Below are 139,264 nucleotides of genomic sequence, written 5' to 3' on the forward strand. Positions count from 1 at the left end.
GGAAGAGGAGGAGAAGGAGGAGGAAGAGGAGGAGGAAGAGGAAGAAGAGGAAGAGGAGGAGAAGGAGGAAGAGGAGGAGGAGGAAGAGGAGACCGTGGTGGCAATGACGGGGCCTGGAGGAGGGCCCCGAGCGGGGCACACGGGTGAACCCAGGAGAGCCAGCTTTATCTTGCGTACCCCTCCTCCACCACAGGCAGCCCCTCTGTCCTCGTCCTCTCTGCACACCAGGCCCCGATCGCCCTCTGCCCTCACAGCCAGGCCTGCAGCACTCCTCAGGCTTAGCTGGCCACTCCCGCCCTCCTTACCCCTCCAACGCTGCCTCCTCAGCCGGCAGGCCATGTCTCTGGGCCTGGCCCGTCACAGGCCCCACACGGTTCACCTCCTTCAGCCTGCCTCAGGACACTGTCCCCGGGGCCCGCTCCCTCCAGAGCAGCCTATAGCCCCCACAGTGGACTTCCTCTGCTTTGTTCAATCAGCTGTCTGAGGAGACCCATCCTGGCCAGGATTCCCCAAGATAGGCCCATGAGGGACAGAAAGGTGGGTGGCACAGGGTCCAGGAGGAGGCTGCAAGTGTCCCCAGAGCATCAGTCACAGCCCTGTGATGAGAAACCTAGTCACCGCCACAGAGGCTGCCACCCCGGCGCAGCCGGCCCCACAGCGCTGAGCAGCTGTCCGGGGACAGGCCCGCAGCTATCTTGCTCCAGGAACGTAAGCCATGTGACCCCAGAAAGGAAAGGCCCATGGGTCTGCTTCGTGGGACACACGTGCCGGTGCCGGCCTCGCTGGGTCAGGCTGCTCCTGGGCACTCAGCACCATGGCAGTGTCCCCACGGCCAACTGTCCCCAGCTGGAACTGTCCTCGGTTGGGGACTGTCCCTGAGGTGGCTTCAAGGGAGAGGCTGCAGCCAGGAGGATGCTGGGTTAGGACCTGGGTTCGGCCTCAGATGGGTTCAAACCCACCCTACTGGGGGAGGAAGAGGCAGCCTCGCGTGACCGGAACCTCCACACAGGTGTCCTCAGCGGATCCCTCGTGACCGCAAGGACAGGCGAGCCAGCGGCCTGCGGGCACCCGTAGGATGACAGAGAAGGGCAGGGCTGCCAGGAAGCCCGGGCTGCGTGGCCCCACGCCTGGGACCTCCTTGCTCAACGCCTTTGGATAGGTAGACATTGCCATGAGGGGAACTTGGGGAAGTCAAGGGAAAAGGACACTCCCAGCCAGAAAGAGACCCAGAGCTTCCAGAAGCCCAACACGGAAATGAACGGCACCAGCGCCACCCGTCCCACAGGATAGCAGGGCTGGCAGCATCAGAAGCCTCCGGAAGCCTTGCTGGAAGGGAATGTGGTGGCTGAGCCCAGATCCGGCAGGTCTGGGTGGCCTGGAATCTGCCTGGCTGCTGCTGGTCCAGGGACCACACTGAGAGGGAGGCCCCAGGGCACCTGGCCTGGGCCCGGTCCCAGCAGTTGCTTCCTGTGTGCGGGCCGGAGGCTCAGCCTGGACTCCACTGCCCGGCCCAGCCACCAGGTGCCAGCTCATGCCCTGTACCTCTAGGCCTCCCCAACACTCACCCCTCCTCCCACACCCTTGCCATCCCAAGTACACCGAGCGCTCCATGTCCTGGGGTCCTCTTCCTAATACCCCAGACCCTGGCAAAATGCCACCCAGCCAGAATCCCCGCCACAGCTCCAGCCACGCCTCCCTTGGGAAGCCCTGCACCCCTCCACTCGCTGGGCAGTTAACCCAGAACTCTGAAAGCCCTCGCGTCTCCTGTCTGCCTGCAGAGCTCCTCCGCCCCCGCCATCCCTTAGCATGAGGTCGGCTCTGCACATCTGGATCTCTACCAGCCTCCCGCTCTCGCTCCGGTCATCTGCCATCACGTGCCACCCCAGGACCCCCACCCTGCTCCACCATGGCACACACCCCCACTCTACCACAGCCCCCCCCCGCTCCACCATGTCCCCCCACCCCAGCCACAGTGCAGAGCACCGAGGTGAGGACCAACCTTCCCCACTTTCTGGCCCAGGCCGGTGAAGACAATGTCGCCGAAGGCATCCGTGGGCATCTCCTGCACGTGCTTCTTGGGGTCCCACTCCTTGCCCTGGAAGGCCTGGGGCTTAGTGGCCTCCTCCAGGTGCTGCTCGCGTGTGTAGCCACACCTGCACACCACCTTCCTGCAAAGACACGGCGTGGTCACCAGCAGAAAGGAGGTGCCTCTCCAGCCCCCTGGGAGTGTGGGGGCCGCCTATATCCCATCCAGCAGTAGAGAGCCTTCCTGCCTCTGTGAGAGGAGGCTGTGCCCTGCCCAGAGTGAGTCCAAATTATAAAGAAGCAGTCTGCCATGAGTTACTCCAGCTTGAGTCCAAGCACCAAGGCAGAAGGACTCTACACCTTGTCGGTACAAGTCCACAGCCCCCATGTGCCCAGCCCGGCCGTAAGGTAGAAACTGATAAACAACGCATTGAGGCCAACCTATCATGCCACATCAGGAGCCCCTGTCCTGTGGGCATCCTGAGTCAGATCAGGAACCACAGACACAGGAGCTCTTCAACTTCACCTGACGCAGCCCCTCACCTGAGGCCCATAGGGCAGGGCCCCAAGACCAGATGCAGCCCACCGTGAGCCCACCACTGGGCCCCTCGACCAAGCTCTGCCTCCCTGTCCCCAGGCTCCGGCTCAGCGTGGTTTCCCTGCCTGTGACGGGGCCCAAGCTGATCTAGGCCGACACTCTGACTGTTCTCATCTGGTCCCTCCACCTTCACAACTCTAGAGATGGCTGGCGACAAGCCTCGTTGACCACCTGCAGTGCCTCTGCAGATATCTGCACTCTGCCCATGCTATGGGCACAACCTCCTGGCCACCACGGTCACCGTAACACTGTCTTAGCCTCTCTGTAACCTACAGACCGTTGCGTGAAGTGTGGTGCAGACACTGAGACTGGAATCAAAGAACCTCAGCCTGCCTGGCCTACGATTACCAGCAGAACCGCAAGTACTTGGTGCATAGCAGCCGGTGAAGGCGGTGTGGATTGTGAGTCTGTGGTTAAATACATTCTAACACTATGAAAGAACACGAATGCGTGTGGTCTGTGCTAATGGCATGGCTGGATCCCAGACCGGAGCATCGGGGGCCTCGTGGGAACTGCAACTCCACCCCTCCTTCCACTAACAAGAAATCCCCCACCTAGTGATCTCTGGGCTGGGACCTCGAACTCCCCCCCCCATGGCAGTAATGAAGTATTTACTGTCCCTGCCCACCCCCATGGAGGTCACAGAGCCCCGGCCCAAGATCCAGAGCGTCATAGCACAAACCCGCACTAGGGAGGGTCAACCAAGGATCACTAGTTACAGGAAACTTTGACTAGAAGGAAGAAAGACAGCGCCAGCCATGCGCACCAAGATGGCATGGATGTGGGGGATTAGCTGACAAGGACTTTAAATTGGCCACCTTAATGCTTCCAAGAGCAACTTTAGACATGATGGATGGGGCAAAGGGCAGTTTGGGCAAAGAAAAAAAGGAGAGACCAAGTGGAAATTTTAGAGCTGAAAAACACAGTAACTAAAATTAAAAACTCAATGCGTGGGCTCAACTGTAGGATGGGGAGGATGAAGGAGAAACCCGTGAACTAGAAGAGAAACACAGGAACTACGCAGTGAGAACCACGAAGCGAACACACGGCAAGAGGCAAGAAAATCCGGAGCCTCTGGGACCTGCAGGACTGTGGCAGGAGGTCAGTCGCCAGAGCCCCAGCAGGAAAGGAAGCCAGGGCAGGCCTGGGAAATACACAAAGAAATAATGCTCTAAATTTCCTGTATTTGATTAAAAAAAAAAAAAGCATAAACCTACAGATCTAAGAGTCCACACGAATATCAAACAGGACAAACCCAAAGAAATGCCAAGATACATCACAGTCAAACTCCCCGAATCTGAAGACTGAAAAAATATCTCAAAAGTAGTTGGACAGAAATGATACCTTACTTCTGGGGAAAACAATTCAAAAGACCACATATTTCTTATAAGAAGCCACAGAAGCAAGAAAAGATTATTACAACATTTTCCAAATGCTGAAAAGCAAGAGCTACTGGTCTAGAATTCTATATTCAGCAAGAGACCATTTCGAAATGACGGGAAGTTAAGACATTCTCAGTTGAAGTAAAACTAAGTAGACTTCTTGTCAACATAACCAACCTGAAAGAATGACCAAGGAAGTTCCCTAAACAGAAATAAAAGGGTCAAAAAAAAAAAAAAAAGAAATTTGAGCATATAGGAAGGAGAAAGAATAATTTGGAAAGGGTAAAATACGGATAAATGCAATCCATTTCACTTATTTTGTTTGACGATTGAAACAAAAATTATAACACTATCTGGCATGGTTCTCGATGTATGTAGACAAAACATTTTAAATAACTATAAAGTAGGAATGGCAAAAGGTTATAAAAGGGAATAAGGTCAGGCATGGTGGCACACACTTGTAGTCCCAGCATTTGGGAGGCTGAGACCAGAGGATCGCAGTTCTCAGCCAGCCTCAGCTACTTAGACTCTTTGCAACTCAGTGAGACCCTGTTTCAAAATGAAGACTAAAAATTAGGGCTGGGGTGTAGCTCAGAGATAGAATGCCCCTGGGTTCCATCCCCAGTACTGCAAAAACATAAAAGAAATGTCTACAACAGTAGATTATGTTATATAATGGAATACCTAGAATAACCACTTTGTGTGTGTGGTTCTGAGGATGGAACCCAGAGACTTTCTACCTTCAGGCTACACTCCCAGACCTATTTCTATTTTATTTGGAAACGGCGTCTCACTAAGGTGCTGAGAGCCTGACAAAGTAGCTGAGGCTGGCTTCAAACCTGTGCGATCCTCCTATCTCAGTGCCACCATGCCTGGGTTTAGAACAACCACTTTTAAAAGCTATGTAAAAATGCCGGGCGTGGTGGCACAGGCTTGTAATCCCTGAGCTTGGGAAGCGGAGACAGGAGGATCACGCTGGTTCAAAGCCAGCCCTGCTGGCTTAAGAGACCCTGTTTCCAAAAATAAAAACATATAAAATAGGTCTGGGAGTGTAGCCTGGAGGTAGAAGGGGTTCCAGGAACCCCAGTACCACAAAAAAAAAAAAAGCTATGTAAAAGAGCCCAGCGTGGTGGCACACGCTTGTAATCTCAGTACTTGGGAGGCTGAGATGAGCATTGCAGGTTCGCCTCAGCCTCAGGCACTTAATAAGGCCCTCTATAATTTAGTAGAGCCTGCTTCAAAATAAAGAATAGCCGGGCGTGGTGGGCACGCTTGTAATCCCCGCGCTCGGGAGGCGGAGACAGGAGGATCGCGCAGGTTCGAAGCCAGCCGCGCGCGCTGGCTTAGGAGACCCTGTTTCCAAATAAAAATGTAAAAATAGGTCTGGGAGTGTAGCCCGGAGGTAGAAGGGCTTCCAGGAACCCCAGTACCACCAAAAACTAAATAAATAAATAAAATAAAGAATAAAAATAGGGCTGGGAGTATAGCTCAGAGATAGAATGGCCCTGCATTCAATCCCCAGTAATACCAAAAAAAAAAAAAAAGAAAAAAAAAGCCATATAAGGAGATATAGTATAGCTGGACCAAAATGAAATTCTAGAAGATTTACAAATACCCACAGAAAGTCAGGGAAAAAAGGAACAAACAGGAAACAAAAAATAAAACGGGAGCTCTAAGCCCTAATACATCATTAACTACACTAAATATAAGTGTCCTAAATATGCCAGTTAAAGACGAGATTAAAGCTGGGCCTGGTGGCATATGCCTGTAATCCCAGTACTTGGGAGACAGATATCAGCAACTTAGTTAGGCCCTTAGCAATTTAGTGTGACTCTGTCTCCAAATAAAATAATAAAAGGGCTGGGGGTGTAGCTCAGAGGTAGAATGTTCCTGGGCTCGATTTCCCAGGACCAAAATAAAGGAGAGACTGACAGCGTGGGTTAGGAAAATAAGACCAATTACTTATTATCACAGGTCTACAGGCAAGTGGACAGGGAAGGACGGCTCAGCAGTGGCCTCGGGTGGGCCTCACGGCAAGAGCGCAGTGTGCGTCTCCACGTACACAGCACCCTCAAAACACGGGCCCAGGGGTGGGGGCAACCAGGGGCGGGCCGGTGTGCCTGCAGGGGACCAGCCAGCGAGGTCGGTGGCGGAGAAGCAGCTGTGCGTCCCGATTGTGGTGGTGGCTACACACACCTACATGTGTAACCAGGCGTGGTGGCACACGCTTGTGATCCCAGCATTCGGGAGACTGAGACAGGAGGATCGCAGTTCGCGGACAGCCTCAGCTACTTAGTGAGGCCCTCCGCAACTCAGTGAGACCCTGTTTCAAAATAAAAATTTAAAAAAATAGGCCTGGAGGTGTAGCTCGAAGGTAGAATGCTTCTGGGTTCCATCCTCATGATCACAAAAATAAATAAATAAATAAATAATAACTCCACATGTGATGTAAGGACACAGGCGAGGCCGCACATGGCGTCAGTGCCAACCTCCTGGTGCTGACACAGGCTACAGCCACGCAGAACGCAACTACCAGTGGAGGTTGGGACCTAGTTCAGTATCTTTGAAACTAACTTCCTTCCTTCCTTCCTTCCTTCCTTCCTTCCTTCCTTCCTTTCTTTCTTTATTTACTTATTTTACGGTAGTGGGGTAGAACCCAGGGGCATTCTACCTCCAAGCTACACCCATAGCCCTATTTTTTATTTCTTATTTTTGAAACAAGGTCTCTCTAAGTTGCGGAGGGCCTCACTAGGTAGCTGAGGCTGTCCGTGAACCATGATCCTCCAGTCTCAGCCTCCCGAATGCTGGGATGACAAGCGTGCGCCACCACGCCCAGCGTGAGACTTTAAATCTATAGATTATTTCAAAACAGAATGTTCACAAATCCACATACAACAGAGGTTCAGAACAGAGGAGACACGCCAGCAGAATACACAGGCCCCGGGACGCCCAGGCCAGCAGCATGCCCGGCTCACACCACGGGAGACGCCGCCCCGGGGCGTCCCACTCTCCTCTCCTGCCGGAGGGAGAGCAGCAGCGGCTCTTGTCAAGGGCCTTCCACTTGTTTTCTTTTCTTTGTAGGTTAAGAACTTTTTATACCTTTATTGGTATTCATTGATGTTTCAGGAAAGAGAATAGAACAGCTCATGTGATCTTTATATTTTGTTAAATTAGAAACCCAGCAGGGTGTGGTGGCGCACGCTTGTAATCTCAGCATTTGGGAGGCTGAGACAGGAGGATTCGGGTTCATGGACAGCCTCGGCTACTTAGTGAGGCCATTTGCAGCTCGGTGAGACCCTGTTTCAAAATAAAAAATAAAATAATAGGGCTGGGGGTGTAGCTCAGAGGTAGAATGCCCCCACGTTCAATCTCTATTACTGCAAAACGAAACAAAAACCAGAGAGAAGAGAAGGAGGAGCTTGCTACTGGCCACTTGCTACACCTCCAGACCTATGTTCTTCTGAAACAGGGTCTCACTGAGTTATGGAGGCTCTCACTAAGTAGCCGAGGCTGGCCGTGAACCTCGATCCTCCTGTCTCAGCCTCCCAAGTCCTGGGATTACAAGCGTGCGCTTCCATACCTACCAGCTCCCCTCTTGTTAGACGGTTGATTCTGATGCTGTCAGACTTTCTCTCTGCATTCTGGGCTGACCCAGAAGGGAGCTGTGCTGGGACCATTGGCCCAGAATTCAATAATCAGAGCGCTGGCTCAACTCTTGGCCTAGATGGGTAGGCATAAAGGAGACCGTCACCGCTGAGGGCGGGGTCGGAGGGCTCTGGGGAGACCGCTGCCCCCAGCCTGGCTCCCTTCTCCCACTGCAGGTAACAGCATGCACAGAGACCTTCGGAGCACCCACCAGCCTCCCTGCTCTGCAGATGAGCCCGTGCTGTGCAGGGAGGAGTGGCGACAGGCCCAGGTTGGAGGTAAATGGTGACCAAGTAGAGGGGGGGTGGGGAGCGGGTCTGGTGAAGTGGGCATAAGACGCATCGCTGCTGAGCCGCGCAGGCTCGCCGGGACTTGGGGGACACTGATGAAAACATTTCAGGGACATCGATAAATCTGCTTCAAAAACTGTGTCTTGGGGAAGGATGTCTGCCGCTCACTCTGCTCCTGACTTTCTTTAAAAAGGAGGGCACTCACTGGCTCCCAGGGCAGGACACGCCGGCCCCTCCCTCACACTCATGTCCTGTCTGCTCTGTGAGGTGAGGAGGGTTCCGCGCAGGATGGAGTCCACGCAGCTGAGTCTTTGGGGCCAGCAGCCAGGACCCGGGCTCCCCACTCCACTGATAGGGTTTCAGGGAAGTTAGCCTGCTCCACAAATGATGTGATTTGTGCCGGTGTTAAAACATTGCTTCTAGCCGGGCGTGGTGGGCACGCTTGTAATCCCAGCATTCAGGAGGCTGAGACAGGAGGATCGCCATTCATGGACAGCCTCAGCTACTTAGCGAGGCCCTCTGCAACTCAGCAAGACCGTTTCAAAATAAAGAATAAAAAAATAGGGCTGGGGTTATAGCTCGGAGGTCAAATGCCCCTGGGTTCCATCCCCACACCCGCCCAAAAAAAAAAAAAAATTGCTCCTGTATTAATTTCCCAAATGTAAAAGGCAGTCAGAGCCTGGGTGCTGTGTAGGCACCCAGGCAGGGAGGGACAGCAGATGTTATACCTCAGATATCCTCCCCTCTCTCTGCCCCTTGTCCTAATGACTAACCTATAGTAAGGATGTAAAGGAAATTAAGGCATTTAGCCTTAAAGCCCTAGAGACAATGGAAGCCTTTGGCCCTAAAAATACTAGAGGCCATCAGAGCCTCGGTTTCCTCCTCTGCTCTGTGACCCGGCCTGGGCGTAGGAAGGCAAACTCCGTGTGCTGCTTTGAAGCACCCACAGTTGATGAGCAGCCAATGCTGCCCAATACAATGGCGGGGAAAACAAGGTGGATTATTGACCCGCACTTAGTAAGTGCGCTGTCCACGGCAAAGAGGCACCACCTGCCTAAGGAATAAGTTACCGGCCCATCGCCTTGGTGACGCTGATCAGAACATAGCAATACAAAATCTGTGTAAAGGACGGGGATGCAGAGGGGGCAGAGCTCCACTCTCGGGCTCCCCAGTGTGCCCCGGGCACGCTGCTTTCCTTCTCTTCCCTTTCTATTTCCTACCAATTTTATATAATTTTTTTTCAGTGCTGGGAATGGAACTCAGGGGCATTCTACCTCTGAGCTACACCATTTAGCCCTTTTTTTTTTCTTTAATTTGAAACAGGGTCTCGCTGAGTTGCAAAGGGCCTCTCCTTAGTGATCCTCCTGTCTCAGCCTCCCAAATACTGGGATTACAAGCATCATCATGAACGGCTCTTACCAATTTTATACTAAGGAATTTTAAAGCTGCGCCAAGCTGTCTGTTAGTTTAATTTCCCTATTCAACAAATCCTAGCTGAGTAGAGGAGAAGAGCCCACAGCGCCGTCACAACCACAACAAGGCTCATGCTGAAGGCTCTCGCCATCTGGAGTCTGCGACTGGGTGGTTGCTGGTGGGCACCAGCCCCAAAGCCAACTACTCCTGAGTCCCTGGTGGCTTCCAGGGTGGAGCTCTACCGGCCTCAGCCCTCAGCACAGCCACAGTGCCCTGTGAGGCTCAGCAGGTCACTGAACATGTGAGCTCCCCCTGGGAACCTGGAAACGTGTGTGCACCGACTACACTGGCCCAATGTGCTCCCCTTCCTCTCAGGCTCCTGCCCTGGGGAGCGCCACTCTTGCTCCACTGCTAAGACCTGGAGCCCAGCAAAAGCACTGACAAGCCAGGCATGGCGGCACACATTTGTGATCCCAGCCTTTGGGAGGCTGAGACAGGAGGATCTCAGGCTCACAGCAGGCCTCAGCTACTTAGTGAGGCCCTCTTAAACTTAGTGAGATCGTTTCAAAATAAAGAATAAAAATAGTGCTGGGGATGTAGCTCAGAGGTAGAATGACCCTAGGTTCCATTCCTAGTACTGCAGGAAGGAGGAGGAGGAGGAGGAGGAGGAAGAGGGATGGGGGGAGGGGAGGGGAGGGGGAGGAGGAGAAGAACCACCACCAATGCCCTTTGCTGGGCTGGTCAGGAATTGAGGGGGACCTCCTCTCTGTGTAGGGTCCCTAGTCCTCTTCTGCACACTCCTCTCTCTCGGTATACATGGGAGATAGGTTCCAGGACCCCCACAGAGAACAAAATCTCAAATGCTCAAGTCTGTAACAAAATGGGTAATATTTGTCTAAAACTTATTCTCCTCCTCCCATGTACTTCAAGTCATCTCTAGATTATTTACAATACTGGATACAATGTAAATGCTTATGGCGTTGTCATAATGCAGTGTGCCTGCATGCTTGCGCGCGTGTGTGTGTGTGTGTGTGTGTGTGTGTGTGTGTGTGTGGTGTGCTGGGGATCCAACACTGGATACTGAGCGTGGTAAGCAAGCACTCACCCCCTGAGCCACACCCCAGCTCCTATTTTTCTTTACTGTTTAGGGGAAAAGACAAGGAAATCCCTTCCTGATGTCCAGGACAGATGTAACTTTTCCCAGTGTTTTCTGTCTGAGGCTGGCTGGCTCTGAGGGTGAGAGGTGGGAACCTGGGGGACTTTTGCTTGCACGGGACGCTGACATGTCTCTGCTGTGGTCCCAGCCCCAAAAGACCCCACAGCAAGCAGGAGCCAAGCCCCAGGCATGGCACAATGGCCAGCGGGGACAGAGAAGGACGCTGCCCTGGGGGCTTCCCAGCAGAGGCGCCGTCTGCGATGGGCCTTGGCAGATAAGCAGGGGTTCGTTCTGAGGGGGAAGAAGTCATAAAAGAAAGCAGGTGGGCCACCCTCGTGAAGGGCACCAGTGTGAACCAAGACTCCGGGGCACCTGGCTTGGGGTAGCGCTGCCAAGAGACGCTGCCATCCCCGGAACAGGACTGGAGCAGCCTGTCCCTCAGTGGACCACAGTGTCCCTCAGGCTCACCCAACTCTGGGCAGCCCAGCTGAGGAGCACTGGCCCAGTGTCCAGCTACTTCCATGGCCACTGCCACCTTGGACAGGGTCTTGGTAGCCACACACGGGAGAGGGGAGATGGCACAGGGGGCCCTTTACCTTCGAGGGGTCCTGGGCCGTGGACTTCCCCAAAGGTTCCTTCCCATTCCTGGACTCGAGGCGCTCCAAAGACATGAGCTGGAGCCCTAAGCACCCGGCCCAGGTCCTAGCATCGCCTGCAGGCCGGTCCCATCCCACCCTGGAGAAGTCACAGAAGCAGCCCTTGGCACCTGGGTCTCCCCAGCTGCAGAGTAGGGCACTCGGCACGTCCCCAGGGAGGCTCGCGGGGGTGGAGATGCCTTAGGGACACTTGGCTGGCATGGACACAGGGGTGCTCCTTACTGCCCTCTGCACAGGCCCTGGTGGTCTGGGTCTGATCCTTTACTCTTGTGGGACCAGGAAAAGGGGTCGGTGGCCTTAATCCCAACAACACGGCACTCACCCGGCGTCGGACAGTTTGGAACTTTCCACAAAATACATGCACTCCTTCTTCTTGATGTTTTCAGGAATCCAGGAACTAAGATTTTCTTGCTGGGGATAAAGAGGGCACTTTGAAATCCTTAGGCTATAGAATCACATCCCCAAAAGCATCCGCGAGGGCCCCTCGCAGACAGGGCTCCACGCCCAAGCTTCCGAGAGAGAAGCCAGCACCACGGGGAGGCTAAAGGCTCCCTTGCCAGAGGATGAGGGCTCGGGAGGAGGGATGAACCTATGCAGTCTTTCCCTCCCAGGCACTATTTGAATGTGAGCACACTTCACAGCTCACACGCCCACATCGCCTGTCCTGACAGCCACGTGTGGCAGGAGACGCACAGTGAGAACGGGGTCCCTGACTCTGGCCTCACTGTCAGGGAAACGGGAGACCCCAGTCTGCTGGCCACAAGGCGACGCCAGCATTCAAATGTGCTTTGAGCCGGGTGTGGTGGCGCACGCTTGTAATCCCCGCACTTGGGAGGCTGAGACAGGAGGATCACAGAGGTTCGAAGCCAGCCTCAGCTACTTAGGCTCTCAGCAACTTAGTGAGATCCTGTTTCCAAATAAAGTATAAAATAGATCTGAGAGTGTAGCCCAGAGGTAGAAAAGCCCCTGGGTTCCACCCCAAATACCACACACACACACAAAAAAAGTACTTTGAACACAGTTTATCCACCAAGGGGCCAGGCACGGTGGTACACGCTGGGAATCCCAGCATTTGGGAGGCTGAGACAGGAGGATCGCGGCTTGAGGCCAGCCTCAGCTACTTAGTGAGGACCTTTGCAACTCAGTGAGACCCTGTTTCAAAATAAAGAAAAACAGGGTTGAGGGTGTAGCTCGGAGGTAGAATACCCTTTGGTTCCATCCCCAGTACTCCCTCCAAATATATATATATATATATGAAGAGTAGATAAACACCAGCCCAGGGCCCGAGGCTGTATCCTGGCCTCCACAACCAGATAGAGGTTGTGAAATCGTCGTGCAACAGGGCAAGTGGACGTGAGGGCCTCTGTGAGCCTTGCTTCACCCAGGGGGTTCCCCGATGACTGAGAATGGAAATGATTGCACACCCCCATGAGAAGCGCTAGCTGCTCACCGTTCTAACGGGCCTCCGCTCCCAGAGCGTTCTACCCTCCGTATGGGTGAAAGCATGCCCACCCCCGTGGTCACGGGCTGCAGGCCGAGTGGGCACAGCTTACCTTCTCTGTACTGCTGAAGGGGCGCAGCAGCCTCCTGCCCCTGCAAAGGCTGCTGTGGCTCCGCCGGAGGTTGGGGACCAGCCCCAGGTCAGCGACCCTCCTGGACTGCACCCCGAAGCCCTCCTCCTGCTCGGAGCCGGCTTTCCTTGGGGACAAGGGCTCCATTCCGACCCACCGCTCTGGCTCAACCAGCTCGCCCACCACGCCCTCGGGATGCTCTTATCTCTGGCTTGTGGGGCTGTGGTTTCTGGAACACACCATGGGAGGTTGCTGAAATAGACCAGAAAGAGGAAGATGAGACAGATGTCCTGAGAGCCCCAGCCACACGTTCCTCACATGGAGGCCTCATCTTTTTCATTAGTGGCACATTTCCCAGCTTGCCGGGGTTCGGTCACATGCCAGGACCCCCGCCCACTCCTAAGGGTCACAACCTCAGGTCACTGTGCAACTCCACCCCCCCCACACACACACACCCAGGGATGCTCAGACCAGCAACCAATCCGTGCCGGCCTCGCGTGCCCTGGGGTGCACCCGTGGTCCTGCATCTCGTGCTCCCAGACATCGTCCACCTCTTTCATTTTGCAAAAAGTCCCCGCTGCCCACAGAGTTGCTTTCGGGAACTTCCACGCACTCCGCTCCAAGAAGCAAGTCCGCCAACGAGAGTAACCCTGTTCCCTCAGGCCCTCCCCAGAGCCAAGGCCACGGCAAGGTGCCGGGTGGTCTTCCTCTGTCCCAAGTGAGGAAAGCTTCTAGGCCTGCGGTGCCCGAGGCTGTCCTCTGGAAGCCATCTGTGGGGACCCCACATCCTGCTGTCCCAGCAGGTGAGCCAGGGAGAGTGTCCGGGGGCAGGGCTGACCACAAGTCCCTGCCCCAGAGTCCCCTTGGGGCTCACTGGGCAGGGCAGGCGGGGCTCTCAGGGTTGAGCTGCTGCTGCTGCTGGCCGTGGGCAGATGCTCCTGGGCCCTGGCTGTGCTGTCTCCTGTCCGCTTGCTCCTGGGCCACTCTCCAGCCCAGACCCAGACCCAGACCTGTGCAGGCAGCGGACCAGCCAGGCCTGCTGCCCACTATGAGAGCAAGGGTCCAGCTTGCCCCTGACCGCCTTTTGGGGGCTCCCTGCCATTCTCCTCAAGGGCCCCCGCCTCCATCCCACTCCTGAGGCAGGCTCCAGGTGACAGACAGGGAGAGGAGCCAGCGGGACCTGGAGTGGAGGTGGCTCCCCTAGGACGGGAACCCTTCAAGCCCCGGAAGCATGTCCAGCCCTACTCCACCTCCTGTGCACCCCGGCCTGCAAGACAGGCCAGGAACCCCCGTGACCCACCAGCACGGGGGACGCCGGCTCAGCCTCCCTCTTCTCCCCCTGCCCAGCAGGCTCCAATGCCTCTGCTGGGGCCCCGGGAGCTCTGAAACCCAGGGCAGGCAGCGACCACACCTGGCCTGCCCTGGAGTCCTTCTACCCCCACTCCAAGGTGTGAGTGCTGAGAACACTCCAGAGATAAACGGATGGAGAGACGGCAGATGCGCCAGGTAGAGGACAGGCAAAACCACACACAGCCGTGTGTGGCCCGACACCTGAGCGCGGGGTGCGGGCGGAGCCCCTGGGAAGAGCCTCACACAAGGGGGCAATGCCATACCCACCCTGGTAGCCACAGAGCAGCGGCCCCCAGCCCAAGCCGGCTGAGACCAGCCCCATCAGCAATGGATGCCACAGCCAATAGCTTAAGACTCTTGGGCAAACACTTTCAAGCCGTGGGTGCCCCCAGGACCATGGGACCTCCAGAGGCCCAGGCATACCTCTATACCCCACCCACCAGGACCCGAAAGATTCACCCCGAAGTAGAAAGGATGGTACATGTGAGCCCTCCTGCCCTGTCCCTGGGGTTGCTGGGATCCTGGCCATCTGGAATGCAAAAGCTCTTCGGAAACAATAAATACCTAGGCATGGGGCGGGGTGTGACAGGACTAAGCATCAGGGTAAGTTCCTAGGAACCTCTCTTGGCCCCTGCTTGGGTTGAGCTCTGGGGGCCAAGGACTGCACAAAGATCGCCACAGACCACAACAGCCCCGGGTCTCTGTGCGCGCGTGCGCGCACACACACACACACACACACACACACACACACACACACACACACCCCGCCCTGGGTCCCAGTGGTGCTCCCGGAGCCCCCACCCCACCCCCACACTCTGCACCCCAGCCCTCCCGCACACCCTCCCCCACCCGGGCCGAGCCCCTGCTGGTCCGCGCTCCTGCACCCCGACACTCCTTCCCCCTCTCCCCACCCCAGAGCCCTGCCTGCACCCCGGCAGGCCGGCTCATACCTGCTCGGAGGCCCCGCACTCCGGCCACTCGGCACCTGGACCGCAGGTCCGCCCCCACTCCACCCGGGCGGAGCGTGCGCCTTGTGCGCGCAGCCTGAGCCTGCAGCGCGCTCTGCGTCACCCGCTGGGGAGCCAAGGACGCAGGGACAACACCCTGGGACCCGGCACTCACAAGGCGGCCCCTCTTCGGAGGGTCAGGGACAAACGTCTCCGGACGTTTAAAGGCGCGACTGTCCTCAAGACCTGGACTGCAGGGAGGAGAGAGACCCCCAATGGCCTCAGGAACTCCTGCTCAAAGCCCTCCTCTGCGCAGCGCGACCCAAACCCAGACACCTTCCCAGAGATGAGGAGGCGCCCCAGACGACTGCGGAGGGACCTGCTCTCCGTCATCCGCCTCAGGGCCAGGGCAGGAGCCAGGTGAATAAACCCGCACCCCCACTGCAGTCCTCTGCCCTGCGGGGAGTGACAGGGACTTCAGTCTAACTCTTGAAAAGACCTTCCCAAACCAACACACCCTAGTCACCACTGCGCCACCCACAAACCCACTCTGCTTTCTCCCTGGACAATGCTGCCTGCGGGGGGGGGGCACCCCCACACTGCTGGCCCCCGTGGCCCTGAGCCAGGGAGTGGGCGCTGCCCTCCACACCTGCCTGACCCCAGCCCTCTCCTCCCTGACCCCAACAGCAAGCTCCCCGGACTGTGCTGTTCACCCGCACCTCTTCTGCCCCCTGCAGGAGAGGCGGCTGGCAGTGCCAGGGCTGGGGATCCACTATCCTGCCATCCTGGTTTCTATGAAGCTGTGGGACAGATGTCACCCCTGGCTCAGCGCACTACTTTATCACGTTTCCAGGACACTGATAAGCACACACTGGCCTCTCCTCCAAAGCTGGCGCTGTGGATCTCAGAGGGGGAGGTGCGTGTGGCTGCCCCGCCCCCCTCCCCCGCTGCACCGCAGGGCAGCACAAACCTCCACACCAGCAGCTAGGAAGCGCCCTAGGGTGCCAGCCGACAGTAGGCTGTAGGAGGACCTGTCACACCCCAGGGAGGCGACTTAGGTCCTGACTGACAGGAAAAGAAGTACACCTGTCAAGTCAGCTCTGTCCGTGCGCCTTCCCTCGGAGCTGGCCCGAGAGCCGCTTCGCTAACTAAAAATGCTGTGGGCAGTTAATATTTCATAAGACAGCCATAGCCGTAGACCTGCTGACGGGCAGACGGGCTGGGCTTGTTTCCAAGTATCCCAGGGCCTCTTCGGGAGTGTCATTTAAGGTGAAGCAGTTATGAGCTAAGCGTCTCTGTGCCCACGTCTGTGCCCACGTCGCCCCAGAGTGTCTCCTCCCCTGCTAGAGAAGAACCACATGATGTACAAGAAGGCCGCATTCCATCTGCCAGGACCCACTGCGATGGCCATTATGAAATGCCCTCCCCATAAAAATACAAGAAGGCTGCATTCCGTCTGCCAGGACCCCACTGCAATGGCCATTATGAAATGTCCTCCCCATAAAAATAAAGGTTTAGTGACTATAAAACGCAAACGCAGCACATACTGACCGCAGTGGAGCGTCGCCTGGAGTCCATGTTTTTTTGGTGTTTTTCATGGCACAGACACAATGCCCACGATAAAAGCCCCCTGCTCTGGTGGCGAGAAAAAACCCACAGCTAGTGGGAAATGGTTATCTGACACACCCTGGCATGAGTGCCACGCAGGAGCAAGGGCGCAGGCGGAGGGTCCTGAGGCCGGGAGGGCGGGAGGGCAGGGCAGGGCAGAGGAGCACCTGCAGGTGTCTTTCCATATGGGGCCATGTCAGGTTTGCATATAGAGCATCCTCTGAAGAGCTCGTGTGTTAATGCTCAGAGCTGATGTAGTTAAGTCAGGTTATAATCTGACCAGTGGGTAAGTCCACTGTGAGGGTCCACTGTGTGGATACCTGGGGGGGGGCGGAGGTCAGTCTCTGGGGTGGGGCTTTAGGGACTGTGCTTGTGCTGTGAACCCTCTGCTTCCTCTCCTTTCTGTCCTCCACGTGATATCGCGAGACACACCTAGTTTCTATATTTTTATTTGGAAACAGGGTCTTTTAAGCCAGCACAGCTGGCTTTAAACCTGTGCGATCCGCCTGTGTCCGCCTCCCAAGCAATGGGATTACAAGTATGTGCCACCACGCCCGGCCATGCTCATATATTTAAACACTCATTCCTCAGGGAAAGGTGCTGGGAACTGGGGCCTCTGGGAGGTCAGGGACCTCATGGATTAATGTCCTGATAAGAAACACCACCTCTTATCTCTTATGTTTAGTTGTGCTTTGGAAGCTCTTATCTCTTATCTCTTAGATATGCTTAGAGATAAGCAGGCTGCTAGCCTTTCTCTCCCTCCCAGGAGGTCTCCATATCTACGCTCCTTGACCTTGGACTCCAACCTCCAGGATGGTGAGGAGTCTATGTCCACTCTGCGGCCAGTCTATGTGCAACAGACTAAGACATCCCACATTCTCAGATCAGGGAGCCGGGACCCAGAGAGACGGGAAAGTATACCAGGGCCCAGCTGGAGCCATCAGGGCAGGGCCTGGTGGTGGCCATGGCCCTCCTGCCAGGTCAGAGAACCTGCGTTCCCAGGGCCCTCGCGGTCACTGGCTGCAGAGGGCGGGGCAGAGCTGAAGGATGGAGGGGTCGATGTCTGTGACAGGTGCGACCCCAGCGGTCATGGGGCCTTACGGCTGTGCCACTTGGGGGCCTGAGGCCTGGCTGGCGACTCTCTATCACTCAAGGGTTGGTGGGAGGACGTGAGCTGGGCCAGCAGCTCCTTGGGCAGAGGGCAGGCTCAGGGAGCATGTCAGCTTGAGCTGGCAGGGGGCTGAGGATGTCTAGGTGGCACCCTGGGACCCGGCCTCCCACCCTCCTCCCCATGGCTGCAGAGACCACAGCAGCACAAGCCACACCCTGGTGCTGGGTTCTACCGGCTCCCCTGGCTGCAAATGCACCTTCGGGGTGCCCCAAGGGAGGGGACGTACACCCCAGGAATAATGCCCACGCGTCATTTGCAGCCACCAGACAGGGATCAGCTGGAAGAAGGTCTGTGCCATGGAGACCTGCAGGAGCATGGGGAAGGGTTTGAGCTGTCCAGGCCGGGCAGGGGCTGGCCTGTGGTTCCCATGGCAGCCACACACCATGCAGCATCTCTGTCCCCTCGGGGTCATTCTCTACCCCCCAGCTCCAGAGCTGGGCAGGTGACACGGGCCCCCAGCAGTCAGGACAGTGGACGGCCAGTTCAGGGTGGCACGTGCCTCAGATGGTACCCCAAACTTGGGCTGGGAGAGTGGGGAAAAGCATTCTTTCTGCTGCACCTAAGGGAGATAGGATGCACACCTGGTGCCTACCTGGGGTGCGGGGCACCGTAAGGGAGGGGAAGGGGAGGGACCAGGCCCTGAGAAGGATGTTCAGGGCCCTGGACAGAGCCATGCTTGTGCGGTGTTGCCAGTGAGCCAGACAAAGGTAGAATATGCAGGCCCACCCCAAAGCCTTACCTGGCGTGGCTTGCCCTCCATGTGGACCGTCCTTTGACACTACCCACACCTGCCTAGGTAGAAGGGGAAGGGGTGCATCAAGGCCAGCCCAGGATGAGCATGGTGGGCAACTCTGAAGCCCCCTCCCATCTGCTCTCACCCGAGGGCATGTGTTACAATACGCAATGCCCCATCACAGCCACATCCTTACCCTTGCCAAATGGAAGTGGGTACTTCTGCACCATCCCTTGGCTGTAAGGAGCAGCTGCCAACTCCAGCCGGCTCTTGGCCATCTCTGCCCTGCTGGCACGGCCGCTTGCTGGAATGACCAGAGGCCTCTACAAGCTCATGCAGCCTGAGCCTGCAGGGAGCCTCCCGCCACCCTTGCGGGGCAAGCTCTGCTCCGTCTCTTAGCTCAGCCCTCGTGTTCTCTGCCCGCCTGGTGGTGAAGAACACAGAACACACCGCTCGGAGGCTCAGCAGCCCCGATCCCACACTGACCCACAGCCCATGCCACCCTGAACACAGCTCCTCCCTCATCCCCAGCCTTGAGCCATCGACCCCTGAACACTTCTTCCACACAACCCACAGCGCACCTGCAGCCCACCACCACGCCCTTGACTTGCACTGGCCATAGGATTCCAAGATGAGAGCCATCTTTTCCTGCCCTAAGACCTGGGGCCCCACCCTGAGAGGCAGCCACTAAAGCCAGTGTCCACTTGAGAGTCCTGACCAGCCTATCCCACTGCCTGCGAGCCAGCCTTCCTTCTCCAAACACAACTTGAAAGAGGTCCGCATGCCACTTCTTTGGGGCCCGCTCACTCAGACATCACTGGGCGACGCAGGGCTAGAATCTGATGGATAAATCCCTCACACCACCCCAAAATCCAATCAGACACAGCAACGGGGACGAAACTCAGAAAACAGCAGTTGTTAAGTTACCAGGGAATGTTTTCTCCTTTCAGAATCGCGCGTCGTCTTTGTAAGTGTGGGGCTGGGTACAAGCAGGAGGGCCCGCATCAAGGCCGCTGTGAGGAAAGCCAAGCCTCAGACTGGCACACCTGCCACCAGTGGCAGGGGCGCGGCTCTAGTGGAGATGCTGGGGACAGTGCCGTGACATCCCGAGACAGCAATCTTTAACTTCAGTTAAAGAAGAAAAGAATTATCTGACACTTGTTACGGCCGTGGGGATAACACTTGCCACCCAGGACTCCTGCAATAAGGAAAGATCGGGCTCAACTCCAAATACAAGGACAAGTGAGGGCTCATGGCGAAAGGGCGGAGTGGGGTCAGTGGATGGAAACTGCCACAGGGATAGGATGGATCCCCATCAGGGTAAGGAGGATCTTGGCTAAGTGACTCACCACGTGGCGTTCTCGGCGAAGGCACGCCAGGATAGTTAGATACAATATGACTTAACAGGAGCCCTTGCTAAGGCAGACTAAGCCGCCTGTGGAAAGAGGGGCTGCAACCAGGACCAGTCAAGGAGTCTGTCACCTCTAATGGGTCTGAAATCCCAAAGGCCTGACTTCCATAGGATACTAGTCATCAGCCCAAAAGAACGGAGGCCCCCCCAACAAATGAGTTTACCTGGGAACAGTGGAGATCGCACCCGGTGCTATGGCACATCCTAGACATATCCCAGGGAGTTGGAGCAAAAGGGACACTGGTGATTTTTTTTTTTTTTTTTTGGTAGTACTGGGGCTTGAACCCAGGGGCTTTTCTACCTCTAGGCTACACTCCCAGACCTATTTTATACTTTATTTGGAAACAGGGTCTCATTAAGTTAGAGAGCCTCACTAAGCAGCTGAGACTGGCTTCGAACCTGTACGATCCTCCTGTCTCAGCCTCCCTGGTGCTGGGATTAAAAGCGTGCGCCACCACGCCCCGCAAGACTGCTGATTTTTATGGTGCTAGAAATTAAACTCAGTCAGGGGCTTTCTACTTCTGGGCTACAGCCCTAGTCCTTTTTAACTTTTGCTAAGGGTCTCATTAATTTGCTGAAGCTGATCTCAAGCCTGCGATCCTCCTGTTTCAGCTCCCCAAGTACTGAAATCACAGCAGCACGCCCGGCTAAAAGACTTTTAAAGACAAACTCCCTGGTTAGGAAACTTGAGTGGCGTAGATGCAAACGCCCGGAGCCGACGCCCTTGGGGCAGGCGTCCTGCGCAGGCGTAGTACGCGGCCAGGGCGGACACCTGGTGTCCGCGGCGCGTCGGTTCCCGCACACGCGCGGAGGAGGCCCGGCCTGCGCACAGCCCTGGACTTATTTCGCGAGTTTAGCAAAAGCTCAGAGAAGCGAGGGGACAACGCCTCCACGTCCACCAAGCGCCGCTGCGCACCACGCTGACCTCAGAGTGCGGCCGAGCCCGGCACCCTGCGCATGCGCAGCCCAAGGGGCGGAGCGAGGGGGAGGGGCGGGACCTCACGCTCTGCGAACGTCTGGGCCCCAATGCGCCCGCGCGGTCCCGCCTTCCCACAGGGCTGCCAATGGGCTCTCAGGCCCCGCCCCTGACGACCCAGGCCCCGCCCCCTGGAGACCTGCCGCCTTCGAGCGTAGCCTGGGAAGCCTGGGTGTGCGCAAAGAGGCCGCCATGAAGTTGACTCGGAAGATGGTCCTGTCCCGGGCCAAGGCCTCGGATCTGCAAAACGTGCGGAAGCTCAACTGCTGGTGAGGCTGGGGCCGCCGTGCCCCAGGGCGGGGAGGGCCGGCGACCCGCGGAGGGGACCGATGGCCCCCTCTGTGGATGTGTCTGAAATTTAAAGTCTCCATTAGACACCAGGTCTGCACATAAGGTGGAGAGCCGAGATGATTAACGCCCTCTCCAGAGGGACAGAGGACCAGAGGTGTGGTTCAGTGAACCCTCATCACTAGGTGCTGGCACTGCTCTGCCCAGGCGCCCCTGTCCAAGGTGACTGCAAGGAAGGGACACAGGCGCAGCGCGGCTGATGTAGACTCAAAGACAGGTGGCCGGGTCTTGCAGGGCCAGGGAAGGCCGGAGCATGCTTTGAGGCTGAAAGAGCCACTGGTGTCCCTGTAGCCCGGGGAGCCTAGGCCAGCACGGCCACCAGGGTCTCAGCAAGAGCGGCCCGCTCCCTGTGGCTGCGCGAGCCATCTGGAGGGACTGGGCCTGCTGTGTTTGTGCAAAGCCTTGCTCTCCACCCTGTGCCCTCTGCTGCTCTGGGCACAGCCGCCTCCCCCTGGCTTCCAGCAATGCCTTTGTTTGTGTGGCCGGGGCGGTCAGTGCTTTCTCTGTGCAGGGAGAACAACGGCCCCTACGGCCGTAAAGTCTGCTTCTTAAGTTCCACGTTTAGAACATGGCCTCTCTTGAAGCCTCCCTCGTTACGTCAGTGAGGGAATGGATCATCTGCTCCTCACACTGAATGAGGAAATCTCCGCCTTACAAGGGCGCACTCTGTTGCTCCGTAGCCTGAAAACCCGCATTAAATGTACGGCTTTGTTGAAGTCAGCTAACCATTCTGAACACCTTCTCCAGTTATCTGAGTAACCTTTCTTTTTTATTGTATCATTAAATAGTAGACTCTTAAGGCGAGCGGTCATTAGCTTTTGGGATTTGGGGGGATTGTATTCTTCATTTAAAGAAGATTAAGGTACATATGTTTTTTCTTTCCCCAGGGGCAGCCATCTCACGGATGTGAGTATTGCCTTGGTCCTCTCCACATGGTCCCAATCCCAAAAGCTGTCGCCTCTTCACGGGAGGACTGCTAAGGTGGCAAAGCCGTGGCCATGGGGCCCGTCCCATGTCACCTGCTGGTCCTGCTCAGTCTCCTCTGAGCGGAGTCCTGGGAGAGGATGCTTCCCTCTAAGGAGACACGCCGTCATGGGAGCTCTGTGTGCCTCCCTTGGCCATTGGGCCCCCCCCCACGCCCACAGCAGGCACTGACCACCAGCCGTAGGGAGCTGGAGCTGCGGGTCTCACACAAGCCCAGCACTGCCGCCCTGCCCCTGGAAGTGATGCGTGCCCGTGTGGCCCGAGACCCGCTCCAAGCCCGTCTCCCTTGGCCTGGCTCTGCTGGCAGGAAGGGCTTCCATCCTGGCCTCGTACATCAAGGAGAGCAGGAAGCAAAGTCCTCTGTCCCGACAGAAGGCACCCTGGTGCCCCTGACCTGATGTCCTTGGTGGCCCAACGTGATGGCCCTGGCTCTGCACCGGCAGGCGGCGTTTGATGGCAGTGACACTGTCCTAGAGTTCCATAGAGGGTGCGCGCACACAAGTGAGCCACGCTTCCCCTCCAGTGAGGGGCGTGCCACGCAGCCCAGCATGCCCCTGGGTTCTTTTGAGGTCACGCCCGGGTCCCCTGCAGTGGAATTGACAGGGCTCCTACAGATTCCACCCTGACCTGCGGGAGGCGGCCTCAGGACACCAGTGAAGACCCACACGTGTTCCCCTCCCTAGATTTCCATTTGCCGGGAGCTGCCCAGCCTGGAGGTGGTCACGCTCAGGTACCCGACTGCCGTGTGGCTCCAGCCCCTGGGGGTGGCTGCACGTCCCTCCTGTGGGACCCAGTGATGACAGACAGCCAGGCAACCAGCACAGTCTGGGAGGGCTTCTGGTGGGCGCTCACAGGGCAGGAAGCCTGGCTGCTGCCGCTCCTCCTGCACGCTCTCATCTCAGGGTCTTACCTGCACTCCCGACAGCTCCCGTTCCCTGGAGCTCATCCCCTGAGTGTGTCTGCCCCCCAGCCCCAGCACTGATCCCCTCTGCACTTGCTGGCCACCTGAGGACGGGCCTGGCCCGCCCTTGCTGTGGCCACATCTGCCCTGGGGACCCTCGTGGTCCGTGTCTTCTGTCTTCTTGGTGTAGTTACCTCCAAGATCCCACTGAGAGCTGGGAGGGGGCTGATGTGTATGGCTCCCCACTGCCTGCCAGACGCAGGGGTGCACTGTGGTGTTGGCACCGGCACCCTCCCATAGGGCAGCCCTGCAGGAAGGAGCACCGTGGGTAGGGCAGCATGTCAGGCCAGGCCCCTGGCTCCCCAAGACTGGAGGCCGCTGGGCCACCATGGGCTGAGCACCCGTGTGCGAAGGCCCCATCTGCTGCCGTGGGGATGGGCCCTGGTGTGGCGGGGACCTTGGGTGTCTGCTCTCAGCCTCCTGAACTCTTCTGTTTTTGTGATGATGATTTTCACGGAATGAAGATGACGCCTGAGCCTTTGTTTCTTTTGAATGTGGGGCTTTGGAAGTCCAGTGCTGGGTTCTGAGGGGCACAGAGCTCCTGTATATTTTTTGGCAGTTCTGGCCGCTGCCTGCCTCGGGGCTGTGCCGTGTCCCTTGGGGGCTGGTGTCCTCAGCTAGGCGGGGGGGAGCACGGCCCACTGACGCGCTGGCCGCGTCCTGCCCCTGGTGAAGGAACCCCGTCCTAACACTTCCTTCCTGGCCCGGGGCTTGACTGGCCTCGGCTGACTGGTTACAAGACCAGAGGAGGTGGCTGGGCCTCCAGGAGGGCCTCCTTCTGGTGCGCACCATTGAGGGCCACCCTGCCGGCCAGCACTAACGGGCTGGTCCCACAGCGTCAACAGCGTCTCGACCCTGGAGCCCATGAGCTGCTGCCGGCGTCTGAGCGAGCTGTACCTGAGGAGGAACCGCATCCCCAGCCTAGACGAGCTCTTCTACCTGAAGGGCCTGCCGCGCCTCCGCGTGCTGTGGCTGGCCGAGAACCCGTGCTGCGGCGCCAGCCCCCACCTCTACCGCATGACGGTGCTGCGGAACCTGCCCAACCTGCAGAAGCTGGACAACAAAGGTGGGGTCCGCGCGGCCCCCCGCCTGCTCCCCGCACAGTCTCACCTCTGCTGGGCCGCTCAGGGCGTCGTCACCCAGCCTGGGCAGGCGCCCGGTCACAGCCAGGTCCCCGTCTCTGAACCCTGCCGTTTGTACACTAGAGTCCAGTCTTTCTCCTTCTGTTCCTGTGAGGAGCAACGCTGAGCGCTGACCACGCACTGGCAGGGACGTTTGCAGGGCCGGGGGATGGGGTGCCTGGCCTCGGGGCTGCTGAGAGCGAGGCCTCTGAGCCGCCCGCATGGCCTGCCGCGGCCTCTGTGTGCACTCCAGCTCGCTGGCCAGGCCCCCCTCCTCACTGAGCCCTGGCCTTCTTACTGTGCTGGTTGGTCGTCGTCGTCGTCTTCTTCTCCTCCTCCTCCTCCTCCTCCTCCTCCTCCTCCTCCTCCTCCTCCTCCTCCTCCTCCTCCTCCTTCTTCTTCGGTACTGGGGATGGAACCCAGGCACATTCTACCTCTGAGCGACACCCCAGCCCTATTTTTTATTCTTTATTTTGAAACAGGGTTTCACTGAGTTGCAGAGGGCCTAAGTAGCTGAGGCTGTCCGCAAACCAAAATCCTCCTGTCTCAGCCTCCCAAATGCTGGGTTTACAAGCATGCGCCACCACGCCCGGCTCTAGGTTTCTAATTCTTTTCAGTGGAATTGTTTCCTCCCAAATAATTTTAATATGAATAAACTTCAGGGGCGTTAAGTCAAATGTGAATGAATTGGGATAAATATGGTGCAGGCTATTAGTTCTTTTTTTTTGGCACTAGTACTGAAGATCAGACTTGGGCTACTTTATACCCTTTACCCCTGAGCTACACCCCCAGCCCTTTTTTATTTATTTTGAGATGGTCTTACTAAGTGCCGAGACTGGCTCAAACTTGTAGTCCTCCTACCTCAGCATCCCGAGTAGCTGGATTACTGGTGTGGCTACCACGCCCCACCAATCTGTCTCTTCTCGGGATCTGCCTTAGGGGCTGGGGTGCCTGCTCAGGTGCGCACAACCCTGGGTCCCCCCAGCACCAAGGAAGAAGTTGCCTTGACTGGGCCTTTGCTCCTCGCGGATGCAGTGGTTGAGATTCACAGCGGTCCTTGACTGTCGCGGAAGTCCCACGCACCAGGTTGGGTGTGGAGGCGCAGCCTGACTGCACACCAGAAGCAGGCTGTGCTGGAGCGCGGAGGCCAGCGCTGCAGTCCACGCGCTGTGTGGGGTGAGGCCTCTGATACTTTGACTTTCTCTGTCCTTCACCCCAAAGCTGTGACGGAGGAGGAGCTGACCCGCGCGCTAATGGAGGGAGACGAGATCACCTCTGCCCCCAGCAGAGAGGGCACCGGCACCGGCTGCCCCAAGCCGCCCTGCACACTCAGCTCCAGCACCGAGACTGGCCAGGACCCGCTGAGCTTCCTGGAGGAGGCGGCCGCCAAGTGAGGCTGGAGGGCGGGCCTCCGTCCCAGGGCTCCTCCGATTCTCTTGAGAGGTCCCCAGTGTCGTCAATAGCATTCGCACGGCTTGCTGGGTGCGCCAGGGAGCAGGAGGGCCTCTGGCCGGGGTGAAGCCCTGCCCTCTGGGGCAGTGTGCTGCTTGCCAGGGTCCCTTCCGAGTAGAAATGGCACTGGGAGGTTGGAGGTCATCGTGGGGCTCCGGGCTGGGTCCACGTGGCAGGTCAGCCCCGTCTCCCACTTTGTGGCCGTGCATTTGGACATGAGCTCCCTGGAGGGTGGCTACAGGCAGCTCTGGTGCTGTGACCCCCGTGGGGGGGGAATTTGCGTTCCTAGCCTCCTGCCCTGAGGCCCTGGGTAGAGGCACAGTTGGGAGACCAGTGCAGGGGGCTGCTGAGGGGGCGGAGCAGCAAGGGGCCGCCACCCCAGGTTCCCCGGCCGCCCTTCTCAAGACTCGAGTCTCCTCTGGCTGTAAATTCAACCCGCAGATCATTTGCAAAGGGACCAATGCCTCAGCCCTCACCCACCTTCCGACCCCTCTCACCCACAGCGACCAGGGCCAGCGCGGCCCGAAGCCCTCTGCCGGGGACCAGCGGCCCCCCCTCTCCCAGAGGGAAACTCTGAGCAGTCACAAGAACAGGGTGAGTGTCACCAGCCGCCCGATAGGGGCCACAACCAGGAGTCGTAAAGGCAGGGCTGGGGTCCTGGTGGGACTGGGACAGCCAAGCCCCCAAGTATGGAGGTGGCCTCTGCCAGATCCCTGCCAAGGGAGGAGCACATGAGACAGGAGCCAGGGGTGGGCAGAACTCCCGTGTTGTCCTGCGTATCAGAAGCTTCCAGAACATCTTAGAGAGGTTGCCATGACTAGCTTAAAGTTGGCAGAGGTGCTGGCGGAGAGACCTTCTGCCTGTGGAGAGATGTAGGAGTGCCCTGTCCCCACCAGATTACAGCCCAGGGCTCCAGGCTGGCGACAAAAGGAAGAAGGCCCCATGGGCGGGTCAGTGGCAGCCCCAAGACCGTGCTTGACCTGGCTCCCCCAGCCACCTGCACCATGGCATCCAGCTGCCCCTGGCTCCTTCCCTGCCCCCGGCCGGACCTGAGCAGAGCTGCCTGTGGGCTCACTGGTGCCCTGTCCAAGGGGAGCCACGGTGGGAGGGTGGGGCACCCTTGCCTTCGTTCACTCATTCATTGGGGACCACCCAGTGTGCAGTTTGTGGGAGCTGCAGAGACAGCCGACAACCCCTCCCACTGACCATCTGGAGAGTGCCCCAAAGGTGGACAGATGTGGCCACATGCAGGGCCTGCGGTCTGCTGTGCTGGGGAGAGAAAAGACAAGCAGCTCAGATCTGCTGCCCCCTCGGGCAGCTGGCGCCCAGGCCGCTGCCCCAAGGTCCCCTCCGCCTCCCACTGCACACGAGTCGGCGCGTTCTCCCGTGTCATGAGGAGCCCGGCCATCCAGTTACGGCGCAGGCCTCCCTCCCACACCCGGGCCTCTGCAGTGCCCAGGGGAGCGGGCCAAAGACCGAGGCACGTCCACAGGGCACAGCAGGGTCCTTGGCCCACAGGGTCTGATGGTGGGCCTCTGCAGTGGCCTCGGGTGTGCTGGAGGTCAGGGGTCGAAGCAGGTCCTCCTGCCAAGCCAGGGGAGCCACTCTGGTCCTCCCTCAGCTGGCCCAGCAGCCCCTAGACAAACACTCCTCACCTTCTGCAGAAGTGGCCTCACCCCTCCGGGGTGCAGGCAGGCGCCTTCTGCCTCTGGCCTTGGCCTCCCCATCCAAACGCAGGCACAGGCTGAGGGCGGGTGGGCCACCAGTGTCCACGCCGTGAGTTCCCTCGGGTTAGATTCTCCCTGCGTGCTCCGTGGTTGGCTCCTGCAGGGCCCCGCCAAGGCTGTTCCCCGTGTGCCAGGATGCCCCGGGCCTGGCCGCAGGTCAGCGACTCTCTCTGCCCCCAGAACGTCCTGACGGCCATCCTGCTGCTGCTGCGAGAGCTGGACACCGAGGGGCTGGAGACCATCCAGCAGGCAGTGGGCAGCCGTCTGCAGGTGCAGCACAGGCCGGAGCTGCAGGAGGACGCAGAGTGACCGCCAGCGGGGCCCTCACCTGGACCCCAGCCCCACCTGGAAAGCCCGTCTCTCTGCCACACCAGGCGGGAAGAGGGACAGGACACCAGGCAGACCTGGCTCCTGTGCCCAGGGCTGGAGACACCCAATCCCACCGGGACGGTGCCCTGGAGGTGGCTCTGCACCACCCGGCCCTTCTTAAGGGGAGCGCTGTGGCTGCCCTCACTAATAAAGCCTTTCCGCCTGAGCTGGAGAGGCAGACCCTCCCGAGTGACGGTGCGGCCGCGGTCTTTCCCAAGGTAAGGGTCCTCGCTCGGGCTAGGGAGCATGCAGGACTGTGTCTGCCTGTCTGCAGCCATGGGGTAGATGTCTCTTGCCAAGGGAGACCTCCAGAGTGACACGCCCTGGAGCTGCCAGGGCTTCAGCAGCACCACGCTGCTAGCGAAGGCCGGGCCAGGCAGGATGCTCCTTGTTGCGTCTTTTTCTGTCTGTCTAAGGACCCTGCGGCTGTGGGGGAAGGGCACACTGAGCCTGAGTGAGGGGCTGTGGCTGTGTTCACCCCACTAGTTGGGGCCCAGGTGTGGCCAGCGGGAAGGGCAAGTTGCAGGTCTTCGTGATGCCAGAGCCGGTGGTACTGCTGCAGCCCTGGGCCCACCCCATGTCCTCTCAAACCAAGGATGTGGCCACGTTACAGAGACAGAGTGACTTCCGAGCCCTTAGGGGGAAGCGCCAACTCCTGCTGGTGGGGAGAGCGGGACGGGTCCTCAGCTGCGACCCTGAGGAGCCGCACCCTGCACCAGAGAGCACGCGGGCTGTGTGGCCACTGCACGGGCAGTGAGCCAGCGATGGGAACGGAGTAGGAAGGCCTCCCCACCCATGGCCAGGGGCAGGCAGGCTGTCCGCCATGACTCGATGAGGCCACGCTCTGTGCAGGGCATTTCAGACTGGTGAGGCCATCGAGCTGGCCTGGAGGCCCCGCGTGGAGGCGGGTCTGCCTGTGGGTTGCCCCGGCTCTTCGTGGTGCAACGCAAGGAGCGGTGTAGGGGACACCTGAGATGCATGGTCACAGCCCTGTCTCTGCCCCTCGTCGTTCAAGATGCTAAGTGCTCTTAATAAAGCTGTATGAGAACAAATGGGGAGTCGCGTAACTATAGGATTTCCTCCCTGCTCCACCACGGCAGGGCTGCAAAGGTGCCTTGAACAGGTGTGGCTAGCTGGCTTCCCTCCTGTCCCGTGGCCTGGCACACCTCGGGTGGGACAGCCTCCGACCTGACCCCTTCACTACTGCCCCTACCTCCTCTGCCCAAAGCACCCTCGTCCAGCTCACCCCATCCTCTCAGCCCCTCTGCCCTTTTGAGCCCCCAGCAGGTCTGCCCTGCCTGGACCCGTACCGTGGTGGGCTTCCAGTCTCCACTGAACTTCTGTCCAGGTCACCCTACAGGCCGGCTCTCGGGCATGACGGAACTCAGCCTCACAGTGCGCCCTGCTAGCCTGGGGGAGGGGGGTGCGACCTGGATAGAGAATGTGCCCTGGGAAAGCCCAGGTATCACTGATTCAGAACTGTTTAAAGGCAAAATAATTGAGTGGTGAGGGTCCCGAGCTCTCGGTGGACTAACTGGGGCAAGATGGGCAGGCAGGGAGGGGCTGGAGGGTCGCTGGCGTGTGGCCTGGGAGCTGTGCCGGTCCCTCGGCCCCCCTCCTCTGCGCCCTCCGCTTCCCGCTGCCGAGCCAGGCCCTGCAGGCGTGACGGGGCCTCGCAGTCTGGAACGTCCAGAACTGTGAGCAAAGAATTCCTTCTTCCTCTCATCTGTGGTCATCAAGAATGTTGGGTCCCAGCAGGGAGGATGACCAGGACAGTGCTTTGCAGCCAGGAGTGGGCCAGACACTCGCCTCAGAGCCCCTCCCTGGGAAGGAGAGGCCACAGCAGGCCATCAGACTCCGAGGCCTGACCTGCATGTGTGACGGGCACACTCACGGAACCTGACCACGGCACACTAACCTGACACACCTGGCCTGACCAGAACCGAGGCAGCCTGCCCCTGGCTGGAGCCCTCCTGAACAGCTTCAGTGTCTGGAGGTGCCCTCCGCTGCCGCCCCCCTGCCACCCCTGGCAGAGGCTCCTACCACACACAGCAGACACACCCAAGTGGGGAGACGTGGCTGGTGGGGTTCCGAGTGCCCATGGGGACATTTTCAAGAGGTGAGATGTAAGTGGGAAGATGTGTCTAGGTGGTGGGCTATGCCCTGCTTTTGTCCCCAAGCCCCAGGCTGCCCTCACCTGAGCGAGGATCCCCATTCTCTCTGTGACATTCTCAGCAGACATACTCGTGCTGGCTCTGCAGAATTCACAGGCGTCCCCCGGGTGGCTCCAGCCCAGCTGGGCGGCCAGAGGAACAGCAGGGGCATTGCTGCCCTGTGCTCACAGGACATGGGCCTTCAGGTGCCATGAGACACCCGTGGCTCCAGGACCCCACTCCAGAGCAGCCAGGTGGGGTGTCAAGTCCTCGCCCCAGCCTGGGAGAAGGGTGGCACGATAGCTTCGTGGCGTGGCTCTGGACTGGCTGCCATGACCTTAGCTGCTTGCTGAGCTGCACCTGCATCTGACAATGGCCTGGGTGCGCAGTGTGACTGTGCCACCACCACCCTGAAACTTCATAATTGCTGGATGGGGCGCTGCCCCCAAGTCCTGCAGCTAGGCCCAATTTCCGAGGTTTCCTGGAAAGTCAGACAGACGTCATTCTGTACCCACGGGCCAAAACCACATGAGCAGTTTTTACATTAAAAATGCTGGTCCTCAAGCCGGGCATGGGGGCGCGCTTGTAGTCCCAGCATTCAGGAGGCTGAGACAGAGGATCATGGTTCGCAAACAGCCTCAGCTACTTAGGCCCTTTTTAACTCAGTGAGACCCTGTTTCAAAATAAAGAATGAAAATAGGGCTGAGAGTGTCACTCAGAGGTAGGATGCCCTGGATTCCATCCCAAATCTCGCACGCACGCACGCACATGCACGCACGCACGCACGCACGCACGCTGATCCTCCGTAAAGGACAGTTGTATGCCGAGCAGTGCTGAAGAGGCTGGGTGGTTGCAGGGCTCAACCGCAAAGCCCCAGCAACTGCTCTCTGGCCCAAGGACTCGACAAAGGATGAGGCTGGAGGAAAATGGACCTGTAAGTCTTAGCCAAATCAGTGGTGTAGCATCTACCTTCAGCCTTTTGTTCAAAACTTCAGTAAGACCAGGCATGGTGGCACACGCCTGTAATCTCAGTACTTAAGAGGCTGAAATAGGAGGACCACAGGTTTGAAGTCGGCCTTAGAAACAAGCCTGGGGGCTCATCCAGCAGACCACGTGGCTGCCCACCCCGCCTAGATATTCTGTATTTCGTGCTTTCCAGAAGCTGATCAGATTCCACCATCTGGTGACTTTATTTCTAGAAACGGTGACAGTGCTGCTCAGCCGTGGTGGCAGAGTAGGCAGGAGCAGGTCAGGGGGCTCATGGAGCAGAGACCAGGTGCCGCAGCCAGCGGGCCCGGGAGGGTGCAGGCTGGGTAGGCACAGGCGCCTGGGTGGGAAGTGGTGATCAGGGTTCTCTCCTAGAGGTAGCTGCCCTGGAGGTCTGGCGGGCGGCCGGGGATGAATTGGGGCTGAGAGCCCTAAAGGGGCCACACCAGACTCCACTGGTCCTCAGGCTCCAGGCATGACTCAGGCCCAGGGTCAGGCCTGGTGTGAGCCCGGCTTTGGTGCCCTGGCCACAGCTGGCTGGACAGAAGTGGAGGGACAGCGGGGCGGTGTGCAGGACCGTGGCTCAGAAGCCTTTGTCGATGCTCAGCGTGCGGCGGGTGACGTGCTCCAGCTCCCCTGCCACGTAGGTGGCCATGCTGATGCGGTAGTGGGCCAGCATCTTAAGCATGAGCCGCAGGCTCAGCCACCACTGCTCCCGGGGCATGCGGTGCCTGGGGCCAGAGGACTCAGGTCAGGACCCTGGGTGCTGCCTGGGGCTCCCTATCCCTCAGAGGCCAGCACAGAGGAGGGTCAGGCACAGCAGCCTCGGCCTGACGGGTCCCGGCCCAGGGGCCCCACTGACCTCCCACACTCGGCCAGTGTCAGCCTCAGGAGACCTGACGCGACCCTGCTCTGCAGGGTCTGCTGAGATCTAGCACGGGACCAGGCCCTGACGGGGTCGGGGTCGCAGGGCCCCAGGTCCACCCCTCTGCACAGGCTTTGGTGGGACTCACTCGAAGTCGGTCTCCTCCTTGAGCTGCTCGACAGGGCTGAAGGCCACGGCCTTCTTCCGCAAGCCGATCACGCAGGCCGAGTCGGGGGCGTTGGCGAACACCCGCCCTGCAGATATGGTCACGTGGTGGTTGGGGCCAGGCCCACCCTGGGGCCCTCAGCAAGGCCAGGCCAGGGCGCCCACCTACCGTTGCGATACACGGCCCGCAGCTTCTCCGACATCCAGAGCATGGCCTTCACCCCCAGCTTGGTCCCGTAGTTGCGGTCGAAGGGGGTGGGAGCACCTCCCTGCAAACAGGCAAGGCCCTGTCCCGGTGCTGGCCGGACACACATGGCTCCGCACCAGCCCAAGGGCCACAGCTCGTCCACGCTGCGACCTCGTGAGTCAGAAGCCCCCTGGTGACTTCTACAGGCCCTGCCTGTTCCCGCCGCCAGAGGGCCTGCAAAGTCCAGCCTGGAAGCCTCCCGCCGAGGCCACCGTGGGCTGACCAGGAGCAGAGGGGGGCAGTCCCGAGCCTCAGCATCCCCGGGAAGCAGCCTCACCACGGGCCTGCCGAGGCCACCATGAGGTGGAGGGACACTGGGACCTAGGTGGGGGACTCGGCAGCGTGGAGGTGGACACAGGAGGGTGCGGGAAATCGGGCAGGCTCGTGGAGGACGTGACCTCAGCCTCCCAGCTGAGCGGCAGGCCTCAGTCCCCTCCCGGGAAAGAGGGGCGATGGGCACACGTGCTGCCCTGGGGCAGCGGCTCAGCCCAGTGGGAGACGCCGAGGCCCCGGGCCACAGACACACGGCCTGCCCGACCTGCTGCAGGTGGCCCAGCACGTTGCTCCTGCAGTCGAAGACGCCCTTGCCCTCGGAGGAGTACAGGTTGTACAGGAACTCCGTGGTGTAGTAGTCATGGCACTTCTCGTTCCTGCAGAGTCAGGGGAACAGTCAGGGAGCACAAGCCCCGGGCCCCAGCACCACAGGGAGCCTGGGTGGAGGGCTCAGCTCCCCGACGCTAGCCTCGCCCTGGCACAGCCCCCCCGGCGGCCTCACCGAAGCACCAGGCCCCTCTGGATGTCCGTCTTCATCTTCTCCGTCATGTGTTCCACGTTGGCCTGGGGGCAGAGGACGCAGGTGAGGGAGAGGAGGAGGGAACGCCAGCCCCGCCCACAGGTGGGCTGCTCACCCCAGCCTCATGGGCGAGGCAGAGATACAGGAGCCCCACGGGAAGGACCTTGAGAAGGTGGGAGCCACCTCAGAGCAGTGGGCCTCCAACCTGCAGGGCCGGGACAGCCAGGCCCGTGTGTCAGGGAGGCCGCGGCAGCCTGTGGGCTCAGAGGGGCCGAGTTCACCTTTAGGTCATGGATGTTGAAAGGGTCCTCGAAGACGTAGGCCGCGTCGGCCCCCACGGCGATGCCCGTCACAGTGGCCAGGTAGCCACAATAGCCCCCCATGGTCTCCACAATGAACACGCGGCGCTTGGTGCCCGAAGCCGACTGCTTGATGCGGTCACAGCTCTGAGGAGACAGGGGATGGTCAGGGGTTGGGAGCACTGTCAGTCATCGCTGTGAGGTCACCTCGGTCCAGCTCGGCAGGAACACCACTGCCCACCCAAGGGGAATTGTTTGCACGCAGACAAGTTTCCAAGGACCAGATGGGACCTATGACCAGGGACCCTGAGCGACACGCAAGGACCCTGACGGTCTCCTTGTTTACCCTTTTCTTGCCTGATTCATCTGTGAAGACCTTGGTGTGATTCCCTGCCTCACCCCGTGATTGCTTTGCTATTTCCTGTGATTAATGATATCTTATGTTTTGGTTCTAATCCTCAATAAAAGCAAGATGCTGGTGGAAGGATGGCAGGAGTGGAGACATCTCTCTCTCTCCTCCCTGGCCTCCCCAGTGGCCATGTGGACTCCGTTGTCGTTCATGTGAGGGACTTCTCAATAATCAATCAGCATCAACGCCAGCTGCAGTCAGGGAGCTCCCTGTCCCCACCCTCCCTGGTGAGCCACAGCCACACTGCAGGGACCCTGGCAACAGGAGGGAGTCAGGAGCTGTGCACCTATGCCCGGGGTCCCGCTGCCCCTCAGCAGAGGCAGACAGGGCCAGGCCAGGCCTCCCATATCCCGTCTGCGGGCACCAGGCTCAGGACTGGGGCACCACGGGGCAAAGGACGATGGCCTGGGGACAATCGGGTTGCCACGGGGCAGTGCCACTGGCATCCTGTGGGCAGGGAGACCCCAGCCCAGGCCAGGTGCCCGCTGAGCTGCGGCTCTCCTCTGTGAAGGGGGTGCTGAGGGTGAGTCCTGCCCAGTCTGCTGGGGAGCGACAGGCGGACAGTGCGGCACTGGCCACAGCGTGAGGCCGGGCGGCACTGGCCAACAGCTCAGAGCTTGCGGAGGGAACTCAGGATGAGATGCAAAACCAAGAGGGAGGCGTGACACGAGCCTGTGCGGCCGAGCACCGAGGCAGGGGCCAGAGGCGGAGAAAGGGCCAACGGACAGGCAGGTGTCGTGCCGAGGCGGGCCCCCCACCAAGAGAACAAGCGCGTGCAGCAAGGTGGGCACTGCAGGTACCCAGAGAGGACTTGCACAAAGGCTGACGTGCAGTCAGCCTGCATGCACAGAGGGGCGCGCACCGCCATCAACACCAGAGCCACCAGCCCAGCGCACCCCGTGCCCTGCCCCGCCCCGGGCAGGGGCCACAGGAGCTGGCCCCACCCTGGCCCAACTCCCGGGCAACGCAGCCCACCACGCGCCCTCCCAGAGCCCCGGTCTACCAGCCACCCTCCCGGCCCGTACCTCCATGGCAGCGTTGACGGCGGTGTCTGAGCCCAGGCTGAAGTCGGTACCCGGCACATTATTGCTGATGGTGGCCGGGATAACGCCCATGACGATGCAGAGCTCCTCGTAGCGCCCGCGCGCCTCCACCAGCTGCAGCACCCCCTCGTAGGCCTGCGGAGGCGGCGGTGCCGTCAGCCACTCACCAGGCGCCCCCGGCGAGGGCCAGAGCACAGGCTCTCGCAGCCAAACTGCGGTGCGTGCGTGTTCTTCTTGTTGTTGTTGGGATTTTTTTGGGGGGTGGGTGGGTACTGGAGGTGGAACCCAGGGCTTTCTACCTCCAAGTGACACCCCAGCCCTATTTTTTATTATTTTTATTTTTTTGCAGTACTGGGATGGAACCCAGAGGCATTCTACCTCCAAGCTACACCCCCAGCCCTGTTTTTAATTATTTCAAAACAGTCTCACTGAGTTGCAAAGGACCTAAGTAGCTGAAGCTGTCTGCAAACTGCAAACCTCCCATCTTAGCCTCCCAAATGCTGGGATTACAAGTGTGCGCCACCACGCCCGGCTTGCACGCTTGCGTTCTTCATTTGGTAAGGACTCCCCCGCACCAGGACAGGGCGTTAGCAAGCCTACTGCGCTGGCAATACTGCCTCAATGCTCGGCCTCACCAGCACCAGGCCTCTAAACCTTGTAAAGCCTCCAGGAGTCGATGACACCCCCTTCCCACCCCCAATCCTAACTCACAGCACCCAGAGGCCCTGCCCACAAAGTCCCAGTACGCAGGTGGAGGGGCCCTCACCTCGAACCCGCCGATGACCAGCAGGGCGTGGACGTTGTAGGTGCGCAGGTTGTCCACAATGGCCTCCATGTGGGCCTTGGGTAAGGTCCTGCAGTCAGAGGTGCCAGCGTGAGCACACAGCATCAAAAGACCCGTCCAAACTGTCTCATCCCAGAAGCATGTGCCTCGGCCGTGGGGGCCCATGATCAATCGCTGAATGGCCCTCCAGACAACTCCGGGCAGATACACAAGGCCAGCGGAGGCCTGGCACCTGCTCAGCGTCCTCGCCAGGCGCCCATGCTGTCGGGAAGACCCTGCACCCTTCTGCCAGGGACGTCCTCTCTGGGAAGCACAGCCACGGGGAGGCTTTCTCCAGCCCCACAGCCCTCAGAGCAGCTGGAACACACAGCTTCCTGCAGGCACACAAGGTGGCCATGCTGCCCATGCCCACTCCACGGAGGGTCTCAGCCCATCCGGAGACAAAAACCACAGCCCCAGCCAGCATGCATGGTGACAGTCCACCATGGCCTGCCCCAGAGGGGAACAGACGCCTCTGCTCTGGCCCCTCCTGCCCAGCACCGGGGCACACGCTCAGGTCCTCCCCCGGCAGAGCCAGCCACAGCGCAGCTCTCGACAGGACGCCCAGACAGGGTCTGCAGCGGCTCTGGACAGGCCACCTGCTGGGAGGGGCCGTGTCCTCGGCTGGGCCTCGAGTCTACACTGGCTCTCACCCCTGGTGCCCACGGCAGCAGCTCACCTCTTGGTCCCCAGCATGGAACCGCCACGCCCCAGCCAGCCAGCTACATCATGCCAGCCCACTTCCTGTACCTGGTGGGGAGGCAGAGCTTCAGGTGACAGGCCGGAGGGCCCGCCATCCCTGCTCAGGCAGGGGGCCTCAGGACAGAGGCCGTGCTGGTGCTGAGCAGTGCATCGCAGCCAGGCCTGGACTCCAGGCCTGACCATGCAAGGCTAAGTGGACACGCCCCTCACCCTCCAGGCCTGGCAGCTGGCCCCCTCCCAGGACCAGGCGCCGACCACCCATTTCACATCCCTGTACGGGATTGTTTCCGCGCACATGCTGAAAGCCCTTCAAATCCTGTGTGTGAGTCACTGGGTGGGTAGAAAGACAGGAGCACACGAGGTCCAGCCACGGCAGGGGCAGTCCTGGCTCCAACCCCTGCCCTCGGTCGCAGCCGCACCTACCTGACCCTTGGCCAGGCCTTCGAAGCCGTCGTGCACCACGTACACGGTGTGGCCGTGGGAGATGCCGGTCCGCACAGCGGAGCGCACGGCCGCGTTCATGCCGGCTGCTGGGGCCCCCACGTTCAGGATGGCCAGAGAGAAGTTGCTCTTCAGAGAGAAGAGAAACAAGACCATGAGACCCGGGACTGGGCAGGACCCAGCGGAGCCTGGACACTGTCCACTCAACTGCCCAGGAAGAGCGCACATGGAGCCAGGCCGCGAGGCACATGCCTGAATGCGAGCAAAGCCCCCGGCGAGGCGAGCGGCCTCGACATCGAAGCCGGGTCAGTGGGCTGGCATCGTGGGCAGCCCCGGGCGTCACCTTCCCCGGGCAGGGGCTGCAGGGCCGCGATGGGCTGCTGTGGCCACACTGCTTCACAGCAGCCGCGGCGGGAAAGCACAGCCAGAGCTGTCGGCCCCGTGCTCCGGCAAATCTGGGCGACGTATCCAGGCCAGCAGCGCTTCCGGGCAGAGTCAGCATAAACAGAGAGCGTGTCCACATGGTTCTCAGTGCGGGCCTGGACCTTGTGTGCACTTGGCATATCTGCCCACTTCCCTCCAAGAGCCGCCCTCCGAGTGTGGAGCGGCCCCACCAGGCAGCCACGCTCCGCTGGGTCCCACTAATGAGCTGGCTACACTGCCCCCAAGGTGGTCACAGGGCCTGAATGGGGCACCAGCCTCCCGGAGGGCGGAGGGGCAGCCTCCAGACCACGCCCACCCCGGCCACACCCACTGCCTTCACACCTGGTGGCCACACCCACAGTCAGGGCTCCAGGGGCCTCAGAGTAAGGACCCCACGCAGGGTGTCTAAACTGGTCATAGGAAGCCAGCCCTTTCCTAAGGGGCTCAGCTGCTGGGGGAGGCAGCTCATAAATGCTAGTGCCCAGTCCCCGCATAAAGCCATGGCCGCTGTGTATCCTGCAGCCCTGTGAGGTGTACCAGCCGCGCCCTTCACCTCTGAGACCAGCTGGCCCAGTGCCCACAAGCAAAGCCGGCCCAACCTCAGCACGCAGCTCAGACCCCTGGCGTGCTGCTTAGCTGCTGGACGGCGGGGACGGCACAGGGCGGGGCAGGCTGAGGGCCAGAGCCCGCGCCGGCGCCCGCCTCCGCCTCACCTTCTCCTTGGAGACCTTCTGGTGGGCGAGGAGCTTGTAAATCTTCCAGTTGTTCTCGAAGCTCCTGGAAGGTAAGCGGGCCATGCGGTCTGCAGCCCCGCAGCCCTGCAGCACACGGTCATGTGACTCGGCACAGGGGGCCCACAGCTCAGCAGGGGAAAGCTGGGGGTGGGCACCTGTGGCCTGGAGCTCTGCAGCCACTGGGCAAGGGCCAGAGGTACAGCCCAGGAGACCCTGCGCGGCCCCGCCTCCCTGCCGCCACACCCCAGCAGGCGCCTTCAGCAGCAGCATGAGACCTCAGACACAGGCCACATCACCGCACAGCAAAGCGCACAGCCAGCAACCAGCCCGGGTGTGGGTTGGCAGCCTCGGCAGCAGGTGGGGAGCCCAGTACTAGGAAACCAGATAACCAGATAGGCGCGTCCTGTCCAGCCTGGACACCGCGGGAGGGAAGAGCCCTAGCATCTGCTGGCCTCTCCGTCCCCCAGATGAGCCACCATTCAGTGTCCCAGGCTGACCTGGACTCTGCACCGGGCACTGCTGCCCCGCTCCTGCACGCCCTGCCCTGGCCACCAGCAGCCTGCGCCCACCTAGCACCCTGCCACCTTCTCCCCACAGGGCCGCCCTCCACGGTTCCTCTCACTGTGCTCTGTGCCGAGCCCCAGGTGGGAGCCCCAGGCGGCCCTCACCTGCCACGGAGCTGGATAGCCTCGTCAAACCTCTTCTCATCCATGGCCTTCTGCACGTCCTTTGTCTTAAAGAAGCAAAAGGCACAGCCGTTGGGGAGGCCCAGCACGTGATCACGGCCGCAGCCCACCCGGTAGCTCAAGGAGGGGAGACTGGGCCGAGGCCGGCTCGCAGGAGCCCAGCCGCCCAGCCCAACCTGGCCTCACCTGGTGTGCCCACTGCTGTGCCCTTGGCCCCGGGCCGACCTTGGGGACCCGGGGTGTGTTGGAGACGGCACAGCAGCCCCCCCCAACAAACACACGATCAGAGAACAGGGCAGAGGTGGGCAGGGCGGCTCAGAGGTACTCACCACCTGCACACACTCCATGAGGGGCAGCCGCACGGGCTGGTTCCCCGAGAGGCTCACCACGCAGGCCGGCGTGTCGGGTGTGGCCTCCAGCAGCGCCATCACCGCCTCCACGCCCATCTTGCTGCTCTGCAGAGAGGGGGCATGCTCGGTTTCAGGCCCCCTTCACCCGCATTCACACCTGCCCATCTGCTCTGCCAACCACGCACCGTGTCCCTCCACAGACACGCGCACCTCAGATCTCAGAGCCGCCACACGGCCTTGTACTAGGACGTGGTGAGCAGGCCCACGGCTTCCCAAGACAGCCCGCGCCACTTCCCAGGCCCCACAGCCCTGCTAGGAAAGCCTGGCCCCGCAACCCGGGCTGCACTGAGACAGGCCCACCACCCAGGCCCAGGGCAGCAGCGGCCGGCTGGAGCCAGCCTCCTTCCCTGACAGGGCTCCTGGCGTGTACGCTGCTTTGTGGCAGGACTTTCCTGCTGTGTGTACAAACGACACAGGCGCGCTGACGGGCCAGCGGAACCATCAAGAGCTGCCCCACCAGACCCAGCACAACTGCAGGTCCCAGAACAGCCACGGAGACGGCCAGGCAGGCAGGGCGGAGGCCCTCGGCCACGGGGGCGGTCCTGCTGTGCCCTGGACTGCTAGTGAGGCTGGCAGAGCCGGCTCCGTGTGCGCAAGGCCCCGCAGGCGCTGAACTCTGGACTGTCCATCCCAAGATGTTGAAGAAACCGTCCCAGGAGAGTGCTCAAGACTCCCTCAGGAACAGGGTGATGACTTGTTGGATTCAGGTTCCCGCCTCGGGCAGGGTCAGCTGGCCCTCTTCATGACACCCCGTGGGCACGTGGGCTCAGGGGTCAGCATGAAAGCTGCTGAGACTCCTTGGTGATCCTGACTAGAGTGCACGTCCTTGTTCTCTATCCCAGGTGTCTGTGTCTCCCACCAGTGTGCATGGAACCGGGCGGGGCTCAGCCGCCGGTGTTCTTGGCAGCAGCCTGTCTCCCCCTCAGGCTGGGTGGTGGCTGGCTTGGTGCCCAGGTCCCAGGCCCTCCTGGCTCCTCAGTGTGTACCTGAGGTCATATATGGGGTGCAGCAAAAGCTGGCCAGGCCCTTCCCACGGGCCAGTCTCCCGAGGTACCGCAGGTGCAGGAAGACGCACACCAAGGGTGCAGGGAGGGCTCAGCACAGCTCAGCCACACTGCACAGGGCTGAGCACAGCGCATCTGCTCACTCTGCTGGGCTCTGTGGCACCCATGGGCCTCCTTGACCCCAATCCTGTCTCCATCTGGCTCTGACCCATCTGTTCTGCAGAGCACAAGGTAAGACTCAGAAGCGATGGGGACCAAAGACACAAACGCAGCTGAACTGACAGCCAGAGGCGGCCAGTCAAGCCCCCGCCGGCCCTCTGCTCCGCCCCAGGGACCTGCCCACGGCCACCAAGAGGGTCTGCAGCCTTGGAGCCAATGCACATGCTGGGGAGGGGGCCGACATGGAGGCACAGGATGGACCCCACATCCAAATTTCTCACAGCCGCAGAGAGCCGGGGGCTAGGCCTCCATCTGGTCCACAAGGACCCTAGGACGGCACAGTCACACGCACTCCACCCACACCCTCACGCCTGCACACCCGGCCGGAGCGACACCACCTACCAGGACGCGGTCGAAGGCTGAGGGCGTCCCTCCCCGCTGTACATGGCCCAGCACGGTCACTCGCGTGTCGAAGCCCAGCCTCTGGACCACCAGCTGTTCATCAGGACAGTTAGGAGGGACGCAGGCTCCTGCTGCAACCCCTGCCACCCCCGCCCCAGGGCCCAGCCCCTGGCCTTCCTCAGGCTAGTGGGGCAGCCCGGATACCTGCATCGGGGCTGGAGATTTGTGTGTGTCTGAGTGTGAGGCTCCCACGAGTGTGTGAGCGCATGGAGGGGCATTCTGTGTGTGCATGAGCGTGGGCACGTTGCCACGCTGGCAGCCCTGGGTGCTCAGGGCTGGGCACGGCCTCTGACCTTGGCTCAGTCTGCACCAGGCCCCTGTGGTTCTGGGACAGAGGGTGGAGGAGTCTGCAGCAGGAGAGTTCCTAGCAGAGCGTGGGGACACAATCACCACGTGGGTGGCGGGGTGGGTACGAGGCGCAGGACCACGCTCCACAGGTGGAGGGTGGGCAGGGCTCACGGGAAGGACTTCCTGGCAGTCTAGGTGCTCAGTCTGGGTGTGTGCACCTGTCACTGAGGGGCTGGCAGGGCTGGTCATGTCACAGGGGTGCTGGGGAGACTGAGATCTAGAGGGCAGGGGCTCCCAACCAGAGGGGGCAATGGCCAGGCTCAGGCTGGAGTCCAGGGAGCCTTGGGAGAAGTGGCACCCTAACCTGAACCAGGCTATCACTCAGGAGGAAGCCCAGGGCAAGGCCAGCCCAGGCGCTGTCCCCAGAAGCTGGGTTTGGGCCCGAGTGAGAGCCCAGGGGCACTGGAGACGCAGGGCCCCTGCCCCGTGACCGGCACTCACCCCCAGGTGGCCAGTATACTCACGTCCTTCACGTAGCGTGACGAGATGGGCTTCCCGTTCCGGTCGATGGCGCCCTCTGCGATGATGATTATGTTCAGGCGGGAACCCCGGCTGCGGGTCTGTGGCAGAAACACCCCGGGCTCACGCACTGGCACGAGCCACCGAGCATGGCCACCAGGTGCTGGGGGCCTCCCTGAGGCACTGCACCCGCAACCCTGGGGGGCAAGGCCCTCCCCAGCTCTGCGGGACCACCTGGAGTGCAAGGGGTGGCGCTGAGGCCAGCCGCCAGGCCCCTGCCTTCTGAAGGGTGAGGGGCTTGGGAGAAGGAGGCCCTGGGGCCAGGAACCCAGCGGAAGGCACACCGGCACCTGGGCATGTGCTCGGGTGGGGTCTTCCAGGCAGAGACCCTCGGCACCCGCTCTAGGCACTGGGCGGGGACGTCTGTAGGGGAACAGCCCCTCCCCAGTCCCAGAGCCTGTCTGGTCAAAAGCTAGCCTAGGACACTCAGGTTTCCTCTGAGGCTGTTTTCTCACAGTGCTGACCACTAGACAGCACCCCCTGGACTGCGAGGTCACCAGGAGGTCTAAAGATGGCACACAGGGCCATGACGCCCGTAACGGGCAACAGACACCAGCTCTGGCTCGATGCGCCGGCGTCACATGCTGGTGGCTGTGAGGCTCCCGGGTTTACTACCTTCCCTCCTGCTTCTTCAATGACCTAATATTTGTATGATTCACAGTGACCCACGAGCCCTACGAGCCTCAGACATGGAGGCAGGTTGGCGCAGCTCATGGGCAGGGTGGTGGGAGGGCTGCCTAGAGGAGGTGACGCTGGTGCAGGGGGGTCTGACACCCAGGGGTGGGGCTGCAGGTGGAGCTGAAGGCCAGGGCCTCCGTCCTGCTCCCTCAGGGACACCTGGCTGGTGGCAAAGCAGGGAACACCTATAGCTCACATGGGAAACGGAGGCTTGCAGGAGGGCCCAGCCTGCTTACACAGGGCCAGAAGGAACCAGGTTTGTGACCCAGGCCCAGGCGGACCCAGCCCCAGCACGGGTGAGCCAAGGCCCAGACAGCCGGGAGCTGTCACCACCAGGTCCAGCTCTACCCTGCACTCCAGCCTGGCTGGAAGGGCTCCATGAGGGAGGGAGACAGCAGGCCCCACGCTGGGCCCGCCTCCATGGAGAAGGTTCCAGAAGCCGGGCCATGACCTTCAGTCACTGCACTGCCCTCGCAGGGCCGCGCAGCCCCAGGGAGGAGCCAGCAGGGAACAGAAAGGGGAGGGCCACACCTTCACACAGGACAGGGACCTCTGCCAGCCCACACCCACCACAGCTCCAGAACCGGCCATGGGAGGGCCCTGCCGCTCCCCAGGACAGACTGCTCCCCAGGACAAACCCTGCACCATCAGGCCTGACCCAGGGTCCAGCCAGTCTTAGCTGGGGGCCCTCCAGGCCTGCAGGGCAAAGTGTCAGCCCATTCTATGCTAGTCCCCCTCATACCAACCCAAGGGCCCAGAGAGCCGCATGCCAGGCACCCTGCCCTGCAGGCTGCCCCAGCTGCCCCAGGCCCTCTACAGAAGGCCACACCTCCCTCCCTCTCCTGCATCAGGACCCTGTCCACTCTGGCCACAGGCACTCAGGCCACTGGTCCCCAGCACAGGCCCGCCCCTCCCACCGCCCCGCCACCAGGGCCTTTGCAGGAGCCCGTCCTCGGGTCTCTGCTCTGGCCCGGGCACTCTTCTTCACAAGGCTCAGTGGGCAGTGCCCTAGGAGGCCAGTTCACCTTGTTTGCAGCACCGACCACGTGGACTTGAGTCTGGGACATCAGGCTAAGGGTCCATGCCTCCCACCGGCCTTGCCCACGGGGCAGAACCGCAGGGACAGCTTGGCCACAGCTCCCAGAGAACCCGCAGCCACTCAACAGTGAGTGAGAGGACAAGCAGCCGGAGCAGGCCCGCCGCCATCCAGGGCACTCACCTCGCCCAGCCTCTCACACATGAAGTTCTCCCAGCCATCCTCGGGGGGCGCCTCGGGGATGAACAGCCAGTCGGCCCCGGAGGCCAGCGCAGACACCAGCGCCAGGTAGCTGGAGGAGCGGGAGGGGCAGGCCTGCTCAGGGCCCCAGCCGGTCCCAGGGCCGCAGCTCATCCTCCCAGCCTGGTCCCAGGCTCTCACACGCTCCCATCGAGAGACAGAGCTACCACGCCCACTCCCACCGTCCCCAGAAGCTCCCGGTGCCCCCACCCCAGCCAGCCGACAGCACGTCCCTGCTCACCCGCAGTGCCGGCCCATCACCTCCAGCACGAAGGTCCTCTGGTGGCTGTGGAGACAGACGGCAGAGGGGTCAGTGCCAGGCCTTGCCATCCACATGCCGGGCCACCCTGTCCAGCCCCAGTGGACAGCGGTGCAAACAAAGGACGGCGTTCTTTCCCCGATGCGGGGCAAGAAGACAAGGGGCTCCCTGCCACCCCTCAGGCAGGGGGCCTTTCCCCTGGCCAGAGCCCCAGGGCCACCCTGCAGGTCACCACACCCCCAAGGCAGGCAGCCACCTGCTCAGTCAGGCGGCACCGCTGAGGCTCCGCAGCCACCTGCGGGGGGGGAACCAGACCCTCTCCCCCAGCGACAGTGGCCAGCTGGGTGCCCAGGACATGCCACTGGCCGCCGGCAGCCACCACGCAGGCCCAGTGCTGCCTGGGCCGCGTGGCCTCACCTCTGGGCTGTGGTAGTGATGGCATCGATGACCTCCATGATCCGGTGCAGGGCGGAGTCCGTGCCGATGGTCATGTCCGTGCCACAGAAGTCATTGTCGATGGAGCCCACCAGCCCCGCGATGTTCAGATGGGAGTAGGTCTGCGCCGTGGTCTCAGAGATCTTACCTGGGCCGACCACACGGGAAGGCCTGGCTCAGCACCACGGCACCAGCCAGCGCCCTCAGCCACCAGGCAGCTCAGGCGGGGCCCAAGCCGCCAGAGCCTGCCCTGCCCAGGGCTCAGGAGAGCACTGCCGCACCTCCAGGTGCCCCCACTGCGCCACAGAACTGACCAGGCGCCAAGGGCCACTTTCTCTTTCTTTGCAGTACTGGGGATGGAACCCAGGGGCAGTCTACCTCCAAGCTACACCCCCAGCCCCATTTTCTAATCTTTATTTTGAAACAGGGTCTCAGTAAATTGCAGAGGGCCTCGCTAAGCAGCTGAGGCTGTCTGTAAACCACGATCCTCCTGTCTCAGCCTCCCAAGTACTGGGGTTACAAGTGTGCGCCACCACACCCAGCCCAAGAGCTTTGTGGTACTAGGGATAGAACCCAGGGGCTTTCTACCTCCGGGCTATACTCCCAGACCTATTTTATATTTTATTTGGAAACAGGGTCTCACTAAGTTGCTGAGAGCCTCACTAAGTAGCTGAGGCTGGCTTCGAACCTGTGCGATCCTCCTGTCTCAGCCTCCCGAGTACTACGATTACCAGTATGTGCCACCACACCCAGCCCAAGGGCCACTTTCTGAGCAGCAACCTGAGGTTTTGTGTCTAGTGGTGCCCAAATTTTAACTGCATTCCTACAAACTGACAAAATCTATAACCCAGGCCAGCTCCAGCACCAGGCACCCCCACCAGCTCCTGAGTCTCTTGGCCACCCCACATCTGGAGCCACCTAGGGTCACCCTAGCCTCGGGCTACTCCCGTGGCCAGGCAGCACCTGGTCACCCCGGAGGGCAGGCAGACCGTACGCTGGGCTCCAGGCCGCCCGACCTGTGCAGCAGCGCTGGCTCCCACGCCGACCCACCTTCCCTCACCAGCTCCTCCAGCAGGCTGCCCCACTCGCTGCGGAAGATATTGGCGCCCGTGAGGCTGCCGTCCCCGCCGATGACACACAGGTTGGTGATGCCGCGCTGGACCAGGTTGTAGGCTGCTGCCAGGCGTCCCTCCCGTGTGGTGAAGGCCTTGCAGCGGGCACTGCCAATGACAGTGCCACCCTGCGTAGAAAGGACCAGAGCCTCCAGAGAGGGTGGCAGGGGGCCGACGACCCCCGGGACGCCACAGGGACCCCAATAAAGACAGCAAGTCATAAACCTGGACAGGACCCTCACCTCCCTGGTCCCTTCTCCAACACAAGGCCTTAGGCTTGGGAAGTTCCAATAGGTTGCTGAGCACGAAGGTTTTGGAAATGAAACCACCACACAGTGTGTGTGCACACAGGGGCTGGCCAGGGCCCGTGAGGAACAGCACTGGCGGCCCCAGCTGCTGCGTCCCCATGGGCCCGCACTGGGCAGCTTCGGCCCTGGGCTCCCTGGGGCCCAGCCGTGGCACAAAGCTGCAGTGCACGGTGCTCTGCAGTTGGGGTGACCACCTCGTGTGGCCATGGGGACAGTATGCCATGCCCCGTGGTGCGGCTCCACTGTCTGAACCCACAGCCTCCAGCCAGACCACCTGGTCTCAGCCTGGACCTACCCAGACTCCTAACACCTGGCAACACCGCGACCCCCCAACAATTCCATGGCAGCTGGAGGGCACGGTCAGCACGAAGCCCAGCCCCTGCAGCAGCCCACGTGTGTGTATCTGTGAGCCCATCTCCGCATGTCTGTGTTGTGTCTGCACACCCACACACACTCCCGGGCAGGAAGGAGCACTGGCCCTGGGCCTCACCAGCTGGATGATGTTGGAGACGCTGAGCCAGTTGGCCGGCTTGATGTTCTCCCCTCCTGCCACGAGGCCCTCGTAGCCCTGAAACAGGGGGACAGGATGAGACGCCCGCAGCCCCCGCCGACAGCCCGTCATCTGGGAGATGAACTTCTGACCGTGGCCAAAGCCTCACCAGCAGGAAGCAGGCCCAGTCACAAGGCCTGCCACCCCTGGGGCCTCGGGGACAAGGCCTGGTTGCCCACACAGGCCTCCAAACACCCTCCATGGCTGGTCTGTCCTCACAGAGATTCAGCCACGCAGCAGGGCCTGGGGAGTGAGCCCAAGCTCAGCCCCATCGGTGCATCCACATCCAGCAGGCGAGACCAGGGAGCCCGGCGATGGGTCCACTCCACGCGAGCATGGCGTCATCCACCACCGAGGGCCTCTGCCTGGCTCTTCGCCCTGGCGTCTGTGAGGCCCCGGGCTGCAGCGCACTGCCCACGCCCCTGCCGTGTGAAGACCCGCCAAGGGACACGCGGGAGGTGTGCAGTTTGGGAGGTAGAAATCAGGCTGCTGAGAGCGCATCTCCCCAGAACCCTGTATGTGCTCCAGGTCGGAGAGCCAGGCAGAGGGGACTCGGAGCCCCAAGGACATGCGGGCAGGTATTGAGGACAATGTCCCAAGGTGACCCCAGGTGCCACAGGTGGTGCCGTGCCATGGGGGTGGGAGCAGAGGCTCCCGGAGTTCACATAGGGCACGGGGGGTTCCCTCAGGACACGGCAGCGTCACAGAAGCACGACAGCACCTCCCTCTCCAGCCCTGCAGCACACCAGTCCGGGCCAGTGGGCAGGTGCGGCCCGGCCAGGAGCCTGAAGCAGAAGGTTCTCAGGCGCTCCAAGAGGACAGAGCCACCAAGGTGTAGGGACCACAGAGCGACCCGCCCAGCTCAGGCTGGGCCAGCCAACCCAGCCCTCTGGTCACCCAGACCCCAGCCATGCATGTGCAAGAAGGAAAGAGATTCCAAACCCCACAGCACTGCCCAAGCAGGCAGCCACAAAACTCAGGCCGGTCGGCCAAGACCTCTAAACTGGTCTCCTAGCCACACCCTCCTCCACAGCCCTCCTGGCCCCTCCTGGTGGGGAACTCTGAGCCCATGGGTCCAATCTTGGCTCTCGGGGAATAAAAGCAGCCCCACCTACCAAGTAGGACCGTGAAAAGCGCTTTTACAAAACCACAAGGTTATGTTTGCTTTGGGCCCTAACATCCCGGAGGGAGCAGAATTCTCGTACTAGAAGAGACTGAAGGTTCAGGGGTAAAGGGACAGACACACAGACCTAGCCCTCAGCCTGCAGCCCTGAGTCCTTAAGCATGGGCCGCACCTGCCCGGCTCTTGAACGCAGTCCCTAGACTCTGGGATCTGCTTCCAGTATCTGCTGAGGGGTGTGCAAGGGCCCAGCCACACCCACACCTGCTCCCGGAGAGGGAGAAGCCCAAACCAACTGTTCACTAATGCCTTCAATGGCTCACTCATTCATGCAAAGCTCCCAGCAGAGCAAAGAGCAGGGTGTGGACCAACCAGGACCTGGGGCCAGGGTGAAAAAGGGGAGGAGCAGAGGCACCTAGGGTGCTGGGCTTGGCTATATAAACAGCTTGTATATAACAGGGCTTGTATATAAACAGCAAGAACAAAATAACAGAAGGTGGCTACACTATATATAAACAGCAAGAACAAAGTAACAAAAGGTCACCAGTAAACCACAAGAGAACCACAAAGGAATCCCAGCAGGAAGGGAGAGAGGGAGGGAGGGAGGGAGGGAGGGAGGGAGGGAGGATGAACTCACAGGCCTGCAGGCTACAGCACCAGCCCCAACTCTGCAATAGCAGGGAGAGCCCCAGGACCCCAGCCCTGTGTAAGAGACCATCTAGGGCAGCCCCAGGCTGGAGGGCGCCAGGCAGGGCTGCCTCCGAGGGCCTGGCCTCTCCCCCACCTTGGCAGAGTCCTGGCCAGCCTCCCCAGCCACCAAGGCCTGCAGGCTTGCACAATGACCAAGGGAGGCTGTGAGCCCAGGCTCCCGCCCCCACCCCAGATCCCCGGGCAGCTGCTGAGCCTCTAGCCAGGCTGGTTTCTGGACACTGGAAGGGCACCCCCCCCCCAGTCTACCCCTGCAGGTGCCCTGCCCCAGGCCCCCATCCTGTTGCACCCTCTCCCAGGTCACACACACCCACTTCTGTAGCCAGGCCACTGGAAGCTTCCAGAGCAACCCACATATGGCCTATGCCAGAGGCCAAACTTCCTCGCAAGCACACACAGGCCACCCGCACCGTGTGTGCCACCTTACCTCATAGATGAGGAAGACTTTGGCGCCCACATAGATGCCCATGCGCGTCACAGCCCTGACGGCAGCGTTCATCCCTGCAAAGGAGTCGAGCAAAACCCATCAGTCCAGCCTCGGGGACACTGCAGTCCCTGGACCACCTGCCCCCCCAGAGGGCTCCAGGCCAGGAGGCGGGAGACCAGCCCTAGGTCACAGCCTCAGCACCCTGGCCCATGGAAACAGCGTCCCCGAGGTAGACCAGGAAAACCCACAGGGACTGGAGAGTTTAGGGACCTGCACAGCTGTTCCCAAAAGATTCCTTCTATATCCTGGGTCCCACCTGTTGGCCCCAGCCACAGCCCCAAGACTGGCCCTGGGCTCAGTCAGCGGAGCCCCACCCTGCAAGCCCACGGAGCCAGGCACTCACCACGGGAGCCCTGTGGATAAAGAGGGTTCCACAGAATGTGGAGGGCAGGGCCTGGCCTTGGCCACACAGCACAGAGGGCACCAAGGACCCCCTCAGCCACTGGACCAGGGCACACTGCCCTATCCAGCATTAGACAAGACACAGGGCAGGCCACCCTGACCCCAACCACCCAGGCAACAGTGGGCAGGACAGTGTAAAGCCTGGCCCTCCTGCCCACCAGCCAAATGGGTCACCTCCTCCTGCCCAGCCCCGGCTCTCAGGACCACCATCAGTGTTGCCACGACTATGCATGGGGGAATCTCTGGAAAGGCAAGGTAGACAGAGCAGAGGAGGCAGCCCACGGGAAGGGCCTGTGCTGATCTGCCCCGGAGCCCATATACAGAGGCCCGGGCAGGATGCCCCTGCTCTCAGCTAGGGAGAAAGATGTCTGTGGCGGTGCCCAGCCTGTGCTCTGGCCACAGTCACCCTGGGCTGCTCTTGCCTGAGGAGACCTTGCCCTGCCTGTCCTTGTCCTGCCAAAGTACAGGCACACTGCCATCTGTCCCTGGCCCCAGGAGGAGCCCCTGAGCCGAGGCCTCTGCTTCTTATCTGCTGCAGCGCCTGCGAAGCTTGAGCGGGTCCCTCAAAGGGCGTGTGGACCAGCTGCACAGGAGCCCACAGGTCTCAGCTTGGCCTGGGGCCAGCGGAGTGAGCAGTCCCGAGGAGCCTCAGGCCTCCAGGAAGCCCCCAGTGGGCAGTCTTCCCCAAGCCGAGAGTAGAGGACAGGGCATGTGCCGCTATCCCAGGATCCCAGGTGAGAAACTGAGGTCCTACTCGGAGAATAAAGGACCTGCTGGAGCCCATCAGGCTTGGGCAGAGCAGGGACTCACCTGGACCTCGCCTAGGGAACGGCAAGCAGCCCTCTCCAAACCCAGCAGGCGCCAAGGGGCTCCTGGTGGAGGGCCACCCAGACACCGGGGCAGCGTCACCCAGGGCCACTGAGGACTGTGGCTGCCTCATCGACGCTCACTCGACTCCAGCAAGCACGCCCGTTGCTACAGAACAGCAGATGTCCCCCATCCCCAGACAGATGGAGGTGCGTTGCTAAGGCTGAAGGGGGGTATTGAGCACCCCAGGAGACCAGAGCACCGTCTGAGGAACCGAGTCCAGAAGGTGGCCAAGGCTGCGCTGTGGGCTGCAGGTTCTCTGACCTCGGTCGGGGGCAGCAAGAGAGGTCAGCTCAGCCAGAGCCCAATCCTCACTTGTAGCAGACCAGGGAACAGGGGTCCAGGCCCAGCTCTGGCAAGGGGGGGGCCAGAGACCAAGGTCACACCCAATGTCTCTCTGGCTCCAGGTGGGTCTGTGTGCCAGTGGGCAGGCCATGGCGTCATAGCCTTCTCTAGCCAGCCTAGTGGCCTTGCCAGGAGCCCGGGGGACGCAGGGTGCCCAGATTAACATACCACGCGAGCTGCACCCCTGGGCGCAAATTGCTCCGGGGCATTCTGCACAATAAAGCCCGGTCACCTGGGACTGTATCCCAGGATTTCAAAGACTGAGCCAGGGAATGCAGGTGTGAGCCTGGTGCACAGTAACCTAGCAAGACCCTGTCTCAGAGCCCACGGTTCAATCCCCAGCCCCACAGGAAAGAATGAGCAGTAAGCCAGGGGCAGTGGCACGCGTCTATAATCCCACGTACGAGGACTGAAGGTTTGAGACCGGCCTCTGCAACTTAGACCCAGCGTCAAAAAAAAAAGGGCTGGGGCATAGCTCAGAGGCAGAACAGCCCTTGCTTTAATGCCCCAGTGCCAATAAATAAGTAAATACAACCTACTCTAACATCCAGAGACAACGAAGCAGGCCAAACCACAGTGTGTTCAGCACTTCTAAGAACAACGTGACCGTTTCGTGCAGAAACCTCGTTTCAGGTTGGGACGGCGCCACTGCCCTGGCGGCTGCCACCTGATGAGCGGGCCCCGAGCCTCAAGGATGCCCTTTCATCTGCTTTTCTTCCTCCAGATAATCTCTGGGCAGCAGACCAGCCAAGTCAGAAGGCAGGCAGGAGAGGGGCCAGCAGCTGCCCAGCAGCTGACCGCACCCCATGCCGGGGAGCTGGACTTTGGGGTTGATGCATTTGGCCCTGAAGTGACTCCATCCATTCACCCCCGGGAAAACAAGGGGGGTAGGAGGACGGCAGGAGAGTGAAAAGTGCCCGCACCAGGGACAGACCCAGGTGGCCGGGGGGCGGGCGAGGCTGCTTAGGCTTCCAGTTACTCTTGCAAAATTACTCTGAAAAAATCGACATCCGTGAACAACAACTGCCTCACGACTCACTGGCCGACTCCTGGCCAACAGGAAGGGACGGACCCAGGCGGAGGAGGGGGCTTCCTGCTAGCTAGGAGAAACGTGCAAGGTGGCCTGTCTGGCCCGTTCTCCTTACAGGAGGGGAAACTGAGGCTGGAGGAAGTGCTGGGTCTGGGCGTGGAGCTGGTCAATGAGGCCAGGACTCGGGGTCTGTTCCACGGGCTCTCACTCAGTCCAACACAGGCGCATGGGCTCTGGGAGGAAGGAGGGCTCTGGGTCCCCTTCTCCCCTGCGCTAGGCCTGGCACGACTAGAGGGGCTGGTGGTGCCTGGGCCAGTGCCTGGGCCGCAGGCACACCACAGAAGGCTTGCCTTTGCCCGGGTGCAGCTGCTGTCCCGCATAAGCCCCCAGCTCTGAGCTGGGGAAGTCCGCAGGGTCCCCCTTCTGCCACCCCAACCAGAAAAGCACCGGTCCCCGGTCCCCGGTGAGAGAGCAGAGCTCAGACCTAAGAGAGAAATGCAGCTGCCAGGGCTTGGGGAGGGCGGCCATGCTGGCAAGAGGGCCACGGTCAGCAACAGGTATCCTGGGTCCTAGGAGTGCCACCCGCTGTGTGAGGCACCAAATGTTGTGTGGCGGAGGCTGGGCACCCAGTGCAGATGGCCTGCCCACCTTGCTGGGCCGAGGGACCGCCACCCTCCCCAGGCCCTCCACCAGCACCCAAACCACTTGTCACCCTGGGTGGCCCTGCCCCAGCAGGACACTGATCCAGCAATGCCTTTCCTGAGGGGAAATGCCCACAGAGGCCCAGCCTGGGGTAGAGATGGCCCACAGCTGGGGAGATTCAGGGCCTCAGGCCTCACCCAGGAGGGGCTTCTCTGGCAGGCAGGTGAGCCCTCCCGTGCAGACCTTTCCTGGGTCTAACCTCACGGGGTGATGTGGCCCAAGGCTCCTCCAAGCCCACTGGCTGCCCCGTCCGGCCCACCATACCATGCTCCAGCATGCCACTGCTGCCCAGCAGCGAGCGCTCATGCCACACACATGCAGAAGGACACACTGACCGCCAGGCTCGGCCAGGCCCCGGGGCGCCACCCGAGGTCCTAAGGGGGCATGACTTCTCTGGCCTCCTGGGCTTAGGTCCTTGTAAAATCCGATTTCCTCCCCCGGACCCTGCTGATGGGCAGTCCAGGGTCTGTGCTGGGGAGGGCAGGTGTGTCCCCATTTTCCTGAACTATTTCCTGAGTTCTCTGGAAGGACCTGGCCCAGCTCAGAGTCCAGGGTGCCACTCCATCCGTAGGCTCGCAGCCAGCCACCTGCTTCTGGCCCGCTAAGCTTCTGGGGGCTCCTGAGGGCTGGGGTGGTGGCTGCCCTGCGTCTGGGATCCACGGGTGCCGCCCTGGCCATTAAGGACATAGCCCTGGGGACCAAAGCCAGGGAGTGGGGCAGAGGGAGCAGACCCCCAGGCCTCAGATCCCAGCACAGGACCACCACCTAGGGATCGCGCGCGCGCGCGCGCACACGCACACACACACACACACACACACACACACACACACACACACGCCTGGTCCTCCAGTCACAGGACACAGGGCGTCGGGGTGGAGGTGCGCCCTGGCCAGGTCCGCAAGCCCGCCCGGGGTGGGAGGGGCAGGAGGGCGCGAGGAGGGCGCGGAAAGCACGGGTCCAGGCTTCCCGGCCGCGGGGCCGAGCCCACCGCCCGCGAGGCGTCCCGGAAAGCGGCCCCCGCCCGCGAGTCGCCCGCGAAGGGCGGCGGGCCGGGCCGGCCGGAGGACACGCCCCCGAGGCGGGCGGCCTGGGCCGCGGGCGGGCGCTGCGCCGTGGCCCTCGGCACGTACGCGGGCGGGCCGCGAGTCCCGGGTCCCGGGCGAGGGCGCGGGGCCCCGAGGGGCCAGGGCCGCGCGCACCCCACCTTGCGCGTCGCCGCCGCTGGTCAGCACCCCGATGGCCTTGCCGGCCCCCGACGTCCGCAGCTTCTCCAGGTCCACGGTGGCCATGGCGGCGGCCGAGACCCAGGGCCCGCGCTCCCTCCGCTCCCGCCGGGCTCTGCGCGCCGGCCGAGCCGCCGGGTCCCCGCCCCGGCCCCGGCCCCGCCCCCAGCCCTAGGTCCCGCCCTCGCCGGACCCGCCCCCAGCCCTAGGCCCCGCCCTCGCCGGACCCGGCCCCGCCCCCAGATCTAGCCCCGCCCGCCCCGGACCCGCCCCGGCCCGCCGGGACCCGCCCCGCCCCCAGCCCTAGCCCCGCCCGCCCCGGCCCCGCCCCCAGCCCTAGGCCCCGCCCTCCCGGCGCACGTCCGGCCGGCGGGGCGGGGCCGGCGGCCAGGTCGCCCCGCGGCTCGGGCTGCAGGCGGGGCGCCCGGGGTGGGGCTGCGGCGGGCGGCGGCGTCCGCGGGCGGGGTCACGGGCGCAGCCCTGTCGAGCCCAGACGTCCCGGGCGGCACTCGCGGGAGCGCCTGAGCCACCTGCAGCTGGGGCCCGACGCGCACTCTTTCTAAACCTGTCGATCGGACAGGCACGTCTTGCTTATTAGTCGTTTATTTCAAAATTGTGCAGGTGCAGTTAAAGCCTTTGGACAGCATTCCAAGTATTTTCTTTTTTTTTTTTTTTTTTTTTTTGCGGTACTGGGGTGGAACCCAGGGGCATTCTACCTCCGAGCTACATCCCCTGCCCTGTTTTTTATTCTTTATTTTCGAACAGGATCTCACTGAGTTGCAGAGGGCCTCACTAAGTAGCTGAGGCTGTCCGTGAACCGCGATCCTCCTGTCTCAGCCTCCCGAATGCTGGGATTATAAGCGTGCGCCACCACGCCTGGCTTCCAGGTATTTTCAAACACCATGCTGGACATGGGTAAGAAGGCCCAGGAGTGCCCCCAAGGGACACCCTTAGCCCTACCTGAGTCCTTCCCAGGCCGCCTGCTGCCCCTGCAACTGAAGGTGGCCAGTGAGAAGTGTGGGTAGAGACTGGAACTTATTTTAACTGCTTTTCAAGTTCTTTGCGGTGGCTGCAATCACCCCTCTGTCTCCAGGGAAGCTCTGTAAGGCCCGTGCTGGTGCGGAGCTGGGGAACCAGCAGGTGGGGTGCAGGATGGAGATGGAGGAAAAACCAGCGCACACTGTAACCCCAAAACTTGGGAGGCTGGGACTCAAGGATCCCGGGTTCCAGGCCAGGACTTGTAACTTAGGGAGCCCTGTTTCAAAATTAAAAATTAATTTTTTTTTTTTTTTTGCAGTGCTGGGGTGGAACCCAGGGGCATTCTACCTTCAAGCTACACCCCAGCCCTATTTTTTGTCCTTTATTTTTTGAAAAAAGGTCTCACTGATTTACAAAGGGCCTCACTAAGTAGCTGAGGCTGGCCTCAAACCTGTGATCCTCCCGTCTGAGCCTACCAAGTACTGGGATTACAAATGTGCGCCACCACACCCATCTTAAATATTTTAATTTTTAAAAATGGTGTAGCTCAGAGGTAAAACACCCCTGGGTTCAACCCCCAGTAGGTGAAAAAAAGAAATACGCGTGTATGTAAGCATGCACACACAGATTAAAGAGCATTAATTAAGTACCCACGTGATCCCCTCAGGTGACAACTCTGCAGACGTTTGCGGTCATGGTCTTCTTGCTTCTCCTGTGATTTCATCGCTCTTGCTTGCCTGCATGTATTCCATAAAATATATGGTTACGCCACAATGAGTAACCACCTCCTACTCACCTGAATGGTGACTGCCGACAGTGACCAGAGAGACTGCAAGGGAGGGCAGGGTGAGAAACGGGAGCCTTCGCAGGCTCCTCAGAAGTGTGACAGGAGCCGGGCGTGGCGGCGCACGCTGGTAATCCCAGTGCTTGGGAGGCTGAGGATTGCAGGTTCAAGGACAGCCAGCCTCCGCAAGTCAGCGAGGCTCTTGGCATCCGAATGAGATGTTGTTTCCAGGTAAGAAATAAAATCGGTCTGGATGTAGCTCAGAATTAGAATGCCTCTGGGTTCAGTTTTCTGTACCACACGCATGCGCATGCGTACATACACACACACAAGTGTGATGTGGTGCTGCCACTGACAAAAAGAGTTAAAAGTAGTATTAACATATGATGCAACCGCTTTACACACTGGGCACAGATAGACACAAAGTAGCCTCAGCTACTTAGTGAGGCCCTTTGCAACTCAGTGAGGCCGTTTCAAAATAAAGCATAAACAATAGGGCTGGGGTTGCAACTTTCACGCAGAATGCCCCTGGGTTCTGTCCCCAGATCCGCCAAAAAAAAAAAAAAAAAAGTTAAGATGCACCAGCATGGTGGCTCATGCCTGCAATCCCAGCAGTACTTGGGAGACCAGGACAGGATGACAGCAGGTTCAAAGCCAGCTTCAGCAACTTAGTGAGACCCTGTTTCCAAATGAAAAATAGGGCTGGGGTGTAGCTCATAGCTAGAGTGCCCCTGGGTTCAATTCCTGGCACCACAAACAAAAATAACAGCCGGGCGTGGTGGGCACGCTTGTAATCCCCGCGCTTGGGAGGCAGAGACAGGAGGATCGCGCAGGTTCGAAGCCAGCCTCGCTGGCTTAAGAGACCCGGTTTCCAAATAAAAATATAAAAACTAGGTGTCTGGGAGTGTAGCCCAGAGTTGTAGAAGGGTTTCCAGGAACACCAGTACCACCCAAAAATGATAATAATAACAAAATAGTTAAGATGGTAAATTTTATGTTTATTTTATCACAGTAACTCTTTTTAAAAATTGTCACCCAGCAAAAGGTTTAGTGATGCAGATCTGGGCAACAAGCCCACCGGTCACCAGGAGAGGAAGGCACCGTGGTCACCAGGGTGGAGCCACCAGGCAGAGCGGGACTGTGGCCAGCGTGCTGAGCCAGGCCCCTGGAAGCTGACGCACGGGCACCTGCTGCTGCGGGGCAGCCGTCGGGAGCCAAGCCGTCGGAAGATGCAGGCCAAGCTCCATCTGGCAGCTCTGCAGAAGATGAGGCTTCCTGGCTGCTCGCCGCCCCTCTGCCAGGAAGAAGCCACTTTGTATAACGTGCTGTGTGACCGTTCGGTCTCACTGGGCTCAGGCAGTGGTTAGTGTGCAGCCTCCGGTCCAGGGGCCCACAGTGCTCAGAGTCCTATCCAGCGGTTGGCACAGCACGGTCCTCTGTCCTCTAAGCAGCGAGGGTCTTCCTGGAGACTGGCGCAGACTACCAGCCCAGCCACACGCCAGACAAGACGGACAAAGCTCCGCCTCTTAAGGGCCAAGTTTGGAGGTCTTTCTTTCTTTCTTTCTTTCTTTCTTTTATTGGGGATTGAACCCAGGGGTGACCCACTTCTAAACTCTACCCCCCCAGGCCTATTTTAATATTTTTTTATTTTGAAATAGGGTCTCACTAAGTTGCAGAGGACCTCATGAAGTAGCTGAAGCCAGCCTCGAACCTGTGGTCCTCCTGTCTCAGCCTCCCAAGTACTGGGATTATCAGCATGAGCCACCGCGCCCGGCATGCATGCCCCTATTTCAAAACCACCACAGCGCCTTCCAGGGCCAGAGCCAAACAGGCCAGCCCGAGCTCCGGGACGCGGTCACGGCCAAAACTCCTGGTGGGACTGCAGTGTGGGCAGACCCTGAACGCCGCGTGGGCTGTGGTCAGGGAGTGGGCTGCTCTGTATTGCCCGCTTTTTTTTCCCAAGGGCACTAGGGCTACTCCACCACTGCACTATATCCTCAGACCTCTTTATTTTTATTTTGAGACAGAGGCTCACTAGTTCACCCCAGCTGGCCCCCAAATTGAGATCCTCCTGCTCACCCTTGAGTCGCCATCCTAGGGCCATGCCAGCATGCCTGGCTCCTATTGATAGGATGTGGCCAGGTGGGGTAAGGTGTGGGGGCCAGCAGCTCCCCTGACTTCTAGGTCAAGAGAAATCAGGGATTCCAAAGAGGGATTGAAAATGGACCAATCAGAGCCCAGATCTAAGGGCCAATCAGAAGAGCTGCCAGGCTATATAAGCCAGCCTCCTGCTAGCGGCAGCGACAGAGCAGCCACATTGCCGAGCTGTGATACAGAAACAGGCAGAGTTGGGTGCCTGAGCAGCAAAGGTGGGGGAAGAACAGCGGCCTCGCGGAGAGCGTGGAGCCCGGCAGCCCCAGCGTTGGCGCCTCCTTGGCAGCAGTGGCGGCCTCGGGCCAGCTTGCGCACCTGGGTACAGCCACCTCTCCCAGGAGCCCTCTCCTGTGCCCTCCCTGTCTCCACCGCTCAAAGGTGTGCCCGGCTTCCTGTGTCTCCTGAGTTCTTGGGCTCCGGAAGACAAAAGCCAAGTAAGCTGCTGGTCCAGGTCAGAGACCTCCTTACCCTAGCCCAGCCTATAGCAATCTTGTCCTTTTCTTTAAGCAGAACTGGGGATTGAACCCCAGGGCCTTCTAAGTCCAAGTTATAGCCCCAGCCCTATTTTTTATTCTTTATTTTGAAACAGGGTCTCACTATATTGTGGAGAGCCTCACCAAGTAGCTGAGGCTGGCCACGAACTTGTGGTCCTCCAAAGTACTAGGATTACAAGAGTGCGCCACCACACCCGGCTGGCCCCTGTCTCTGTAAACCTTCTGCTTCTAGGCACGCTTAAAACCACCCAGCTCCCTGGAAAAACTCAGAGCTGGCCTTCGGGATGAAACCGCATCCTCCTTGCACAGCAGAGCAAGTAGGAGAACGAAGAAAATAGCCAGACAATTCAGGCTCAGACAAGACCGAGGCCACTCCCGACCTTCTAGCCTCAGATTAAGAAAACAGAGCGGCCTGGGCATGGTGGGCACACTTGTAACCCCAGCATTCAGGAGGCAGAGACGGGAATCACAGTTCACCAACAGCCTCAGCTACTTAGCACTACTTAGCAAGGCCCTTCACAACTCAATGAGACATTGTTTCAAAAAATATAAGACTACCAGGCTTGGTGACGCACACCTGTAATCCCTGCGCTTGGGAGGCTGAGACAGGAGGATTGCACAGGTTTGAAGCCAGCCTCGGCTACTTAGTGAGGCTCTCAGCAACTTAGTGAGACCCTGTTTCCAAATAAAATATAAAATGGGTCTGGGAATGTAGCCCGGAGGAAGAAGGACTCTGGGTCCCACCCCTAGTACCACCAAAATAAATAAATAAATAAATAAATAAATGACTAAAAAATAGGGCTGGGGTGTAACTCGGAGGTAGAAAGAATGGCCCTGGGTTCCATCCCCAGTACCGCAAAAGAAAAAGAAGATAGAGCACCCGGGTGTGGTGGCGCATGCTTTGTAATCCCAGTACTTGGGAGGCTGAGACTGGAGGATCACATGTTCGAGGACAGCCTCAGCAAGTAGTGAGACTCTCATCAACCTAACAAGACCCTGTTTCAAAATAAAAATTAAGCTGAGCATGGTGGCGCACACTTGTAATCCCAGCACTTGGGAGGCTGACGGGAGGATCGCACAGCTTCGAAGCCAGCCTCAGCTACTGAGTGAGGCTCTCAGCAACTTAGTGAGACCCTGTTTCCAAATAAAGTATAAAATAGGTCTGAGAGTATATCCTGGAGGTAGAAAAACCCCTGGGTTTCACCCTCAGGACCATAATAAATAAATAAATAAATAAATAAATAAATAAATAAATAAATAGGCTGGGGGTGGCTCAGAGGTTGAATGCCCTTGGGTTCCATCCCCAGTACTGAAAAAAAAAAAAAAAAGCCATGTGCCCAACCAGGACACACTCCCAGGACACACTCCCAGCCCTGAGCCCCATGCACGCAAGGCCCACAGCCCTCCCTGCCAGGGCTCTGGGCCCCATTTGGGCACTCTGCCACAGGGCCCCTGTGGGCCAGAGTGTTTGAGGGCTCTGCCATCTCTTCACCCTGGGGATGTGGCAGAAACTGCAGGAGGGCCAGGCTGAGCTGCTTCCCACGGGCCTGGACAGGGCTGGGCAGACAAGGCTGTGCCGTTGCTCCGGCTGTCCCGGGGGCCCTAGATAAAGCGTGGCAAGCTGGGCCTGGTGCACACGCCTGTGATCCCAGTACTGGGGAGGCTGAGACGGGAGGACTGCAGTACAAAGCCAGCCTCGGCAACTCAGCGAGGCCCTCCGCAACCAGAGGGACCCTGTTTCAAAACAAAACATTCAAAAAGCAGCGAGGCTCAGCCGGGCAGGTGGCGCACGCTTGTAATCCCCGCGCTTGGGAGGCGGAGACAGGAGGATCCCGCAGGTACGAAGCCAGAGGCTGGCTTAAGAGACCCTGTTTCCAAATAAAATATAAAAAATAGGTCTGGGAGTGTAGCCCGGAGGTAGAAGGCCCCTGGGTTCCATCCCCAGTACCACCAAAAAAAAAAAAAAAAAGGCATTCGCCTTTGCGTTCAATCCTCAGTGCCAATAATGCTGCTGCTGCTGCTGGGAGCACTGCCCCGGCCCACCCCATGACCCGTGTCTGTCCTGCAGACAGCCAGGCGGCCCCAGCAGGGCAGGCCCTTACCTCCCTGTGCACTCCTCCAGCCCTCCCCAGCCCCTCTGCCGTCCAAGGGCCCCAGCCGGGCCCTGCACGCTCCCGTGCCCTCTGGCCCTGGCCCTGTCTGATGCTGTGTGTGTTGCTGAGGATTGAACCCAGGGGCATTCTATTCTGAGCTACACTCCCAGCACTATTTTATTTTTTATTTTGAGGCGGTCTCGTTAAGTCGCTGTAGATCTAAGTTGCTGAGGCTGGCCTCGAACCTTCCATCCTCCGGTCACTGCCTCTCAGGCACTGCAATTCCGGCTTCTTAAATGAATGACGTGATGCTGGAGCAAGAGGACGCCCATGCAAAGGCCCTGGGGTGGAGTGAGCGTGGCTGTTTGAGCAGCGATGGGTGAAGGGGCACCTTGAGGGGAACTAGGATGGGCGGGGGCAGGCATGCACAGGGCTGGGGGCAGCAAGAGCGTGGACGTTGCCCAGGGACAGAATGCCGTTTGCCTCCCCCCGAAACCCCGGCTCACGGCATCCCTCGCCCCATTACGATGAGTCCTTCCAGCCAGCCTGGCCTATGCCTCAGGCACCAGGTTCAGACACCCCAAAATAAACAGCCACTGCTGAGCACCTCCAAACCCCACAGAGAGATTTTAATTTCAGTTCCACAGAGACCGGCTGGGAACGCTTCCGTTCTTCTTGGCCTTAACACAGCCCAGGGTGCGCCAGGGTGCTGGAGTGCGTGCCCAGCTGTGCGCTGCCCCGTCCTGCGCTGTCCTGGGTCAGGAGGAGAAGGCGGAGCCCTCGGCCAGTGGGCGGGACATGCTCTGTATGGCCCACTGAAGGATGCCGTCGAAGGGGTGCTGTAAGACAGCGGGTGCCTGACGGGAACGCGGGGCGGGGCGCCGCCCTGCCTGCGTGCACAGAGGCCAGAGCAGCTGAGCAGAAACGCCACGCGGCTGACCCCTGGTCAAGGGTGGGAAAGGGCCATGCCAGCCACGGAAAGACTCTTTGCCCAGTGCTCCTTCACACCTCTAAGCCCAGGCACACCACTCCAACAAGACTGGGACTCCCGGGAGGGCCTCTCATTTCTTCACGCGCCTGTCCCGGAGCTGTGGCGCCCTCGCCTGGCTCCCAGGTGGCCCACCCTCTCAGGGACCTGCCCATGCACGGCCCCTTCCCCCGGTCAGTGGGGACCCTCAAGGTGCCATGACCTTGAGGAGGCCGTGTGCTGCCCCTGGGGTGTGGGGATGGCCAGAGAAATTTGCCCTCCTATAAAACGATGGTACCCGAAAACCAGATTTACCAGTTCCCAGCAACTCTACCTGTTTGTCTTAGGGTGCAGAAGTCTGAGGCGCCCTCTGTCTCTCCTCTGAGGGTCAGAGGTGCTGGGACCAACCCCCACCCCACCCCAGCTCCCTTAGGGAAAGTCACAGGCTTGAGCAGCCCTGGTGCAGGTGCCGAGGCTCCAAGAGGCGCAGCTTCCAGGGTCCAGCCCTGGGGGCCCAGGGGCCTGCCAGAATGGGGAGGGGCTCGCCATGGGCTGGACGGCCCTGGGCTCCTGTGCCTGCACAGCTGGGCCAGCCCCTCCTGGAGGGGCAGCATAGGGGCAGGGACACCTCTGACTTCTACACCGTAGGTGCCCCACGGCCTGCAGCACCCAAGGCACCCTGGGAGCTGGCTGAGAAGGCAACAAGGAGTGGCCGACACTGCCCAGGCCAGGTGGGCTTACCTCGCCCAGGAGGGACTCCAGGTCATCTCTGTGCAGAGCAGGCTCCTGGCCGGCAGTGTCATCCCCCACCTGGAATCCACAGAGGGAACAGTCAACCCAAACCCGCTGCCCTGGTGGGACCGGAAGCAGGGCTCCCACAGGGCCCCGGGGCTGGGGCCGCGGGTGCTGCCTGGCCAGGCCTGAGCTCTCGGCCGACCCATGGGTGAGCAAGGGGGCTTGGAAGACTGCTGTGGATGGAGTCCCCAGGCCCAGGGAGGACAGTATGGGGTCCACCCAGCACAGGCAGCCATGGCCCTACAGGCCTGCCCCAGCCATCCCCAGACCTGGGTGGAGGAGGGGCCTAAGAGGCTGAATCCTTTAATTGCTGGGTCTGTGGCTCAGAACTGCCAAACCTCAGCTCTTCCATGTGGGTGGGTCCCATAAACACAGGTCCCCAAGAGGAGGGGCTGGTGGCTGGGAAAAGCAGTCCTGGGGTCGGCCTGGCCCCCGAGCTGAGTAGGCGTGGCTGGGGGCTGACGCCAGTGGGTTGAGGAGAGGGGCTTCTGGAGCAAGGCGTGGGCCACGCTGTGCTTCCAGTTCCACTGGAGCCTGGAGGGAGCTGGCGCCTGGCTGGGGCCTGCCCGGTGCTGCTCCATCACCACGGGCAGAGCACTGCAGGCTCCCGCACCCAGCTCCAATTTGTAATTTTAATTAATTAACTTATTAATTAATTAATTTATTTATTTAGTTTGTGGTACTGGGCATGGAACCCAGGAGCATTCTACCTCCGAACTACACTTTTTATTTTTGAAACAGGGTCTCACTGAGTTGCAAAGGGCCTCACTAAGTAGCTGAGGCTGTCTTTGAACCATGAGACTCCTGTCTCAGCCGCACGAATGCTAGGATTACAAGTATGTGCCACCACACCCCACTCCAAATTTTAAATAGATTTAAGTGCCAAAAATGTCTTTTTTTGTGTGGTACTGGGGTTCCTGGAAACCCTTCTACCTTCGGGCTACACTCCCAGACCTATTTTATACTTTTATATTCTCTTAAGCCAGTGCGGCTGGCTTCGCGCACTGGCTTCGACCATGTGCGATCCTCCTGTCTCCGCCTCCCAAGCTCGGGGATTACAAGCGTGCGCCACAACGCCCGGCACAAAAAAGTATTTTATTTAAAAAAAAAAAAAATATATATATATATAATAAAGAGACAACATCAGTGTGTGGTGTACTGCAAACTCCTCACCCCAGTTCCCGGGGCCCCCTGCACTGGGCACTGACCTGGGCCGGCCTGGGGGCCAGGTGTTTGGGGCTGGGGGCAGGCGCTGCCTCCCGGGGGGCCAAGGCGGGATCTCCAGAGCAGGATTTGCAGCGAGGGCTGGTCCTGGTGGAGGGGTGGACAGCTTGGGTGGGGTCCAGGGCGCCTTCTGGAGAGGGGTGCCCAGCCTCCCTTCCTGGCCCTCCCCCGCTGCCCGCCACCCCGCTCACCCAGGCCGGGCAGCGCCCGTGGGGAAGTGGCATCGCCAGTGGAAAGCTGCTGCACAGTGCGCACACCGCAACGCGTCCGAGCCGTCTCCACACACTCCGCACCGCGCGCCGGGCGCCGAGCCCTGCAGGACCATGGCCGCCCGTCGGAGCAAGGTCTTAACCCATCCCGCGCCTTCCGCATCCCCCGCCTGCCTCGGGTCACTGGCAGGTGCAGCCCCCGGGGAGGCCCGGGCTTGTGGGAGAGACCACACACCACATTGTCGCAGAGAACAGACTCCGGACTGGTCCAGGGACCCCGGAGCCGAGCCCCAGAGGAGACAGAAGGGCTGGGGCTAGGGACGGGAGCTGGACTTCCTGGCCATTGTCCCTTTACTGTTCATCCCCAGAGGGTGGGCAGTGGAGACCCAGGCCCCACCTGGGGTGGAGGTTGGACGCAGTGGGGGATGTGGCCACCCTCTGCTCCAGCCCAACTCCCGGTGTTCTCATGCCCTGGTCCCTCAGCGGCCTCCTCCCGGCCTCCCCTCCGTCCTCAGTCTCCCACCTGGCATGACCCTCCCTCACCTGCACTCCTCCACCTGTCCTCACCTGCTGCCCCTCTGGGACGGCAGTCATGAGGGGGTGCAGGGCCGCAGGGTCCAGCACAGGGAGTGGGGCGGTGGAGGACGGGCCCAGCAGCGGTGTGAAGGAGAGTGTGGTGTCCGCCGCAGCCGGCGGCTCCCTGGGCAGGCCCCTCACCTCCTGTGGCACAGGCCTCAGACCCGCGGGGACCTGGAACCCGAGTCAGCAGTCAGAGGGGCCCCGGACACCTGCTCAGCACCGCCTGGGAGCTGGGAGGGAGCCCTGACCCCAGGGACCCCGAACTCAGGACTGGGCGAGGGTAGTGCAGTGGGAGGCCTTTGGCCCTTCCCCGTCTAAGGACGCAGAGCCCGTGGGCCATCAGAGCAACCCCCGGGCTGTAACAGGGCTTCAACACAGCCCCCGCATCTTTGCTGAAACAGGACGCTTCAAACACTGTGGAGAATGTTGTCAGTGCTCACAGGAGCGGAGCAGGCCCCAGGGACAGCGCAGGGGCACTTGACCATGCAGGGAATTCATAGAAAGCACTAACTGCAGAGAGCCCAATTGAGGGGTCGGGCAGGTCTGGCCCACTTGAGTGGCCAGGAGGAAGGACTCCAGAGGCAGAGGGATAGGAAGGGGCAGGCGGAGGGCTCAGCGTACCGGGGCATCTGCAGGCGGCTCCAGGGGCCGGGACTCCTCAGCCCGGGGCGGTCCCTGCTGGCTTCTGCCCTGGAGGCAGCGTGAGCACCTCCAGGTCCCGCTGCTCAAGGGCCAATTGGTCAGAGACGTGCAGGACAGAGACCACAGGCTCCCAGACACACAAGGCAGGGGGGCTGGGGCTCGTCCATGCAGCATTCCTTTCACAAGGGAAACTGACTCGCGGGCAGGGAGCTGGCCAGGTCACAGGCCAGTCATCAGGAGAGCCCAGGATGTGGGGAAGTTACCCCTGGGGGCAGCCCTGGCCAGAGGGTTCTGTGTCCCCTCGGGGTGTTTCCCAATACCTATAGGAGCCTGTGCCCACCTGTCACCCCCCAGCCGGACCACCCACATTTCATCAGAGGGGTGGCGGCCAGCATGGGGGCTGGTCAAGGGCAGAGGGGAGGCTGAAGCTGGGACAACCAGATGCAGAGGAAGCCCGACCTGGTCAAGGTCATCAGGGGCTGGCGGGGCCTGGGCCTCTGGTGGGTCTCTGGCTCCGCAAGGACATGGTGTCCCATCATAGCAGGGACTCCTACCAGCCCCTGGGGGCAGGAGCTCTGCCTCTGGCCCCACCTGGGAGCAGGACTTTGGGGTCCCAGGGCCAGCTGGACGCAGGCTCTGTGCCCTGAGCCCCTGTGCATTGCTGCATTTGGGGGCCCTGGGTAGCCGGGCAGCATAGTGGGGCAGGAGGCAGGTGGCGCGTGGGGACCTGTGGCCTTCCGGGGTCTTCCCGCTGGGGGATGGCAGGCACGGGTGGCGGGAGCCAGCTGCTTACCTGGGAATCTCCCGGAGTGGCGGGGACAGGCAGGCCAGGTGGAAGGCCCGGGGACAACCGTCACAGCAGATGAGTTCGCCCCCATCCCGGCACACAGCACATTCGTCCTCATTCTTCTGAGCAGGCAAGAGCGCCCATGCAGACCCCAGGAGGAGGCTGCTGCCTCCTGAGAAGCCCACCCTGCGCTCCCAAGGCCCCGAGGCCTCTGCGGCCCGTGCCTGCCACTGTCCTGGTCTCCAACATGAAGCAGGGAAGGAGCCCTTGTCTCCTGGGTTCCAGGCGGCCCCCTGGGATCTGCCCCACCCTTGGCAGCCCCTCCTCATGAGCAGTGGGGGCCCTGGTGTCTCCTATCAGCCTCAAGCACCTGCTGTGCCCTCCCCCAAGGCCTCCACCCTCCACGGGCCTCTAGGAGGGTGCCCATGTACTCTGGGGGCTCCTCCAGAAGCCCCCGCCGGCTGGGCCGGGCATGCCCGGGACCTTTGACAGCCAGGGCACTCCCTCAGGGCAGGCCAGGACTAGGTGCTGTCGTCCAGGGTGCCTGAGGCCAGTGAGCACCTAGTGCCAACTGTTGGAATTTGCAACCATTGACGTCTGACTGGGGCCAACAGAGGCGAGACGTGACACTGGGAGCCAAGGACAAGCTGGATGTCCCTGGGGATCCTGGAGCTCCGCCTCCAGCAGGCCCCGCCTATGACCCCCGCTGAGAGATGCTGGCCACAGCTTGCATCAAAGAGTGTAATTTCAGAAGCCTGGGAAGACGCTGTCTCTGACATATTTAGAATTGTATAATTGTGTTAGAAAAAAAAAGATACTGGAAGACAGGAAGGGTGGGGAAGGGCCAGGAGGAGGAAGGGCGGAGTCGCTGGACCCTGGGACAGGAGCCCACGGCCTCTGCACTGCAGTGACTAAGTGTCCAGGACTAGGGGAGGTGTGGGAAGGATTGCCTGGCCTGGGAAGGCTGGGGCATTACCTGGTGGAGCTGGGGCTCGCTGGGGAGGGCTGGGAGGGTGGCCAGCCTGCCCGGCAGACCCACCCTCTGCTCGCCTCCAGCCTGCGGGGGAAGAAGAGGCTCACAATGGGGGCTTGGCCGTGAGGGCGCCTCCCGGTGGTAGCGCTGGCCACCCAGCAGAGCTCCTGGCTGGTGCGGGTGAGGCCCAGCTTCCCCGCATTGATCCTGGAGGTGCTTACGGGGGCAGTGCCCTGGGCTCCCTTGGTTCGGACCAGAGGCTTCGGGCTCCCGCCAGTGCGGGTCTTGTTCTTCCCACCAGAGTCTTCAAACTTGCTGGGAGTGTAAAACTCGCCCCCAACCTGGATGCACTTCTTGGAGGCCCCTGGGAGGAGAGGCCAGCCGTCCTGGGCTTGCCCCTCCTGAAGGCCCCAGGCAGCCATGGTGGGGGAGGGGGCCCTACAGCGTGCTCTGCTGCTCCCAACCCAGTCGCTCTGAGGCCGGGACACTGGGCGCCACAAGGGATTCTCTGCTGCAGATAGTGCTAAGCCAAAGGGTGCCCCCTAAGCCAAAGGGTGCCCCCAGATCATGTCTACCCAGAACCTCTGAGCAGAGCCCTGCTTGGAAATAGGCCTTTGGAGAGGTCATTGGTTAAGACGAGGTCATGGTGGACCCTGCATCCAATGACTGGTGTTCTTATAACCAGAGGAGACACAAGGAGGCTGCTGTGTGGAGAGGAGGAGAGACGCGGCCAGCGCCCAGGAGCGAGGGGCACGGGCTGGGAGGCAGCAAGAGCCCCACAGCCTCCCAGGAATATCTGCTGGCCCAGGCCACCAAGTCTGTGGCAGTCTGCCTCCCAGCCCTCGGACACTCATGCAGGGTCCTTGGGACAGGGCTGGCCCCAAGTTGCAGGCCCATCCTGGCTGTCCCTGGCTCCTGGCCGGTGTCCAGCTCAGACGAGGTGCTGTGGAGGGGCTGTGGTGGCTAGTGTCTCTGCCACTAGGGCCTGCCATGTCCTGGCCAATGACCCGGGTGGCTCCCTATGGCCGGCAACTGGTCTGCCCTATAGGGAGGTCACCCATTGCTCCCTGGGGCTGGCAGAGGTGAAGGGGACTGGACACCCAGCTCAGGGGCACTGGGCAGAACTTTGACCCCTGGGGCAGGTGGACAAGGGCGCTGCGGGTCCTTTGGGTGCACAGCGAGGGCATGCGGGAGGGGAGCGCACAGGTAGAGCTTTCCAAGGTTGGGACCCAGGACCCGCAGGGCTCACCACGTGGAGGAGGTGACGTGCTGGGACGTGAGCTGGGCCGCCGGCTGGCAGGTGGTCCACCATCCGCTCCCAGCCAGTAGGCCCAAGTGCAGGGGGCCGGCTGCCCTGGGGCCACCAGGGAGCCAAGGGGCAGGGGCCTCCTCCCACCCCAGGGCTGGCCCCCGACAGCCGCCCGCCCCACCCTGGGCGTCTACCTGACTCGAACACCTGCTGAATGAGGATGCCCTCCATGGCCCCGCGGGCTCCTGGGACATCCCCAGAGGACACGGACACAGCTCTCTGCACCGACGCTGACACACTCTGGATTCCTGAGAAGGGAACATGCAGGGTCATCAGTCAGGGAGAGACAGTCCTGAGCTCCTCCACACCGCAGCCGAGGGGTGGCCAGGCAGGAGGGCACAGGGCCTGGCTGCAGCTTTCCCTCCAGACAGCAGGCCGCAGGGAGCCAGCCCACCGCGGACAGACACCCACAGGTAAACATGGGGACGGGCTGCGAGTGCGCACCGCGAGCAAATGGGCATGTACCGCATCGTGCACACCACATGCTGTACACGCACATGCATGTATTGCATGTGTAAGCACATGTTGCATTATACACACAGGTGTCGTGTGCACACATAGTGCATGTACACCTGCATGATGCATGCATACATGTTGCCTCTGTGTGCACACATGCTGCATGCATGTGTTTTATGCACACGTGTTATATGTGCACACATGCGTGTGCAGCACCAGCAGAGCTGAGCACAGGGGTAGAGTGACCAGCCCCCGATAGCACAGCCCTGGCTGTGCAGGGGCGCAGCAGCACTAGCCTGCTGGGGAGCACAGGAAGCCTGAGGGGCAGGGAGGGGCAGGCCGTGTCCAGTGAGGGGCCGGTAGTTCCCCAGGGGCGCCCATCCGGGCTCTGGAGGAGGGGGCGCACTTGGACAGGAGGAGCTGGGGTTCCTGGGGGAGGGTCCCAGAGCCAGGTGGTGTGGCAGTGATCGCTGGTGTCTGGACCTAGAATGTCCCTCGCAGCTGAGGTCAGTGGCGTCAGCTGGCCTGTGCTCTGGGGACAGGGTGGCCCCTCCCACCCTGGACCCCGAGCCTCCTCACTGTTCCCCAGTGGGAGGCGCTGTGGCTCCGAGGTGCCCTCTGCCTTCCTGGGGGGCTTGGCCTTCAGCTGGGAGCCTGCAATGGGAGCTGGAGGCAGCCTGACCCCCGTCCTGGCTGCGGGGGAAGGCTGGTGGGCTTGGCCCCACGCCAGCGGCTGCTGCACTTGACCTGCTCCTGATTCTTGCAGTAAACAGAAGACCTGCCCACCTCCTTACTGCTGCGGACTCAGCCCCTGAGCAGAGGCTAACAGCCCCACCCAGTTTGTGGTCAAAGTGCCCGGGGCTCCCAGGGGCAGGCGTGTGGCCCTAGCCAGCTCCTTCTCTGGGTACCTGGGCTGGAGGTGCCCTTCGGGGCCAGGGCTGCTGGAGGCGGGGCTCGAGGCTCCTCTGGGGACCTCCTCTTGGCGGGGGGCCTGGGAGGCAGCACTGAGACCTTGGGGCCAACTGGGGGTTTCCTCCCCTTCCGAGACTGGCTAAGGTCCACATCTGCAAGCCGTGGGCAGGCACAGGGGCCCAGCTCAGAGCCGTTCCCTGGAAGGGGGGGGGGTCCAGGACTGGACCCCCCCCCCCCGGGCAGGGTGGCCAAGGCCTCTGCCCTTTGCCTCTTAAAATCCAAGAGTCCCAGGGGGTTACCCGGGCCCTTCGCAAACACCCCACCTTCCATCTTCCACGGAGCCTAGCCCCCCCCGCCCCCCTCCCCACCCCGCCAGGGGACAGCCTCTCAGGACGCAGCTCAGGGCAGGCCCACCTTTGGGGAAGCTATCCAGGACGGGCTGCAGCCGGACATATCGCTCCAGGTTGTAGTCCTTGAAGAGAACCCTCCAGAAGTCCAGGATGGCGGTGGCGTCCTGGGTCAGCAGCCAGGACAGGAGGGCGTGGAAGGCCTGGGGGCAGCCCTCCTCCTCCTTCAGCCGCAGCGTCTCCTGCAGTGAGGGGCAGTGAGCTCCTGCGGGGCTCCTGCTCCCACTGGGCTGGGAGCAGCTGGGGTGCTGCGGGGCCTCTGCTCCTCTTTGGCTTGTGGGGAGCAGGTGTTGAGGAATGGAGGGATGATCCACCTGGATTAGTCTTGGGGACCATTCCATGGTCCCTGGGCTCAAGGGTAGGGCAGCGGGGTGCTCGGGGCGGGGGTCTTGGGAGGGGTGCGTGTTATGAGGCCCACCCCTGGCACGTGGGCGGCGTGTGGGCAGTGCGTGGGGGCCAAGAGCCCACCTGGAACTTGTCCTCAGGGACCACGCCATGGTCAGCCAGCGCATGCAGCAGCGGGAAGGCGCTGTCCACCGCCACGGCGATCTCGGTGCGGTGCAGCCTCAGCAGGCGGCGCAGAGCCGCATCCCCGCTGGCCCGGGCCTCGCCGGCCATCGAGCCGGGGCGCCGGGCTAGGCAGGGACCCCAGAGCTGGCGGCCCCTCTCCCCGTCTCAGGGCTCTGCCGCCTGGGGGTCCTCCTGGCCCTCTGGGTGTCAGGGCCACGTCTGTGCGCAGGCCCTGGAGCCCTGTGGCCTGAGAAGCACCTCAGACACCTGTGGGAACCTGGGCTGACACCTGTGGACTAGGCAAGCAGAAGGGCCACTCACCTTTACTCTCAGGGCTCCTGTGGGCCGGCGCCAGCCCTATTATACTACCTGCCCCGGAAGGAGCAAAGGCCTCTGGCCCAGGAGCCGATCAGGGCAGGAGCTTCGCTGGGCAGGAGCCAATCAGGGCGGGGGCTTCGCTGGGTAGGATCAGATCTCAGCCTCTGAGCAGCCAGCCGGCTCTACCCTCCTCTCCCCTGCACAGGGGACTCTGGACACAGGGATGCACAGGCTGCTGCCCTGGTCGGGGCAGGAGAGTGGCCAGGATGGAGTTAGGGAGCCAGGGGCTTTGTCCTCCAACTCCGCCCGCAGAGGGCCTGAGCCAGAACAGTGCTCCTGACCCCCCGACTGCCCACGCATGCTGGCATGGCTGAGTGGCCCCACGTGGGGGAGGGGTGGTCAGAGCAATAGTTGAGGCCACAGCCAGCCCCAGACCTGGGGCAGTAGCTGGAGTCAGATGGAGGCCACCACATGGAGGAGATGGGTATGCTGATGTGCTGGTGGCTAGGTGCTGGGCATGGCCCCAGCCCTGAGGTCTGCCCTGGCTAGCTGTGACACCGGGGAGTCCTTTCCTCCTCGGAGCCTCAGCTCATCTTTAAAGTGAGCTAGGGAGGCTGAGACAGGAGGATCTGACAGGTTCGAAGCCAGCCTCAGCTACTTAGTGAGGCTCTCAGCAACTTAGTGGAACCTGTTTCCAAATAAAGTATAAAAATAGTTCTGGGAGTATAGACCAGAGGTAGAAAGCCCCTGGGTTCCATCCTCAGTACCAAAAATAAATAAATAAATTAGGGATCTGGTGTGGTGGCGCACGCTTGTCATCAAAGCATTTGGGAGGCTGAGACAGGAGGATTGCAGTTTGGTTCCAGCCTCAGCTACTTAGTGAGGCCCTTTGCAGTGCAGTGAGACCGTGTTTCAAAATAAATAATACAACATAGGGCTGGGGGTGTAGCTTGGAGGTAGAATGCCCCTGGGTTCCATCCCAGTACCGCAAACATAAACAAACAAACAAACAAACAAACATTAAAGTGAGCTAGGGAGAGGACCTGGGCTTCGTGGACAGCGCCATGGCATGGGCGCAGGTGCCAGGAGGCAGTGACAGAGGTTCCTCACAGGGTGGTGAGGGGGTTTCTCAGGGTGGTGGGCTGTCTGCCTCGTGCTGGCGTGGGGACATCAGGAGAGCAAGTGTGGCCCCTGGGTGCCCTGTCCCGAGGGGCTGTGCCTGGGGGCTGTCTGGGAACCAGGCAGGGTGGGGAGGGGGTGGTGGCCCAGGGGTTGGCCTGGGGACTGGATGCTGGCAAGTGGGGGTAGTGGGGGCACATCAGTGGGTAGTCAGGGCGTGTGTGTGTGTGTGTAGCGATCAGGAAACGCAAGTGAGAGCCCAATGGCTGTCTGGGAGAAGGTTCTGGAGGCTGGGCCGGGAGCTGTCCCGTACCTCCTGGCCCTGAGCCACAGCCATGGCGCTGTGGTGGCTGTGGCGACGTCCTCTCCCCAGCCCGTGCGGGCCGCTGCTTTCTAGCCTTTCCGCTGTCTCCTGTATTTACAATTAAAAAGTGTTAAAAGAGTTGGGCATGGTGGCACACGCTTGTAATCCCAGCATTCTGGAGGCTGAGACAGAAGGATTACAGGTTCGCAGCCAGCTTCAGCTACTTAGCGAGGCCATCTGCAACTCAGTGAGACCCTGTTTCAAAATAAAGAATAAAAAATAGGGCTGGGGTATCTCTCAGAGGTCGAATGCCCCTGGGTTCCATCCCCAGTACCACACACACAGTCAATCATAAATCAAGCTCACACATGAGAGCCCCACCCATTCCTGGACTTTGCGTCTTCTTACCAATGTGTGGCCGGGCTCACAAGGCAGGCTCACCAATGGAACCCCGGGGCCAGTGGACTCCAGAACCTACAGAGAGGCACCTGGGGGTCGGGGCCCAGTGCGTGTGGCTAAGCACCCTCCCGCTGTCCCTCCCTGCAGCCTGGGGGACCTTCTCTCCCCAGGTGAGGACGCCTCAACTGTTGAAGGGGAATTATAAACCACAAAACAAGACCAAAGCCTGCATTTTAATTTTTAAAAAGCCCCCAAATCCTTGCAGGTGCTACAGGCTGAGGTCAGAGCACTTTGGGCAGGAGTCACCCCACTGGGGGTCCTGTGGAGTTCCGGACTTTCCACCATGCCCTGGGGGTTTCCAGCACAGCCCCTGCCCTCGGGTGGCCTGAAGCCGCGAGGCTGTGTGGGGTGGCCTCGGGGACCCTCGCCTGCCTTCAGCTGGGCCCAAGCCCCGTCGGGTTAACCTCAGGTCTTCCCAGGGGAGAAGCCGCCAGGCCGGCGGACCCCACGCTGGAGGGAGAGATGATAGGGGCGGTAGGCCCCTCCTGCTCCTGCCCTGCGGAGACCACACCACCCAGCTGGGGCTGGAAAGGGAAGCCCCCAAAGTTAGGAGAGGGCGACAGAAAGGGAAGCACCAAGCGTCCCTGGACGAAGGCAGGTCAGAGGCCAGGAACGCCTTCCCAGTGCCAGGCCGCGCCGGCACAGCAGCACTGACTCTCCTTACTATGCTGGTTTGAGGGTTAATATTCATTTTATGTCAATGATAAGAAATAAACATAATGGCAGCCAGGCGTGGTAGTGCACGCTTGTAATCCCAGCTTTCGGGAGGCTGAGACAGGAGGAGTTCGAGGTCAGACTCAGTTCGAGGACAGACTTAGTGAGGTCCTTTGCAACTCAGTGAGACCCTGTTTCAAAATAAAGAATAAGCCGGGTATGGTGGCGCACACTTGTAATCCCCACGCTTGGGAGGCTGAGACAGGAGGATCGCGCAGGTTCGAAGCCAGCCTCAGCTACTTAGTGAGGCTCTCAGCAACTTAGTGAGACCCTGTTTCCAAATAAAGGATAAAATAGGTCTGGGAGTGTAGCCCAGAGGTAGAAAGCCCTGGGTTCCACCCCCAGTACCACACACACAAAATAATCAATATAAAGAATAAAAAATAGAACTGGGGGTGTAGCTCAGAGATAGAATGCCCCTGGGTTCCATCCCAAGAACCCCCCCAAAAAAAGAAATAAGCATAATGGGAGAATATTCATAGTACCAATGAAACGTCAGATAACTCAGCTGAAGACTGACGCATCCGCAGGACTCACGTTCCTGTTGTGATTCTGAGTTCTGAGGTGGGTTCTGCTCTGTTGCCCAGAGTGGTCTGGGATTTCTGGGCTCAGCGATCCTCCTGCCCCGGCTCCCAGGTGGCCACGAAGTGAGGTGCTCGTCTGCAGAAGGCTGAGTGTACACTTGAAAAGGGGAGGAAGACATGGGAAGACATAGCACGTCTGGGATTTCACTCTGTGTATGAGGTGCCCAAGGGCATTCTACCCCCAAACTGCACCCCGGTCCTATTTTATTTTTTTATTTGGAAACAGGATCTTGCTCAGATACTGGGAGCCTAGCTAAATTGCTGGGGCTGGCTTCCAACCTGTAGTCTTCCTGTTTCAGCCTCCCAAGTACTAGAATTACTAGAGTGCACCACGGTGCTTGGCTTGGATTTAACTTCTTTTTTTTTTTTATGGTACTGGGGATGGAACCCTTCTCTACCTTCAAGCTACACTCCCAGACCTGTTTTATATTTTATTTGGAAACAGGGTCTATTAAGCTAGCAAGGCTGGCTTTGAACCTGCACAATCCTCCTGTCTCAGCCTCCCAAGTGCGGGGATTACAAGCGTGCGCCATCACGCCCGGCTGGATTTAACTTCTTAAAAAGCCAATTAGGAGCTGGGCGTGGTGACGCACACCTGTAATCCCAGCATTCGAGAGGCTGAGACAGGAGGAATAAAGAATGAAAAATAGTGCTGGGGATGTATCTTGAGTAGAATTCCCCTGGGTTCAATTCCCAGTACCACAAAAATATTTAAAATTAATTTTAATCTTTTTTGTGGTACTGGGGGTGGAACCCAGGGGCTTTTCTACCTCTGGGCTACACTCCCAGATCTGTTTTATACTTTATTTGGAAACAGAATCTCACTAAGTTACTGAGAACCTCACTAAGTAGCTGAGGCTGCCTTTGAACCTGTTATCCTCCCAAACACTCAGCCTCCCAATAACTGGGATTACAAGCGTGCGCCACCATGCCCAGCTAAAATTTATTTTAAAAAGCCAGCTATTAGCCAGGTATAGTGGTACAAACCTGTAACCCCAGTATTTGGGAGGCTGAAATGGGAGGTTCACAGGCATAAGGACAGCCAACAGCAACTTAGCAAATTTTAGGAAGAAAGATCCTATTTCAAAATAAAAAATAAAGAGGGCTGGGGGATAGCTCAGCAGTAGAATGCCCCTTGGTTCCATTCTCAGTATAAAAAAAAAGAAGCCAGTTTTTTAAATTAATATAGAAATCTAACACGATGTCAATACAGTTGCTAAAAGATTTTTTTCTCTTTCAGGATTTGTTCTAGTGTTCTTTGGGGAGATGACTGAGCAAGGGAGGGCTGCTGTGCTGCCCCAGCCAGAGCAGAGAGCACACGCCGGGAACCAACGCCAAAGGCAGCGGGAGCGCGTGCAGAGCCCACAGCCTCAGGTCCCATCCTGGGAGGTGACACAGGAGGGTCTCAGGTTCAAGGAGCTTCCCAGCTTAGCGAGACTTAGCAACTGAGCAAGGTAGAAGGCCACGCGTGGACGCAAGCGCACGCGGACACACACACACACACACCCCAGAGCACGGTGCCACATGCACCCTTCAGAACGTAAGGGCAGCAGAAGGGGCGTTCCTTGATGGTCTCCAGAAAACTGGCTCATCATTGGCACAAGTCACACCGAACAAGAAATATTCCTGCTAGCGTGAACACTCAAAGGATTGTGTTGTGTGTGTGTGTGTAGTAGGGATGGAATCCAGGGCCATTCTCCCTCCAAGCTACATCCCCGGCCCTATTTTTTTATTCTTTATTTTGAAACAGGGTCTCACTGAGTTGCAGAGGGCCTCACTAAGTACCTGAGGCTGTCTGCGAACCGCGATCCTCGGGTCTCAGCCTCCCGAATGCTGGGATGACAAGCGCGCCCACCACGCCTGCCTCTACTTTGCCATTTTTGAATACTGAACTATGGAAACGTAAATCCCAAATAAAAACAGCTGGTGTTTCCCCAGGCACACTTCCATACAGAGCACTTATAATACAGACATGCCCTGAAGGCTCAGGGAAATGGTGGGTTACTGAGCAGGTTAGGCAGAGCCCTCACTGCAGGATTCTCAGAGACTTTACCACGGGGCCCCACAATGTCTCCCTTGCCCCCCACCCTGGGGGACTGTTCTGCAACTGATGCCCCAGGACTTCTCACCCGGGCGGGAGGGCGCAGCAGTCCCCACTCCAGCCGGGAGGGGGCGACGTCAGGCCGTGGTGTGGGCCCTGGGACCCTGGCTGCCTGACACCATTTGGAAGTGGTCTTATTTTTTCAATGGCACTGTCACGATCACTGTGTTTCATCCAGCCTTCCTCAGTTTCCCGGGAACGTCTCCTTTCTGGCCCAGGACCCCTCCAGGGCCCCCTCACGTGCAGGCAGCCGGCCTCCGCCTGCGCTGGCTCCGGGCTGCGTTGGTTCTTCAGCCTTGCCTTTTGGGCGACCTTGGGAGTTTCCAGGACTTGTTTGCAGGATGTCCCTCAACTATTATTTCTCCTCTTGCTTAGACAGGGCTGAGAGCTGCTGGAAGGAGGCCCCGGGGCGGGGCGCCCTCTGCATCCCCCTGGGTACTGCCCCACCATGGGACTGCCCCCAGGGCACTCGCCTGGTCACCTGGTGAGGTGGGCTGCAGGTGCCTCAAGGCACAGTGGCTGCCATACTGCACCTGTGGTCACCCTCCCCACGGGGCCCAGTGTGAGGACCTGTGGCTCCATCCCACGCCATCCTCCTTGCGGCCCTGACCCTCAGTCCCCTCCCAGGCCCCCTCCTAACCCTACCCAGCTCCCTCTCGTCCTGTCCCCCACAGCCATCCCCCACTCTGAAGGCTGCCCCAGCTTCCTAATCCCCACTCCAGGCCCACGCCCCACCCGTCCCCAGGCCCTACATCTTCACCCGCCCTGAGGCCCCCACTCCCCAACCTCACCCTCACCCCACACTATGGCCCAGCACCTCTCTGGTGCCCTCTCCTCCACCCCACTCCACCCCAGCCCTGAACCTTGTCCCAGAGCTCCCTAAGCCCCGCCCCGGGCGCCCGCCCCCGCCCCCTGGCGGGAACCCCTCCCACGCACCTCCTAAGCCGCCCAGCGCCCCGCCCTGCCTCAGGACCCCTCCCCCTCACAGAGCTCTCCACCTGCCCCCTGGAGGGGCACCTTCCCCTCCTCCACACACTCCCTCACTGCGCCTCCTCCACACGGCTCAGTGCTTCCTAGCCCCCACACCCCTGAGGCCCAGTCCTGGTCAGCCCCTGTGACCCCTGGAGGCGCTGTCCCACGTCCCCATGGCCCTCTCCCCTTCTGGGAGCCTGGAGACCCGGATCAGCGTCCACCCCAACCCCGCCAGCCCACTGGACGGGGAGCAGTGGTCGACCTGTGAGACCGGTGAGGCCCTTTCCCTTCCCACCTTGGCCTGGCCTTGGAGGGCCAAGTCAGGAGGCCGTCCCCAGGGGCACGGGGCCCCTCAGGGGTCCAGGGCTGGGTGCAGAAGAAGGCAGGCCTCGGGCCAGCCTCCCTGGTGAGGAGCTGCCGGCCCCTCCACCTGGCCGCTCTGCAGGGCTGGATGGGCGAGGGTACCAGGGCGCATTGCCCTTCTTCCTGCCCCTCACCTTGAAGCGGTGGGTGGCTGGCACCTGTGGGCGCGGGGCAGGGTCTGGTCTTGGCCCTTCCTTGTGGGGCCCCGCAGAGGCGCAGGCTGGCAGCTTTCTCCTTGTATGTGCATGACCCGTGACCCTCTGTGTCCTCCCTGTGGCGGCTCCCCAGCCCTGGACCTGGAGGCTGAGCACAGCATGGACGTGATCCTGGTGGGCTCCAGTGAGCTGTCATCTCCCCCCTCACCCCGGCTGGGCAGAGGTGAGGGCTGCTCCTGACCCGAGCCCGGGCCCGGGCATTGCCTGGAACATGGATGTCCTCAGACACCCAGCAGGGCGGGCTGGGATGTTCCACGCCCTGGAGGGGGTTGGGGTGTCAAGGCCACGTTGAAACCAAGAGACAGAAGGAAAAGGGGTCCCTCTTACCTCCTTTTACAGAGCTGATGGCACACGAGGTCACGGTGAACCAGCGGGACATAGAAGGTGAGCTCGTCAGAGTCCGTGCCCGCCCCAATTTGCCATCAATTGAATTTGAATCATCCCGATTTGAATCAAATAATTGAGACAAGCCTTTGGGAAGAAGGAAAAAAGAAATGTATTGATTTGCTAGCAAATTGGAGAAACCAGTGAGCTTAATCATTCAGCAACAAGCCCTGGATTCTCCCCAAAGGAATCAAGTGTAAGAATTCACTTTCCATGCCGGGCGTGGTGGCGCACCCTTGTAATACCCGAGCTTCGGAGGCGGAGACAGGAGGATCGCACAGGTTGGAAGCCAGCCAGGCTGGCTTAAGAGACCTGTTTCCAAATAAAAAATATAAAAATAGGTCTGGGAATGTAGCCCATAGATAGAAGGGTTTCCAGGAACTCCAGTACCCCCCCCCCCACACACACACAAAAGAATTCGCTTTCCAGGGTCAGGCTGGGGTGTTTATCAGAAGGGACACAATTCACTTTTAAGTCACTCTTGAGTCAGTACTTATTTAGATCCACAGGTGCCAGGTCCTCTTCCATCAGTAACAGATGAGAACACGTTTACTGTTAAGGGGGTGAAGGAGGGGTAGGCGTCGGTTAGCTGCCAGGGTCAGAGGTGGCCCGCTGCAGGCTCGCACGCAGCCCGTGGCTGGGCAGGAGGAGTGTGCCGGCCCCAGAAAGGCCCGACAGCCACCCCGGAAGAAGGCAGTGGACGGCACCGGCGCCTGGGGCCTCCCCTCCACCCACCCCCGGCCCCTGCAGCTTCACAGAGGGTGGGCACTTGAATGTTTTTGTTTTGTTATATTTTGGGCCTATTTACAGAATAGAGTCAGGCAACCATCACCACAATATGATTTTGAGCATTTTTTTTTTTACCTCCAAAAGAAAGTCCATGCCCACTGACAGGCATTCCAAATCCCTCCTTTATTTCAACCCTAGACATTACCAGTGTATATGTGTATGTGTCTGTCTGTCTGTCTGTCTGTCTTCCCCCTATAGATTGTTCTATTCTGGATTCCTTGCCTTTCCGTAGAAATTTTAGGATCGGCGTGTCGATTCCTGCAACAAAGCCAGCTGGGGCTTTGAGGGGCCTGCTCATTTGCCTGGGGAGTCTTGCTGTCTTCACATGGCGGCTTCCGGTCCCCGATCACGGGGCACCTTTCCACTTAGACCTTTGTTCCTCTCGGCGTTTCCCGGTTTTCCGTGAACAGGTCTCAGAGTCCTTTTGCCAACTCCACTCCCTCTCTCGTGTTTGAGAGTAAGTGTCTGACGCTCTGGTGCTCTCTCTAGACATCTGCCTCTGCTGTGGGAGCCTCCAGGTGCACACGCAGCACCCCCTCTTTGAGGGAGGAATCTGTGCCCCCTGCAAGGTAAGCAGAGGGTTGGCTGGGGCTCTACTCTGGCCTCAGAGATGGTGGATAGGAAAAAACAAGAGACCTGAAGTCAAGCGCGGTGGTGCACGCCTGTAATCCTAGTAGTCAGGAGGCCGAGATGAGAGTACTGCAGATTGAAGGCCAGCCTCAGCAACTTAGTGAGACTGTCCCGAATAAAAAGGGCTGGGGATAACAGCAGTAGAATGCCCCTGGGCTGAAGCCCCAGCTCCTGCCTAGGACAAGCTCCTGGAGGCCCTCTTTCTATACGATGACGACGGGTACCAGTCCTGCTGCTCCATCTGCTGCTCTGGGGAGACACTGCTCATTTGCGAGAGCCCCGACTGCACCAGGTGAGGCTGGGTGGGGGACGGAGCTCTGGAGAGGCCTGCTCTCAGCTACCCTCGGGGCTCCCCGAAATGGCGACCTTCCCGACCTCTGCATGTCCAGCGCAGACACTCCCCTTGGCAGGGAGCGAGGCATGTGGAAAGTGATTGTCAAAAGATTTGAACCTAGCTGGCATGGCAGCGGACGCCTGTTATCTCAGCCCCTGGGAGGCTGAGACAGGAGGACCACAGGTTCACAGCCAGCCGCAGCAACTTAGTGAGGCGCTCAGCAACTTAGCAAGACCCTGTTTCCAAATAAAGAATAAAATAGGGCCGGGGGTGTAGCTTGGAGGTAGAACGCCCCTGGGTTCAACTGCCAGCACCACACACACAAAAATAAGACTAGGGACTCATGGCCCCTGCCCTGGGCCCTGGGTGGCCCTGCACTCCCAGCCTCGCCCCAGTTTCAGCTGCCGGCTCCTGCATACGGTCTTGCCTCGAGTCTTTGAACTGTTTTGCAGGCTCTGAGAAGACAGAGGACCTCACGGGTTCTTTGAGATCTGCACTCCCTCTGTGCCTACCTCGCGATCTTCCGTGCTCTGAGTCCCCGAGGGGGCGGGTCCCCCTCCGGGCCAGTAGCCGGGCCTCCCTCACAAGGCTCAGCCGGGCAGTTCATCCTCTCAGATGAGCCTCTCAGATGAGCCTCTAGGGACTCCTAGGATCGCTCCCTCCAAAGCCAGCGCAGGCCGCCTCCCGGCCCGCCGAGGTCGCCGGCACTGTGGTCTTCTGTTGGTTCTAGATGCTACTGCCTGGAGTGTGTGGACACCCTGGCGGGCCCCGGGACCTCGGCGAGAGTGCACGCCATGAGCAGCTGGGTGTGCTTCCTGTGCCTGCCCTTCGCGCGCAGCGGGCTGCTGCGGCGGCGGAGGAAGTGGCGCAGCCAGCTGAAGGCCTTCCACGACCGCGAGGCGGTGAGTGCTCGGGGCCGCCCGGCCGGGGTCGCCAGGCGCCCCTTTGCTCCACCACCGTCAGAGCCAAGACCTTTACAAGCTGTTTCCTTTGAAGACTGATGTCCGGAGACAGGTCTATTCCCCAAAAATTAATGTGGTAATCTAGTTTCTTCAAAGTGGGAACGAGCTACTTAGTACTGGTAGGAGGGGAGCTCAGGAGAGGGCGAAGGCTCTGAGCCCCCCACGCGGGCACCGACACTTGGCCACACGGAAGCTCTCGGCCCAGAGCCTGGACTTCTCAAGGCCAACACCAGAGCCGCCGAGCCCGGTGGGAATGTGAGCCCATTGCAGCCCAGTGGGCAGAACTGTGCCCCACAAAAGACGTGTCCAAAGCCTAAACGGGTCCCTAAGAGTGGGACCTTATTTGCCAGCAGGTTTTTTACAGATATTATTCTAGATAAGTTGCTGAGGCTGGTCTCCAACCTACAATCCTCCTGTCTCCGCCTCCCATGTACTGAGATTATAATGATGCTCTGCCACACCCAGGTCAGATGTTATTTAGTTAAGGGTCTCAGAATGAGATCGCCCTGGATTTAGGCAGGTCTTAAATGAAATAGCCGGCATCCTTAAAAAGGCAAGGGAGACAGGGCACCGAGAGACCTGGGAAGAGGCGGCGTGGACACAGAGTGATGTCTTGGCGCAGCGTGCCCACAGGCCCAGGTGCACCAAGGGTGCCGCAGCCCAGGCACTGGATGGACCGCAATGGACCGATCCTAGAAGCTTGAGCGGGAGCTGGCCCTGCTGGGGCCCTGAATTCAGAGTCCAGCCGCTCAACTACATATAGGAGAGTGTACCTCTGTGGTCCTACGCCTCCAGTTTTTAATTTGCTTTGCAGCCCCCAGGAACTCCCGCCAACGGTGTGGACATGCTCAGTAGGATGAGCAGCAGAACTTTAGGCTGTGCTCAGCCCTCCGTTCACACTCATCAGGGCTGGGCAGCATGGATTGTGCTTGCCCGGCCAGGTGCAGTCTGACCGAGGCGGCAGGTGGCAGAGGGGCTACGGGGCAGGTGCTCGTGGGAGGCAGCGTGTGGAGCTGCGGCCACCTGCCCCCAGCTCCATCTGGGACCCTTCCCCGAAGGGCTCACCTCCAGGGCCATGCTGGCCTTGGCCTGCACACACCGGCTGCTCCCTGGACAGCACTGGGTAGATGTGCCTTGGCTCGGTCACTAAAGACTCCTTTGACAGGAGTCTTTATGCGCTTTTCAGAAAACCAAGACATGCCTTTTCAGAGCCCTCTTGGGGACCTTTAGGTGTGTTGCAGACCTCGTGTCCTTGTCCCTGGTGTGGCCCTCTGTGCAGGCTCCTGGCCCCGCGGATCACTGGCGGTGGAGAGCTGGCAGCGGGTCCTGCGGGTCCCTGGCCTGGGGAACCCCTCTGCCCCAGCCTCAGACATTCCAGCCCACAAAGGCAGCCAGGGCTTTGCAGATCCAGGTCCCAGTGCTAAGCAGTCACTCTCTGGCCTCTAAGTCTTGGAACCCAAGAGTTCCAGCAGTGTCTCCCTCTGGGGTCCTGTTACCCTGCTTTTCAGTAAGGGAACCCCTTGCCCCTGCCCTCCCTTTGTAGAGAAGGTGGGTGGGGGCCAAGGCCTGGGAGCAGCAGAGAGAGGGGCCATTCTGGGGAAGGGGCAGTGCGGGTCCCAAGGCCAGCAAGCTTGGGCTGCGGCAGGCACACGTCCCCACGTCTGTTCCCCTGAGGGAAAGACTGTGGTCCTGGGAGGAATTCCAACTTAAGCCAGGCTCTGTAACCAAGTGGCCGAGGTGCACTCTTGGGCTGTGTTTAACAGGAGGACGCCCTGGAGATGTACGAAACCGTGCCCGTGTGGAAAAGAGAGCCGCTGCAGGTGCTCTGCCTTTTCGGAGACATCAGGCCAGGTGAGCACAGTGACATTCCAGGGGAACGGGTGGCCGGACCCAGGGTGTCCCGAAGAATGCAGCCGGTCAAGTACATGAGTGTGCGGGGGCAAAAAGGAACGAGCCTGGCGCCTTCTCAGCGAGTCTCCTGCTCTGAAGAGCCCCTGGGCCCTGGGAGGTGTGGACAGCCAGAGAAACCACTCAGCGGTGTGTCAGGAAGCAGAGGGAAGGCCTCTGAGGAGGGCTGCGGCTGGAGCCTGGGTAGGGACCCCCAGGAGGACAGGAGGCAGGACGAGGGAGGGAGGCAGACACACAGGCCACAGGGCTCATGCAAAGGGCTCCTCCGCCACACCTGCACCTGCCCCACTCATCCCTGCCGTCCTGGCCCGCACGCAGCTCTGTGCCCCCCCCCCCCACTGGTGTCCGTGGAAGCACCGCCAGCAGGCACAGAAGAGCTGCAGGTGCTCCCAGGAGGTGCTCCCAGCCTCCTGCAAAGCCCGCGGTGGACCTGCTTCCTTAAGGGAAGCGTCACAAGTGCCTGGCATGGGAGTTGTGATGGGGTCACACATGGGAGGGACATGGACCTGGAGACAGCCAGCTCCCGCTGCGGTGAGCGGAGGGCCCAGCGGGATGAGACCGGGAGTGTGCCGCGCATCCTGAGCCAACCAGTGACGTGCAGTGACGTGCAGCCAGAAATGCCTGGCTTTGCAGCAAAGCGCTCGACTGCCTCAAAGGAATTCTCAGAGGAGTCGGCTTGTTTATGGCTTATCCTGAGACAAAAAACATCAGCCTAATCCTGTCCCGAGAAAGAGAAATGCTCCCTACACACAGGAGCCCCTGCAGCCAGCGGTGCCTTCCCCACAGGGTAGCACTCTGAGCTCCTCCCCTCTGCCCCCTCCAGAGCTCACAAGTCTGGGGTTCTTGGAACCGGGTTCCGAGGCGGGAAGACTGAAGCGGCTGGAGGATGTCACAGACGTGGTGCGGAGAGACGTGAGTAGGGGCATGCTCGCAGGTGCCACGCTGAGGGCAGGGGCCAGGGACATTCCTGGGGCACTGCGCAGGGTCCGGTGGAGGGGCGGGAGGAGCCGCCTGGGCGCCGCTGCCCAGGGCCAGCAGGTTGACCGGGGCCCTGGCCTGGCAGGGATCAGCAGTGGGTTGCTGGCTGCCATTGCCCCTGCAGGGGGGGCGGGATGCCACCTTCCTGGGGGCTCCACACTGCCCTCAGGCCAGAGCTGAGCAACAAGCCAACATCTGAAATTCAAGTGTTCAGATTCTCCTGCCAGTAATGACCTGCTGCTGAGCCAGCCCAGCCTCCTGAGGGGGATGCCAGGCTTGGAACTGAGCAGCGCCAGGGGTTTGAAAACATCTTCCAAGCCCTGCCGAGCCACGGGGCGAAGCGAAGCCTTCCTACCACAGCAGAGCCCACTTCCACCCCGGCCGCACTGCGGACTGCCCTGCCAGCTGCTGGGCGTCTCCGGGTGGGCCACCGGTAACTGCAGGTCTGGGTGCCAGTCTCAGACCCAGCCCACCTGCCTCCCTGCCCCTTCCTCCCTCCATGCCCCCAGCCGGCACCCGGGTCCAGCAGCACACTGGGCTCAGGATGAGATCTGGGATTTGGTCTTGCTGTTGAGTGCTGCAGGAGGGTCCAGGAAGCAAGGTCTGTTCTGGACTGAGCTGTCAGAAAACGGGGATTCAGTATTTGGATGTCGGGAACTTTTACTTAAGAAGAATGACACAGGCCCAGAGCGGCCACTGCTGATGAAGCGGTGGCCCTCCCGTCGCCCCGAGGGGCAGCGTGGGGTTGAAGGGGCTTGTCCGTGCCGGGGCAGGGCTGTGGCTGGGTGTCCTGCCTTCTTCCCGCTCACCCACCGAGTGACCCCGTCTGGCCATGGGTGTTATGTGTGCTTGTTTATGTTAGGCGGGGCTGACCGCCCCCGCCATCTGCTCCCAGCTGCTGGCTGCAGCTCTGGGGTGGCTGTCCCAGATGACATAGACACACCTTAGTGGAGTCTGTGTAGACCCTCCCGGTGCAGGCTCTTTAGGGGTGATGGGCAGCACAGAGAAATCTCAAATGTAAGTGTTCTTCTCAGATGCCTGACATCCTGGTGAGGCCCTGGGGCCCTGGTGGCTGAGGACAGCTCTGCCCTGGAGGGCCCACTTGGCTTTGGGTTTCTGAGTGGGGTGGGCACATTGTGCCTCCCTGGTGGCCACTGTAAAGGCACCCTTGGCTCTCAACCCCCTGTCCTCGATCGAGGTGAGGACGCTCCCCAGCATTTCCTGTCTTCCAGGTGGACGAATGGGGCCCCTTTGACCTCGTGTATGGCTCAACGCCCACCCTGGGCCAAGCCCGTGAACATTCTCCTGGTAAGACACTTCGAAAAAAGGCTGAGGCTGGCTCCCATCCCCAGGCATCCTATCCCCAACCCAGTGGCTCTCCAAAGACAGGATTAACCGCACAGCCTCCTCTGCCACCTGCCCCCTCCGCGTTGAAGCTGCTTCTGCCCTACTGAGCGCAGCCTCGCTGGGTGAGGCCCAGGTCCTGTGTCCCTGTGGCCTTGGCCAGAGACCTGGGCCTCCGAGGGCAAGGCAGATTGCAGGTGGGAGGCCCTCAGCGCCTGCACCTGGTCTGCCGAGTCCCTCCTGCCGCTGAAGATGCCCTGCCCCCAGGGTGGTACCTGTTCCAGTTCCACCGCCTCCTGCAGTACGCGCGGCCCAGGCCCGGCAGCCCGCAGCCCTTTTTCTGGATGTTCGTGGACAATCTGCTGCTGACCGAAGATGACCAGGCCATCGCAACCCGCTTCCTTGAGGTATGTGCGGTTCTAGGCCTTCCCAGGGACACACTCGGGCCCTTGCGGAGGCTCAGATATACCCTGTTTCCTCCACATCCCCTGTGTGCAAAGGACCCGTGAGGGCGCTGGGCAGCCAAGGCACAGACCACAGCCCGAGCAGGACCTCCCAGGGTGGTCCCACTGCGCGCCACGCCTGCCCTTTCAGGACAGGACCCAATGGGGCTCGCCGCCTCCTCTAGCCCTTGCAGCGTGCACACACACACACACACACACACACACACACACACACACCATGCATACATGTGCAAACTCACCACACACACGTACCATGCACAGACATGCAGACTCACCATGCATACACACATGCCAGGCAGGCACACATGCATTCACCACACACACTCTCACACACACATATACCATGCACGCACATGTACACTCACCATGCACATACACACACATATCATGCACACACATGCAGACTTACCATGCACACATACCATGTACGCACATGTAATTCACCATGCACACACAGACTCACCATGCACGCACATACCATGTATGCACATGCACACTCACCATGCACACGTGTGGAAACTCACCGTGCACACACGTGCACACCCACCCACACAGCACACACTGTACACTTACCACAGCACACGTGCACACATGCATATGTAAACAGTGCCCACCACCAGTCATATGTGCTAATACACACACACCACACATCACACACATGCTCGCCCACACCCGCTCACACAGGCCCCCTGCAGCCTTGCTCTTCTGGCTACACATCTAATCCTGACCCTCAGAGCAGCCCCCTTGGGCTCAGTGGTCAATTCTGTCCAGGGCTGACTCGGGCCTGCTGTTCTAGCACCATCCACGGTGAGTGAGCAGAAACAGGAGATAGCGTAAGGTCCAAGCAGAGGAAGGCTATCGTACCACAGGTCCAGAAAGGGGACACCACAGGGCAGGAGGCCTGCCGACCACCGGGAGCAGGGACTCTTGCTACTGCCTTTAAACCAGGCCAGTCAGCAAGGAGGGGAGCCTGGGCCTAGCGGTCACGCTGCCCTCTTGGGCCCTCAGCGGACCTCAGGGGTCTCCTGATTAGGGTGGGGGTCAGAGCTAAGGGGGGAGGCAAGAATTAAAAATGGAGGCTTTTAATGCACTGGTGACCTCTGGCACCCGCTGCTTGAGGGACGGCCCTGGCCAGCCTCGTGTTCCCCTTGTGGGCACCTCCCCTGGGTCAGAGCCTCCAGCCTGCTCCTCCCCAGCATCCTGGGCCTTGGGTCCTTCAGGTAACGCAGACACTCCGAGGTCTCTGCGGCCGCGGCTTCTGTCCCTTCCTGATTGCCTTGGAAGTCCTCCCCGGTGACACGGCTCCTGGGCTGCATCCGTTGTGTTCTGCTGTTGTCTGCCCGGTTCCGATCTGTATGGGTGGAGGCGGCAGGACCTGTTGGCAGACAGTCGGGCAGCTCCTGGCCTCAGTGCTGTGGTGCAGAGCTTCTGGGTCCTGACCGCCTCCGGACTATGCCCTGGAGCACTAGACCTGCTCTTGTCCAGGTCTCTGGACATCTGTCCCCCAGGGCCTCCTGCCGCGTGACCTCTTCCATTTGATCCTCTAACTGGTGTCGTTTGAACACACGTGCCCGTCATTTTCTACACTTATTTGGCTCCGTGACCTTTCTGGATGGCCTTACCGATTGTCATAGCTTTTCATTAGATTGGATGAGGCCGTCTCTGTACCTGATCAGACCAACAGAAAGCACCAGTTCCTCTCACATCACACGCGGAGCCCCCCCTTTTCTCGTGGAGTTGCTAGTGCCTTGGGCAGCGTGGAGTCACAGCAGCGCCAGGGCATCTGTACGTGTCCAGGCCCCGGGTGCGCGACGCTGGTCTGAGGCTGCCGTGGACGCATCCCAGGACGTGGCGGAGGCTTCCGTTGATTCCTGTCTTTTAAACGTTCTTATGAACTGTAGCTGTTGGATTTCGCCAGAGGTTCTTTGCAGTATCTGTACAAATGATAATATAACTTTCCTCTCTAGATCTATGAATAGGATGTAATAGATAAGCCTATTTCCCAATGAGGAAGCGTCCTTGCATTGGTAAAAAAAAAAAAAAAATCCACCTTGCCGCTTTGCGCCATTCTGTAGAGTCTTGCTAAACCGCAGACAACATTCGTTTAGGATTTTTGAGTCGACTGTCATGAGAGGTTGTTCTGAGTTCCCTCATTTGGTGGGACTGTCATTGTTTTTCGTGTCTGTGTCAAATGTGCTTCCTGAGCGTACTGGAGAAGTAAACGGAGCTCTGTGAAATCCTATCGCTTGCCATGGATGCTGCTTTAAAACCTTCTAGGAGCCGGGCGTGGTGGGCACGCTTGTCATCCCAGCATTCGGGAGGCTGAGACAGGAGGATTGCAGTTTGCAGACAGCCTCAGCTACCTAGTGAGGCCCTTTGCAACTCAGTGAGACCCTGTTTCAAAATAAAGAATAAAAAAAATAGGGCTGGGGGTACAGTTCGGAGGTAGATGCTCCTGGGTTTAATCCCCAGTACTTAAAAAAAAAAATCTTCTAGGGAGCTGGGTATGGTGGCCCACATTTGTAATCAGTACTTGGGAGGCTGAGACAGAAGGATCGCAGGTTTGAGGACAGACAGCCTTACCAACTTAGCGAGGCCATTTACAACTTATCAAGACCCTGTTTCAATAAAAAATAAAAATAGGGCTGAGGGTGTAGCTCAGAGGGTCCAATCCCCAGGACTACATAAAAATAAATAAGCAAATAAATAAGATAATACACCAGGTGGGTATGGTAGTGCATGCTTATAATTCCAATCCTTGGAAGGCTGAGAATGGAAGATCACAGGTTCAAGGCCAGTCTCAGCAATTTAGCAAAACTGTTTCAAAGCCTGGCGTGGTGGCACAGGCTTGTAATCCCAGCATTCGAGAGGCTGAGACAGGAGGATCCAGGTTTTCAGACAGCCTCAGCTACTTAGTGAGGCCTTCTACAACTCAGTGGGACCCTGTTTCAAAATAAAGAATAAAAAATAAGGCTGAGGGTGTAGTTCAGAGGTTGAATTCCCCTGGGTTCCATCCCCAGTACCGCAAAAAGAAAGACTCAAAATAAAAAATAAAATTGGACTGGGGGTATAACTCAGTGGTAGAACTCTCCTAGGTTCATTCCCTAGTACCACAAAAACAATAATCTTTCTCTCATAAGCAATTATTAAGAGAAAAGGTGTGACATGTAGGCAAAGCCCTGGGGGCCATGGGCAGCCTGGGAACTCTGCTGCACGGGGACCTGGTCGGGGGGTGGCCGTCTGGGCCACACTGACCTCAGCCCACCCTCCCCTCCTGCAGGTGCAGCCCGCGACCCTCCAGGATGTGCAGGGGAGAGTCCTACAGGGCGCCGTGCGTGTGTGGAGCAACATCCCGGCTGTGCAGAGGTAGGTCCTGAGGTTGGGAGGAGCACCCTGCCCCCCGGAACGGGCCCCAAGGACACACTAGCAGAGCCCGGCCAGCCTTCAGCGGCCCACGATGGACCAGCCTGCCACCCTGACAATGTCCAGCCCTGGGCCCTCTGCACTCCGGCCGCCCTGACTCTCGCCCTGGCATCCCCCGGGTCTCACCTCGGGACCCCACACGGGCACCCTGGTCCTCTAGACTGTGGCTCCTTGTGGCCCCCCACCCTGCACACCCCATACGCACACCCCACTGGGCGCTGCTGCAGGCTCACACATGCCTTGCACACCCACACACCTGCACACACACCCTTGCCCTCGCGCGCGTGGCCCTGTGCTGTGCTGAGCCCATGGCCATTCTCGGAGGCTGCTAAGTCACGTCTTCCCCTGCCCGCCCAAGAGTGAGCGTCTAGAAACTTCTGCCTCCACCCACTCCGTGGCTCCCGGCTCCTGCTGGATCCCCATCCCACACCCTCCCAGTCCAGCCCAGGCTCTGTGTTGAGCTGGAGCCGAGGCCAAGCACTTTCCCAAGCCACTTGCTTCTCAGAAGCTTTGAAGGCCACTGCCTGTCCTGCCAGCCGTCCTCGGCACGCCACTCCCGGGACGGCGGCCAGGGAGGCTTGGTGGCCGGGGCACAGCAGCCAAGGATACCTGGCCCCTGTCTTCAAGCCCCACTCCCTGAGGTCCTGTCCTCTCCTCGACCCCCGCCCTGCCTGCCAGGCTGAGCTCAGCACCGGTGCCCCATGCGCCCCGGACATCCTGAGTGCCGGCTGACCTTTTCTCTGTCCCTGATGGCCCTTTGCCCGAGTCCTACTCTTTCTTCCTGCCTGGGGCGGCTGGCATCTCCCCCTCAGGCCCCCAGGCCTCCCCTCTCTCTTCACACTGAAAGGGAGCCAGGCCACGTTGGACCAAAGAGCTGCCCTTTGGGGGCCCAGCCTCCCCTGTCTCTGCCTGCTACCCGCTCTGCAGGGCCAGCTCTGCCGAGGCGGGCCAAGGCGCAGGGCCCTCTTGTTTCGCAAACTCGCTGGTCATTCGAGAGCAGGGTGCTGAGCCTAGAGACCTCCCCAAAATCAAGAGAACGCCTGCCCCTTCACTCTCGGCTCACAGACGTGGGTCTAACTAGTGCCCTCCCTCCTTGACAGCCGGCATTCGGCCCTGGCCCCTGAAGAGGAACTCTTCCTGCTGGCTGGAGGGGGACAGAGAGCGAAGCTGCCCGCCCGGGTGCCCACCACACTGGTCAAGAACTGCTTTCTCCCTCTAAGAGAATATTTTAAGTATTTTTCTCAGAACATACTTCCTCTTTACGAATGAATCATTATACCATGACAAACAGGACTTTTCCTAGAACAAAGAAAACTTTCCTTGTATTGTCTGTTTTCCTCTGCAGATCTGTTTTATTTGCTTTCCTGGCTCTGGGTTTCTTGGGGTGCTGCAGACCCACTTCCTGCTGGTTCCCCCGATATGGGGTGTTCAGGAGCTGGGGGCGGGCATCCTGCTGCCGTGGACAGGGTCCCGATGTGACCGTGCGCGTTGTCCTTCCTAAAGCATTTCTGTTTTCCAATTGGATGTTAGAAATAGATGGGTGATGATGGTTGTGCTCTGGCGTCTTGTGTCCTTCATCCTGCAGACGGCTCCGAGCACAGCCGCATAACCGCGGCCTTCCCACTGTGGTCACTAGAGAATGGCGCACTTAGTAAGCGAAGCAGGAGCGGCTGCGTGGATGGCGCAGGATCCAGGCTGGATGCGTTTGCAAAGCGGGTAACTTTTTGGTTTTCCGGGTCTACAGGAAGTGGCTTGCGAAGCAGGAGTCTCCGTGGCCCTCGGCAGCCCCAGTGAGGCTGAAGCCACCCAGAGCACCCGCGGAGCCAGCTTCACGGCGCATGCCAGGAGTTTCCCAGTTAGCCAGATACCCCACCTCAGACCCAGGCCCATAATAAACAGACGCAGGTGGTCCTGGAGACCACATCTGGAACTTGGGGCTCGGGTGAGCACTGGTGCTTTCACATCTGGAACTTGGGGCTCGGGTGAGCACTGGTGCTTTCAGTGGTCTATATAATGCTTTGTGAAAGAAAAGTAGGGTTCAAATTGGACCTATTGAAGATCTTTAAAAATATGGTGAAGTAGCTGGGCATGGTGGTGCACGCTTGTAATCCCAGTACTTGGGAGGCTGAGACAGGAGGATCGCAGGTTCACAGCCAGCCTCCGCAACTTAGGCCCTCTGCAACTTAGACCCTGTTTCAAAGAAAAATAGGGCTGGGGGTGTAGCTGAAAGGTAGAATGCCCCTGGGTTCCATACCCCATACCACACACACACACACACACACACACACACACACACACACACACACGTACTACCAAAAATACCAGGTAGAGTAGTGCATGCCTATAAGCCCAGTACTTAGGAGGCTGAGACAGAATGATAGGCAGGCGGCCACCCTCAGCAACTCAGACCCAGCTTCAATGAGAGCCACAGACACACAGAAGGGGAGGCAGAGAGGAACTCATCCCGTTGCCCCAGGACCCTGGTCAGGCAGGCCAGGCTCTGGGTTCCGGGATGACCTCCAGAGGAGGCTGAAGAGGGAGACTGAGCCTGAAGCCAGCACTGACCACAGGGCAGTGAAGGCTCCCGGCAGGGCTGGCCCGCCAGCTGCTCCCACCGAGGTCACAGGGCGGTCACGGGTCAGCACTATAACTTCTGTGGGTTCTTGGCTTCCATGGTGAAAAGAATTTTGACACAAGCCAGTGAGAGACAAAGGCAGAGGTTTATTGAGGTAAAGCAAAGATACACGTCCCAGGGAAAGGCAGGCCATCTCCAGAGTGTGGCCGTGGCCTAGGGGGAGAGGGACAATGAGCTGCAAAGGCTGCCCGGGCTGCCCAGAGACCCTCGGATCTACCCTTGCCTCAGGGCCCCTGGAGGCGGCGCCAGGGCAGTGCAAAGGGTCTCACGAAGTAGCTGAGGCTGGCTTTGACCTGTGCGATCCTCCCGTATCAGCCTTCCAAGTACTGGGATTACAAGCATGCGCCGCCACACCTGCTCCAATCTGTCTCATTTCTACCTAAAATCTATTTCTTCTATCCGACCTGATCAGGTTCAGTGCAAACTCCACCCATTTCCTATCAGCTTGAGGGCAGGGACCAGAGCACACCACAAACATGCTCATGAGCAGGGTCTCAGAACATGGTCCGCACTTTCTGTCCACGCTCACAACTGTCCACACCTGGAGATTCTTCTGCTAAGTATTTTAATCCCATGCACAGCCCCCTCATGATTTCCTGTGGGCAGCTAAATAACGATCCCCAAGAGATGCCCACCACTTAATCCTGGAGCCAGAGGATGCTCCCCAACGCGGCAGAAAGCACCCCACTGAGGCCACGGCACAGAGATGGCCGGCACTCCTGGATTGTCCGGGCGGGCCCCACGTGTGATGACAGTCGTCCTAGGAGGCCAGGCAGAGGGAGGCCTGGCCACGGACACGGGCTGGCCTGTGACCACAGCAGAGGCAGGAGAGACAGGCCTCGCCAAGGGCCCCAGAGCACCTAGGAGGGAGAGGCCAGTCGCCCTCGGCCTGCCCTTGAAGACGCCGTTTCAGACTTCCAGCCCCGGGACTGTGAGAGAAACGCTCTTGGTTTTAAGCCACCAAGTGCGTGGCGATTAGTTATAGCAGATGCAGAGAATGAACATGCCCCGAGAGGAAAGACTGGCTCCCGGGACAGGGACCGGGCTCCGTGCAACAGCCCACGCCTGTGATGTCAAAGCGCCACACACCTACACGTGTCATCTACCACTGCTCAGGGAAGGCGTGGTGTAGCTACCCCCACCCCGCAGGGAGGAAAGGCAGGCACAGAGGGGCTACGTCACTTGCCTGGTGGCAGACAGTTCCCTGGTCAGAGAGGGGGTTGAACCCCCACCTGCTCCCCATTGTCCCTGGTCCTGGTGCCCCCCTCCTCCATGGCGCCCTCCCCCACAGTTGCCCCAGTCCCACCCAAAGTCCCCTTCTATCCCAGCTGTGTTCAGCACCACTGCGCTTCTGTGCCCAAGGCCCTCTGCCAGGCCTCTACTCCTGAGAGGCCCCAGCAGCAGCACGTGGCTTCCTGGGATCTCTGGGGGCTGGCAGGAAGCAGTGCTGTGGCCCTGTCCCCTTCCACCACTGCCCAGGACAGCGTGGTTCTCTGGCCTGGCAGCAAAGACCCAGGGGAGCGAGAGCCAGGGGTGGAGACACCACCCAGGCAACAACCAATCCGTGTGGCTTGGGCCTCTGGGCCTCAGTGATAGGCCCAGAGATGGGCACCCCTCCAGGGCCGGTCCAATCAAAGAGAGCCTCACTCAGTGGAGTCCTTGGAGCTAGAGGCTGCCCAGGCAGAGGAGGCTCCAGAGGTGGCCCTGCCTAGCCACCTGCCCTGCTCTCCTGAGGGATGCTGGGCTGGTTCCTCCAGATCCTGTCTCTGCCAGCTGCTGCCAACTCTGGAGGGAGAGGAAGCCAGGCCACCATCATGTCCCGCTCTGGCCACGCTGGGTGTGAGTGTGAGCCTCTGCCCTGAAAAAGGTCCCCGCCATGTGCATTCAAGCGGTGCGGAGCAAGGTCCCGGGCTCCTGGGCTCCTGGGACAGACGCGTCCTGGGGCAGCCCCTTTTGAGTTAGTTGGTGCCCGCACCCTCTGCCCGGCCCCACTTTACCCTCCTGATGCTGCTCCTGCCCGGCACAGACATCTACGCCTCACTGCACAGGCTTGGGCAGGCTCCTGCCCCGGTGCTGCCCTCGTCAGGCCTGGGGGCTTGGGACTGCGTGGCCCTGTCCCACCCCCTTCTACAAAGGAGCTTCGGTGGCAACCTCCCCTTCCCCCTCTTAATCTTTCTTGGGTGCTGGGCCGGAATGTGGGGATGTTCATGTCCAGGAAAAAGACTTGGTCACTTTTTTGTTTCCCTGCTGCCCTTGCTGGTCAGTGCTCACCGGACCTTTATTGAATGAATGGCATGCAACCCCCGGCTGGGCAGGGAGGCCACCCACACCCCCAGCCTTCTGCCTCTCTGGAGGCTGCCCCTCCTCCTGCCAGCCTGGGATGCAGGCCCTGCTGGGCAGGGCTGGACAGCGGAGGACACACCCCTCCTGGCTGCTTCCTGGGGATCCCAGATCTGAACTGGGGTGCAGGGGCTGCCAGCTGCTCTCCCAGTAGCCTCGGCAGTGAGGGAATCTGCCCCTCCTGGCCCCACCCACTCACCTGCCCACCTGCCTGCCTGGCGGGGCACTGAGTGAGCAAAGGGAGGCCTCCAGGCCGAAGCCAGGGGAGGGGAGCAGGTGGCTAAGGGCTCAGCCCAGCCTCGGGGTCTGCCCAGCTTTGGAGCAGAAAACCCAATTCCAGGCTGAGGGCTTCTCAGAACCTTTCCTATGCAAATATGCTCTGCCAGGGGGCGGAATCCCGGCCTGGTGAGCTGATCTGGGCGGAGGAGGGCGGGGCTGGGCCTGCCTTCTCGCCCTCCTAAGCCACTCATTCCTACCCTCTCCTGTGTCACAGTTCCCCTACTAGGGACCTGGCCCCTGGCTTGGCCGCAGCCTCCTGGGGAAGGCAGGGCCCGGGCACTGGGCCAGGGCACCGCGGTCGGGGCGGGGTCAGCCTGGGCAGCACTGGGGGACAGCTCTGTGTCCCGGGGTCCCCCGAGGTGGCGGCCCTCCGGGGCACCTGCAGCCTGCCCGCACCAGTGGACTGCACACTTGCCTGACAGGGCTGAACTTCTCCGGAGCCAGCGAGGACCTTCCGCCCGCGGCCCCGCCTCCGCCCTGGGGGCGGTCTCGGGTGTGGGGCGGACCCGGCCAGGCGAGCAGCGCCCAGAGCCTCCCAGGCGCCCTAAGAGCGCGGCCGATCTCAGCGTCCGCCCGACGGCCCCAGGCCCTGGGGCCCGGGCGTCGGAGGAGCTGCAGGTCCGGCCACTATGCTGTTAAGGTGAGCCGGACGCCCAGCCCCTCCTTGGGTCCCGCCCAGCCCCGATGGCGGCTGCGCGACCCGGCTGACCCAGCCCTGCGCTCACCTGGACGCGGGCACCCCCGACCGGACCGCAGCCTGGGTGGGCGAGGGCGCGGGCCGGTCCCGCGGGGAAGGGAGAGGGCAAGGCTGGAAGCGGCTGCAGGGGCACACACGCGGCGCCCTCCTCCCCGACCCAGCTGATTTCCCAGAAGGTGGGAGGGCGTGAGCGCGCCGACCTCAGAGGCCAGCGGGCTCCTGTCTGGGCCACAGGCCCCCTCACACCGCCATCCCTTCCCGGGCCAGCACATCCCCTGGGGGAGGCGGGCTGGGGGGTTACCCCTTGGGCCCGCAGGGTGGGCAACCTGCGTCCCCCTTGGAGAACTGACCGACGGGGGAGTCTGCCTCCTCCCCAGGCAGAGCCTTGGCAGCTGCCTCTGTGAAGCCCAGGGCCACCCACACCCATCTGTGCCCGGTGCCGCCTGGACTTAGTGGGCTGGGGTCGGGGTGGCTGTGGGGAGGTGGATAATGCCACCCCCCACCCAGGAGAAGCCCGAGAGGCACTGGGCAGGCATACCCAGGGGGCGTGCTGGTTGCCCTGCTAGAGCCCCGCTGTGCGCCCAGCGGCCCTGAGGAGGTGCCGGCATTCAGGGAGACTGTGGGAGCCCCCAGTATTGTATAAGGTGCCGTGGATGAGAGATGAGGGGGGCAGAGAGGGACTCTTGCGGCCTCCCAGGTTAGAAGGGTGGTCTGGCTCTGTGGGAGATGGCCAGGGAGGTGGAGGCTGGGGGCTCGGCAAGAGGTCATCACCTCTACCCCTGCAGGCTAGGGGGGCCCTACCAGGGAGGGCAGGAGAGGCCAGGGGCAGCCTGCGGACTCCAGCACGATGGGCAGCAGCCAGCTTGGTGGGTGGGTGGGGCCTCTGGCCCTGGGACACCAGACCTAGCGCCTGCTGCTGGGGGTGGGGCAGGGGTCCCGAGGCTCCCTGGGTGGTCCCGGTCCCACAGATAGTGGCTCTGGGGAGGAGGGTGAAGTTCTCCCAGACATTGGAGGTGCAGGGGCATGAGAAGAGAGAGCCACGCAGGCCCTGTTTCTGGGGCTTCTACCTCGAGGGCAGTCAGCCCCAAAATGTTTCGGGGTCTGTGAAGGGGCAGGTGTAGAACAAGAAGGGCCCCTGGCCCCTGGGAGGCATCCTGGAGGCCCCACAGGAGGAGGCAGGCAGAGGGAGGAGGAGCTGGGAGTGGGGCTCTGAAACCCGGAGCCCCCACCCGGTTGCTTTCAGAATGACCCTCCCTACCTACGCCGCCCTGCTGCTGTCCCTCAGCATGTCCCAGGAACCCCTGCTCCCTGCGCCCAGAGTCCACCCCAGCAAGGGCGCCGCAGAGGCTGCCCCTCTCTCAGCATGCTATTGCTGTTGTTTGAGGGCTGGAGCCCTGGGGCATGCAGTGGGGGGGGGGGCTGGCCCCTCCTCTCCGGGCGGGGGCGGGGGCCGTTTGCTCCTTCTGGAAGAAGCAGCTGGCCACTCACTTGCTTTCTGGTTGTTTCTTTCCAGTTTCACTCTGCTCTTCCTGCTGGTCGGGGGCCTGCAAGCTGGTAAGTCTGGGGAATGCATAACCCTGGGGTGCTTTACCCAGCCAGAGAGGAGCATCCAACCCCTTGGCTGCCAAGCTGCGAGGACCACAGATGCAGGGTATTCGGCGCATCCTGCCTCGCCCTTCCTGCCCCTGCGCCTAAGCTCCCGTGCAGACCGAAGGCCACAGAGGACGGTCCTTCCCCAGACTCGCTAGTTCTTCTTTAATTTCACACTTGAATGAAGTTGAGCAACGTCGGCGGCTGTAGTCCTCCGAGTCTGGGCTTCCTGTCTACCCCGGTCTCTGTCCCAGTTAGCCATTAAACCCCAAAAGCCACTGGGTCATGATGAGCCAGGGACGCAGCGCTGCGATGGGAAGCTGGGGCGAGGATGGGAAGCTGGGGCGAGGCGCACGCGCTCCCCTCTGGGCAGCAGAGTGCCCTGCAGAAGGCTAAGCCACTGCATACGGACGCGGCCTCTTTTGACAAGAGGGTGCTACGGAGGAATAATTTTCCTTTACAATTTTTATTTTGCACTAATTGGTCTCAGCACCCAAGAAGTAGCAAAAATGGTTCAGAGTGGCCCGGCTCCACCTGCCCTCCCTGGTCGCGGTTTGGTTCGGCGTTGGCAGCGTATCGGCAGAGCCAGGGCCGTGGGCAGCATTCCCCTTGAGCACCCGAGCCGTCGGGCGCCCTCCTCCACAAAGTCAGGACTTTGTGGGCTAGGAATCCCTCAGGAAACAAATCCCACCACGGAGCCAGGCGCGGCAGCGCATGCCGGTAATCCCAGCATTGGCAGGCCGAGACAGGAGGACCGCAGGTCTGAGCCCAGCCTCAGCAATTCAGTGAGACTTTTGGCAACTTAGTGAGAGCCTGTTTCAAAACAAAACGGGCTGTGGGGAGCCAGGCGTGGTGGCGCGTGCTCATACTCCCGGTACCTGAAAGGCCTGTGGCCAGCCTCAGCTTAGTGAGGCTCTCCACAATTTAGTGAGACCCTGTTTCAAAACGAAGAATAAAAAACAGGGCTGGGGGGTGCAGCTTGAAGATAGAATGCCCTTGCCTTGGATTCAATCTCCAGCACCACAAAAAAAGAAAAAAGGGCTGTGGGTTTAGTTGAGAAGTAGAATTGCCCCAGCGTTCAACCCCAGCGCAGTAAATAAAGCCAGCCAGCCAGCTAGCCATTGTGCCTTTCTGAATCGTTGCAGAGACTCAGGAGAAAGAAGTTAGCGCGATGGTGGGCAGCGACGTGGAGCTCAGCTGCATTTACCCCGAGAGCAGCAGCTTTGACCTCAACGACCTGTTCGTGTACTGGCAACTCACCGAGTCCAAGACCGTGGTGACGTACTACATCCCAGGGAACAGCTCCATTGGCCACCAGGACAACCAGTACAAGAACCGGGCCCGCCTGTCGCTGGCCAGCATGGAGGCGGGGGACTTCTCCCTGCACCTGCACAACGTCACCCCCCAGGACGAGCAGAAGTTCCACTGCCTGGTGTTCAGGGAGTCCTTAGAGCTGGGGAATATTCTGGAAGTGGTGGTCAAGCTGCATGTGGCAGGTATGACCGTCCAAGCAGAGAGGCCTGCTTTCATCCCGTCTTGGGTCAAGAGAACTACTTCCCAGCCCGCATCCTCCAGTGAAGAAAGCCCTCTCTGTCCCCTGAGGCTGAGCAGGGAACAACCCTTCTGCCTGCTTTCCCAGAACCCCCGACCTGGCTGTCTATGCCTTGAACGCTTCAACTCAACTCAAACGAGATTAAACTAATTAATTAAGGCCAGGCCTGGTAGCACATGGCCTGTGATCCCATCACTTAGTGGGACGGAGACAGGAAGATCACAGGTTTGAGACCAGCCTCGGCAACATAAGGAGACTCATCAACTTAGTGAGACACTGCCTCCAAACAAAACAACAATAACAATAATAATATAATAGCAATTACTAATAATAAAAGGGCTGAGGGATTAGCTTAGTGGTAGAATGCTCCTGGGTTTGATACCCAGTATCAGGAAAAGAAAAACGAATTAGAAGACAGCAGTATAAAGCACCAGATGAATTCAGAATTTAGGAAAACTTAAAGGCAGCCGAGGAGCTCAGGGTGCAGGTCAGCAGAGAGAGGGCCGGGCCAGTCCTCACTGAAGATGAGACTCAGGAGAGGGGGCATGGGCAGGCCCAGCGCCCACCACTGCCCTCTGGCTCGGTGGCGCCCCCTCTTGGGGCAGCTGAGGGACAGCTCTGATTGCACAGGCCTGTGCCCACTGCTCAGACCATAGTACTCTCCCCAGGGAGGGGCCCAGCAGCTGCCTCCTCCCAAACCTGGGCACGTGTACCCCGTTTCTCGACCTGCAGAACCCTGGCCTCCCTCACCACCCGCTTCCCTCCCCTGCAGCCAACTACAGCATGCCGATCGTCAGCACCCCCAAAGACCCCTCCCCAGACGAGGAGCTCACCTTCACGTGCACATCAAAGGATGGCTACCCCAGGCCCAATGTGTACTGGATCAACAAGACCGACAACAGCCTGCTGGACGGAGCCCTGCAGAACGACTCGGTCTCCTTGAACTCACGGGGCCTGTACGACGTGGTCAGCGTGCTGCGGCTCCCCAGGACAGCCAGTGTGAACGTCGGCTGCTGTATAGAGAATGTGCTGCTGCACCAAAACCTCACCGCTGCCAGCCAGTCAGGTGAGCGGGACCACAGGGTATCAGAGAGGTGGTCAGAGGGAGGGACACTGAGATCCAGGAGCCGGGGAGGCCCCAGGCCCTGAGGGCAGGTGCGGCCCGCGCTCTCCCTGGGGTCAGCTCTGCTGAGCTTCTTGTAGACGGGACAGGACAGAGGCTCTGAAGGGCGCTGTAACGTTTCTGAAGCCGCGGGGCCTGGGCTGGCCGGTCCTCCCGTGAACAGGGTGCAGGCCATGACTTCTCTTAGAGGCTGCCTAGGCCCCTCCCCAGTGGAGGAGGAGAGGCAGGGGTGGAGCGGGAGAGCTGCAGGATGAGGTCCCTGGGCCAGCTGCAGGAGAGGAGTGCCACTACCTCACCCATGGGGCTCATGCAAAACGGCCGTGTAGACTCCTGTACAGAAACACCGAAGACTAGACGGCTGGCAGAGCCACGGCCGCGTAGGACACACAGGCCCCGGCCGCCGGGGTCCCCTCTAGGCTGGACGCCCCTTTCTCCTCCCTGTAATCGGGGTACAGCCCACGGGACACGATGTTCACGGTCTGAACCTGCGTGGGCCGCCCTCCGCCCCGCGTCCTCATTGGCAGAGCCGCCTGGGCAGCAGAGAAGGCGCGGCCGAAGGTTACCGCTGTGTTGGCCCGGCTGCCCAGGCTTAAGGGCTTCCAGATGATTCTCCTCCAGTGCGTTCAAGGCTGACTCCTGGTGGAGGCCATCGCTCCCAGCTGTGTTTGGACCTTTGTAAGAAGCTCCACAGCCGCGTTGCTGGTGTGCCCTGAGAACAGCTTTCTGGTGTCAAGTCATGACGGCAGGAGAGTCAGGGACCTCCGTGTGCTGCTGAGCCTCCGGCCAGCCCTGCGGCTGTGGGAGAAGGCTGGCGGCTCCTCAAAGCTGAACACGGTTGCAGTACCGCCCAGAGATCCTGCTGCTCACGTGCCCCAAACAGGGACGGGCATGCAGATGTCTGTGCGGGGACATGTAGTAGAGTTTACAGAAACCAAAAGGACCCCAAGCATTCATCACAGATGGAGGATGAGCACGAGGCAGCCCCGTACGGTGCGACGTCATTTAGCGAGGAGGCCTGGACACGCAGCCATGGGGATGACCCCGAGGGCATACAGTGTGACCCTCACTGGGCAGGGCTCCAGAGGCTATAGGGTTCCGTCACAGCAGGGGCACAGAATGGGAGCCAGCCAGGACATAGATCAGAGGTGGCCAGGAGCTGGGACTTGGGAGAGACGGGGTGACTGCCCAGGGCCCAGGTTTCCTTTGGTTGGTGGTGGCATTACGTGGCAAACTGGCTAAACACCACTGAGTCGTTCCCTTTAAGTGGCTAATTACACATTGCGTTCGTTTCTGCTCAATTTTAAAAGCCAGGAAGAACCTGTGTTCCCCAGCACCTTGCCCCAAGGGCCCTTGGGTTAGGGCTGGGGCTACCCTCACACAGGAGGCTGGGAGCCTTGCCTGCAAGAAAACGTCCTCCTCCACTTAACCTGCTATTTTATTTTATTTATTTATTTTATTTTTATTTTCAGTACTGGGGGTGGAACCCAGGGATATTCTACCTCCAAGCTACACCCCAGCCCTATTTTTTATCCTTTATTTTGAAACAGAGTCTCAATGAGTTGCAGAGGGCCTCTCTAAGTAGCTGAGGCTGTCCGTGAAGCGTGATTCTCCCGTCTCAGCCTCCCGAATGCTGCGATTACAAGTGTGCGCCACCACGCCTGGCCTTAACCTGATATTTTAAACATCACAAGATAAACCTGTAATATCAGTACTTGGGAGGTTGAGACAAGAGGATCGCAGGTTCGAGGCTAGCAGCAACTTAGTGAGACTCTCAGTTACTTAGCAAGACCCTGTTGAAACAATTAAAATTAAATCCAGCCAGGCGTGGTGGCCACGCTTGTCATCCCCACGCTTGGGAGGCGGAGACAGGAGGATCGCGCAGGTTCGAAGCCAGCCTTGCTGGCTTAAGAAACCCTGTTTCCAAATAAAAATATAAAATAGGTCTGGGAGTGTAGCCTGGAGGTAGAAGGGCTTCCAGGAACCCCAGTACCACCAAAAAATAAAAAAATAAAATCCAAAGGCTGGAGGGTAGCTCAGAGTAGAATGTCCTGGGCCCAGCCCCAGTGCCAAGGAGGGAGGAAGCCAGGCGGGGGAGAAGCCACAGGGTAAGGTCAGCGCGGGTCTTTGGGCTAAATCCTCTCTTTGGGTCTCTTCTCTTATGGATGAAAAAGCACCTTCCCCTCTAAGGCCTTTTAAGCCCAGGGTCGTTTTCCTCTTTCTTGCAGGAAGTCCCGGTGAGACCCACGGCACAGACGCCAATGACCCAGGCGATCCCAGCAAGAAGGCCGGCGTGGCTCTCTATGGAGTGCTGGTTCTCCTGTTGGTCGTGGTGGCAGTGGCCACGGGCTGGGCGTGCAGAAGCAGATGTCCTCCCAGAAGCTACACAGGTGTGTGCGAGGCCCGTGTGGCAAACACTTAACACCGGTTCTGTTTTGCCTTTTTAAACCTCCCTGACTCCACAAAACAACAGTTTCATTTGAAATTTGGTTTTAAAAGCATTAGCATGGCCGGGCGTGGTGGCACACGCTTGTAATCCCAGCCTCTGGGAGGCTGAGACCGGAGGATTGCGGTTAAAGGACAGCCTCAGCTACTTAGTGAGGCCCTTTGCAACTCAGTGAGACCCTGTTTCAAAGTAAAGACTAAAAAAAAAAAAAAAAAAAAAAAAAATAGAGGCTGGGGGTGTAGCTCAGGAGGTAGAATGGCCCTGGGTTCCATTCCTAGTACTGCAAAAATAAAGTAAAATAAAAAGTAAAAAAGCAAGATAGGGCTGGGGTTGTAGCTTGGAAGTAAACTACCCCTGGCTTCAATCCCCAGTACAAAAAAAGAAAGAAAAGCAGGGAAGACACAGTGCAGGGTGAAAGTCCTGACCACGTCACAGGCAGAGCCCCGCCCCCACACCCAGGAGGGCGGGGAGGGAGGCAGGGTCAATTCGGGACTGCCACTCACCGCCCCCCCAGGGTGCCTTCCACACTCTGTGTGCTGTCCTTGTGTTCCAACCATCCCAGAAACACTTCCACCACCCATCCCCGGCCGATCCAGCCGGGCGTGGCGGCCCTGAGCCCAGGACAGGTCCTTAACGCTTCCCCTGTACTTGCCCATAAAGAACATCTTCCCAAAGCCGGGCATGGTGGCATGGCCTGTATCCCAGTGCTTGGGAGGCAATGAGCAGTTCTGGTTTAGGAAAAAATCTGAGCCAGGCATGGTGGCACACACCTGCCACCTGGGCTGAGACAGGAGGGTGGCAGGCTGGAGTCAGTGTGCGGTAACTTAGTGAGGCCCTGTTTCTAAATAAAAAATGGAGCCGGGCGTGGTGGTGCACACTTGTAATCCCAGCCTTTGGGAGGCTGAGACAGGAGGATTGCAGTTCTAGGACAGCCTCGGCTACTTAGTGAGGTCCTTTGCAACTCAGTTTCAAAATAATAAGAAATAGGGCTGGGGTGTAGCTCAGAGGTAGAATGCCCCTGGGTTCCATCCTAGTGCCACAAAAAATAAATAAAATAAAATAAAAAATGAATAGGACTGAGGGTGTAGCTCAGAGACAGAACACACACGGGTTCAATCCCCAGTTCCAGAAAAAAACAAATCAGAGCTTCTCACCGAGCAGGGCGGGGCGGGGAGCTGCTCCTCTGCAGTCCACTGCCTGCCAGGCAGGGGTGGGGCTGCCATGATCTGGGGACCACCCGCTGCCTCCTTCATGCCCCCTGACCCTCTCTGCTCGCCCACAGGTGCCCAGGCCGTGACGCTGGAGCGGAGCCTCACAGGTGAGTCAGCCACTGCAGGAAACGGTTAGAGGCGGGCGTGGCTGCTGGCCGCCTTCCATGGGCTCAGAAAGCTTCAGTTCCTTGGCTCCCCGCAGGCATTTCCTCCCCGTTCCCTCGCACAGGTGCCCCTCCTTGTACACTTCCTAGCATGGCGTGATGGAAACTTCCATGCGTGAGCGGAGTGTGGTGTGGCGACCCCAGGCAGGCTGCGGCCCGAGGCCGAGGTGCAGATGCCCGCTGCCCCACCCAGGAGCAATGGCTGGGTGCACGCCATCCTGGTTTGGGAAGGGCGTGCTGTGGCCACTCACTGGGCAGGGGCCTTGGACCTCAAGGGGAAGGGTCTTTACCCCCGACCCGCTGGCTGCACCTCCCTGTACCCCACCTCTCCACCACAGGGATAGCAGGCCCCGGGCTCGGGTGTATGCTGCCATGGCCAACCCTGCAGGGGCCGCGCTCCCTGGGCCATGCCCGCGACTGCAGGTCCCCAGGCCACCTGACTTGGGCAGAGGACGCATCAGGCAGCCAGCTTCAGTTTTCAATCTTTTTTTTTTTTTTTTTTTTTTTTTTTTTTTTTTGGTGGTACTCGGGATGGAACCCAGGGGCTTTCTACCTCTGGGCTATGCTCCCAGACTTATTTTTATATTTTATTAGAAACAGGGTCTCACTAAGTAGCTGAGGCTGGCTTCAACCCTGTGTGATCTTCCTGTCTCGGCCTCCCGAGTACTGGGATTACAAGTGTGCCCACCACGCCCGGCTGGTTTTCAATCTTTTGGATTCACCAAACTGAGTCCCAAGAAGGTTGACCTTTTAGCCTCCAAACCCTAAAGGAAGGCTGGGTGTGGCTCGGTGGTGGCAGAGCCCGGCCAGAGGCCCCGGGGCTCCACATCCAGTGTCTGGGGGGGAGGGAGAGAGGGAGCCGCCCCTCACTTTCCTCTCCTCTCGCTCCTTTCAAGATCACAATTGACAGGGCCTTGCTGCCCGGGATGCACACGCGCTCTGTGAGGTGCGCTGGGCAGGCACCAGATGCAGCTTGGCAGTGGTCTTGGACAGACTTGGTGGCCAAGGAGACACGAGCCACACGCCCACGTGTGTCACCAGCAAGGGCGGGCTCCACCTGACCATGATGCCACTGCCCGGACCCCAAGCAAGGCCCTTCCAGGAACACAGGCGTGCTGAGCCCGCGGAGCACCTGCGCTGGGCAAGAGGCCCTTCTCCATACCCAAGACTGGCAGGGCCGGACACCTCCCCACCTGGGGCACACGGGCTTCTGACACCGAAGGAAGGGCTCTTTGTTTAAGAAGAGCGGAGGTGCCCGCCATCTTCCAGGCAGGACCACTGGGCGGGTGGGGCCGCTGCAGGTGTTTTGGGGAGACACTGGCCAGGACTCACTGGCCACTGGCCTGCATTGGCACTCCTGTGTACATGCAGAGTATATGCACACTGTGTGTGTGAGAGAGAGAGAGAGTGAGAAACAGACAGACAGAGACAGAAACATGCAGGAAGACATACAGAATGCCCTGGGAGGACTGGACTCTACTTCCCTACAGGGTCTTCAGTAGGGAAAAAAAATAACAAAACTGAAAATCACTGGACCTCACTTGTTTTGGCCAAAAGCTACACTCCTCCTAAGAAGGTGCGCACGGCAGAGTTTTGCCCTAGAGAGCGGGCTGCAGGCTGACACCCTGCGGGACACAGTGGCTTCAGGCCTCAGCTCTGCGGTGGGATCAGGACTGCCCCTGGGGACTGAAAGCCTGTGGGTGCAGCCGACGTGGGCCAACCTGCGGCCGTCCGAGTGCTGGAAGCAGGACCGTCCAGCGGATGCAGACCTCTCCTGCCAGCCATGGGGCTTTCAAACCACACCAGGGATTCCCTCAAAGCTGGGGAGGAAAGAGCGCAGCCCACCCTCCTCGCCCCGAGAACTTCCCTGGCATGAGGCCGTCATCCACACGCCAGGCCCCAGCCTCCCAGGACAGAATCTGCGTTTTTGAGGAAGAATGGAACAAACAGATCCGTTTCCAGAGGTTCCGGAAAGTCGCAGCCAGATACCCCAGCTGTGCAGGACCTCAGAGAGAGGCAGTGGGGGCGCACCTGGGTACACGGCTGTGCTCTGGGCCGGGGCATATGCCCTCTCTCCTTCCCAGCCAGAGGCCTGGGGCGGTGGCCCGAGGCTCCATCTCTTCTTATGTCCATGGTTCTCCAGTCCTGGCAGCTGTGTACTTTTCAGACCCAGACAGAAGAGAAATGAGGAGTCGGGGCTCAGTGGCCAGGCCAAACACCCCATAATGGTTTTTCTACCAGGCGTAGGATGAAGGATCCAGCCATACTTTTTTTTTTTTTTTTTTTTTTTTTTTTTGGTGGTACTGGAAATGGAACCCAGGGGCCTTCTACCTCCGGGTTACACTCCCAGACCTATTTTATATTTTATTTAGAAACAGGGTTTCTTAAGCCAGCTGAGGCTGGCTTTAAACCTGCCCAATCCTCCTGCCTCAGCCTCCCAAGCGCGGGGATTACAAGCGTGTGCCACCAGGCCCGGCTCCACCCATACTTTTACCCTGGAAGCATTAGAGGACTGTGTGGTTGTGAGAACCGTGACTGCTGTGCCAGGCATGGGGCGCACACCTGCCACCCCAGCAGCTCAGGGGCGGAAGCAAGAGGACCACAAACCATGGCCAGCCTGAGCAACCTAGCAAGGCCCTGTTTTAAGATAATTTTTTTTTAATGGTACAGGGCATGAAACTCAGGGGCTTTCTACCGCCGGGCTACACTCCTAGGCCTATTTTAAATTTAATTTGAAATAGGGTCTAAGTTGCTGAGAGCCTCATTAAGTAGCTGAGGCTGGCTTTGAGCCTGCGCGATCCTCCTGTCTCAGCTTCCCAGGTACTGGGATGACAAGCGTGCCCACCACGGCCGGCGAGACCCTGTTTTAAAAACAACTTTTTTAAAGGGCTGCAGATTAAAGTCAGCAGTAGAGCGCTCGCCTGGCATGTGCGGCCTGCATTCCACCCAGTATTGCAAATAATGATGAAAATAATAATTTTTTTCTTGGTCATGAATCGGTGTCTGGAGCAAAGAAGTCCAAGGAGCCACTGGTCCAGGGAGTGGGGTTGCTGGAAGTGAGGGCCAGCACCTGTAAAGCTAAGCTTGGGGAGCTGTGCCTCCCCAGGGTCCCGGAGCTCCCCTCAGCCTCGAGCCCTGCCGGCCTGTCTGCAACTGACCCTGAGCATCCCCTGGAAAGGCTGGTGGCCTGGTGGCCTCGGCCCAGCAGGGAGACAGTGTGGCCCCAGCTTTTCCTGTGCAAGCTGCATCCCTTCACCGAGGAGTAAGGCAGGTGCTGCGGCCCAGCACCGCCCTGACCGCTCTGGCCACCATGCCTCTGGGCTCTGCCCGGACCCTGCCACTGTCTCCCTGCTGGTCCCTTCAGGCCCTTCCCTGACCGCACAGCCTCCCAAGGGCAGGGAGCCTCAGCGAGTGCCCCTGGGGGCTGGGAAGACTCAGCACGTCAGCATCTGAGGTTTGCCACCTGTCGCCTTCGCCCCTTTCAGCCTAAAACACAGTAATTGTTCTTTATCCTGGGCAGCCCGCTGGATCCCAGTGTTCCAGCAACCTGGCTTGAGGGAATACATGATGTAAGCTGTGCCTCTGTCTGGGCCTGGGCGTCTGTATCTGTGTCTGAAGGGCATATGGCTGTTCTCCATGGGGGGTGTGGGCTGGGCTTGCAGACCTGCTTGGTCACCTGGGTGTGACTGAGCTCTGGAATGGCAGCCAGGGCTACAGCTCAACATCCCAGGACACCCGCTCACCACCTTAGAGATGGCCCCAGCAGTCTGCAGGTGAGCCTCCCTGCCCCCTCGGACGCCTTCCCCACTCGGCAGCCTCCAGCCTCATGTCCAAAGCTGGGGCTCACGCAAGGTGGCCTGCACGCAGTGGTGGGGCGAGGGGAGCCCCAGCTCGCCAGCAGCGTGCTCCATCACCAGGGCGTGGGACAGAGGAAGCCGCTGGCTGTGGCCCTGAGTGTCACTGCCTCAGTTCCCCCTCCAGGGAAGTCAGGTTCCAGCTGGGTTCTGCCCACCATTCCCCGTGTTCCAGACACTGGGTCACCACACCCTGGGGAGGGCAGCCGCACTCTGAGCCCCACAGCACCATCTCCCTGCGGTCCCAGCCTCTTAGGAGGAGCCTCGAGGGAAAAGGCTGTGGCCAGACTTGGGAGTGGTGGTGTCCCGGAGAGTGCCGCAGCCCCAGAGTGCAGGCTTCCGTGGGCACCTCGCTCCCCCGTGTCCCCGCCCACCCACCATGGGTGGCCCTCCTGGTGGCAGCTCCTGAGGACCCCGGCCTCTGGAGATCCAGGGCTCCCCCTCGGGAGTCTCACTGGGAGACTGGCTGGCACTTTCCTTGAAGACGCTGCGCCTCCCTTAGGGGTGAAGTGACGGGGTTTTTGTGTTCCCGGGAGCGGTAGGGACGGACCCTGTGTCCCAGGGTCTTTGCTACCAAGAATGCAGCCCCTTCCTCTCCTTGTTAGCCTGTCTTCAGTGGGGAGGGGGCTTCCCTGCTCAGGATTCTCTCTGGGCAGGAGCACAAGGGAGTGTGACTGGGCCTGAAGGAGTCCAGCCAGCCAAATCCCACAGTATCCCCCCAGAGACGACCATCAGGAACAAAGACTTCTAAAGAGCCAGCTCCAGAGGCAAGAGAGACAGACAGACAGACAGACACACACACACACACACACACACACACACACACACTCACACTCCAGCCTTAACCTTGGGCCAGCCAAGAGCTGACCACTCCGCTCTCCTCTGCCCCTCTATCTTCCCTCCTCTCCCACAGTCTCCAGACAAAACGGCCACAGCTGGACTGCCCTCCCGCCCCGTCCCTCCCCCACAGTCCTCTCCATCTGGCCCTGGGGTCCTTGGCCCACCCTTTCCCTGGAGGGTATGACTCCAGCTGGCAGGAAAGGGGACCCTGTTACAGCAGAGGGGCTGCTCCAGGCAGGGACCGGCCACCAGGCTAGGAGGGTGGTCTCCACTACCACTTGGTGGTCCCCCAAAGAACTGGGCCCGGCCTGCTGTGAGACGCGGCTGCTGAGCGTGCAGCGGCCGCCGGAGAAGCCCCAGTTCCTGCACGGGTGGGGGTGGGGCCGGAGTTGTGGTTTCAAAATGTCCCCAGTGAAATAGGAACTCTCTACACTGTTGGGGGGAGTGCAAATTAGTGCAGCCACTACGGAGATCACTGTGGAGATTCCTCCGAAACCTGGGAACAGAGCCACCATATGATCCTACTGTACACTCCTGGGTATTTTCCAAAGGGACTGAAATCAGAAAATCATAATTGTATAGCGGCACGATTCACAATAGCCAAATTGTGGAACCAACCTAGGTGTCCATCAACATGATGGATTACAAGATCATGAGCTATACCTACAATGGAATTCTACTCAGCAGTCAAAGAGAAACGTCATTGGCTGGAAAAACGGAAGGACCTGGAGAGCATTAGGTTTAGTGAGATCAGCCAGGCGAAGGCAGCAAAGGGTCATATATTTTCTTTCGTTTGCAGAAGTAAGGGAGTAATCGGGACTCAAAGGGGCTTCTGAAAATGGAGGAGGCGCCCCAGTGGAGCCAGGGAGGGGTCCAGGGGAAGGAAGGGACAGGGAGGACACGAAGGAACCGCTTCCATCCGCTATGTGTCCGCATGAGAACACCCAGGTCAGTCTCCACACTCTGTGCGGGGAGTGGGGAGGGAGCGGGGGAGCCCAGCGCTGTCACTGTGAAATGCATGATGTGAGGCTATAATGCACCAAGAGCGTATAAAAATGTCCTGAATCAACTCACGGGTGGGGTGGGGACATGGACACCCACTCCGTGAATCTAGGTGAGTCCCTGCTCCCCCTGAGCCCAGGGAGTAACAGACCCCCAATCAGGGAAGCCCCCGAGCTGTGAGCCCCATGCGGACTAGCCACAGACGTCTCAGGATCCGGAGCCCCACGTCCGAAATCAGGTGGCAGAAGGGTGGCTCCCCAGAGTACCAAATGGCTTTGGTACTAATTTCAAAATGTATTGGAAAATAGGTTTGGTGCTGGGCAGGCCCTCAGGCAGGGAGGGAAAACAACTGTTACAATGCAAAGTTCAGGACACTAAAGAGTTGTAGCCCAGGGTCTTCGTATTTTAAAGACAGGTCTACACAATAACTTCTAGCAGACAGGCTAAGACTCCCCCAAAACTCAGGAGGATGGTACAGGCCTTCCTAGAAGAAGGCAGATACCATGTGATCCCTGACTTTGTTAATCAAGTGACACATTTTGGTCTTAACAAAGACGGGCTTGCACTGGAGACGAGGGTGGGCCCTCAGTGAGCTCGCAGAAAGAAGGCTTTTGGTCAAAGATAGTGAATCCTCATAATCACATCAAAAGGCTTGTACAGGAGTTAATGGGCAAGCCCACACCTAGATGGGTCAGGAAGACCATTGGTTAGGCAAGCTAGAAGATGATAAATCTTTATAAAAACTGTTCTGTATCCATAAACTCCAGCACCTTACGTAACTTCAAGGCACTCCACTGCACTCCTCTGATGTAGTGCTTTAATAATTCTGCACCTTCTTTCTACCTTTGTAACAACAAAATTTGCTTAAACTTACAGCAGAACAGTTCTGAGTATTTTTTTCTAAAATTAGTTAAGAACAAGAACCCGCAGCTCCATCTCACACCATCACACCCCCCTGCCCCTCCTGGCTCCGGTGGCTCTGACCCCCGCCTCCTTCATGGGCTGCGCTGTCCTCTATCTCCACGTGTCCTCCCTGTCTGAGAACACAAGCCAGGGCTGAGGGCTTCCTCTTACCCGCCTGCACCTGCAGAGACCCCACATCCAAGTGAGGTCACATTCCAGCCTTCCAGGCGGACAGGAATTTGGAGAGACACAGTTCACACCACCACAGCCCCTAGAGGAGAGGGAGGGGGACAAGGCGGCGGGGGCTTGGGGAGGGCTGGGAGAGAGGAGGGCGAGCAGGAGGGAAGGCAGGGCCCGGCTCAGGCACTGCGCCCAGCACTGCAGGGAGAGTGGCGGGGTGGCTGATCCTGGGTCCTTCGCCCCGTCTGAGGACTGCCCACAGACCCCCCGTCACACCCCCAGCCTGCGGCTCGCTGTGACCCTCCAATGCGAAGCCCTGCCAGCCCTGCAGGCATCTGGAGCCCAGGGTGCCACTGTGTAAAGCCCCGCGCACGGCCCCAGCGACCCGTTCCTAAGCAGTCTGCTGGGTGGGACTTAGACCTGGCCGCAGCCCACGGGGCCTCCTGGGGCTGCTGAAGGAGGCAGGCCTCTCCTCACAGGCAGCCTGGGGAAGGGGCTCCTGGCCATGCCGGGCCCACCCTCCTCTGGCTTTGTCCTCGCGGGTGCACCTGGCAGCTTCACTGGAGGACACGAGCCCTGGAGATCCCACTGTGGCTGGAAGAGGGGTGCAGGTGGCGTCCATCTTGGGGGAGAATGGACATGGGCCAGCTGAGGCTCTGGGGGAGCCATGGGTGAAGAAGGATGGGCGAGACTGGCGCACCAGAGCGGCACCTCGAGCGCCAGGGAGGCCTGACAGAGAGGCCAGCTCAGGCTGAGGAGGCCCCAGCTTGGAAGGCTGTGCCCAGCAGAGCTTTCGGCAGCCGGGGTGTGCCAGGCTGCCTCCACCCTTCCTGGTCCCTCAAGGCCCAGCCCTGGAGGGCCAGCCTGGCCCCAGGCTGCAAAGAGGTCCAGGGTCTACCTGGGCCCAGAGAGAAAACTCCAAAACCAAGAGAACAGCACTGGAGCCCCACGTCCCACTTTAGAGGAAAAGGGTCACCTTACAAAAAATCTGCCTAAAAAACAAAATGGATTCGAGACACAGTAGAGCCTTGGGTTTAAGCGGGTTCTTGCATTTCTGGTAGGTGGAGCATAACTGGTCAAGGACGGCCACAGCGCCAGCCGGTGTTTACATATGGACCTTCCAGGAAGAGTCCTGTGGAGGGCGTGCAGTGTGGGAGACACGTTGCTGCCCGGGGTGGGCCTCTGCGTGCCAGGACTGTGGGCAACGCGCCGAAGCATGGATGGGTCGCCCGGGTCTGCATCAGTCTGCATGGATGTGGACCTCCACAGCCACCGCTCCGTGCCCTGGCGTCCACGGCACCAGCCACGGCCCCGCGGCTCCAGGCCTGGCCGCTGCTGCCCACCTGCTGTGGAGACGCCGTCTCACCATGCTCTGTGCTGCACTGGCAATGGTGCCCGGGAGCCAGCATCTGCGATCGAGGGACTTTCCAAGCCTGTTCCCACCGTGGCCAGCCGAGGTCACGCCGCGCCACCTGCACGGCGGCAGTCAGCATCTGACTTCCAGCGACATTTCAACTTCTACCTGTCTGCGGTGATCCGGGGATGCTCTGCATTCACTTTGATAACTGGTTGGCTTCTCCGTTCACCCTCTGATAAAGCTATCTAATTTAAAAGGGAAAAAGAAAAATCCCACTTCCTCTGTCTCAGCATGAAGAGTCCAAGGCACAGACTTAACTTTAACTTGTCCTCTGCGGGGACCAGAAGGGAATGGGACGGAGCAGGCACGGGAGGGGGGCCCAGCTGGGTTGAGAACAGGAAGGCCCTCAGCGCCGCCTCCGGCACCTAGGAGCACAGGGACTCAGGAGTGACGGTAGAGGCGGCCTCGCCTGGGGTTGGGATAAGCCAGGAACCGCTTAGCCTCCATGTCCAAGAAGGTCTCAAGCGAATACAAAGCCACGAAGCACACTGAAGAACAGTGGACCCTGGAGCCGGGGTGGGCAAAGCCATGGGGGAGCTGGCTTGGGCTGTGCCACCGTGCACCTCAGTGCCTGGCACCCGTGACGCATCCCCTTGGGATCGCTGCGGGGCCTCCGCTGGCACCGGCATTCCTCTCGGGGAGCCGTGCCGTGTGCTCAGGAGCAGGCACCCTGCAGGATCCTGGCCTGAGGGAACCGTGTCCTGCGCCTCAGGGTCAGGGGGCTGCCCTACAAGAGCTCTACCCGTCGAGGACATTCCGGGTGGGCCAGAGAGTCCTGGGCACGCCCCGGCCGACACTACGGAGATACAGCCTGACCTTTCAGAGGGAAAAGCAACAGACATTTAGAGAGAAAATCACCTCCCCAGCTTCCTGTCTGCCTCTAAGGCTTAAAAGAGGAAGCGGCACTGTCCCGGCCTGAGCAGCCGTGTGGCCAGGCTCTGCAGGTCCCAGCGCCAGTGCATCCCACCCAGGCCTGAGGCCAGCGGCCGCCTGGAGTGAAGTTCCAGCCACAGCAAAGACAGGCGGTCTCAGGCGGCGCCAGGCACTGAGCCGTCAAAGGTCTCTGACAGCCGGGCGTGGTGGCGCACGCTTCTAATCCCAGTACTTGGGAGGCTGGACAGGACTGTCCGGGTTCATAGCCAGCCTCAGCTACTTAGCAAGGCCCTCCACAACTTACTGAGATCCTGTTTCAAAATGAAGAATTAAAAAAAATATAGGGCTGGGATATAGCTCAGAGGTAGAATATCCCTGAGTTCAATTCTCAGCATTGCAAATAAATCAATAAATAAGGTTCCCAGTGATGGCAGCCCAGCCCAGGCACCTCCCGGGACCCACGGTATACTGGCTCCTGGGGGACCTGGAGCGACAGGGACCACAGCAGCTGGCTTCCCGTGACCAAGTGCAGCCCTATGCCCTGGTTTTACCAAAAGGAAGTGGGCTGGCCTGACCCCGTTTATGACCCAAGGTGAGAACGAAGCCCAGGACCAGAGGTGGGGCGAGCCGGGGCCAGCAAGCCCCACGGACACAGGCTTCCCGGCGTCCCTGAGCCCCAGCTGTATCCTCCCGCCAGGGCCCAGGCCGGGGGCAGTGACAGCAGGTGGCCAGCACTGCCCGCGGTGGTGGACGAGCCAGGAGCTGGCAGAGCCGGCCATGCGGCTCATTTCTGGAAAGCAGGTCCCTGGCACACACTGCGCTGTGGCCTCTGAGGCCCAGCCCATCTCTCCGGGTCTCTGCAATCCCTGTCCATAAGTGCTACCTCGAGGAAGGCCCTTGTGTCCAGGGCTGTCCATGCAAACTGACCAAGGGTGTTTTCCTTGAGCAGCAACTCTCTCCATGAGCCACGCTTATGTGTAAGGTCCAGGACTGGTGTGTGTGTGTGTGTGTGTGTGTGTGTGTGTGTGTGTGTGTGTGTGTGTGTGACAGGGCATTGAACCCAGGGACATTCTACCTCCAAGTTACATCCTCAGCCCTTTTTATTTATTTATTTATTTATTTATTTATTTATTTATTTTATGGTACTGGAGGTGGAACCCAGAGGCTTTCTACCTCCAGGCTCTACTCCCAGACCTATTTTATACTTTATTTGGAAACAGGGTCTCACTAAATTGCTGATAGCCTCACTCAGTAGCCCAGGCTGGCTTCAGACCTCCTGTCCCGGCTTCCCAAGCGCTGGGATTGCAAGTGTGCGCCACCATGCCGGGCGTGTTTTTGTCTTGACACAGCGTCCTGCTGAGTTGCCAAGGCTGGCCTCAAACCTTGGATCCTCCTGCCCACGTTTCCCAGTTTTTGGAATTACAGGCATTTGCCACCAGACCTGACTTTTTTTTCTTTCTTAGTGACTGCTGAATGACTGTTTCCCAAAGGTCCCACCCTGAACACCTTGCCATGTTAGCCAGCCTCCAGGAGCAGCCTGGCCTCGGCTCCCCACCCACCCAGATACCTTGTTTTCTCAAGAAACAGCTTCAGCTCTGGACTTGTAAATTTTGTGGCTAGGATTATAGAAGCTCCTTTTAACAAAGAGAATTTCCTTCTGTGGGTTAAAAAAAAACACATTTTTTTACTGCCTCTATTGCTAACACTCTCAGCTGAAGTCCCCAAGTTTCCCTGTGAGGCCCATGATCCAGGGTATTTCCCTCCTCATGAAACCCTCCCACTGAAGTACTCCAGCCTCTTCCCTTATCCACCTGGCATTCATTCAGACATTCCTCTGTCCACACATTCCTTCATCCCCATCCATCTATCCATCCATCCATTCATCCACTTATCTATCCATCCACTTATCCATCTATATATCCATCCATTCACTTATTTATCCATCCACTTGTCCATCCACCCTCCCACCCACCCACCCATTCCCTTTGTAGGCACTGGGGATGTAGGGCAAGCTATGCAGAGATCAGATGAAAAGTGATACTGGCAGAGAACAAAGCAGGCGAGGGCTGCGTGGACTGTTCCCCACTCACTCATTTGCTCCTGTCCTGGGGCTGAGTGTGGCACCTGTTCTCCAGCATGCTGTGGAGTGAGGCCTGGCTGGAGAGGTGGACACAAACCAGTCACCAGTCAGCTCCCAGAAGGGTGGGCCAGGGCTGGTGAAGTGGAATGCTCCCCGCAGCACAGGGAGGCCTGCATGGCGCTGGGGCGGGGCACCTGAGCTCATGTCTCCCATTGCAGGCAGAGCTCGAGCCCCAGACACAGACAGAGGCTTTTCACAGAGGACAGGCTCCTTTAAAAATGATAGCATCCCTAGCCAGGCGTGGTGGCGCACGCTTGTGATCCCAGCATTCAGGAGGCTGAAACAGGAGAATCGTGGTTCTTAGACAGCCTTAGCTACTTAGTGAGGCCTTTGCAACTCAGTGAGACCCTATTTCAAAATAAAGAGTAAAAAATAGAGCTGGAGGTATAGCCCGGAGGTAGAATGCCCCTGGGTTCCTCCCCAGTACTGAAAAAAAAAAAAAAAAAAAAAAGATAGCATTTCTAAATTGGCGAAGATGTTCATTCTTTTCTCTACTTGTTCTCATCTGGTCTGAGGTGGTTCTGCGGGGCCCAAAGCCTGCTCCCAAGGTGGCTCTTCCAGCCACGGGGTGGCTGACTCTGACTGGTGGTGCCCGGGCCTCACCTCCACCCGACAGCACGTCCGCACAGGCTCCAGCTTCGTGGGGCATGCTGGGTCTGCAGGCCAGGTCCCCCCTGGTCCTCCCCTGAGGTCACCACACCCCGCTGCTGGGAGAGTCAGTCTCGGTTTCTTAGGGCTGGAGGCCTGCCCACCTGAGGGCTGCGGGTGAACTTGCCATCTGTGTGGGTGGTGGCTTGGGCTCTGAGTCAGGGCTGCTCTCCCCTGGCGGATGGGCGAGCGCCCGAGCAGCCGGGTTGAGCAGGGAATGGAAGAAGCTTCTGTCCAAATCTGTTGGCTCCTAAGTGTTCTGACACCCCGAGAGGACCTGCCAGTGCCTTGGCTGCCTGAGTCCCTGTCAGCCATGGGAATGGGTATCTGTATGGTAGGCATCCATGCAGGTGGGCATCCATGCAGGTGGGCATATGTGTAGGTAGACGCCTGTATAGGTGGGCATTCGTGCAGGTGGACATCCATACAGGTGGGCAACCATGCAGGTGGGCATGTGTGCAGGTGAGCATCCAGGCAGGTGGAGCCATGCAGGTGGGCATCCGTGCAGATGGGCGTCTATGCATGTGGGCGTCCATGCAGGTGGGCATCCATACAGGCAGGCATCCATGCAGGTGGGCATCCAGGCAGGTGGGCATCCATTCAGGTGGGTGTCCATGAAGGTGGGCATCCGTGCAGGTGGGCATATGTGTAGGTAGACACCTGTATAGGCGGGCATCGTGCAGGTGGCCATCTTTGTAGGCGGGCATCCCTGCAGGTGGGCACCCATTAGCCATCACCTGGCACTCTAGTTGTGGGTATGGATCCCACCTTGAGGGTCCAGGCCCCTCCTTTACCTTCTACCTGCTGCTGCCATCTCCTCAGGACCAGGCCTTCCCACTGCCTCGTCCAGCCTCCCAAGGCTGGGCCTTCATCGCCACCCCACACCTTAGCCTCACTCTCCCTATAGCCACGTAACGGGCAGCGATCCCAAACCCAGCAGGTCGCCGTGGCTTGCAGGCCGTGCAGCTGATCCGTGGCCCTTGCTCCCTCCCCGGCCTCTCCTGGCTCTCCTTCCCCTCCCGTTCTCACCCTGGGCTCCCCTCTCCACTGGCACCCACCCAGCCCCCGCAGGTCTCAGGCCCCCAAAATCCTGTCTCTCCAGCAAAATCCCCCCAAGGCTCCAGGCCTTCTACACCATTAGCGACAGAGTCCTGTGGTTCTGCGAGAGACCTGGTCTCCATTTGGCCCGGTGATGCCAAGGCCTGGCATCCTCCACATCCGGGCAAAGTACTGGCAGCTTTGAAGCCAAGTGGGGGCCTGCGCCCGGGTGCTAAGACCACTCTTGGGGGCTTGCCCTCAGGCTCCAGGAGACACGAGAATCCAGAGAGAAGGGCAGGGTGGGCAGAACCGAGGTTGCTGCTGGAGGACCGGGGAGAGGGGCGCAGAGGGCCAAGGGAGGCCATGGCAGTGTCCCCGCTGCAGCTGAGACTGGACAGGGGCGACCTGAGGTGGCTCTGAACCTGGCAAGCATCCCGGGCTCCAATTACCTCGGATGAGAGGCTCCGTTCTGGACCAGGTTGTGTCCCCAGTGCCCCAGGGTGGCCTGTCTGCACCCTCTGCCCCTGGCGCATCCGAGCCTCTCACCTGCCCGCAGTGACAGCTACTCTAGGTGCCTGAGATGGTGTGGGATGAGTGTGTGGGTGAGCGAACTCCTGGGTGATCTCAGCAGCCGTCCAGCCCGCGGGCTCCCTGCCGCAGCAGCTGCATCTGCCCTCTGCTCTCCACTGCAAGGCCGCCTGCACCCAAGGCGAAAGCGTGGCCACCGTGCAACCCCTTCCGAGAGCCCCGCAGGTGTGCGGCCACGCTCCAGAGGAAGCAGAAAACGACCACAGCACGTCCACGCTTGGGCAGCCACCTGCAGACAACAAAGGCAAAGGCGACGTCCCCAGGCTGGGTGCGGGGCTCACAGCAGCTATTCTCTGGCCGGTCCCTTTCTGCCCAGGGGCGGGCTGCAGGCAGGGGCAGGGCGAGTGTGCTGCTCCCGGCCTCACTGACCCCTGCCCAGTGAGCACACGCAGCCAGGCCTGCAGTTGCAAAGGACAGAAGCAGAAGTTCCGGGGTCTGGGCAGAGCGAGCCTCCAGGGAGGAAAGGGCCAGGTCCTGGGCACGAGATGGAGGCCAACATGCGGGTCACGGAGCCTGAGCCCAGCCCCGCCTGGACCTGAGTCAGCGTGACCACTGTTACTGCCTGGGCCAGGATGGAGTCCAGTAGCAGGGCGGGCTTGGTGTGAGGAGGCAGCAGGGCTGCCCTGAGGGCAGGGGTTGGGGCTGACCAGCCACAGTAGGCTGGCCGCCGCCCAGGGCCACCGCCAATGGAGAGGGCCCTGGCAGAGGGTGAACCGGCGGCCATGTATGAATGTGATACCCGCAGTATTCAGCCTGAGCAGCAGGTGACTCTTAGAGCAAAGAGAATCTGTATTGCCAAGTTCACACCCCACCCTCATTCTGGGCCGAGACCTCACGAAACCCCTGTGCGGCGCCCCAGGGAATCTTCCTGGAGCTATCAGAGAAGACCTTGTGACCCAAAGTGGGCAGGGGCCGAGACGGACAGAAAATGCAACGCTAGGCCCCGAAACCCACCCATCAGTAGTGGCCCTGTCCCGCCAGCTGGCCCCCGGCGCCTCGGACGTGCCGTGACCCGTTTCCTGTGTGCACCCGTGGGTGTCTCCTCCACAGCCCGCACATCCGGGGCTCCCCAGACCTGAGCAAACGTGCTCGCGGGCCATTTCCCTTTCGGTTTCCATGCTGATGTACCTCGTGTGATTAACCTCCCCCGTTTCACACTTGGACTTGTTTTCTTTTTAGGATTGAATCCAAGGGCGTCCTACCCCCAGCTCTATTTTATTTTTTATTTTGAAACAGGGTCTCACTAGTTTGTGGAGGGCCTCACTCAGGAGCCGAGGCTGGCCACAAGCCTGCGGTCCTGCAGTCTCGGCCTCCGAGGTACTGGGATCACAAGTGAGCACGCCCACGCCCAGCAGCTGGTTTTCTTACATCAGAGTCAGTGGGATCTCCAGGTGCTTGGATGGGCACCAAGAGGCTGATTTTATACCCAGAAATTTCGAGCCGGGCGTGGTGGGCACGCTTGTAGTCCCAGCATTCGGGACGCTGAGACCTGGAGGATCGCGGTTCGCAGACAGCCTCAGCTACTTAGTGAGGCCCTCAGCAATTCAGTGAGACCCGGTCTCAAAATAAAGAATAAAAAATAGGGCAGGGGGTGTAGCTCGAAGGTCAAATGCCCCTGGGTTCCATCCCCAGACCCGCAACAAACAAATAAATAAATAAATAAATAAATAAATAAATAAAATACCCAGAAGTTTCTATTTCATAACCCCTAAATGACTCCTGTTGACAGACCCCCTTCTTTGTGTGTGTGGTGCTGGGGATGGAACCCAGGGGCACTCTACCTCCGAGCTACACACCCCCAGCCTTATTTTTTATTCTTTATTTTGAAATGGGGTCTCGCAAAGTTGCAGAGGGTCTCACTAAGTAGCTGAGGCTGGCCTCAAACCTGGATCCTCTTGTCTTAGCCTCCCAAATGCTGGGATTACAAACGTGCGCCACCACGCCCAGCTGACAGATAATCTAAAAGAAATAAAATTGTGCTGGTTGCACAGATAGGAAAGGTAAAGTCTCACTCAACTCTCTGGGAGGAGGTTGGTGAAGGAGAAGTGATCAAAGCACAGAAGTGTATAGATTAGAGGTGCGGGGTCCTTCACTGCGGGCGGCAATCGGGGCGCCCCAGGCCCTCTGTGCCTCTAGTGCGCCTGCGGCCCACCCCTGCCAGCCGGCCCTCCTCGGCGGCCCTGGGCGGGGTGCTGGGGGCACAGAGCTTGCACAGGGCAGCCCCCCTCCACATCTGATGGTCAGCAGATGAACAAGGAGAAGACGGAGTGAGCACTGCTTCCCAGCCGTCCACAGGGATGTGGGCACATGGGTGGCCTGGGTTGCGGAGGTCGGAGGCAGAGCCGCAAGGCGCGGGCCGGGGCGGGGGCTGGTGGGCTGCACCCTCTGAATCCAGGCACTTTCAGAGACCCATGCGTGTTGGCTCTTCCATAAACATCACACGGGACGCAGAAGTCCCCAGATACTGGGCCGCGGGGTTTGCCTCCACAGGAGCGCATTCCAGGCTGCACACCCCGTCCTTGGCTGAGGCCGAGTCCTGTGTCCACGGCTCCCGGCAAAGTAAGCAGCGGCGGCCTGCACCCCTGCCCCAGCGGGGCGCCGGCGGGCCTCAGCTCTGCCCATCCATCTATGAGTGCCCATGGAGTGCCCCTGCCTGCTTGGCAGGGGAGCCAAGGGCAGACAGCTCATCATCTCCTCTGGTTCAGGGAAGCCACCCCGGCCCAGAGTCTGTGAAAGACAGCAGGCATCCCCGACAAACAGGACAGAGCCCGCCACGGCCATTGCGTCATGCGGTAGCTATTCACATGAGTTGATGTGCAGGGCGGGAGAGAGCCCGGGAGCGGGACTCAGTGTCTCGGCACCCCGGGGAGCAGCCTGTTAGTCATCCCAGCAGGAGGAGGGGCAGTGAGGACTACAGCCCTGGAGACTGAGGCCACCAGGAGAAGTAGGAGGGGAGGGCAGGCCTGCACTGTCCCCGGGCTTAGATGGGGAGGCAGCCATCAGCTTAGGTCGGGGAGGCAGCCATCGGCAAAGGTGTGCGCTGATGGCGCTGGCCTGGGGAGTGGAGGCATGTCTATAACGGCAAGTTTCAGAGCAAAGAGAACAAGCCGCAGACATCCCCCTGCACTCTGGAATCTGGACCCCACCCAGGCGTAACATCAAAAGTCCCAAGGACCTCTACTGGGCAGCTAGGGTGAGCAGGTGACCGCTGAGCACCTTGTGGCCGGAGCAGACAGGGATCACGCGGAGGGCAAAGTAATGACACCAGAGGAAGCAGGCGCCCGGGGTGGTGAGGGCCCACGCGGGTGCCCGCTCCATCCTCAGAGGACGGGCTGTCTCCGTGCGCAGGGCGACCCAGGAAAGGCCGGGGACCAAGGCACGGTCGCTACTAAAACCCAGCCGGTGGGTTAGGGAAGGCCGTCTCCCTGACAGCAGACACGGGAGCTGCAGAGATAAGAGAGGAAGGAGAGGGGACCCTGGGGCCCACCCGGGGCCTGCAGGGCCGGACAGAAGCCTCTCCGGATGTGTGGATCTGAGGGCCTCTGGCCCCCGCTGAAGGACGCCGTGTCACGCCAGGAGACGTCTGTCCAGCCTGGTCTGGGGAATTTCCTTTCCCAACAGCTCGTGGGGGATGAAGTCCTGGTGTCGCAGGCCAGCATAAATCAATTCCGTTTTCTTGTAAGAAGCAGGAATGGTAACAAACCCAGTCTCACCAAGAGCCGCATCCCGGGGAGTCCTGCATTCTGAGGACAAGGGCAGGAAGCAGCTCACCCCCACTGCCGCTGGAGGTCCCCCAATCCCTCCCGGCTGAGGACAAGCTGGGGTGGGTGGGGACGGCAGGTGAGGGAGAGGGGAACAGGCCGACCCGGGGTTGCCCTGTGTGTCTGGGCTCCCACCCCCCGGCCATGGGCACCCCGCACGGTCCTCCGGGGACTCCTGAGCTCCAGATCGGCACTGGGAAGCGGAGAATCACCAAGCCTGCAGCAACGGGGTCCTTGAGCAGCCCGCCGCACATCTCTCCTACAAACTCAGAAAGCTCCACTTTCGTAGGAACGGAATCCAGCGCGGCAACTTGTACTTGATTCTCATTCACGAGGCCCAAAGCTGCCGCGGCGCCCAGGTCACTCCGCACACACGTCCATACACTCAATGCACGCTCACCCGGCACGCCCAGATGCACACCCCTGCTCCCTCCTGGCGCCTCTTACCAGAGCCTGGGAGTGGAGCCTGCGCCACGCCGCGTGGCCCGGGCGGGAGGGAGGAGGAAGACCGGCGTGTTTCAGGTGCACGTGAGGGTGGCCGCACGCGTCCTGCTGGCCCTGGCTGTACCTGGTGTGCCCACGAATGCGTTCTCACGGGAAGTCTGATCTGCCTATGGTGACCCAGGGCACGGGCGAGGTGGCGTTCTCCTCCCGGATGGCACACGGCCTGCAGCCCCACGTTCTCCACGAAGGAGCTCTCACACGCCGAGGCACACGGCACCATGAGGTGCTGCATAGAAACACCGCAGGGAGGACCACGCCAGACACGCGGCGCCATGCACCCCCGCGCTGGGGAGCAGGCGCCCGGCCAGCTGCCTCTGGAGGTGCGCCTCACCCAGCCCTCACACCGCGAGTCCCGGCAGCCCTCTGACTCCTTCCCAGAAACAACAAGGACAACTGCTCCGGGGTGGGGATGTGCTGAGTCAGGAGCTCTACCAGCCGCTCTGGGAGAGCAGGCTGAGCCCACCTGCGGAGCCCCTGGGCACCCACAGGACATCAGAGCATGGCTCGGAAGGAGCCGGGCCTCATCGGGAGACACGGGCCCCCAGAGATCTTCACCTCGTGGATCGTTGGTGTTTTTGAAGAGGGGTGACTGGGGATCGAACCTACGGGCATTCCACCTCTGAGCTACACCCTCAGCCCTTTTCTCTTTTTACTTTACTTTGAAACAGTCTCACTAAACTTTTACATGCTGACCTTGAGCCTGCGATCCTCCTGTCTCAGCCTCCCAGCACTGGGATTACAGGTGTGAGCCACATGCTCAGATCCAACTCTTATTGTTGTTATTATTATTATTATTTATGATGATGATGATTACTCTTATTATGTTATTACTATTTACTTCTAGGGATTAAACTCAAAGGCATTCTATCTCTGAGCTATATCCCTACCCTTTTTTTAAATTTTAACACATGGTCTTAAGCTGCTCATTAAATTGACTGGCCTTGAACCTGTGATCCTCCCATCTCAGCCTCCCAAGTACTGTGTTATAGATGTATACCACCACGCCCAGCTCCAACTCTTGTGTGTATAGTTATTAATCTAATGTTAATATATACTGGCTATTTTCATCAAATGCATATTAATTATTGCAATGTTCACAATTCATAAAAATTTTAACAGCCTCATGTTCACAGTAAATACAACTTACTCTGATTCTCTACTTGCATGCATATTTTGCTATAGAAAAGTAAGAAGGTAACCCAAAAAAGATATATATTTTTTTTATTTGCTGGTACTGGGGATGGAACCCTTCTGCCTCTGGGCTACACTCCCAGACCTATTTTATATTTTCATTTGGAAACAGGGTCTCTTAAGCCAGCGAGTCTGGCTTCGAACCTGCGCGATCCTCCTGTCTCTGCCTCCCCGAGTGCGGGGATTACAAGTGTGTGCCACCACGCCCAGCCAAAAAAGATATTTAAAAACAAAAATACATTAGGAGAAAGTGCTCCTGGAGGAAAAGAATAAAAATGGGAGCTTGTGAGGAAAAACAGTGGGTGTGGTGGCACAAGCCTGTGATCCCAGGCCTGAGGCCAGCCTCAGCAACTTAGTGACACCCTGTTTCAAAATAAAAAATAAATATAGAGCTGGGGGTGTAGCTCAGAGGTAGAATGCCCTGATCCAATCCCTAGTACAATATATATATATGTATATATATATGTATATATATGTATATATATATGTATATATATACATACATACTTTTTTTTGTAGTACTGGGAGTGAAACCCAGGGGCTTTTCTACCTCTGGGCTATTCTCCCAGACCTATTTTATCCTTTATTTGGAAACAGGGTCTCACTAAGTTGCTGAGAGCCTCACTAAGTAGCTGAGGCTGGCTTTGAACCTGTGCGATCTTCCTGTCTCAGCCTCCCAAGTGCTGGGATTACAAGCATGTGTTACCATGCCTGGCTCTAAATAAATATTATAAAAGTGTGAATTCACAGTCTTTTTTTGTGTGTGTGGTACTGGGGATGGAACCCAGGAAGCAGTCCACCTCCAAGTTATACCCCCAACCCGATTTTATTTTGAAACAGGATCTCACTAAGTTGCCGAGGCTGGCTTTGAACCTGTGATCCTCCTGTCTCCGCCTCTAAAGTACTGGGATTACAAGTGTGTGCCACCACGCCCGGCTTGTTTTCTTGATTTCTGTCCCCATTTCCATCTGAGGACCAGCCATAGAAAGCCAAACATGCCCCTCACATTGATCGCAGAGGACCAGCTCCACACGTGGGCCTCCATGTCTCCAATGCAGCTCCCTGCTGCCTGTGGGTCCCCGCCCACACAGGGAAGGGGGCTGAGCCCCAGGGAGCCAGCTCCCCACACAGAGCCGTCAATCTGGGTGGTCTTATTTCCAGTTGTTAGGTGTGCTGGGGACACAGAGGTTTGTTTAGGGGTGTGTGGATGAGTGTGTGGAGGCCTGGGAGGGCTGGTGGGCAGCATGGGAAGGGGGCACCGGGGGCTGGGGCAGGTGGGCGCTCTGGTCAGCCTCAGCATCTCAGCTCTGTCCTGTGGCAGTCAGGGACCACCAAGGAGCTCGAAGAGGGAGGTCACGCCATCAGGAGCAGCCTCCGGCCCAGCTGACCAAGCGCGACGCTGCCTCAGACTCACTCCTGGGCTCCGGCACCAGCCCTGGGCTGACCTCCCATTCCCGGGAAGCGAAATGTCAGCAATTTGACCCGAGGCTAGTTTGTTTCTCAGCCAGTCCTAGTGAAGGTCACGGGCTTGCTCCACACAGCCTCAGGCCTCTGGGGTTCACCTTCCTGATGCTCAGAGCCCTCGCCTCCCAGCCAGATGGGAGTGAGGCATGAGTTCCCAGGACGAGGGCATTCCTGTCACCTGCACTCAGAAGTGGCTTCACCTGATGTGAGGAAGGCTGGAAACGTGGGCGTCTGGAGAACGCCAGCCCTCCGTGGACGGTGACCACGGAGACGTCCAGCCAGTGCACTCCAGACCCGAGGACAGGACACACAGACAGCGCTGCCCGCTGCAGGACGGGCAGGTCGGCACTGAACAGGTGGAATCCAGGAACCACAAAGCCAGGCTCACGCACGTCCCCACGTCCCGTCTTTACCGAGTGTGTCGGAGCTGAAGGACAGCAGAAGGCAAGATGACCTTTGGCCAGCAGGGACTTTTGTTGTTTGTGGCCTGGATCCATTCAGATGCTTAGATGTCTGAGTTTGTCTGCAACTGTGTTGACTTGTGGTTATAAGCCAAGCTCTAAGGAATGGACCTCATTAAGTGTCTCACTGGATCATGTCACCACACTTTCTAGAAGCTCAGAGCCCGAGGCAGAACAAAACAAAGACACAGGGAAATTTCCAGGGGAAAACCATCTAAACTTCTCTGTTTAGAAAGCTCTTCAGCGTGCCCACCCACGGAGGAGTGGCGCTGGATCCCTGCCTCACGCCGCACACACTCACCTGCTGGGCTAGAAGACTAAATGTAGGCTGAACCCCACACAACCTCTGCACACGGAGGCTCGGGGACGTGGAGCCAAAGCCTCGTGACATCGGACTTGGCAGTGAGTTCTTGGATGTGATGTCAAAAGCACAAGCAGCAAAAGAAAAACAAACACCAGATAACATTAAAATTAAAAACTCGTGTTCATCAAAGGACACACTAGGCAGAGTAGAAAGGCAAACCACAGAATAGCAGAAAATATTTGCAAATCATACATTTGATATGGGTTTAGATGCAGAATGTGATTTTAAAAATGGGTGGACAAAGGACTGAACTTTCTCTACAGGACATTTAAAACAGCCCATGTGGCTGGGCGTGGCGGCACAGCTTGTCATCCTGCACTCGGAGGCTGAGACAGAAGGAGGGCAGGTTTGCAGCTAGCCCCAGAAACTTAGTGAGATCCTATTTCAAAATCAAAAATAAAATAGGGCTGGGGGTGTAGCTCCGAGTTACAACGCCCAAGTTCAATCCCTAGTAACACACACACACTCCCCACATGCACACACACACACACACACACACACACACACATACACACAGCCCATTTGCACACAAAAAGATGCTCACCATCACTGGCCCTTAGGGGACGCTACTCAAAGCCACAATGAGATAGCACTGCACACGTTAGGGTGGTAATTATCAAAGCAGTAACGGGCATTGGCCAGGACGACGTAGCGAGATGGGAACGCCGCGCCCTGTGACACTGCTCTGAGGACTGTAACATGGCGCGGTGCTGTGGAGAGCGATATAGCCAGTCCTCAAAAAATTAAAACCAGCCGGGCGTGGTGGCGCATGCTTGTAATCTCAGCATTCGGGAGGCTGAGACCAAAGGATCGTGGTTCGCAGACGGCCTCAGCTACTTAGTGAGGCCCTGTTTCAAAATAAAGAATAAAAAATAGGGCAAGGGCCCATCCCCAGAACCCCCCCTCACACACACACACCAAAAAAATTAAAACCAGAGCTCCAGAAAGCCCAGAGCTTCCACTTCTGGTCTGTACCCCAGAGAAGTGAAAGCCCAGACTCCAGCGCACGTTGGGCTGCACAGGACATTAGCCACTGTTGTCAAAAGGCGGAAGCAACCCCAGCACCACGGATGGTGAAGACTAAACACACCGTGGGGCCCTACGCAGCCAGGGGGACCTGACACGCTGAGCACACGGAACCTGAAGGCCGCACGGGACCCAGCCGTCTGAGGTCCCAAAGGAGGCGAGCTCACCGTGCAGAAAGTAGGCCGGCGGCTGGCGGGAGCTGGGCAGGGAAGGCGGGCGCTGCTGCTAGACTGGCCCAGGGCTCCCGAGAAGGAGGCAGGGCTGTGGAAAGGACGGTGGCTACACTGTGCAACACGAGTAGGCTTAATGTTACAACTACACTTTCAAGTGGTTAAAAGGTCAAGTATGGTAAGTCTTGCTGGGCATGTGGCACACGCCTATGGTCCCAGTACCTGGAAGGCTGAGACGAGAGGATCGCAGGTTCAAGGCCAGCCTCAGCAACTTAGTGGTACCCTGTTTCCAAATAAAAAATTAAAAAGGGCTGAGGGTATAGCTCAGAGCTAGTATGGCCCCAGATTCAATCCCCAGTGCCACCAAAAAAGGGTAAATTTCATTATATATACATATATATATATGTTTATTTATTTATTTATTTGGTACTGGGGATGGAACACAGTGACACAGTGGCTTTCTACCTCTGAGCTACAGCCCAACCGTATTTTTCATTCTTTCTTTTCTTTTCTTTTCTTTTCTTTTTTTTTTTTTTTTTTTTTTTTTTTTTTTTTTGCTGGTACTGGGGTTCCTGGAAACCCTTCGACCTCCGGGCTACACTCCCAGACATAGTTTTATATTTTTATTTGGAAACAGGGTCTCTTAAGCCAGCGCAGCAGACTTCGAACATCCTCCTGTCTCCGCCTCCCAAGCTTGGGGATGACAAGCGTGCGCCACCACGCCCGGCTTCATTCTTATTTTGAAGCAGGGTCTCACTGAGTTGCGAAGGGCCTAAGTAGCTGAGGCTGTCTGTGAACCGGGATCCTCCTATCTCAGCCTCCTGAATGCTAAAATTACAAGCGTGCACCACCACACCTGGCTGTATTTTTCTTTTCTTTTCTTTTCTTTTCTTTTTTCTTTTCTTTTCTTTTTTGTGGTACTGGGGATGGAATCCAGGGCATTCTACCTCCAGGCTACACCCCCAGTCCTATGTTTCATTCTTTATTTTGAAAGAGGGCCTCACTGAGTAGCAAAGGGCCTAAGTAGCTGAGGCTGTCCGTGAACTTGGATCCTCCTGTGTCAGCCTCCCGATGCTGGGATTATACCACCACATCAGGTGGCATTGTGTGTGTGGCGCTGGGGCTTGAGCCCAGGGACATTCTACCTCCGAGCAAACCCCCAGCATGATTTTTTTTTTTTTTTGAAACAGGGTCTCACTGAGTTGCGGAGGGCCTCACTAAGTGGCTGAGGCCGGCTGCGAACCAAGATCCTCTTGTCTCAGCCTCTCAAGTACTGAGATTACAAGCATGCACCACCATACCCAGTTTTCACACACTATTTTTTATTTTGTGGTGCTGGGGATGGAACCCAGGGGCATTCAATCTCTGAGCTACACCCCAGCCCTATTTTTTATTCTTTATTTTGAAACAAGTTCTTACTAAGTTGTGGAGGGCCTACCTAAGTAGCTGAGGCTGGCTATGAACCCTGCAATTCTCCTGTGTCAGCCTCCCAAAGGCTGGAATTACAAATATGTTCCACCACACCCGGCCACACACTACTTTTTAATGTGCACGTATGATACTAGGGATTGAACCCAGCAAAGCCTGTCTCTGCTACACCCCCAGCCGTGTTTTACTGTTTATTTTGAAACAGTCTCCTTAAATTCCTGAGGCTGACCTCCAACCTTCAATCCTCTTGTCTTAGCCTCCCATATACTGGAATTATAGGTGTGTGCCACGGTGCCCAGCTCACTGCCCACACTTCATGGAAACATGCAGCATCGCTGCGGCAGGTGGAGCGAAACGCTATGAGCTGACAGGCTTCTCGTCACCTTCCAGCGCTCCCCCGGAGCCAGGGAAGAGCAAGGCCACTGCTCTGGCCCTGCCCAAGCCCAGTGGGACCCACACAAGCACCGCAGGCTCTGCGGCTTGCAGAGGACGACCTCTGCACCTGCTGATAACAACTGTGTGCTATTGAAAGCGGAGAGGAGGCCGGCGTGGGGGCGCACACTTGCGATCCCAGTGCTGGGGATGCAAAGAGAGGAGACCACAGGTTTGAAGCCAGCCTCTGCAGCCTAGTGAGGCCCTGTCTCCAAATAAATAAAATCATGCTGGGGTATAGCTTGGAGGTAGAATGCCTGTAGGTTCAACCCCTATCACCACAAAAGAAGGAGGAGGAGGAGAGTGAGGGAGAGAGGGAGGAGGACGAGGACCCCAAGGGCTGCTGGGGGGCCTCCGCGGGGGGGGGGCAGGAATGGCAGGCTAGAGTTCTGTTGCTGAGGCAGGGTGGGGCGGGCGTGGCCGTGGCCTGGGGACCGCAGCCACAGATGAGGAGAGGCATGTTATCAGGGCCGCCTGTGTCCCTACCCAGCCCAGCAGCAGTGGGACCCAGGCAGGTCTCACCCAGCCGATCTCGCCTCCATTCATGACAACACCGTCCTCCCTCCTGTCCCTCTCAGTACAGCCCAGGACAGGGGGTGAGGACACCGCAGCAGGTGAGGACTGCAGAGGGCGTCTGGAGAGACATGCCATACCCAGCTGGCGCGACGCCATGCCCCGTGTGTCTGTGATGCGGCTGTTCCGGGGCCCGGGCGGGGAGGAGCAGCAGGCAGGGCCAGTGGGCTCTGCACGGCTGCTTCCACGCTGCCCAGACAAGCATGGCAAAGGGGTCCACCGCTGGCCACAGGGCTCTCCAGCTCACGAGGCTTGGCCAGCTGGGACCCAGGCCCCGTGGGTGCCAGAAGCCCCATGGGTGGGCACCCCAGGTGCCTGGGCTGCAGACTGACAGTTGTTTCCATCTGTGACGACACTGCAGGGCCACTGTGCCACCAGGGGCCGCAGCGTGGCAGCAAGGGACTCGCTCAGCTCCAGGAGACCCCAGCCATCACACCCCTAACCTCCCACGGCCTTCCAAGCTCCCAAATGACAGGCATGCCCCATGGTACATGGCCGAGCGCCCCTTGCCCCCAGCGCAGGACGACTTAAGTTAAAAAACATTGGATCACGCCCGGGCGTGGTGGCGCACGCTTGTAATCCCAGCATTCAGGAGGCTGAGACCTGGAGGATCGCGGTTCGCGGACAGCCTCAGCTACTTAGTGAGCCCCTCTGCAACTTAGTGAGACCCGGTTTCAAAGTAAAGAATAAAAATTAGGGCAGGGGGTGTAGCTTGGAGGTCAAATGCCCCTGGGTTCCATCCCCAGACCCCCACACACAAAAAAATTGGATCACTTTGCTTCTAGATAAAAACGGGCACTGGGGGTGGTGTCCTGTGACTGGAGGCCGTGGGTTCCTGGACACAGAGTCCCTGGATGGCGGGCTCTCAGGGGTCCCCTGGATGGCGGGCTCTCAGGGGTCCCCTGGATGGTGGGCTCTCAGGGGTCCCCTGGATGGCGGGCTCTCAGGGGTCCCCTGGATGGTGGGCTCTCAGGGGTCTCCTGGGCGCAGGTGCCTTGGAGCCGCTTCAGTGGAGGGGAGAGTAGCCAAGGAGGACGCGGGAGGGGCAGCGGGAAGCCCCCCCCCCCGCGGGAGGCCTCGGGCACAGACTCAGGGGGCGAGGGTGGGGTTGGGGCAGTGCAGGGGGGGGGCAGGTGTATTCCTAGAGTCAAGGAGGAGCCGGTCTGAATGGACAGCCCGGGGCTCCCTGAGGGCGGCCTGCACTACAGTGGGGGCAGAGGAAGGAGCCCTGCAGGGCTGGGCCTGACCGGGGCTTCACTCCACAGGAAACACCACAAAGCTCCCCTGTGGGATTCCCCTGGCCCCTGTTCCACCCCAGACCCCAGGCAGCTCCCAGCGCAGACTAGCAAACGCCCCCTGCTAAGCCGCCGGCGGGAATCCAGCCATCACAGTGCAGACGGAGGTTCATGCCAGTCTGTGCAGGCGAGGAGGGTTGGCGCAGGCCTGCAGGGGCACTGCAGGCAGTGACGCCGCATGGCCACCTTGCGCCCGGCCCCCAGCCTCACATTTACACCTGGTGCCGTCGCATTGCTCCTGGGACGGGGTTGGTGCCACTTTAAGCCACCAAGTTTGTATAAGGAAAAAATAAACTCGCCTGGCTGGCCCAGGGTGGGCAGGCGTGATGGGACCTCCTCCTCAGGCCCAGCCTCTGCTCCAGCGCGCAGAGAGCCACACAGGTCTCCCGGCAGACACCAGGAGCACTCAGACTGGGGCGGAGGCCTGAGCCCCCGCCGGCTAAGTGGCTGGGCCAGGAAAGCCCAAACTCTGCCTGCGGTGCTGAGCGGGGCGAGGCCTGGTGGCTGCTAGCCTGGGCACGGGGTCAGACTGCCCAAGGTGTGGTCCCCGCACACAGGAAGGCGAGTGTGTAGGTGCAATTAATTAAGGGCCAAGCTGGCTGGGCATGGTGGCAAATGCCGCTCATCCCAGGACTTGGGAGGCTGAGGCAGGAGGACTGAGGTTTGAGGCCAGCCTTAGCAACTTAGTGAGAGCCTATTTCTTTTTTCTTTTTCTTTTCTTTCTTTCTTTCTTTCTTTCTTTCTTTCTTTCTTTTTTTTTTTTTTTGTGGTACAGGGGATGGAACCCAGGGGCCTTCTACCTCTGAGCTACACCTCCAGACCTATTTTTTATATATATTTTAATTGGAAACAGGGTCTCACTAAGTTGCTGACAGCCTCACTAAACTGCTGAGGCTGGCTTCGAACCTGCAATCCTCCTGTCTCAGCCTCCCAAGTACTGGGATCCCAAGCCTGCACCACCATGCCTGGCTGAGGCCCTAATTCAAAAATAAAATAAGGCTGGGATAAAGCTCAGAGGTAGAATGCCCCTGGGTCCCACCCCAGTACTAAAGGATCAAGGTGGGCCTGTCCTTGAGCAGGAGGGCCTGGGCCCAGCCTGTCCTGAAGCAGGGGCTTAGAGCTCGGGCAGTGCCCCAGTCCCCTGGACCCGAGAGCAGGGACAGCAGGAACTGGAGAAGGTGGGCACTGGGGCCTTGGTGGCCTGAGACACCCGCCCAGGCCCAGGCAGGGGCAGCCAGGGGCACTCGGCCCTTCCAGGCCTGGATGGGAGGCCACGCCCAGGCTCCACTGGAGAAAGTTCTCTGGCCCGGGGATCCCCCGCTGCCAGGCGGCTGCGCTTCCTCTGGGTGAATCCCTGACTTGACTTTCTCCACACCCAGGGAAACTCCAAGCCAGGCTTGGGACTTGCTTCTGGGAGCACACTCCACCACAACCCTCGCGCGGGGAGGAAGCCGGGGCGCGATCTTTCCTGTGCTGCCGCCATTGCTCTTGCCTGGTCTCTGGCTGGGGAGGGGTGCTGCGGGGGGGGGGGGCAGGCAGAAGGCCCCGCAGGGGGGCTGAGGTCCCCAGCTCTCCCTAGCACCCCACACGCGTGCACACACCCAGACCGACCTCAGAAAAGGCCTGGGCACAGGCCGCAGGCAGTCGGGAGCAGGTCCCACTTGGCCTCCAGCGCCAGATGGGGGTGTGTGCCATGGGGGTTTCGGTTCCCCTTGACCTCTTGAGAAGGACTTTTGTCCTAGAACCTTCTTTCTGTTCGTTGCTGGAGTGGTTGGAAATGTCACTGACCAGGTCCCCTCCCCACCCACAGCCTGCCGCCTCCACTTCCCCATCCACAAGTGCTCCAGACACACAGGCCAGGCGCAGGCATCAGCGGCCCAGCCGCGCCCGGCCCTCCACATGCGCGTGTGCTCCAGGTATGTGCTCTGGAGGGGCGGAAGCGGAGGGAGGCTGCCCGCCTACCCTTCGGGGCCAGTCGCCTGTGGAAGGGGCCGTGGACTTCAGGTGCAGCCACCGTGGGAATCAGGAAGGCTGCACGGTGCCGGGCCAGGGCCGGAGCTGCGCCCTGAACGCACACTCGTGCGGCTCCACGCACCTTCCCGCCACCCTGACATCAGCCAGATCCTTTCCCTTTATGACATTAGGACTCACAAGCAGGAACACAGGGAAGAGTCCAAACGCCACCAGTCCTCAGCCCCAGAAAGGAGCTTCAGGCCGAAGGGCCGACTGTAGTAACACAACAAAGATGGTGTGTAAACTTGCACCGACGTGGTGTGGTGGCACATGCCTGTGATCCAGCCTCCTCCAGGAGGAGACAAGACTAACGCAGGTTCAAGGCCAGCCTCAGCAAGACAGCAGGCTCCCTACAACCTAGGGAGATCCTGTTTTGATATAAGAAATAAAACAGGGCTGGGGGGTATGGTTCAGAGGTAGAATGCCCCTGGGTTCACGCCCCAGTAAGAAACAACAAAAAAACTTGCTCCAAAGGCCAGGCACAATGGCACACATCCGTAATTCCAGCACTTGGGAAGCTGAGACAGGAGGGGACAGATGTGAGCCAGCCTCAGCAACTTAGCAAGACACTGCCAAGATAAAATAGGGAGCGGGCGTGGTGGGCACACTTGTCATCCCAGCATTTGGAGGCTGAGACAGGAGGATCCCGGTTCACAGACAGCCTCAGCTACTTGGGCCCTTTGCAACTCAGTGAGACCCTGTTTCAAAACAAAGAATAAAGCTGGGCATGGTGGCGCACGCTTGTAATCCCCGCGCTTAGGAGGCGGAGACAGGAGGAACGCGCAGGTTCAAAGTCAGCCATGCTGGCTTAAGAGACCCTGTTTCCAAGTAAAAATATAAAAATAGGTCTGGGAGTGTAGCCCGGAGTTAGAAGGGCTTTCAGGAACCCTAGTACCACAAAAGAAAGAAAGAAAGAAAGAAAGAAAGAAAGAAAGAAAGAAAGAAAGAAAGAAAGAGAAAGAAAGAAAGAAAGAAAGAAAGAAAGAAAGAAAGAAAGAAAGAAAGAAAGAAAAGGGCTGTATACCAGTTTTGGGTATGGCCTAGGAAGATTTGAAAAAGCTATGATTATTAATATATTTCAAAAATTGGGTAAGGGGCAAATCTGTGCAAGGACTTGGTTTCTGCCTAAAAGCAGGCAACTATTCCAATGTAAATTAACCTAGCCAAAAGCAATTAACCAGTCTACAGGAGAGGAGAACTAGGCCTTTCTCTAATGACAGATCTTAGTTGAGGAGAACTAGGCCTTTCTCCATCTAAAGACAGATCTACATGATTAGATAAGCTAGCCAAGATGGTAGGAGGGGTCGACCTTCATGAAAGGAGACGCCTTGCCACACCTGGCTGGGGGAGGTACCTTACAGGGACGTTCACTGCATCAGAGTCACGCAAACAAGATGGAGGTCACGGGTATAAAACGTCCGGTCCACGTGCGATCCCTTTGGTGTATTCATTCGAGTCACCCCTCCAATGCCAGTCTGGCATGGGGCTGTATTTCTATTTTCTGTATTTCTATCTTTCTAATAAACTTCTTTAAATCTTCAGCAACTGTCCAAGCGGTTTTTCTGTGTTTCTGTCTGGTGGTTGTGGTGGGGAATCACTTCTCCCCTCACACACTGAGCACATTTCGCCGCAACATATTCTCCCAAACCGCAACATTACTGAGACCCTGTTTCAAAATAAAGACTAAAAAATGGGGCAGGGGGTGTTGCTCAGAGGTCAAATGCCCCTGGGTTCCATCTCCAGACCTGCAAAAAAATAAAAAATAAAAACAAATAAATAACTTATGTAAGATTTTTTTTCCTGTAGTGCTGGGATTGAACCCAGAGGCATTCTACCTGAGCCGTGCCCTAAGCCCTATATTTTTTTAACTTGGAAATAAGGTCTTGCTAAGTTACTGAGGCTGGTCTTGAACCTCAGCCTCCTCTCTCTGCCTCCCAAGCACTAGGATTACAAGTGTGTGCTGCCACACCTGGCAAAAATTTATTTTTTGTGGGTATAAACTTTTCTTTTTGGGGTGTGTGTGTGTGTGAGCTAGGAATTGATTCCAGGGGCAGTCTACCTCTGAGCTCTACTCTCAGCCCTATTTTATTGTTTATTTCAAAACAAGGTCTCATTAAGTTACAATGTAATCCTACTAGCTCAGCCTCCCACGCACTAGGATTACAAGCGTAAATGAGCCACAGCCCAGCCCTATTCCATACTTTTATTTGGAAACAGGGTTGCTTAAGCCAGCGGCAGGCTTCGAACCTGCGTGATCCTCCTGTCTCTGCCTCCCAAGTGAGGGGATTACAAGCGTGGCCACCACGCCCGGCTGGTAATAACATTTTAAATGGCACCATGAGGTGTTTGGTTGGGGAACTGAACATACACTAACATGCAGACTGATACTTAACTCCACCTAACAGCAGCAAAAATGTATAAAACTCTTTATGAATGGACGTTCCTGGTTCTTCTTCTTCTTTTTTTTTTTTTGGTGGTACTGGGGATGGAACGCAGGAGCCTTCTACCTCCAGGCTACACTCCCAGACCTATTTTATATTTTTTATTTGGAAACTGGGTCTCTTAAGCCAGCGCGGCAGGCTTCGAACCTGCGCGATCCTCTTGTCTCCACCTCCCAAGCGCGGGGATGACAAGCGTGTGCCACCTCGCCCGGCTACGTTCCCGGTTCTTGAATGACAAATGTGGGAAGTTGTCCAGCTAGGTTGTGTAGCATTTGTGTTCTGTCTCATAGTGTGAGCTTATTCACAGAAAATGCAGCAAGTCTTTCTGCACAGAAATAGTAAATCGATTGAATAAAACTGGCCGGCTTGTCAGGGACCTCGCGATGCGCCGGAAGAGCTCAGACCCACTGGACTGCCGGCTGAGGGCGGTCCCGTCTCCACGTCCTCCCCACACAGAGATCTCCCAGAGCATAAAGGTTCAGCACATGACGGATGCTGCAGCCAGGCAGACATGCACAAGCACTGGGGGCTGAGGGCAGAAACAGCCGGCAGCGGTGGCCGAGGCGCCGAGGCCGGCTGGGCAGTTCGGTCTGAGGTGTCCTGGGAGCCTCTGACTGCTCTGGGTTTAGAGGACTGCGTGCTCTCAGGAAAGCCAAACAGCTCTCGCCCAGACCCGCAGGGACACTGCTAAGGGAGGCGGCCCACCCACTTCCCCGCCATATTCGGGGCCCGCAGGGACCCCTGAGCCTGCCAGGGACATCTTGCGGAGCCAGTTCGGCAGTGTGGGCCCCGCCCACTTGGGCCGCGCTGTTTCCCTTGGCAGGGACAGCTCGCCGGCCCGCTGGGGACTCACTTCCTCCCGGCCTGGCCTGTCTTGGCAGGCGCCAGGCTCCAATCTGGAGAAACCAAAAGCCAGGCAAGTCCCGCTGCCTCCAGGAAAGTCCCACCAGAGCCCCGCTCCCTCCCAGGAGGAAAGGGGCTTTCTCTCCCCTGGGAGCCTCTGGTCACACCACACCTGGCACGTGGCCTCCGCAGGCCCTTCTGGCTGCTGTCCAAGAGCCACAGAGCTGCAGGGCTCCAAGGAGTGGGAAGGTTTCACCCAACGCTGGACCTAGGGACACTGAGGGTCCCAAGCCCCCATGGCAAGGGGCAGCCCCCCCAGGCCAGCACTGAGACGCTGCTCGGCCAGGTACCATCACGCCGGGACGCCCCCTCTCTGGGGCGATGTTGGCACATCAGGCCAGTGCAGTACCTGAGCGGGGCAAGGGAGAGACGGGGCCTGCCCAGAGCAAGCCAGCCCCCTCTGCCCGGCCCCGCAGGAGGCTAGGAATGGGATGCCAGGGGAAGGAGGCTGGGGGAGTTCTGGAACTCGAGGGCCACCTGGGCCCGGGCCAGTGAGGACAGAGTGGCAACAGAGGAGCCCAGACATGTCCACAGCTGACCCTGGGGGGTCACAGTGCCCCCTGGGGCTCAGCCTCCCCCTCGGGGCTTTGAGAGTGGGCTGGGCGGGGGCGGTCTGCCTCCACTGCCCTGGGTGACACTGGAGGAGGGACCTGGGAGGTCAGGAAAACACCTGGAGTGTGTCCTGGGGAGAAGCCTTCTAGGCAGCTATGCAAAGGACCTGGGGCAGGGTTGCTCAGACACTGTGTGGTAGTGGGGGCCCCCACTGAAGTTGGGGTTAGGTGGAGCTGGCGGGTGAGAGGGGCCCTTGGAGGTCCAGCCTGGGAGTGTAGGAGGCACCCCAGCTGGGGAGGGGGCCCTGCGGGCCTGAGTGGGCCTCCCTGGGGCACTGCCCAGTGCCTCTGGAGGATCCCACTTTCTCATGTGTGGGGTTTCCCCAGAGCCGGCTCCATGGCCAGAAGCCAGTCCAGGAAAGTCCTGTCCATGTGGCAGACCAAGCTGTGGCCCCACCCAGCCTGGCCGCAGGCTGCAGGGCTCCCAAACCCCCAGTGTGGGGTGGGGTGAAGGGTGGGGGAGGCTGAGGGGGGGATGGAGAACGCAAAAGCCAGGCAGGGACTTGGCCGGCCACACCCTGCAGTGCACAGCCCTCTGGGGTCTGGGGCTGGAGGACCGGGGCTGACTCCTCTGCCTGGCCCCAGTGGAAGAAGGCTCTGGGCTGGGCATTAGGGCAAGGGGCGTGGACGTGGGGTGTGGGCAGGCTGGGGTGCAGCGAGTGTCTGAGCCCACAGGGGCAGAGGGGCGTATGCTAGCCTCTGCAGCAGGGGCCACATCCCTGGCCTCAGCCAGTGGACAGAGCCAGGCAGACCCTCTGCAGCATATTCCTGGGTGGCCTGACCTCTCTATGGGGCCCTGCAGCCCAGGACGTGCCCACGGCCCCGCCCAGGGCACCCAGAGGCCTGAGTGGCCAAGCTGGGGTGTGGCTGGGGTGTGGGCAGCGGGGCTAGAGTGGGCCCGAGGCCACGGTTCCCAGGCCTTCGGTCAAGGGTGGGCAGGGGACTGTCACTGACCCCTGCACCCACACGCAGCCCCTGCACAGGCCCCAGAGGCCCTCCCCTGGGGTGAAGGCAGGCGCGGGGCTCAGGGGAGGAAGGCACAGCTGGGTGGGGCGCCTCCCTCCTGTCATCCTCTGCTGAGGCAGGACCCACACAGGGGTGCCATTGCGCCTGGACGCAGGGCCGGATGTCCCCAAGACAGGACCCACACAGCTGGCGAGGCCGAGGGTGCTCCTGCTGCCCTGGGAGCATTCCAGGCCCCAGGCGCAGCCCTGAACCAGGCCCAAGAGCCAACCAGGAGACGCCTTTCCCAGCACAGGTGCCACCGGAGCCCACTGCCCCACAGCTAAATTCAGACAGGGGGCGGACAGTGGGAGACAGGGCCGAGAGGGGCTGGGGAGTCAGTGCTGGGGGAACAAAGATTCAGAAGATGAGAAGTTTTGGGAGAAATATGGTGGAGACGGCTGCAGAATATAGTGTATGTACTTAACGCCGCTTCAGTGTGTGCTAAGGACAGTTAAAACAGCTGGGCATGGTGGCGTGCCCTATAATCCCACTGCCTGGGAGGCAGAGACCGGAGGGTCGCAGGTTTGCAGCCAGCCTCTGCAACTTAGTGAGACCTGTTTCGAAATAAAAGTAAAGCTGGGCATGGTGGTGCATGCTTGTAACTCCAGCATTCAGGAGGCGGAGACCAGAGGGTGGAGAGTGTCAGCTACTTAGTGAGGCCCTTCGCAACTCAGTGAGACTCTGTTTCAAAAAATAAAAAGACTAAAAAATAGGGCTGGGGGTGTAGCTTGGAGGTATAATGCCTCTGGGTTCCATCCCCAGTACCTAAAAAAATAGAAATAATGGTTAAGATGGTACACTTATGTTATATATATGTTTTTATCAAAATAAGAAAAGTAAAGCCAGGCGTGGTGGCACACGCTTGTAATCCCAGCATTTGGGAGGCTAAGACAGGAGGATTGCGGGTCGTAGACAGCCTCCGCTACTTAGTGAGGCCCTTCGCAACTCAGTAAGAACCTCTTTCAAATAAAAAGTAAAAAATAGGGCTGGGAGTGGAGCTCGGAGGTTAGAATGTCCCTGGGTTCCATCCCCAGTAACTGAAAAAAAAAAAAAAAAGTAGTATTGTTTAAAAAAAAAAGTTCTCACAACAACACATTGGGTGAGCTGGCTTCCAGCATTGCAAGCCACAGCTGCAGGTGCGGAGGCAGCTTCTTGGGTGCCAAGAGCTCTTCTGGATGGATCCCAGCCAGCAGCCCGCCCTGGGGTGGCCTCCCTGTGGGGAAACGGGGGACGGCTCCTGCCTGCTTCTGTCCTGACCCACCCTGACGGCGCAGCTTCCGCCCACCCGGCTCCAGCTCCGTCATCCTGAAATTCAGCCCCACGCGCCACCCCAGCACTTCCTGAAGAGTTCCCGGGTGAGAGGGGCTGACGTGGTCCTGGGAGTGCAGAGCGGCCGCTCAGCCTCTGGGGTATTCTGGGGTCTTCTTTCTGCTTCTCTCTAGGGACAGAGGCTTGTCCACTCTACACATGTCCTCTTCCTCTGCCATCCCTCTGCCCTTCTTAGCTTGCCCCAGACTCAAGGGGAGGGTGGACAGACAGAGGAGCTGTGACCCAGATAACCAGTTATGTCTGCAGCCACTGTGGGGACCCGTGGGTGTGTGGTCAGCAAGGGAATTCTCACCCCCACTGTCCACCTGTTGGACACGATCTTACCCCAGGCCTCTCCCTGCCACAGTCCACCTGGAAGGGCCCAGCATATGTAGCCCATCCCGCTCCTCCCTCCGCTGTGCCTGACAGCGAAGCTCCAGTGGGAGTGGGCCCTCCAGGAAGGACTCCTGCCCATCCTGCAGAGGCTGGCTCCAGCGTGCAGCCTCGCTGACCTGTGTCCTCCACTACCCTCCAGCAGGTCACAGGTTGGGGGCTCTGCCTGGGGTTGGGCGGCTGTCACCAAGAGGGAACAGGGCAGGTGGACACTGCGGTACCGCCAAGGTGCTGACTGCATGGGGTCTGGGGCTGCCGAGCTGGGATGCCCTGGGACTGCATCCGAGGTACCCAGCTCAGCTCTTAGGGAGCTCTGTTCTGGGATGGCCACATCCCAGGGGACGGGGCACAGGTGTGAGTGGCAGGGCAAGGCAGGTGTCCTCGGCATGGCACGGAGGCCTTGGTTTGGCCTATGGGGGTGCAGGCCTTCGGAGCCCATGTCCTGGGCCTCAGCCCTCGGGTTCCCGCCTGGGTCTCCTCACATTGCTGGTGGGAGGTGGAGAACTGAGGTGCCCGCAGGGCCCCAGAGTCCTCACCACAGCCTCTGGCCAGGGCTTCCAGCGGGGTCCTGGGCAGCCCGGAGCCGCACGCTCCCAGGTGCACCCGCCTGGATGTGCCGAGGGGCAGGGCAGGCAGCCAGAGTAGGTTCCGGAGGCACCTTCTGGGAGCCCAATCTCCTGCAGGGGATGGGCGGCTTCCTGGGGCATGTGCAGGCAGCAGCGGCTTGTCCTCACAGGCGACGTGCCTGGGCAGCGGGCCAAGGAGCAGGACAGAGCTCGGGGCACATCTTGGGCCCGGCATGGTGGGGGTGGGCTCTGCTGAGCTGATGGCCGGGGACCCCCCTCACCCTCTCCACTTGTGGAGAAGGCGAAGGCCAGGCCGGGACACGGTGTCTCCCTGTCCACATTGACGGCAGGAGGTCTCGCTCGGCTCAGGCACCGGCCCTCCGGCCTCCGCCCGGCCAGCCTAGGAAACGCCAGCAGGCCAGGCGGAAGGGAAGGCGCGCCTTCCTCTGCCAACACATCCCCGCTATGTCGGGCCTGAATCTCGGACGCTCCGTATCCTGCCTCCCACTCTGGCCTGGCCGCACCCTCCCAGGGAACAAGTCCTCCGGCGGGAGGGGAGCCGGTACCCCCTTTGCAGATGCACTGTGACCCAGGAACAGTGCCCTGAGGCCAGGCCGGAGCGGGAGGCATCAGGACCCAGGTCCCCCCTGCATCACAACAGGGCCCACGTGGAGGCCCCCTGCATCACACGAAGGCCACCCCAGCCCACCTGCCCGGGTCCCTGACGCTAGCACTGTGAAAGTTCCCTGGTTGCTTCACACACAGCAGGTCCTGGCCTAGTTCCCAGGGATCCCAAAGGGATGGTGTGCACCCAGGGCCCCGGCACAGGCTATCTGCGGGCGACCCGTCCGCAGCGGCGGCTCCCTGGCTGCAGGACCTTGATTCTCAGAAAACACTGGGGGACGTCGTTCCTGTTTTCACCAGGAACAGCTGCGAGCAGCCCCCATGCCAATCAAAAAGAAGCTGCAGGCCAGGCAGAGCGGGCGGTGACGCCACACAGCGCCGCAGAGGACTCCGCAGAGGATGCCCCTCAGCCGCAGAGGGCGTGGGCCTGGCCGCCCAGAGGAGCCAGGAGGAGCCAGAGGCGCCGCCTCTCCCGAGCCTGGCTGCTGCTCTGGGCAGGACGCAGCTGGGCCCTGGAGCTGCCGAGGCTCTGCTCCCTCTCTGTCTCCATCGCTGTGAGTCATTTGATAAAAGACACATCTTTCAGTCACTCTGTGTCCTCGAGAAGAAGGGCCCCTTGGTTGGAAACCCCCTACAAAGCTAACTTCCTCTCCAGAGAGCCCAGTGACCATGCGCGTCCCTGTCACCTGTTCCTGCGGGCAGGTGTCACCACCCTGCGCTGGTCCCTCCCAAGTGAACGTAAGACTGTAAGGGTCAGGAGGCCCCTGGTGCCTCCAGCAGCTGCACCTGACCTCTGTACAGGCAATGCAAGTATCCCCTGGCGGCCTCTTCCCTGCAGGTCAGCCCTGCCGCAGACTGCAGAGCTCTGGGGAGGGAGCGGACTAGCTCCAGGTCCGTCCGTCCGTCCGTCCATCCTTCCTTCCTTCCTTTGTTTTGCAGTACTGGGGATGGAACCCAGGGACACTCTACCTCTGAGCGACATCCCCAGCCCTATTTTTTAATTCTTTATTTGGAAACAGAGTCTCACTGAGTTGCAAAGGGCCTCACTAAGTAGCAGAGGCTGTCTGGGAACTGAGATCCTCCAGTTTCAGCCTCCCAAATGCTGGGATCACAAGCCTGCGACACCACGCCCGGCTAACTCTGGTTTCTAACACTGTGGCCACTGGGCTTTTCCTGAGCAGTTTTGCCCCAAGATGGAGGCAGCACCCAGAACCTGTGGCTCAGGAATGGGGACAGGGGGCTAAGGGAGCCCTGCTCACCTCTCCCATCGCCCGCAGGCCTCCATGGGGTCACCCACAGAGCTCCCCTGCCCCTCCCCCACACAGGCACACCTTGTATTCAGAGTTGCCTACACAGAAGCCCCCACCTCACTGACCCCCAAAGACCCAGCCCAGGGTGGCGGGCACTGCTGAGCCCGCCTGATCCTGCCAAGGGAGGCTGGCAGGATGCGCGTGCTGCCCCCTGCAGACCTGGGACAAGCTCAGCTAAGCCAGCACCAGATGGTAGAC

At 59.4% G+C, this 139,264-nt stretch overlaps 5 protein-coding genes across 5 annotated transcripts in view; 2 read left to right on the plus strand and 3 right to left on the minus strand.

Annotated features, from left to right (window-relative positions):
• TRPM2 (transient receptor potential cation channel subfamily M member 2) overlaps positions 1-12,883 on the minus strand; it is a gene marked incomplete at both ends in the record, with an annotated part of 55,729 nt that extends 42,846 nt beyond the window's left edge. Inside the window, 3 exon segments of the mRNA XM_080695781.1 lie at positions 2,000-2,168; positions 11,488-11,576; positions 12,719-12,883. Coding sequence (XP_080551907.1) covers positions 2,000-2,168; positions 11,488-11,576; positions 12,719-12,883 — 423 coding nt within the window.
• Positions 12,884-21,124: 8,241 nt separating this feature from the next.
• On the plus strand, positions 21,125-27,834 carry CFAP410 (cilia and flagella associated protein 410; the record flags this gene model as incomplete). The annotated part of the gene is made up of 7 exons (XM_080695870.1): positions 21,125-21,201; positions 22,168-22,186; positions 22,948-22,994; positions 24,062-24,291; positions 25,568-25,736; positions 26,302-26,398; positions 27,682-27,834. The coding sequence occupies 7 exons, from the start codon at positions 21,125-21,127 to the stop codon at positions 27,832-27,834; spliced, it is 792 nt and encodes a 263-aa protein (XP_080551996.1).
• A 3,783-nt stretch (positions 27,835-31,617) lies between these two features.
• Positions 31,618-53,134, minus strand: PFKL (phosphofructokinase, liver type; the record flags this gene model as incomplete). Its single annotated transcript, XM_080695989.1, has 22 exons — positions 31,618-31,765; positions 32,048-32,153; positions 32,234-32,333; positions 32,850-32,961; positions 33,087-33,148; positions 33,386-33,550; positions 34,838-34,990; positions 35,622-35,709; positions 36,358-36,428; positions 36,804-36,950; positions 37,958-38,021; positions 38,647-38,711; positions 38,994-39,119; positions 40,640-40,732; positions 41,512-41,607; positions 43,464-43,572; positions 43,762-43,806; positions 44,197-44,362; positions 45,265-45,454; positions 46,125-46,202; positions 48,440-48,513; positions 53,050-53,134. 22 exons carry the CDS (start codon positions 53,132-53,134, stop codon positions 31,618-31,620), a joined length of 2,343 nt encoding a protein of 780 aa, XP_080552115.1.
• A 7,195-nt stretch (positions 53,135-60,329) lies between these two features.
• On the minus strand, positions 60,330-69,449 carry AIRE (autoimmune regulator; the record flags this gene model as incomplete). The annotated part of the gene is made up of 14 exons (XM_080696342.1): positions 60,330-60,410; positions 61,280-61,342; positions 62,542-62,644; positions 62,749-62,870; positions 63,334-63,516; positions 63,967-64,066; positions 64,781-64,896; positions 65,751-65,831; positions 65,969-66,111; positions 67,191-67,304; positions 68,092-68,166; positions 68,421-68,576; positions 68,839-69,013; positions 69,300-69,449. 14 exons carry the CDS (start codon positions 69,447-69,449, stop codon positions 60,330-60,332), a joined length of 1,662 nt encoding a protein of 553 aa, XP_080552468.1.
• A 6,636-nt stretch (positions 69,450-76,085) lies between these two features.
• Positions 76,086-91,934, plus strand: DNMT3L (DNA methyltransferase 3 like; the record flags this gene model as incomplete). The annotated part of the gene is given in 16 exon segments (XM_080696043.1): positions 76,086-76,185; positions 76,358-76,435; positions 76,564-76,653; positions 76,830-76,874; positions 78,153-78,232; positions 78,473-78,585; positions 79,358-79,529; positions 81,353-81,440; positions 82,321-82,409; positions 83,708-83,783; positions 84,087-84,226; positions 87,564-87,649; positions 88,807-88,946; positions 88,949-89,028; positions 89,451-89,496; positions 91,633-91,934. Coding segments are annotated over 16 exon segments (1,725 nt in total).
• Between the last annotated feature and the right edge of the window lie 47,330 nt (positions 91,935-139,264).

Source organism: Muscardinus avellanarius (genome assembly GCF_963383645.1).
Source record: "Muscardinus avellanarius genome assembly, chromosome: 5".
Classification (NCBI taxonomy): Eukaryota; Metazoa; Chordata; class Mammalia; order Rodentia; family Gliridae; genus Muscardinus; species Muscardinus avellanarius.